Source organism: Pipra filicauda, unplaced genomic scaffold (assembly GCF_003945595.2).
Source record: "Pipra filicauda isolate LSUMZ 115617 unplaced genomic scaffold, ASM394559v2 scaffold17_size4572894_pilon, whole genome shotgun sequence".
NCBI classification, from domain to species: domain Eukaryota; kingdom Metazoa; phylum Chordata; class Aves; order Passeriformes; family Pipridae; genus Pipra; species Pipra filicauda.
In genome coordinates this window covers 475,168-619,346 of record NW_024104287.1, presented here as the reverse complement: position 1 = coordinate 619,346, position 144,179 = coordinate 475,168, and the positions used below count along the sequence as shown (strand labels likewise).

Genomic DNA, 144,179 nt, shown 5'->3' with positions numbered 1-144,179 from the left:
ACACCAACAAAATGGTTGTTGGAAAACAGCAGCAGCAACAGCAGCAGCCATCATCTCCATCACTCTATGGATGCCCCTCGTACAGGCATTAGTGCAGAGCTTCCTCCCTCACAATGATTAAAACAGACTTCAGCAAGCCCTTATTGCCACCATCTTTGGAGAGCAGCATTCAGATGCAGATTGCTTTAAATCCCATCAACCCATTCAGGCGTTCCTACGGGAGTGTGTCTGCCGCTGCCAGTGTGTGTGTTTGCGTGTGTTTAGATGTATTTACACGCATACACAATTCTTGCTATGCACACACCTTTTCTCCACCCTCTCACTCAGAGAGAAACAGCTAAAATTGTCAAAGACACGAATGTGTATATTCCAGGCTACCTTGTCAGATGTTCATGTGTGCATCTTATAAATATTTCATACCAAATATTTAACATTATTCCTTCCCCAATCGGATCAGCTTTGAAATGCTCCTCAAAGTGAATTCTCCCCTAACAATGGCTTGACGCAAAAGCCTTTTTTCTCTCTTAAGAAGAGAAGGCTGCACATGGTCTGCTACCATAGCAGCATGAATAGTTCTTATTTAATGGAAAATAAAAGATACTTTACATTAATTCAGTGGGGGATGGAAAGCTGGGCACATGCGTACCTTGTGCTTCAAACATGGAGGAGCGTCATACCTTGACCTCCCCTCTCCTGATCCCATGATTATTACCCAGCTTGCATTAGAACAGTAATGGGAAGTGACAAGTTTATGTAAATGATCCACACAAGGATTTTGCTCTTGTAAAGCAGAGCAGTTACTCTGGGTTTTCTAATTATTTCATGCCTTGTGGTTCTGTGATGGGGCAGAGATGACTATTACTTGAAAAGTATATTGTGATTGACAAGCCACTGTCCCCCTGGAACTCATTAAGGCCTGTGCTTTGCAAGAGCGGGTAGAAAACCCTACCAGGCACACCACACACACACACACACACACACACACACACACACTCTCATCCCAGTGCCGGCTGTTCTTTCAGATCATTTGTTGGGATTTTTGCGCTGGTAGAGAAAAGCATAATCTACATGTATCTCAAACAAATACCACCTCCCGGCTACAAATTGACCAATTATCCTCTGCTTTCACGTTTTCACTTTCAAATCTGTAAGATTAGCGACAACATACCTGTCAAACATGCAGCGGTCTTTGGATTTCAATGCAATGGATGGAAAAGTCAGTTGTTTCATGAGACACCATTCAACAGAACAGGGAGGAGAGGAGCTGGGGCAGGAGACAAGGGCTACCATAAAAGCTTCCATCAGAGCATTTCTGCTGCTCTGATTTGTGCCAAGTGCCTTCCAGTATGTATGAAGGGCCATTCTGCTGCCACTGCATGACCTGTTTGCTTTTCTTTCTTAATTGATTTTTCTGGCCTTCAAACTTGGAAAAAAAAAATGACAATTCATTTGGTAAAAGTAGAGACCCTGTCTTTCAAAACATACATCACACTCCAACTATGAAGAGAAAAAAAGTCCTATTTAGGCAGCTGCATTGTTTTCCCATTGTAGAAGTGGTTTTGAATTCTGCTGCTGGTTTGGGATGTAACACAGTTTAGCATAAAATCAATTCATTGTTAACTCCATTGTGGTTGGATCTTATGGGCATGCAGCATTTCTTACTTTTAGTTATGTTTGATTTGTGATTGAAGTAAATCCTCTGGAGATACTTATGAAAGGTACATGGCCCACTTCAATTCTTCCATTAGAAAACACTGGCACTTTGGTTACTTCAAGCCACATCGATCTTTGCAAACAGTGAACAAAATCAAAACATCAGTGAACTTTTGAGGTTTTCAGTTTCAATTTGACCAGGAGTTGGGTACTTCACAGCCTTTCAGTAACCCAACTGACTATGTCTGCAAGTATTCAATGGGGGAAATCTTTGATTTTACTATTATGTTCCATAATAGCATTGCACTGAAATAACAGTAAGCAATGATCTGTAATACTTTGTTCTGCCTAATTTATTGGTAGATTTCCAAAAAAAGCACAAGTGGCAGATACTCAATAAACAAGCGAAATCCTTGAGATCCAAGTCATCAAGCTTATGCTAAAAACTGTGTATCATTGATAATTAATCAGCATAATGAGAGAAACATAGGAAAAGACAATAATAATAAACAGAACAAAAAAAAGTAAGAAAGACACAGAAGCATCTCTGTGTCAGCTACACTTTGGAGCCATGAAAAGTGAATACACCAGGGACTAAGGAGGATTTTCAAACACAGTCAGCATTGGTTTGATTTGTCTCCACTGAGGTGGACCCTATATTATGAGTCTTGTAAGACATAGGTTAGTGCAAAGATTGTCAAGCTCTGCCTTTTGAGTATGTCCAGTTTGCAGGCAGCTCAAATGCACTCTAAGGCTGAGGATAAATCATATGTCCAGGAACAAAGCTCAGCAATCATGTGCCGGTCCAAAATGGCATCTGCAGTGGGAGGTGAGGTAGCAAGGAGGGCACAGGCCAGTATTGCCAAGTTTCTCTGGTAAGCAGTTTTATGCCCTCCATTCCTGCTTTTGCAGTGAGAGGCCACAATCATCATCATTATCATCATCTAGTGAACTGCACCCACTGCTTCCCATTCCTTGGCTCTCCAAGATACAGGTCTGATGGCTCTCAGCCACTTGAGAAATTTGGTAAACAATTCCTTGGGAGAGGAAAGTTGTTTACTCTTTTTCAGTGTGCTCACCTGGTGCATATCTCTGTTGAGTCAAAATTCTTGGGAGTGACAGGAGGAATGTCATTTGACATCTGACAGCAGCCAGAAAATACACCGTTTTACATGTAAGATGAGCAAGTACAAACGGAGGGACTCATTTTGTGTAAAGCAAAACTGTCCACTAATCATTTAGCACCAGTACAGTACTTTTCTACTAAGCAAATTTTATCTTATCTTTGCTCAACCCACTCAAGTTAACACCCCACCAATGTCAACTGTCTCCTTGAGTGTCCTTCAGAGGCAGCACCAGAGAACTACTGGGTTTTTTACTGAAGCATTTGTATAAGAGCGGAGAATCTATTGCTTATGCATCTTCAATAGCAGAAAATACATCGGATGCAGGTAAGCCTTGTGCTATGATTTCTATCCACAATTGGATTACAGGGCAGTTCTTAAATACCTGTTCTGAGAACCAAACAAAAAACAGAAGACTCCTTGAAACTGAATCTTTGGGGAGTTTGGATCCTCCTGGCTCCAGGGGATAAGCAGACACTTTTTCAGTTTTATTGAGAATCTTTCATCACTTCTGTGATCATTAGCCTCTGATCACAGAGAAAGAGTGATAAGTACCTTCAACAGAAAATATTTCTGTAGACAAGAGCACTGTGGTCATTTCTACAGACACTATCAAATATTTAACAGATAGAAAAATGCTGAACAACAATATGAAGAAAAAACAGCTCAACTAAATTCACCAAATGACTTAGAAGAACAGGTAATTTACAGTAGAAGAACAAAATCTATCAGTTATGTTTATATTCAGTATGCCTTTTTTTTAACAGCTCTATTGCCCTAATGAGGTTTCATTATCATTTTGAGGAGTAAAAGTTGTGATCACATACATAAAGTCTGATCTCTTGGAACTCTTGAAAAGAGAACAGACAAGAAACTAGCAGTTTATTCAGAAAACGTCTTGGAGAGTTTGCTTTTAAAGAGATTCAAAGAGGCTGAACCATCTGCTTCAGCGCTGGTGGTAATCAGGCCTATTATGCTACTGAGAGAACTGTTGTCAGTGAAAGGCATGGCATAAGTGCCTACAGCCTACAGTTTACATGATTATCTATAGAAAAAGTTAAGATGGTTCAGTTCAAATAAGTACACTAGTACAAATATTTACGTAAACTGTGCTTTCAATATAATCTCAGTTAAAATGCAAGCTATTATACTTCTGGCATGTTTATCTAGTCTCAGTGGAAGTGGTCTGACCTTTACGTCGCTTAATGTGGATAATGCAAACTACTGTTAATGACATATTTTAAGTTAAGTTCTGCTTACTTTGGAATGGAGCAAATCATATTGTGGAAGTCACACATCTTCTCAAACCAGTCAAGCCCCAAACTCCGCTTTTTACTAGAAAACAGTGTGCTATTTTATTAAGTGCATCTGTATATGCACATATATGTTTCCTATAAAACTATTTTGATATATTAAACTACGTATGCACAGCTATATACTGTAGACAGTATATAGTCTTGAGACATGGCTACTTCCAGTTATGCAAGTCTGATGATCTTCCACAGGTTGTGGAGCCTGGAGTCTTGACTTCTTTTTTCAATATTTAAGCAAACCAAAGGACTCATTACACAGGGAAAACCTCATTCTCTCGGTTCCATAAAACTGAGTTGAAAGCCTCCCCATGCCATTTCTACTTGCACTTTTCTCCTGTAATTTGTCTAGTTCCTAAATTCCAGAAAGAATCACATCACATGCAAAGAAAACCTGAAGGGAGCAGAGCAAAATTTGATTTCATCTTGGAAGGGCTGCCCCCTTCAAAAACCACAGAGAACATGGCAGTGCTGTGAAGCTGATGTGGTCAAAGCCTGTGCCTCTTAGTGGAAAAAGCTGAACTACTTCAGAGAGCTCAAACCATCCATAAAGCACCACCAGGGGACATAGTCAGAGGAATAGTTTTAAACTTGAACCATCCAATTAGTTTCAATACATTATTAACATCAGAGACCACAGCTAAATGCATCAATAATCTAAACCTTATCTAGATATAACAAGACAAATGCTGTCAGCTTCATTTGCTGAGGGCTAGATGAGTTCAGTGGGAGATACAACTGCATCCTGAAGGCCTCAGTGAAGAACATCCACGAAATTCCAAGTAAGCACTTGGAAGGACAACAGAGACTGTCCCATTTCATCACAGAATGAAAATAATAGAAAGTTTCAAACCTAGCAACTAAATCCTTCGGATCTAAAATCTATAACTGGCCTTTCCGTATACATCTCTGTTCTTTACCTTGCCTCCATCCTGCTGTGAAATGTGCAATAATTGCACAGCAGATGACTCTTGTTTTCTAAGAACATGACATGGCCATTATTAATGTGGCCTGGTATTAGTCTGTTTTCCTTTTCATCTTTATCAGACATCTATATCTCTCTGAGAGGTCTTGTTTACATAAAACAGTGCACTGGGATGCATGGTGCCTAATGAGTTTCTGTATAACCAGAACAGGGTGAGTAAAGTACACTACTCTTTCTAATTATGAATCATTTGACTGTGTTAAGAGAAAGAGTACTTCAGCAAGTGGTGCCAGAAACCTTCTTTCCAGTTTTTTTTTATTGCTATAAAGAACAGCCATAAATTATGAGTTAGGACAATGTTGCTTTGGCTCCAAGCAGAAGCAATAGGAAGAGAAAAACCCCTGGCTGTGCTCGTATTTCATGCTCCCTAATCAGTGAGTGGTTCCCTCCTACATTTGCAAGGCTCTGCCGAGGACGGTATAATGAAGTCGGTCAAACACTGGTCCAGAGGGTCTGACCGTACTCTCAGGGGATCCTAAGAGCACTACTCAGCTTCAGATTCACATTTTCCCTTGGATGCTGATGAGCCTCAGGTGCACACTTGTCCATCTGACACCTCTTGCTTTCTATCAAAAGAAAACCCAGGTGAGGGGCAGCAGTGGAGCTGTGGTGGGCTAGTGCTCTGTCCTGCAGTCCACCACAGAGCTTGCTGGCCTCACAGACACATAGGCAATCTGTGACATTTCAGTGGCCCTTGGCAACTTACTGCACACTCCAAAAACTGAGGATTTGGTATAGGAGCAAGGCATACTCGCTCTGTCATCCACACACCTACCAGTATAGGGAGAGATGCAGCAAAACTAGCTGGCTCTATGCCCTGAGCAAACAGCACAGTTTCCACAAAAACCTACATCAGAGGACACAATTTTTAGTTGCTAAGTGTTGCCAATCTAATTATAAATGACTGAGTTCTTCCCATAAGTAAGGCAAACAATTGCAATGTTTGTTACTGCTGATTCCCTTGAGTGAGCACTGCATAGCACAACCACAGGCTATCTTGTGCAAGCTTCTATGAAGCCCCAACACAAAAGTATACCAGATGTTGGAGGGGCAGAAACAAGGTCCCATAGCACATAGCTCTTCAACACTACTCTAGGCCATCTCACTGGGACAAAAAGCATCATGTTTCCCAAGACAGTGGCAGGAGCAGCAGGAAAACAGAGGGCATGAAGTTGCTTTGAGGCTGCCTTCATCTCCCTCTACCCTCCTTTTTCTTCCCCTACCCTGGGCTGCATCCCACAGGAGAGCCAGCCAGGTTCTGCGGGATCTCTGATGGAGTCCAGCACTACTAGGATGGCCAGGGGCACACTTTTTTTTGTATATTTCGCGATACAGTAAAATGAATGTGTCAGATTAGTCAAAATTGGCACCCTCAGCCCAGAAGCCCAAATTGGATTTAACAGTGAATAAGAATAGCGATATCATCCAGCAAATAATGGAAAGCCAACTTGCCTGAACCAGAAAATTATTTCAGAGTATTATGCTGATACTTACTTTGGGGTAACAGAAAGCTGTCATTGCAAGTCAGCAATAAACTTTGCTTTTGTCATCAAAATAAAGTAGGAAGTTTCTCACATTCTAAATTTTTACATGACTGTTAGGTAAGATATTCCTTCCTCCAGCAGAATTTCCTGTTAAAAATCAAAGCCTTGGCTAGATATGAGAACGAGGTAGGTAAATTGTCCTGAATTCCCATTTAACTTGTGGATCATTATGCCCTTGTTAGGAGGTTAGATTGTTGGCAATATCATAGGTCATGCTACATCTAAGCACTCTGGAGCAAGAGACATATTAAAAGATGTCTGAACAAATAAGGGTCAATAGCAGAGAAAGAGTTAACTCAGTCATCTGTGAGAGAATTAAAATGCTCAGTGCTTTAGGAAATATCTTTGGATCTGCTCATAAGTGTAATTTGGCCAGGACACTGTCAATCCCGAGCTACAGCAGTTTTTTAATGTTAATTATTTTTGTTTATTTTTACATACACCATCTTTTTGAGATTAAAAAGGTAATTATTAAAATTTAACAATATCTAAGTTCTTTCCCTGTCACAAGACTGATACTTTGCAAACATGCAGGATTACAAGGCATGATAAATGCTTGATAAAATAAAAACATGTATGCTTTTTATGTATATGTTTCTATTTTAACAAGATATATATTTTATCAATTACAGATTAAAACTGGTACTACGTGTGCATTTAAAAGATTCATATTGCCTTGCAACTAAGAGTGTCAGTACAGAGCAGATAATTCTTGATATTCTAACTGAGGAACATAAAATTGGAAGTTTCCTCACCAAAAAAAACCCACAAACAAACAAACAAACAAAGAAAAAATCCTAAACAAACAAAAAAAAACCAAACCAAACCAAAACAAAAACATTTAGAGGTGTTGGAGCTCTCAAGGACATCAGTCCAAAATAATGGGAGAAAAAGATGCCTAAAATTGCTACAGAAAGTCAGAGTTGATGTAGGGGAAAAAGAAGCAAAACAGCAAAGGGTTCAGGGTTAAAAAAAAAGTCTTTAAAAAAATCAGAAGATTTTTGGAAACCCAAAGTAGTAAAGGAAATATAATAAATGGTAAAAATAAAGAAAGAAATGGTCTTCCTTTTTCTAACCTACAGAAACTCTTATTCTGAGTATGAGCTGATGCTTGCAGAGCAGGAGAAGGCAGTGTCTTTTTTTATTTAGCTAATAGTTGAATTCAAAAGCAACTAGAAGAGAAAAATCAAAAAGCAACTAGAAGAGAAAATCCAAGTATGTTGGGTGCTTCATGTGTTCATTTTAGATTCAAATAGTCCCAAGCGGTGCACTGCCCATTCCAGTACAAGGGAAAAAAAAATCTTAGACTTTCTAGTCAAATAGGATATTTATTTCTGCACCACACAGTCTGATTATTATGGATCTGCTCCCACAGGCTACATGCAACCCCTTCCTTAAGACTATTTCCTATAGCTCCATAATCCACAACGCTGTTCCACATATTAGCAGGCTAATCACTGCCCTACTTTTAAAAATGCAAAAAGTCTTTGACATGCTGCATAATGGTACTTCCCAAACAGTCCATAAACCTGTCTAGCAGATTCCTCCTCCATTTTCTCACTTAATGTTATCTTGCTAAGTATCTTGTATTATAGAGTTCAATTTAGGTTGCAATCTTTGGGCCAGAGGCCATGTAAATCACCTATGGCTCCACACAAATATTAACTAACAGCGAAATCTGACTTTGGAGCCATAAAATGTTTTCCAGACTTTAAGAAAAAGACTCAAACTTTTAGGCATTCTTTGATGGACAACTGAAAGACAGTAATCCACAGGTTATTGAATAAGTGAGAATAAAAGGTGAGGGAAGAGGAAAGTTTTTCAGAGCCTTCCTGAGCATTTTTTCTACATTGCACAAGTAAGTTTTCAAGCTATAAATTTAAGTTCCTGATCACATGGATATATATCAGTAACTCAGTTCCCAGCTTCTTTATGAAACTAAAACTTTAAGTTGTGGTTCTGCTGAAGTCAAAGATAGTTTTATACTGTCAAACTGGGGAGTTTTTTTGTCTAAGAAACGTCGGACTCCCACAAAGGATTGCCACCATGAATTCTAATGTTCAAACACTGAACTTGGCACCCCTTTCACAGTTGCCTTCCTTTACATAATTAGGCTCTATAGGACATTCACATTTATCTGATAATATATTACATTACAAAAAGTGCTAAAAGTCTAAATTTTACCATTGTCTTCGAAGAGCTGTGGCAGGGAAGAAGCAAACTGAAGCAAGGAATGTGCATACAATAAAAGCATTGAGAACCTAAGGAGGAGGAAGTTACTTACATTCCTGTATCACCATGCAGTACCTCAGTGCCCAGTCACATGAAATAAGGTTCAGGTGAACCAAAAGAAAAAAATGAGGTCATTCTATCTAGAACAAAACATTTGACTGGGGAAAAGAAATACTTTCTGGGGTATCCAGACACCTGTTTTATCCATAGTGCAAGAAAAACTTGCTCTAGAAACTTAAGAAGGCATAAGAACAATAAAAGAAATTACAGAAGTTAGTTTTCAGACAGACTTGTGGACATGTGCAATATGTTTTCACTTCAGTCAGCTTTATCCAAAATTTTTCCCTGGCATGAAAAAAGATGATATTCAGAGATGTGTCTTGTAGGTCCAGGGCAGTATGCAATGGTGATCTGCAGCTGTGGCATGAACCAAAGCTCAACCAAAGGATGAGGTTAGGAGTCTTGCCCCAGCTTTATTTTGCGTTTCAGTCAGTTAGAGAATCATCTACCCACAACCCAAGTGTGAGTCACACTACATATACAACCATCGTTTTAAGCTGTCCTAGGGTCCTAAATTGCAAAGTCCAGATTTGGCTCTGAATTTTTTTTCCCCAAAATTCAGAGCTGTTCAGATGTGGAGTTTAATTTTGTCTGAAGCCTATGTAAAAGAGGTCAGTCCTGGTACACCACAAAGGCCTTGTGTCTCCCTGGGGAAAAATCCCACCCTTCAGACCGTAATACCCACAAAATCTGGGGAAGAGAACTGAGACAAGAGATGCCAAACTCCCCTGATTTTGCCTTGTGGAGCTGGACATGAGCAAACTGCTCAGTCCTTGCTGTATGCTGCACTGAGTAAGGATAAGCCCAGTTTCCCATGACTTTTTACTGGCATGCCAAAAACAAGCAGTGAATGCTGACATAATGAAATAAGAGCATGGATTGGATAATTTACATCCTTCTGCTAGAGCACAAGTGACTTTATTATAATAATGTGTCTTCTAGACTCAGCCCTTTGTCTAGGGCAGTTCTGCTTTACATAGTCCAATCCCACTTAAAACACTTTTTCATCAAAATGCAGCTAGGTTTATCAGCATGTGCTGCATAGATGCAAATCAAAGTTTCTGTATAACAGGGTGTCTCACTCCTGAATTCCTTGCTGTGAGATGGAAGTTACCTATTAGCCCCAAACACATTCAAATATTCCAATATAAAATGTTCTCTTATTACTAATGAAGTATGCAATAGTACCTCAGTAACACGCTATATGCTTGGGGTCTCCAGTGAGATAAGTGACAAATACAGATGTACCTTTTATTTTTCTTCTTAGCATTTTGAAATTGTCATGGGTATTTGGTTCATATAATGACACCCCTTAAAGACAAATAGTGGCCACAGAATACATCTCAGATACCAGGCCCCTAGAAAGGGGTGCGTGTATATGGTGCTCAAAGAGGTGAGCTCTGACGTTTAGCTCCATAACTCCTGCAAGTAACCCCAATTTTTATTTGCTCTGAAGAGCTGATACAGAGCCTTTGTTGTCTCTTTGTTGTAAGAGGCTGGGAATTTCCTGCAAAGCATGTAATATGCTTGAGGCATCAAGTTTTTTACATTTATTTGCCAAAAAAAGGTGTATTATTTGGCATTTTTCCATGGTGACTTAATTCAAGGGCTATGAACGAAATGGAGATGGAAATAGAAAACACCTTTCAGTTACAAAATGCCACTCACACACACTCTAAATCTTGATAGTGTAAGCCACAATAAGCACCATAAGAACCAAGATAAAACCCCAGAGAGATTCATAGCAGTTGACTGTAAGCATCATCAAGCTATGAACAGCAGAGCCTTTAGTTCAGTGGCCAATAAAATGGGGCCAAAGTGAGGAATAGTGGGGTTTCTCTCCATACTGTGATCCTGAGAGGAACCATATGAATGTGGCTTGTCTCAGCTTCTCTGTTGCAGGCAGAAGAAACATACCTGTCTCATCTTGGACTACAGAGTAGAATATAATACATAGTACCACAAAGTTATTTTATCTCAAGTCCTGTATTTAAAGTTTCCTATTGCTTTTTCTGGAGTTACAGAATTCCATAAAAACCTCCTAAGAAAGGTTTCTGCCTTCCTTCATTATAAAGTGTGATGCCATGAGCCTTGAATTTTCAGGAAGGCAACAGAGGGGTGGCCACTTTATCTATGAACTAATCTAAAAGCTTGCCTTGCTTTTAACACAGAGGTGGCAGTACCATATACAGGAAAAGTAGTTTTGAGATCCCTAAATGAAACACTCTAGAACCAGGTCTGTCAGCTATTTTTTGTTTTGCCTGTGATTTTTTAATGATAAACTTGAGATACACCTGAAAGTATTAAGAGGGGCAGCAACTGAGGGTTTAGCTTTTTTTTTTCCCTTTCATCTTGCTCCTTTAAATGGATCCCATATATACGGGGCATTGTTATTATTAACAATTTCAAGAAAAGTCTTGGTCGCAACCTCAATTCATGTATTAACAGGCCTAAACATTGCTAATCCAAATCTTATGCTACCAGGATAACCTGAAGAATGCCATCAGTATGTTACAGAGTCACCTGTCCTCAGTCAGGCCAAATACAAAAGGTTCTATTCTTGGAGCCCTTCAAAGCCCCATTTCCTTTACCTTTTTAATTTTATAAGCAGGGGAAGTTCATTTCTCTCCTTAGAAGGGCTACTTTTCCTAGACCACCAGAACAAATTGCTTTTGATTTTTGTAGCATCCTTGAGGCTGACATTGGGATATTTCACAGATGGGACTATGAAATATGAACAAGGTAAAGCTGAAATGATGATGTCCATCTACAGTGATAAGATTGCATCACTATCAGTGAAGTAAATCCGAAAGGTAGGGTAATGCTAAACATGATGTAATCTTCATGCTCCTGGGATCTGCCTGTTTGATCTTTAAACTTCAGCGTTGTTCCCATGCTAATGATCACTTCATGGTCAGAACCACTTATTGGATTTGCATAAAGTAACATTAACTAACTGCTTCCAATCAGAAGAGGTTTGCTTTTTTTTAAAAACCTGTGCAGCGTAAAGAGTAGGGTGCTCCGACAACACTCCTTCACCCTGGAGAACCTGAATCCTCTTGTCTCTTCCCATCTTGTTTCTCAGACTGTGATTTCCTGCAAGGAATGTGAAACCTGCTAGCTGCTCAAGTCAGCTACATGGTCTGGTGAAATTTTTGCAGTCAAGTTTTCATTTCTGAAACCTCAAGCTAAGGTCAACAGCTCTAAGCGTCCTAAGACAGATACAATGCCAGTGGGGCAGTCAGAAGCAGATAGTAATTAATCTTTTGGAAAGCCAACATTTATCACATGGCTAGTGCCAGAATTTGTTTAAAAGTGATCCTTTAATGCAGATGTTGTCTGCAGATTTCCTTGAGGTAATGTATATGTAAGATTAAGTGATCACATGTGGCAATAGCTAGACTGATCATTAGCAAATGAGGGAAGAGCATCCTCATCCTTTCTGCAAACTAGTGATCTTCCAGTTGTCATTTTTGCTATATTGTCTTCATATAGGACATGCTATAGTACCTCATCATATACACAGGCATTTCAAAACCCTGATCATTACGCAGTTTTGTGGCAAAATGCTAAAGATTTTTAAATAAACTGCTGTTGTCATTGCCTTGACTTTCATTGTCTTGTATTTCATACAGCCAGCTGATGTTCAAATTTGTTTTGTGATTTTAATCTTCTCCCTTAGGCTTACCCACAAAACTCTACCACATACTTATTCAGCAAATTAACTAAATTATTTCCTTCCCGAAGAAAACCTTAGATCTTCACAGGGAAGGCTGATGGGTTTTGGCAGAAAAGTCTGGAATTATGGAGTCACTGACTAACTGCAAATCAGCTACAACCATGGATCAAGGAAGTGTGGATCCAAAGAAGGCCATAGTGACACAAATTCTGAACTGGTTTATAATCTGTAGCTTCACTGACATCAGCTGAACTACCATCAGACTCCTCCAATGTCTCCTGTCCACAGTACACTTAGTTATACACACGTAACACAGTGGTTATTTTCAACACAAGCAATCCATTAGGCCAACTTCTTCCCTCTTCTGTCTATTAAAGATTATTAAAGATTATAAGCAATATATATTTCAGAGAAAAAACATTAATTCTTAATGGCTTCTAAAATATAAATTGAAGTTCATTACAACAAAAACCAGAACAAGGCAAATTCTCACTCAACATGTCAGGCTTTGAAGTGCTGTATTTAAGCAGTAAGTAACCCTTCCTACAGCTGTGAGGTGCAGCACATGAGTGAGTCTCAGACAGTCTTGGAAGAACAACACTTTGATAGTCAGATATGGTCATGCCAGTTGGCTGCCTGCCTTTCTTATAAGAATGCTTTCTGTCCCTCATTTCCTAGGCACAGCCTCACTGCTTGTCCCACTTACAAAACCTCAGCAAGAGAACCTATTTAGTCCTCTAGAAATAATATTTACCCATACTGCCCTGAGGCCAAAGGTGCAGAACCTCTCAAGCTAAGATGATCCTTCCCCTATAATCCCCCTTCCCCTTTTCCTCAGGCTACCAACAGCTCTGGGTAGACCCTGTTGGACTTGAAGGTGCCCAGCTGAGCAGGCAGGGATCACCCTTTTTTAGCAGTGGCAGGAGACCTACCTCACTGCAATCCATCCATCACACACAGACAAGGGAAGAAGAGGAATGGGAGTGCTGAGGATCACAGAGCCCATGCAACCCCACACAGTGCTCATCTCAGTGCTGTTCCAGGGGCTCTTGGATGCAGGCTTGTGCTTTAACCCTAGCTTTCAGTGCCTATTGCTCTCCAAACCTACACAACTACTGGGTGGCCTTTAAGGCAGATGCTGGAGAACATCCCCCATCTCATATCCCAGTGGAGAGACTGCCTTCCAGGGCAGGCTGTCTGCACCAGTGGTGGGGATGATGAAGGAAAGGGTCTCTGTTTCCCTCATTTTTAATGTAGGGATTTGAGTGGGAGCTGAATCCTGTCAAGTGTTTCCTGTCCTGCACACACCCTTGTCAAAGAGCTCTTTGGAGAGTACAGAAAGAGGATTAATGCTAATAGCTATCTGCCTGTCACTTGAAAATCTCAAGCAGCACTTGCTGGATTTTCCTCATGAATCTCTAACACACAAAACTATAAGGACACCTGAAATGAGACTTTGCAGGGAGCACACACAGCAAGTGACAAGGTAGATGAGTGACCCTGCAGGGGCAGGGTGTGGATTGTTGCCTATGCACCAGATGTGCTACAGCCTTTTGCAGTAGGAAGAAGGCACACATTTGAAGTCATTTTGTCATCAAAGTAGGTTTACCCAATTCATTCCTTTCAGTCATGTGCTATAATTCATTCCACTATGCATTTTAGAAACAGTTCCCCTGGGACTGCATCCACTTAGCAGTGTTAGTAACATTGCTATCCAGACAGTCTTCCCCATCTAGCACCAGCACTTAGACTTGCAACTGTGTACCAGACACTCAATTTTATGGATCAGGCTAACAGCTTCATTGGTCACACTCTAACAAAGGGTCCAATCTTAATCCCATAGGAACCCTAAATAAGAGTGATTTCTGTGTTTTGCTTAAATAAATGTCATACCCTTAGAGATGCTGCATGTAATTCTTGGAACAAGGAAGCAGAAGAAAACATGCATAATGAATTTATAAGATGACCAAGAGCTCACCAGCCAATCATGCACATTAGCACACATCCTGGTTCCAGTCGGGATCAGCAGGAGGGGGCACGGGCAAGACATTGTGTTATTCGATACCCTCTTACATCATTGCAAGGAGCAGGAGGGGCAGAAGGAGGGGACTCTCATTCTCTCGATTCTGAGAAGACAGGCATCCCCTTCCAGTCAGGAAAAATGTGGTGGAGTGAGTGGTGGGCTGGTGTCTGCTGTGGTCACATCATATTGCTCCAGGTTTGGCTTAGTGAGCATTTTGCATTTAAATCACCCTTTGTTATTAATATTGTTGCTGTAACTGTTCATTTTCTTATCTCATTGCTGCTTCCAGTAAATTGCTCTTATTTCACCCCGTGATCTTCACTTTGTGTGCCTCCAATTCTCAGCTCCATTTCTGGAGTGAGAAGAGGGAGGGAAAGGGGGGAACCAAGTGAGCATTGTCCAGTTTAGGAGAGCCTCAGTTGGGGCACTGAACTGAGGAGCACTATTCCTAAACCATGATAGCAATGTGGCTCTCAAAGAATGAGGCCACACCAAGAGGCCCATGGATTACTGACATTATGGGAGGGAAGGGCACTCATTTGCAGTATCTTTCATTTTTTTACTTTAGTTGGTCAGGACAGGACTGTAAGTACATTCACGCTGACCGCTTTGAAGAACACCCTAACAACTCGGAAAGACAATCCTTTGGCTCCAGAGACAATTCCTCTACAAGTTGTACTCAGCTGGACTCTCTTATCTTTTTTTCCTTTTGCCATGCTCCTACTTCAGCTTGTGCACATTCTCCAGCTATCCCAAAGAAGCGGCCTTGCAAAATGCAAAGTGAGATCTGAAATTTGACTTTATAGTCTCAGACTATTTGCCCTCTACTGACCATCCACATTAGTCAGGCTGCCAAGTACCCAGCATCTACTCCTTCTTTGACATGCTTCTGGCTGTTGTGGGTTATCCCTGACAGGCAGCTGAGCCTCACACAGCCACTTGCTCACCCCCACAACCCCCAAGTGGGATGAGGGAGAGAATCAGAAAGGTAAACATGAAAACCATGGGTTGAGATAAATAAAGTTTAGTAGGTAAAGCAAAGACTGCACACACCAGCAAAGCAAAATAAGAAATTCACTCACTACTTCCCACCAGCAAGCAGATGTTCAGCCATCTCCAGGCAAGAAGGGCTCCATTAAACCTAACAGGTTTTTGGTAAGATGAACACTATCATTCCAAATGTCCCCATTTTCTCCTTTCCCCAGCTTTTAATTGCTAACCATGATGATATACGGTATGGGATATCCCTTGGATTAGTTGGGGTCAACTGTACTGGCTATGTCCCCTCCCAGCTTCTTATGCACCCCCAGCCTCCTTGCTGGGGTGGGGTGAAGAGCCTTGACTCCGTATAAGCACTGCTCAGCAATAACAAAAACATCCCTGGATTATCAACACTGTTTTGGTCACAGATCCAAATCATAACCCCATACAAGCTTCTACAAAGAAAGCTAACTCTAGACCAGCTAGGCCCAATATACATCCTTTTCAATTGCAATCGTAACATTTGTAAAAGAAAGGCTTGTATTATACCAATATCAAACAGTATCCCTGCATTTCATTTGGGATTTATTTAGGTTCTTGGGGAAGTTTGGTTTTGGCAGGGGAGGAGGGGGGGAGTGGTATGTTGTTTGGGGAGTTTGTAGGGGAGTTTTTGAACCTGGAAAAATATGACTACTTCTTCCTTTGGTCATACTGTTTGAAAGCAACAAAAAGGCCTGAAAGATACATGCTGAAGAATGCTAAGCAGAGTAAGTTCTCAAATAGAGAATCACCAGCCATTGAGGTTCCATGGCTTTTGCTTATCGTGCTTTATTCACCTGCATGAATTTTAACAAAGAAATGCAAGAATTTTCACAAAATTTGCATCTCTAAAAATCTCAATGTCAGCCAGACTAGGTGCCAGAAAGAAGCATGTGGATATACGACTAAGACACTGCTGAAAGCAAACGCTGCATAAAGTAATCAATTGGGTATGAGGGCAAAAGAGTCTTAACTGTGAAAAAAACAGAATATTCCAGCTATGTCTCTGTAAAAACAAATAAAATGGCAGAGAGCAGAGAAACTGGCTGGGCTTATAGCTGTAAAGGCCAGCGTTCCCCGCCAGCCCCAGGCCTGCAGGCTTTACTCTAATGGCTTCATGCCCTCTAATTAAGGTCTCCAAGTACAATCCCTTTGAACAAATGTTTACATTTGTCTTGCTAATTCCCATTACTTAATAATCAGAGGCCCCTGCAGTTACCTCAACATGGGGAAGATGAACCAAAGACATAATTGTATCAGGGGATTTGACATTTAAATATCTGACTTACACAAAAGTGAACACCTGCAGATGTACAAAATGAGTGAGCAAAAGAGACAGCGCACTTTTAAACTCCAAGTAGAAGTCGGAAAACACAGCTGGTGGAATTATAAACTCAGGTGTGACATGGTAGTCTTTTATGACATTTAGTGCTTTTTCAAAATATCTTGCCCAATATTTCTTCAAAAACAGAAGAGAAGGAAAGTTGCCCTTTTCTTATGACAGTCATTTTCTGTCTGTGCCGCTCTCCTTTCAGCAAGTTGTTAAACCGCATTTGGGCTATATTTAGCCAAATAAATGGGTGCAATAGCACTTCTCCATGTCACCAGAGTGCTGTAAATGAGCAGGCCCTTCAACAGATTTGAGTCAGTCAAACCTGGGGTTTGATGACTACAGAGGCACCTGGACAGCTGAGATAGATGCAGGAAAAGTCAAGCAGATGCCAACCAGCAAAAGATCTTCTTGTTCTGAATTACTTTTTTCTCTTGATAGAGCACATAAAGCTGTGCTTCTAGGAGAGAGCATAGAACTACAGAGAAATATATAGGAATTGGTAACACTGGTTTGTTGAATTTTTCGTGGGTTCTTGTGATGCTGAGAGACATCATAAAAAAAAAAATCTTGTTTTGCCTACAATGAAAAAAGAAAACCAAACTCAAAATCAAAGATAAAAGCAGAGGGGAAAGATGTAAGAAGCTAAAGAGGATGGAAAATGTGCCATGTCATTTCACGTGAGAGTCGAGGATATGGAAGTGCAGTGGAGACATGAAATGGCTCAGTCAGAGGTCTGTATCACAGCAGGTGTGGTAAGCACCAGTTTAGCTGAGGGCTAGCAGACCAAACTATGCAGAGTACTACAGCCAGCTGCCATTCTGTCCAGGACAGCCAATGTGAACATCACACAACCCCACCACCTGGTCATCAGCAAGGTGGAAAGACCCTCAGCCTTCCACCCAGTTAGGAGAATGAGGGTCCCAGCTCTTCTCCACAGCAGGCACCGTACTCTTACTTCCAGTCTACTAGATATGGCCAAACTACAATATTTTGTTCAAAATCATGATGCCCACTTATAACCTAACTTGTAATGGGCATTTACATTTTTCCTTCCTCCTATCTTATATATGACATACCTGCCTGGAGCAAGATTTTATGGACAAACATAAAATTTAGATAATGAAGGTTTATTGTAAAAATGCTGACACACTGTTACAAACGTGGGACAAACTGGCGCCACCATAATTGAGTAGACAATTAAATGGGCAGTGGCTTGTTCAGTAGGATGGCCATTTGTATGTAACATCGAAGCCATTTCTCTGCACCTCATGCTATCACCTTGTCCAGCCAGCTTTCACAAGTAAGTGCAACAACCACTTTTTGCAGTAGCAGAAAGGAAATACTGGAACTCGCACATTCTGCTCCACATGCTTCATGCCAGGAACCACATGCTCATCTTTACTAGAAACAGCCCAAGAAAATGACTGTCAGTCCTTAGCCCTTGAATCACAAAATTTAATGAGTGCTTCCTCTAATTGCAACCTGCATTTGGGAAGCTACACCTCCACCTCTTTTCTGCTCTTTCTCCAAGCGACTTGTTTATATCTTCTCAGGGCAGTATTTCTCGATTCTGCTGCTTTCAGCAATGCCGACACCAGCACAGCTGCGCCTGCTTTGCCAGTTGTGACATGCTAGCAGTGATACCAAACTACTCCAGGTCCAAACACATGGATATCAAGGTGGGCTGTTACAGGTCTGCCAAGAAATCCAACTTTTATGTGCACAGCAGGGGCCACAGCTCCTGAGATATCAGGTAGCCAAGTGGCTTACAGCCCAGTGCTGGGCATGGGGAACATGCTTTATTCTGAAGCACTTGCCCTACTAGATGAAGTACTCCGTTAAAGCCTCTGCTGTCATTTACTAGGTCCAGTTCACAGCTCTTCCATCAAAGTCAGATGTCTGTCAGACAGTGATCCATCTGACAGTCTTCTTAAAATAAAATCTGTAGTAGCTTTTTGAAGAGGCAAGTTTTTAAGTACTGAATCAACTATAAACAGCTGTATAGACTGATTTACTGATTGTTTGCTGGACGATCCAACAGACCTTGCTCTGCATAAATCCCCTTACTTTTATTACTGAAGTGAAAAGCAAAGGCAGGGAAAAATAAACTCACTGGCCTAAAACAACATCTTGCTTGACCTATATTTTCTTAAACCTTTTGATACAAAATCTGAATGGCAATGTTTTAAAGTTGTCTTAGAAGAAAACAAATTCTTTTAAAATATTTTTTTGAACAACCAGACAAGACAAAATAAACTCCTCGAATACCAATTGGCGTCACTGAATTTCTGTTTTAATGCACACTAGACAGTTCACCCAGCTCTGCAGGTGAGAGCTCATACATTCGCTATATGCCTACATGCTTGCTTCCTCCAGACACTAACAAAGGCGAACTCAGTTTGCCCAGACACTGACATACAGTCCTTTTCCAGATAAGTGCTCTAGGGGTTCAAATAGCCAGCTATGCCTCTTAAGATGCTGGTTTGGTTTTGTTTGGTTTTCTGTTTGGTTGTTTTTTTCAAATGTCACTTCTGCATTTGCTTGCTTGTTCTTGAGGAACTCTGCCTCCTCCTTTTGGCATTGCCCCTTGTTGCATCTTTTTCTATCACCCACTTCTCTCCAACTCTCTGTACTGAATTAAACAATATCATTATGCAGTAAACAGCCCAATAACCCAAGCCAGCATATGCTATTCAGAAGTCTACTGTGCAGCTCTAAATTTGTCACAGCCTTCACTGAAATGTCCTGAACTTTGCAAAAGTCTGAACCATGTGATGAAGATAAGACTTCAACAGCAGTAGAAAAACCACCCCATTGGAGCTGAATACTCAACCAACAGTCAGAGACAAACTGTGAAAGGCATACAGGAAAAAAGACATCCAACTTTACTGGAAGGCACTGGGTCTATTTTATGCCTGTAAATCAACCATAGTGTGCACACACTTTAAGTCTGCTCACACTACATAGAGAGCAGCCATAAAGCACAACCTGCTTCTGGCTAGGAAGTCCAAGCTCTTCAGTCCCCCTGGCCAGAACATCTGGGCACAGTTACTGTAGAGTACATCACAAATAGGACAGCAACATTACACAGCCTGCCCACCGGGAAATGTAATCATGGGAGAAATCCTTCCTTTTTCTCTGCTTTGCTCATCAGCAGTGAAGGAGGATTATTGACAACTCCCATCATAAGAATAATGCAAAACATTTTGTTATTGATCATTAGATGAAAAAAATCCTCTCTTTAACGTGACCAGCGAGTCTGACAGAATTTAGACAGAATGTGGCAAAGAGAACAAGCAAGAAAAACAAGATGCAATCCACACCTATGTTGTGCTTGGTGGTGCTACACAGGTTACACTGGGAGCCATATTAGCATATGACCTACATTTTAAAATTAATTTTGTTCTCAAGTTAGGTGTTCAGGGTTTTTACTCCTGCAGGCAATTGGTGTTATTGTATGTGTATTAATATATCAGCTCCACCATGTGTTTCCCCTCCCCTCCAGTGTTTGTCAGGGAGGTTTTAAGTAGCAGGGGGAGGGTCTTCTCATAATCAAGGTCCAAGCATTGCTGACTCTCCTGTTCTGCACACTGCAACACTCATGTCAGCAAAGCAGCAGTAACAACTGATGAGTGTTCACATGGGACCACTCAAAGCTCCAAGGACAAAGAATAATCTGTATTGGAAATAGAGGAGGAGGAAGAAACTAAATGAGAAGGCTGAGCCAGTTAAGGTTTGCAAGGCAAAAAAAAAAAAGAAGCTATAAAAAAATCAAAAGGAGAAAAGAAAAAACAAGTTGATTGGAGTTGGAGGAGGGTTAGAAGAAAGGTTTCAGCAAGTCTTTGAAAGAGGTAAAGCGCAAATTTTGAGAGAAAGTTGATATGAATAGCTGAAATTATTAAATACGAGGTGTATTTTTGAAATTGTCTAATAAGAAACAAACTTTGCATAAGTGCAAAGTAGTATTTGATTTCTGTTCAGTTATTTTACAGGCAAGGTTACACAGGGAAATGTTACAGGCTGGGATAACATTTATTGACATAAATAAATGGTTTGGGGGATTATGACATCAAGACAATTAGACAACCTCTAAAGAGCACTTGGGAAGCATGAAAATTTCAGGAGGAAAAGGCAGATACACTAATTTTGAAACAAAGACCGAGTGATTATAGCAACAGTCACCCATCAGAACACTTAAAAATTACTTTGTGATTTGAGACACTGAGGAAAAAAATTACAGGAATCAATATTGGTGACCAGTCCTCAGAGACAACATCATACTCACTAGATCAGTACTTCATAGGACATTACAGCAGCTAATACAAACTGAAATAGGACATTTGCACAACAACTAAATCTTTTCTCTGGAGAAAAACCCTCCCCCTTCCCTAACTGGGAAACTATACTCTATCTACTACTTTTCATGGCACCTTGTAGTATTTGCATTACCTGTAAACTGTTTTAGAAAGCTCAGGTTCCTCATGTTGCTGGAATTACTATGTCAGGTATTAAATAGATGTTAACATTTTGAAACTATCCTACATGACATCCTTGTCACTAAAATGCAGACATGGATTTGACAGGTGGACCTTATCCATCCAGTGGATAAGGAATTGGCTGTATGGCAGTTGGGGTCAACAGCAGAATGTCCAAGCGAAGAGAAGTGACTAGTGGTGTTCCTCAGGGATCAGTATCAGGACTGGCACTGTTTAACATCTTTGTCTGCAACACTGACAGTCGAATTTGAGTGCACCCTCAGACAGTTTGCCAGTGACACCAAGCTGTGTGGTGCAGTCAACACACTGAAGGGAAGGGATGCTGTCCAGAGGGACCTTGACAGGCGGGTCCATGCAAGCTCATGAAGTTCAACAAGGTTGAGTATGAGGTCCTGGACCTGGGTTGGGGCAATCCCAAGCACAAATAAAGGCTGGACAGAGAATGTGTTGAGAGCAGCTCCAAGGAGAAGGGCTTAGTGGTTTTGGTTGACAGGAAGCTCAACATGACCTAGCAATGCACAATTGCAGCTTAGAAAGCCAACCATGTCCTGGGCCGCATCAAAAGCAGCCTGACCACCAGGTTGAGGGAGGTGGTCTCCACTCTCATGAGATCCCATGCAGAATATCAAGTTCAGCTCTGGGGCCCTCAACGTAAGAAGGATGTGGACCTGTCAGTACAAGTCCAGAGGAGGCCATGAAGACAATCAGAGGGCTGAAGCTTCTCTGCTATGTGGACAGACAGAGTTGGGGTTGTTCAGCTTGCAGAAGAGAAGGTTCTGGGAAGACCTCATAGCAGCTCTCCAGTACCTGAACTACAAGGCAACTGGAGAGAGACTTTTTACAAAGGCATGTAGTGATTGGACAGGGTGAATGAAACGGGGTAGGTTTAGATTAGGTACTAGGAAAAAATTCTTTCCTGTGAGAGTAGTGAGACACTGGAATAGGTTGCCCAGCAAAAGTGTGGATGTCCCACCCCTGGAAGTGTTCAAAGCCAGGCTGGATGGGGCTCTGAGTAACCTGATCTAGTGAAAGGTGTCCCTGCCCAACTGGAACAACTTTAAGGTCCCTTCCAACCCAAACCATTTTATGACTATCTTCTTGTTTTCATTTTTATTTGGTAGTAGCTTTGAGCAGAAGTGGTCTGGTTAGTGTGCCTAATTCAGTGAGCCCTAGTTGATGCAAGTAACCTCTAGTTTTCATTTGAACTCATCTCTGAGCCCCTAGCGAGGCATTTTCGAGCAGGTGAAGGATGGTTTTGGAGCTGGCCTCTAGATGCTGTCTGCCTGGAAGTCAGTGTTCTCACCTGATACTTCCGTGAAAATGGCTTGTATTCCTGGTTGCCCTGCTGGGAAAAGGACTTTTCAGTTCATTGTCTTCTTGTGAACTAGACAGATGTAAGGAGTTCAGTGAATTAGGGACAGTCCCATCTACAAAAACCTGAACAGAATAGGTAATGATGCTGTTTGCAGGCTGTTTCTTGCAAAGTAAGGTCAAAGAAAAAGATCAGCTTGAATTGGCAAATTTACACTACAGTTTTTCTCTCTGTGGATGGAATAGACACAACTGTTAATATTCTATTAGCATGAATACTGAATTTAGCGGCTGGACTACATTCAAGGTAGACAATTTGTTGATACAAATTTACACTATATTTGTGGTGTCTACTGCAGAACACCTTCCTCATCATGTGGCCAGATGTGTACTACTCACAATTAGAGGTATTCTCTGGGTCCCAGACATTCTCATTCCCTAGACAGAGACAGTAAGGGCTGTCATGTAACTCAGATCAGGTAGCCTAATACAGAAGCACATGCTCCATTATATGACACCACATGTGATCCTCATTTGAATGGTGCTGTCATCTTGTTCAGAGAGCAGAGGCAGATCCCTTTGCTTGTATGACAGGAGGGGATTTGCACAGTACTAAAGTTAGGGCAACAGGGAACAGACAAGCATGGTCAGGAGACTGCTCAACAGGAAGCTCTGGCAAGTCATACCCAGCACCCCACAGGCATTGGGATGATTTCTTCAGTCTACATGATAGTCTCAAAGTTGGGATGCCCTCTTGATCTAAATTGTAGAATTTGTCTTCATTCTTTTCTTGCCTTTTCTTTTTCCTACAATAAAGCTTGAATAATCTCCATACCTCTCATGAGAATTGTGGGTATTCTTTAATTTTCTTTTCTCAGTTTGCATAACTTCAAGATAAATTTAACAAGAAACTCCTTCTGTAATGCCCTCAGGATAAAAACAAGAAAAGTGAAGTTTAAAAGTAAATGAAAGATGACAGCTAAATCTTTAAAATCATAGAAACACTAATCTCTGTTAACTACAGCATCTCCAAATCACATGAGTTCACTGATCAGACCATACTATTTGTCCTTCTAGGTAGAGAGATGTATTTTGAAAAGCTCCAGTGTGAGCCAGCAGCACTGTACTTAGAGGAAATAATTAAAGTAACTGTAATCACTACCAAGAAACACCATTTAATTAAAGGCAAGGATTCTTTGTCAGTGTCTCACTACAGCTCTCTATGGATGTGATTTTTCAGAAGCACTGAAATTTCAGAGGGAATAAAGTAATTCTGGTCATCTTCTTTGTCAAGCTTCCAATTCATGAGAAAGGCTGACTATATACATCTAGTTCTCAGAGGGATTTTAATGTCATTAAATTCAGTCCCTTTTTCCAGAAGTCAAATGCATAGTGCAACTTTTTACAGATATGTACTGAAACCAGTGGCAGGTACAGGTGTCCTTCAGCAGTAATAGAGAAGACATCTGCTACCAGGTGGTGATGCCGGGTCACACTCAGTCAACTCAGCAAGCACCTAGTCCCAAAGAAACGAGAAGGTGAAGCTCCACTCTGAAAATGCTCCTTGGAAGGTTTGAAACAAATGCCTTTTTCTGCTTTTAAATGTCATGCTCAGTAATGCAAACCAAAACAAGCAACGCTCCTACTCTCACCCATTATCACAGCTGTGCTTGTCAAAAGACGATCACTATCATTTGTATATGGGAAGCCAGAGAAGCATTAAATAAATTCAAGCTTAGGGCTCTCTTTTTTGCAAGATAACATCAGATATTAGCCACCATTTCTTGCCTCATCATATGCTGATCTAGTCAGTAATCAGGATTTTAATTACAGAAATCTGTCCCTGGGTATTTTCTTGCATAACTACTAAAAGGCATGAGCACACTGAACTTGGGCTAGAGTAGAGATATGTGTTATAGACAAAATCCAAATCGGGATAAGGTTTTCAGACTCTCCAAAGTTCATGTGTGCTGAGATCCATGGTTTTATTTCAGGCTGTTTAAAAACACGGTTCTGTAGCTTCCTTTTTACTCTGACCCTGAAAGGAGTTTTGGTAATTGGAGACATGCATATATCTACATAGGCAGACATTTGCCAGCATTATATGAAAGGAGATGTTTATGTTGGCAGTTTGCAAAGTGATGGCTCTCACCTTTGAAAGCTTGTTGCAGGGAAACCTGATGAAGGATCTGACCTGTGACCTTCAATTCCTGACAGGACAACTTCAAGCAGTTCAGAAGTCTGGTTACTTCTGATAAACACTCTCCAATTTAATGGCTTAATAACCTCTGTTTGGTGAGCCTTCAGCCTGAACCAGGCAACTCCTTGGGTTCAGGCCCTCTCACAGGGTTCAGCATTTTCGCATTCACGCTTCCAGTCCCAAAGAGAACCAAAAAGACCATGACATTATAAAGATAAAAATTACAGATAAACTCAGCTCTGTTGCAGGGGGAGCACTGGCAGGGGCTTCATTCTTGTTCAAGCATAAGGATCTTGCAAATCTCTCTACAGTACCTATGTTCCTATCTCTTCAAGGTACTGGTTTTTACAGTGGTACATGGGCAGCAGCTACTTAGTTTTTAGCAGGGTATCCAAAATCAGAACTTGACTATGGGTTTTGAGAAGTGAAATTCTCTACCTGATATTTTGTCATACTACATGAGGATGGCAAAACACACCATCTATTTCACATACTGCCCACGGGAAACCACTACTGTTCCCAAGTTTCAGCACCAGTTAAAATGATGCTGCCAAAAAGAAGCACCTGCTTGCTTCTTTTATTTCTATGCCATAAGTGGATGCCATACTGAGTCATTTCCTTTCACATTAAGTACATTAACTTACATTAATTTTTAATGTTTAATATTTTAATGTTAACTTACATTAGTTTTTCCACACTTACCATGAAAAAAAAATTAAATAATGTTTGCTAAGGCTGGAGCCAAAACTGTTACAGTCCTTGAGACACATGAGGTTCACTAGCATCCCACATGAGCAGCTGACAGCACAGGAAAAGCTTGGAACAGACTTAGACTATGACTGACCAGTCCAAAAAAAAAAAAACATGTGATGGGACACAAGCATCAAGACCTTCCCACTGCAGAAAAATTAGTTCAGTTTAACTTCTTTATTAGCCAGCTTTTACTGCCAACTACAATATACAGACTAAATTAAGATCTTTAACAAGATAGTTAAACATTACCAAAACCCTGGAACTGAATTAAGATTAAAAGATAGATTTGAGGGATATGGGGAGGAAAAGGCAGACAGTGATGCTTAATAGACATAAATATCCATGGAGGCAACTGAGGAACAGAGCTGGCCAACTTCTGGTTTTGTGATATAGCTTGGTGAGCTTGGAAGGTAGAAAATTGTGGCACAGGGAAAACAGAAGTTCCCAAGCTAACTTTTCTTTGTTATTTGAAATCTTTTACACTTTATTAGCTTCCATTATTTCTCTCCTCAGTGTTAGGTCCCATCTCCTCCAGTAGTTTCACAAATAGGAATTTTTCAGGTCTTAATATCTTTAGGAGGGATGTTCCAGATGCTGTAATTCCAAAACTCAAAAATTTGAAAGAGATAGGCTTCTAGTCTAGGTTGTCTGAATCTCTCCTCTGAGGAGTCTGTCTCTGCATTCACTACAGAGATTAAGCTCCTAATCAACACAATTCCAGTGCCTGAAGCCAGATGATGCAAAGCCTCTCTGCTTCAGCACCACTCCTGTTCCCTTTAGCGCATCCTGTGCACAACACTCTACATGCCAACTTGGAAGGTCACAAGGAAGGCTTCCAGTTCACATCCAAAGACAAGATTTAGAGCAATGCTGAGCACTTGCCAACTTAAATCTCCGAAGGCAGGGCAGAGGGACTGTTGGAGATCATTCAAAGACAAAATTCTAAGCAAAGTCTTTCACAGCAATACTGTGCTGATGCAACCACATCTTTCGAAACTGACTGATGTCTCCACTTCCATTCTGCTAGAGCCAAGCAGTAAGCAAGGCAGAAAACACAGCTCCCTTCAAAGCCAACTCCTCTGCAGTAAAGCAGAACTCATACAAAAAGTTGACAGCCTTGGGTTGCTTTTAATTTTTATAATATACAGCTTGCCCTAGTTTATACATGCTGCAGCATTAGACAATTAGACATGCTGAAGTATCATTATTCGCCTGACTTGCAGCTGAACATCTTCTGTCTCTGCTCCCCTTCTCTCCCCTGAGTGTGGACAATTATCCTCATTTTTGCAACTCTCACAGAATAGCCGCCCCACAATGATAATTAGCCCACTGTTCGCTTGTTTTAATAGCTGTGTTTTCTAAATCAAAAATGGCATTATTTCTCATCAATCTTATTTGCAAATTTTTGCCTAGAGTATTTCTTTCAATTGTTTTTCCTCTATTTTCATATCTTTGTAGGGAAAGGACTTAATTGAAGTTAAGATTGCCAAATTTAAGCTCACAAGCGAGGTATATTATAGAATTATGATTTTTTTTTTTAAATCACTAACCTTTTGAAGAAAGTGTCAAAAAGCAGGGGAAAGAAAAGGGGGTTGGGAAAAAGCAACAGCTGCAAATACTTTATAAAGCAACCCTACTATAAGGTTTACAGCTTTTTCCCAAGGCATAGAAACAATGCTTCCCCTGTGACCTTGAGTAAAATCAATATAACGGAAGTATTGCTAACCACCAGACACTTGTAAAATGTCTAAGTGTTGATGAACTTTGCCAGAGAGACAGCACATGTAAAAATGCACAATATTTAGTAAAATATTGAAATGCAGTACATATAGAGCACTTGAGAATGGATGTTGGAAAACATTTTCTTTAAGTTATTTTAAATTATATGCTACTTCTAGGCAAAGTTAGTATCCCATAATTATGACAACAAATCAAGTCATGTGATGATGTACTCCTATTTATTTACAATATCAGATAATGTTGGAGACTTTTAAAATTGCTTGCTGGGACCAGTTTTTGTCTAAACCTACTGCATTAGTTACCATTAATACTGCTCTGTAGCACCCAAATGGCAAGAAAAATAGCCACTTTTGAAAAATGCCTAAAAATGACACTACTTTAACATCCATCATCTCGCTCCTTGAAGCCCTAAGGAGTTCTTGTGTAGTCCTTTGGAGGCTTAGAATAGCTATCACTAATAGTAGATATGCTCTATTTTTAGATCTACCTGCTTGTGACATATAGCTTCCTAAAATTAGTTTCAGTTTATCCATAAATTTTTTTCTTCTTTGAACATCATGAATTTGTAGTAGAAAGGTAGGTAGGAGAAAGAAGAAAACACTCAGGCTACAATTTCTTAGCTACCTTCTTAGGTTCTTTTCTGAAGATTTTCAGGTAAGTTTCATGAACTGTATTGATGTAACTGCAAAAGCAAAGCAAATAAAAAAAAACCACCTAGGTGTAATTTATCACGTGAAGTTTACTATGCCAAACACTGGAATCCATGGAGCATTAAAACAGAGAAATTACTTAGCCTACAAATTTAGTATTTTTTCCTATACATTGAATAATATTAACTAGCAACTCCTCATGCTAGGCTGAACATAATCACTGTATGTAGTTTCTGACATGACCTATGTATTAAGGCTCTATCACTTCTGAGGATCAGTATCCGTGAAACTGGACGCACATTTCCAAATTGCCCAAAGTAGAAAGAGCAAAGAGTAGTTCAGCATATCCAGCCCAGGCAGCTTCAAGTTCTGCTCAGGGTCCTTGCAAATACTACAGAACTGGATTAAACTATGGATTTATTCGGAAAGTTCACAGCTTTCCTGTCTCAAGGAAGACTGAATAGCTCATGCTCCCTGTATAGCTCAAGAAGTAGAATCTCCTCAGGCAAAAGTTGGTGAGTTTGCTGCAGCTGAGCTTAGTATTTCAGAGCCTCCTTATTTCTTTATTTTATCCACCCAGGCAGGACACAGTAGTACTGGGAGTTGAAACTTGCAGGGTTTTCTTCTCTAAGTTGAACAACTGTGTTACATTCAAGATCTGCTATATTTTTACTAACACTTGCTCAGTAGAAGAATCCCATTTGAGCAGAGATATGGTCACCAAGGGTGTATTTTTCACCAAATAAAGCCATAAAAATTTCAAACCGTGGGCTAATATGGCCAAACTCAGAAAACTGCAACAATTAGTTAAAAAAAAAAAACCAACCAAAAACAGTCAGGTGCATTACCATTGCAATTACCCACAAAGCATCGGGAGTTACATGGCAATCTCTTGAGTCATTCCCAGTTTCTGGAAGCTCAACACAGTGCTGCACTCCCACTTGCAGATTCTCAGGGGTGGGGAGGCAGACAGTTGTGGTGGGGAGCCCAGCAGGCTGCCCTTCCATCTGTGCTGTTACCTCTCCTGTGTGGACTTCCTGCAGCATAAGGGAACAGGATGTTCATCATTACTCAGCCACTATCTGTAGCCAAAACATCAGATGGCAATGAGATAGAGAGGAGTTACTATTCTCTTCCAACCCTTTTTTTTTTTTTTTCAGCAAGATGGAGGCAACATTCAAGACACGAGATGAAAGAAAAGGTGACCATAGCAGAGTGAAATTTCAGTCTGTAGATCCAGGTGGCCAAACGTAGCTGAAGTTTTCACAGACAGACAGTCTCACAGATGCTGTAGACCCTATTCTTGAACACCCTTTGAGAGCCAAATATCAGAAAAGCTACATTTGTCTGCAACAGTGGTCATTCTTTGAGGCAAGATACACTTTCATATTTAGTCACATCACAGAATAAAAATAGGCAGACAAGAAAGGAATATCATGTAGAAGAAAAAACCTAATAGCCCATCAAATTGAAACACTATTTCAAAGTCCCACATCACTGAAGATCATGATTAAAGAAAAAAGCCTCTTCTGACCCAACTTTTCCCTAAGGATCAGAGTAGCCTGTTCATGAAACTGTTTAGTTGCCATAGGGGGTTAGTAACAGAGTTTAACTTAAGGATTATTTCGCAAGAAAGCTTGGTTCAAAAGGCCGAGACAGCAAAACAAACTGATGATGTTATAGCAACATGACTCAATGTCTCATGTGAACATGCACCAGTATTAACAGAACTCTTCTTCCCCAAAATTAAGCTGCAGGAAGATAACCAAAGATCCAGCAGCTTGAACCCTGTATTCTTCCAACACTACACAACTTCCCTGAGCACTTAACAAGATCTGGATGGGTACTTTTCGAATCTCAATCTCCACCTGTCAGATGAGAGGGCAGCCTTTGTTCTTCCAGGTTCACAGACCTCTGAATATTCACACACGCTCACAGCCAGGGAATTAGAGTATCCATGATGGCCTGTTTACCTGACACCATAGCCTACTTCACAAAAATGGACTGGTCCTAATTAGTACAAAGATAGTAAAAAAATAAATTTACAAGAATTGTGTCAAGTCCAGGTTTACATTTGCCCAGACTGGGCATTTGAGAGGAGTGCACTAACAGACACAAGAGAACTTTCTGAGTACCTGATTTGTTCCTTTACACCTTTTCTATCTTTAAGTATTATTCTTAGACCAATTTTAAGTATCCCAGACTGTCTTCTGCACTTCTGGATTGTAATCAATCTTATTTAGAGCTATCTCTAGCAAGTCTGTCCCACATAGCAGCATCAACAAACCTGGGGACAATGTGGCTTTTCCATATTCTTGGGAAGCTAGAAGCAACTTTGGATGCTTTTAGGAATCATTTTAGGAAAACCATCCCACAAACACACAGTAAGAGCAGAAAGTCTCTATATGGCTCTCAGTTGTGCCATTTGGCTCATATTCAATATTTTCCCCATATTTCTCAATGGATACTATACGTTTATCTAGCATAAAAGGAATAATTATTAGAATTCTTGTGTGTTAGAATTTTATGTATATACAAAAGTACATATTAATTAAATAGAAAAATTAGCACTAAGCACAGACTATATATAGCATAATAAAATATTTCACTACTGAATTGCAATGGAGATTAATAAAGATAGAGCTTTAGAGAGCATTTAGCCATCGATAAATAATGCAATTAATCATGTGCATGTGAATTTGAAGAATAGAGAAATATTATCCCTTTGTATTCTGTAACACTGGCAGACTTAGGTTAAATATAATTTCAAAATGTTTCTTAGCTGAATCTAGTATCCCACTCTTTTGAGGAAAGTTGTTGGATCCCACTTAAAAGGCCAATAATCCTGCAAAGAGCAAGACCACATTACCACAAACAACTAAGAAACACTCCAACAATGAATTATTAGACATTTACCAACGGGCCTGCCATGCTCAAAAATAAGTTAGCATTATTTTATAGTAATTGCTGGATATGTTGCTGTTTAAATCACACACTAAGCATGAGAGAACAACTCACAGTAAGAAAAGTCTCTTGGGAGAAGCTCCAAAGCCCTCAGCACAGAAAGACATTTCAGGATCTGTCCCTTACATGTTGACGTTATCCCAGGACTTGGATTACAGGAATAACTGATTTTTTCAGGTTGGCAACAAAACAGGGAGGACAGGGGAAGGTCTTAACTGCAGCCCCCCTGAAACTTTCATTTCTTTTCTCACAACAGTGAAAGCAAACCATTTCACTGGGCGCAAAACACGTTTTCAGTACGAAACGTTTCATTTGCAGGCACTTGGAGGAGAATCAAGTGAAAAGGGCCAGATGCACAAAACTGCAGAAGGCCACTGCCTGTCCCACTTACAAGTGGATGTCTCAAATCCCTTCTCTGCCCCAGAGGGCAGGAATACTCATCACGTACAAGGAGTATGTTGGCTAGAGGCCCTTAATGGCAGTCGGAGTACAGGAGGTGGGAACCTAGAAAGGCAGTGCTGGTGGTTACTGTATAGTCTGATATAAATTGGGAACAAATTCACAGAGGCAAAGACCAGAATCTCCATTCTGTCACCCCCAGCAGTGGGGGTGGTTACCTCTGACACACATAGCTTGCAGCTTTCCCCAAATTACAAGTTTCATATCTAAAATACTTAGCTACCAGTTGAGTAATCTGCAGAATCTGATATTTTTCCCCAGCCAGGGGTCAGGACAGTTCCCTCAGAAATAGAAGCTCATGATTGTAGGCTTCACTACATCCTCTTAGCATCAAGAGGGAGGACTGAGGGGTGCCCTTGCTTATCTTCTTGCCTCCTCCTGCCTGCAACTAGCAGGGTGCTGGAAGGTGGCAGCTATAGGTTCACAGCCCCATCTCCTACACCAAACAAGATGACTGAGAGCAATGCTTTCCAAGAGTGGCCCACTGCTTTCTGAGAGTAGCCCTCCCCTTACCACCTACCCCCACTGCCACCCTGACCACCACTTTCTTCTTCCATACATCCTGTCTACCCAAAAAGTCCATTATAAGTGGAACAAACTTCATCTAAGATATCAAAAACTTCTAACTGGGGGGAAATACGGCCTTTCCTCCTAATTTTCTCCAGTCTGCTTTTGTTGCTCCCTTCTTTGAATGGGCAATTAATTTGGAGGCAAACTCAGGCCAGGTAACCTGCAGGCCTGCCCTCAGAGAAGGTGATGCCCACACTCTAACAAGCAAACTGGTTGAAGACCTGCCTGCTTGTGCCATTATCCCAGACTGCTGAGGTATTCTGCTACTGTTCTCATGGGAGAAGAGGGATCAGACTCCCCTTCCTCACTTGGGAGATTAAGCCTTGAAGATAGACTGTTATGTTGTGTTACTGAAAATACCAGCTTTCCAACTGTATCACTCACTACACTAATGTGTTCCTGCTTTGGCATTCCAGAACAGCTTCTGTGACCCTCCCTCAGCACGCTCTGCACCCCAGTACTCTGCAACCACCAGATAGCATTGATGTCCCCTAATGAAAACAAGCCCTTCCTTTTCCTGGCTGAAAGGCAGGCACTGTGACTCAGCAGAAGCTACCGTGTGAATAAACACAGTGGGCCAGACCCACCTTGACACAAACAGCCCTTTGTCACCCTCCTGGTGATGCCAGAGAGCCCTGATATGATTGCAAATGTGCTTTAGGCCCAATTTAAGGTATTTTTGTGGTGCCAGGGACATGTAAAGTAGCCCCAAAATAAATGAAATCAGACTCAGCAAGGACAGAAATTCTACAATGGTATTTCTGTGGGAACTTTCCCAAAAGTCATCTCCCACTGAAACCCTACTCTAGGCTGATGCTCATTCTGCTGGTCACATGTGGCTCCCAGATCTTTTCAGCTCATCAGCCTCTGAACATATGTGATGGCGTCTCTGTGTGGTGGAAAAAAAAAAAAAAGGAAAAAAGAAAAAAGGTGGCTCTGCTTCCAGCTCCACAAAGGATATGAGCAAGCTGTGTATGCTTCTGCAGCCCATGTCAGTCAGTAAAATTAGATCCTTACAGCCTTCTCCCTTGAAGACAAGTAACTAGCTAAACATCAGGCTGTACAGGGCTCTGTTAGAGGCAGGAGTGCAGCAGGAAAATGGCAAGAAGAATGCTGGCTTGGTTCTGCCATTGCCAGAGTTTTTCCAAAAGCTGGTCCTCTCAGACAGCAGCAGTGAACAGGTTGCAAAGGCTATGTGGAGATAATGGGCACTTTTCAAATTATTACAATATAAATATATACAGTGTTTTACTTTTTATTATGATTTTTTGATTAGCTTTTTTTCAGTAAAACATAGTTATCAAATATCTGCACATTTGTAATTATTTTAAAATATAGATTTATTTTTCTTGTTTCTTTTGTTTGAGTTTTAAGATGAAAGCAAACAGTCCAAGGTTATCCTGAAGAGAATCTAGCTATGTGAAGCTCTTGTTAATTCTGCCTATAGGGAAAAAATAGGCTTCTTCAAATCTTTAAAAGAATGTTTCATACCATAATAAATGCAACAGAATGAACCGACTGATTGTTTGAGAAGGGCAAGAGGGGGTAATTTTACACAGGTATGGCCAGTACTGTCCCTGGTGTCTATGTTGAAGGTTATACTCACAAGTCTTTTACAGAACTACTGCCATTCCACGCAAATTCCTCTGCAAACTGTATTAGAAACATTCACTGTGATCTTTCTAACCTCTATGTCTGTGTCCCCAGTAAGAGAGAGTTGATTGAAAATGCAGAGACCAATGAGCATTTCCATGGAATTAATCTGAGGACATCCTAAAAACATGTCAGTTTGGACATTTGCTGACCTTTTTTTTCCTTTAAAGTAAGTCAAGAGCATTAAAGAAAAAAATAGTAAAAACCTTCCTGAAAGGGTTAATTTTTTCCCTTACAGCTTCTCTAAGCGGAACTTATATTCTTAGTCTGACTTAAGGATATGGAATAGAAACGCTGCCAACATCTGTTGCGGTCAGAGACAGATAAAAGAGACTAATTCAGAGCTAGAAGAACCCATGTACAGTATTCTGTGTTTCATTACCCTTTTCATAAAAGCACGCAAAATAGTATATGATAGTATGGAAGATAGATGCCCACCTAAACTTCTTCACTGTAGAGACCCAAAAGTTTCACATGTATATAAGCACCCTCATCATCACACAGAGATATGGAGAGAGCACAACACGAAACATTTGACTTCTAACTGGGGAATTCCAAGCTGAGAATATTTCAGAAACATCAAGTATATAATCACAATGCTATATAATGGGAATGATTGAAAGAAAGAAGAGAGACAGGTGATTTATGAGCTTAAAGGTATTGGGAGCAATATTGATTTAGTCTGCCAGCTATGGAAAAAGTTAGCATAGAACAGATTAATACGCTAATTAACTTTGGATGTGGATTAGCTCAAACTTTAACGTACTCAGAGTATCCTCACACAGATAAAGAGAAGCTAATGCAATTTCACTCACACCCTAATTCAGTTTTTATTATTACTTCATGCAGACAAGCCTTCAACTTATTGCAATCAGCCTTTCACAAAACAAGTGTAAACTTAAAGGCTAGTTTTGTTAGTTCATTTACCCCATTATCAAAGTTTTTATTAAATCTAATAATTTTCTACTCAATAACACACTTACGTATCATATATACAAAGAACTGTTAAATCATATTTATTGAGGTTTTACCACTGTTGGAGACACATATTTTGCAATATTAAAAGCCTCAAAATATGTTTTAAATTATAAATAAGTATTTGTTTTGTCATACTGGTTTGTTTGGTTTGGGTTTTTTTGCAAATGTTTTGAATAACTGATCTTTACTTTAGATGCATGGAAATCAATTATTTAAAACATATTTTGAGGTTTAAACAACTATACTATGTCTACCTCTTCCATGATCTCAGCCTCCATACATTAAAATCAACATGCATGCTGCTACTTAAAGACAACTTGCTACAGCTAAATGAAGTATCTGATATAGCTCCTAGATCCTCATGCATCTATGCCAGTTGTTAAATAATACACCCAGGAGGCTAATAGAAGCCTTTGTGCAAAATGTGATCCAGCAGCATTTTGCCATCCAAAACCTGCCAGCCTCCAGATCAGCATTTCTATGACTGCAGTGGCAGCTCCCTGCAAAAAGACAAGGTCTGAGCAAGAAATAGGAGGCTTTAGTATGCCACACAAGTTCATGTTCCACAGTCCAAAAAAGACTTATCTGGAGCCAATTTACCATGTGTAATTTATACCAGACCCTTGCTGGAATGACTTGCACTCTTGCGGCTCTTCAGATGTATATCCAATAGGGAGCCGCCACTCTGTGTGAGTGTTACTACAGAGGTCCAAGTACAAAACCCAGTACCCAGAGACACCATGTGGCTCTGTAGTTCTCCTTGAGAGAAGCTGAGCCAACAGCTACACACAGCCATGGATGTGCCAGGATGTCTCTCTCCTACTTCTGAAAGGTATAATACAGGTTATTTTCTTCTTTTTAAGATTCAATAGTGCTCTTCAATAAATAATGAGGTCAAATAGTTATAATGAGGTTTTTGGCCTAAGAAGTTTGAGGGTTTAATTTAGCTATAATTTCAGAACAGACCCGGTCCTTAGAGATGTTGAGCACTGGCTATACTTAATGGAAGAAATGCATAAGGAATATACAATTTTCTTATGAATCTGTAAGGCCCTGGTAGCCTTTCACAGCGTTTATAAGCATGAAATTCAAAAGGCACTACATAATACTCTACACCCTACAATGCAGCGCAGATATCCAGCTTTCAGCAAACCAGCTGTCAGAGCAGAAGCAGGCCAGACCAGGCAGCACCAAGCTCAGCAGATGGCCTCTATAAACACTGAAGGAGACCCGAAATAAGCAGAAGTTAGATAATTTTATTGCAAATATGGAAGTCATCAATAAAAAAAAAAAAAAAAGGAAAGTAACATTCTTGTTACTTTTTTCTTCAGAATGGTTGGAGCAGCTTTTGTTCAATCCACTGACAAGCTTTCTAGATATTAATGTACAGAAAGTAGATCATACTCCTCTGCAAGTATACCTTAGACCTCTAACACCCCTGTGCTATTAAAAGGTCTCACACCACCCCTGTATCCTCATTATTTTTCAACAGGGAGACGTGGTACAGGGAAGCAAAACATCCTGTAAGCAAAGCATCATATAAGCAGTCAGTAAGGGAGCAGAGTGGTGAACAAAATTGCCATGTCCTAGATCACCACCCTAATATATAATCTAGGTGATCCTTCTAGCTTGAACAGAAGGAGAGAGTTCCCTGGCACTACATGGCCAGCAGTTCCTGAACTGCAAAGCAAGATTGTGGGATACTAGAAGCTTCACCAAAATTAAAATAAGTAGATTTCTATTAGTTGAATAAGCAAATGGCTTATACCAGAATCACGGCAGCTCTTTAGTTATTTAAGAGGCCCACTCCCCTCTGGGAAAGGACTAGAGATCTTTCCTGGATATTTTTTGCTAAAGTAGCAGAAATTGTTACAGCATCAAGTATAACATCAGTATGTAATGTTCTCATATTGCAGACCCTCAGCCACACACAGCAGTCTCACCAGCTTTGATATTTATCTGAGATAAGAAAGTTCTTTTAAATCCTCACAGCAGTCAAAACACTCCACCAGAGAAAGCCTGGAGGATACCAGGGAGGAAGGACAAGGCTGGATTCATTATTATTTTAACAGCAGCCCACTCTTTCAAATCAGTTGATACTTCTGAAGGCTGTTCAAGTGGTGGAACTGTTTCTAGGCTATTAACTTGGTGTAAGTATTTACTCTGAATAATATTTTGTGATTCAGCTGCCAGATCTCTTTTATCTGTAGCAATTTCCAGTTAGTAGGTGTCATTTGCACATTGCTTTACATATATTTAAGAATTTATGGATTAGCCGTGTGTTTCCCAGCTTTGTAACAGATTTCCAAGCCGCTTGCAAGAGCTGGTTCAGCAGTAGGACACCATAGGCTACCATATCACCAAGCACATCATGGGCTATGTGTTATGTAGCTGGTCAATATCATGACTTTTGTGACACATTTGCTTGCACTGGGCTTCAGTATCAGATACATATTTTGACTTTATCCCTCACACTCTATCAGAGGTGTGTAAAGCACTAGGAATACCTGCCTTAGGAAAATAGCAAATATTATTGCTCTTATAAGACCACACAATAAATATGAGTTAGTAATGGAAAATATGCCTCAAGCTTTCAGTAGACTGTCACCACTTCAAACACCATTTAAACACCATTTTCCATGGCCTGTCACCATTTAAAGGAATGCCTTTTCATTCTTTAGCCCTTGCATCCATGGATTGTACACCACTTTTTACAATCTGCCTCTAACACCACCTCTCCTTGGCATCAAGCAGTCACAATACAAGAACCCAGTCTCAAAAGGTTTACAGTTGAAAACAAAAGAAAACATTATCTCAGAAAAAAACCTTGTAAGATCAATAAATATTATGCTCCCATTTCATAGATGGATAGAGAGATCTCTCTGTGCTGGATTTAATAGACATATACAAGACCTGCAAAGTAATACAGCAAAGGTTCTAGCAAGGCTAGGGATCAGCACAAGTTAGAAAACACAGAGAGCTTGACTCCATTCTTCAACCAAACATTTTTAAAAAATCAAACTTCTAGTTATAACAGACTTATACCAATTTAGATATCTCTTACCCCCTCCTCTTTCAAAGCCTCAGCTTTCTCCACGGTGCATCAAGGAGGGCAGCAATCATCCACAGCAGTCTCTACCCACAGCACAGCAGGAAAGAAGGGAACCCACATCCTGAGACCCTCAGCCCTTTATAGTTTGTTTTGCCACCTGCTGTGAGACCCAGCTGGGATGAATCCTCCAGAACTGCTCCACCCAGAACACCAGGCTGTGTAATTCATGCAGATTCATGGCTGTCAGAGTAGAAAAGGAGCCAATCCATCTCCCACTGTAGTAGCAATTCTGTCTGCTAACCAGGGCAGCAGCAAATTCTGCAGCAGGCCTAGAATAAAAGTTTTGTGAGCTCCATGCAAAGTTCCTGCAGAAAGCTTTCCAATCTTCTGCAATAAAAGGCTACTCTCTCTCTTCCACTAGAAACACCTTCCTAGTGATGTGGTTCCTACAGTCAAAATGATATTGGTGCTTTGTTGGCACAGACCTTTCACGAAGACCACAAAAATAGTTGAGAGTTGTCAAATGATAGAGAAGCACCAACATTTCCCCATGGCAAGAAAAAGCTATCAGCAGCAGCCTAAAAACAAAAGGGTTGATTTTTGTTTACGATACTTGACTGTGAGAGCAAACTGGGCCACCCATTTAGAGCTAGATCCTGCTCCCTGACTGCACAGCTATTTTTAACTTCTGTGTTTTTATACTAAGTCTGGCTATGAACTTTGCTACAGCTCCTCATACAAAGAAAATTCATAGACTTTTAGCAAGTCTGCTATATTTTAGGTTAGATGGCAATTTTATCCAAAAAGTGACAAGAAAAAAAATGGCTTCTCTTACTTGGCAGATATGTGCCCTGTGTATATTAGGTTATAATTTATTCATTCTGGTGATGAAATACAGTCCCAGTCCCTTTGTTTTCAATCTCTCAGCCTGCAGAGCTGGTGGAACTCAGAGAGAGAGAGGGAGCATCCACATCTCATGGCTTTCCAGAGCATATCTGTGTAAAACTTGAAGGATTTGTTGTCTTCTTCGCTTTTGTTTTTTGCTTTTTGTTGTTTTTTTTTTCAATGTGTATAAATTTCTAACTGTAACAAGCACAGATGGATCTGCCCTACAGGTGCCCAACCAAACTACTGCTTGTCCAGATGCTTGTCCCATCCAGGACCCACAAGATCTATTCAGCTACCAGTAGGCAAAACATTATGAGATTCACCATGAAGCTAAATCTATGGCATCCTCACATAAATCCCTTGCCTCCAACAGCTAGAGCTTTGGATAAAATTTGTGAGATTTATGATAAAAATCACCTGGCACACAAAAATGTCACTAAGGTTAAGCAAAAGCTTTATAATAAGAGGTAAGCCTGCAAAGCAAGAGTGTATTTTGGCTGTAGCTCCACCTCTGTCCTTTGGACCTGTTGCCACAACAGCCAGCTTTGCCTCCTCCTGATAGTGAAGCCCAGTGCAAGCAAATGTGTCATAACAGTCATGATATTGACCAGCTACCACATACGTAACACATAATGTGTTGCTTCTAAGAAAACGTGTAAGAGGTGGTAAGTCCAGTCCAACTTTGAGAAGGGTTCCTGCAAAAAAAGCGTATAGAGAGGACAGAGGAGGAGCCATCCTCCCTGTTCAGGGATGTCTGGGACAGGCTGGTCTTGAAGACAAGCAACACTCCTACAGTCTCTGTCACATGCATTTGTTGGGTGGCATGTACAAGCAGTATTCCTCAAAGCTGGCCATCAGGTAAACAACATAGATGCAGCTGAAAACTCTATTCCTTCCCAGTGGCTCCCTCCAGAGTCTAGCTATTAGCTTCCTGAACTTTAGAGGAAAGCTTTATTTGGGGGACGGTGAAGGTGTTGATGGCTTAGGGTTTTTTTAGTTTCAACATAATTTCATTAGATTCTCTAAGATAGAAAACTTTAGAAATAAAACAGCCAAATACATAAATAAAAGGAGAGAAAAAAGAAAAAAAATTATGTCACCCTCAAGCAGTTCCATCAAGGGATGACATTTTAAATCACATCATGTCTCACACCCATTTCTTAGTGCAAAATAAATCACTTGAACAGAGTGCAAGCCAATTTTTACTTTAAAAAATGTTGTGTCCTAAGGCTCTCTTCTTGAACTTCAAAAGCATACTTCATAATTACTCTACCTATCAAAGGAAACTCAATATTTCACCTCCAACCTCCCTCTGCTTGTGTTATAATTTTTAATTGTTAATAAATTATATTAATTTTAGACTGGTTATTCTCTCTTGAAATTACATCTTTCAAATGAATATGCAAACTTATTTTAAATTAACATATTTACCGTAAAATTATATATCAGTAATTTGTTTATGACTTTTCTTGCCTCTTAATTCTTGTATTAGGATTTCAATCTTGGGTTACCTCATTTAATTTTATTTGAATACTGTTGTCTCAACTTAAGAGTCAAAACCTATTTCATAGAGCTTGAGACTTCTGAAAAGCGAATACTTTTCGTTATTTGGCATATTTATATATTTTTGTTTGGAGGCATCATAATGCACTGCATGGCCTTTTGTCATTGCAAGCTTAAGAGGGGTGGAAAATTTGGAGGTCTTGCTTGCAATCTAAAATCTGCTCTCACAGGTTCATGCAGTCACTCTTAAAGAATACATCACATTGGTATTTTTAGAAGGGCTACATTGTTTTCTTTAGCTAGCAGGTATTTTACTTCATGCTCAGTCCGTGCAAATACGTTCAAGAAGATCAGGCATGGCAGGCTTCAGGTAGGGTATTTTCTGTAAAGGAGAGGGTGTTACTGGACAAGGAAGCAAGGTTCCTGTGCATATTCAGGTCTGATAATGAAGGCATCATTCTTCATAGATTCCAACGGTCAGTATCTAAGTTCTCACTGATTTCAAGGCTGGTCACATCTTAAATGGATGAATAGCTATTGCAAAATGGTAGAAAAGTGTCAGTACGCTGTTGCCAGAATGACATAAATCAGTGCTATCAAAAACTCCAGCATGCAGAAATACCTTCATGGCAGGACCAACCACAATAGTTGCAAAATCTTGTGCCTGAGAGCAACCTGTGTTGGGAAACAGGCAGTGTTTAGTTGGCTTTTGAGGCTCTCAGAGTCGATCAAGGCATCCTGGAGCACACTGCAAAGGAAAAAAACACATCCAGTTGGTGAACCCACTATGTGACTGAACAAACAATTTCCCCATTGAAAGAAAAATCTTCCCAGAGATGCCTCTGAGCAGGACACAGGAAAGAAAAACAAAGCAGAGATTGTCCCTGGAGAATACGTTGCACATGTTTCATTAAGACTAGTGTCTACAGGACTCTGTTCAGTGCCAGGTGGGTACTCTTTAGTCTGTAGGGTTCTTTTTTGATAAAAAAAAAAAATAAGACTAGGACTGTCTCAACATCCCCGTAGATTACACATCCACGTACAAAATCATTTTTTTCCAAAGTATCAGCAGACAACTGTAAATGCCCCTGTTAGAAGAACTCTGGCTATCAAATCTATGAGACAGATGGCCTGCATCTTAGAGACTTGTGCTCCCCAAATCTGCCACATTTTGTCATCTTGCCCTCATTATTCTTCATGCACAACAGTCTTCCTGTAGGAAAGAAATCTGGGTTTTGCTCTTCCTTCAGCCAAGCTCTCTGCTCACAATCAAACCCACTGACTCAACTACTTTTTGTGAGTCCTAATGGCACCCATCACGGATAGATGAATTAAATCACAGGACGATGGAGGAAGTACAAGTGTACCAAAGAAGAATAGTTTCAGACCAAATTTATAGTCTTGAACAAATCTGAAGGCACACTCCCAGCTCATCGAGATGAAAATGTAGTTCCTAATTCTTCCCATATGTTTCAAACAAAATTTTATGAATGAAAGATGGATCTTCTTCCCACTTGTTCCCTCCTAGTGCAACCCACCCAACTCCAGATTAACCCACCTCCTTCTCGTTCCATCTCCTCTGTGTGGTAAGAAGCAAAGCAGGGAGCTGAATCAACAGAGACACTGGACTCCTCCTTGCCAAAGGAGCAGGCATGTGAAGTAGAAGGCAGCATGTGCTGGAAATTCAGATGTCAAAACACGTTTTTCTCTAGCAATATAAGGGAGGAAGAAATCATGTGGAATGAGGCAGCACAGTTCCTTTCTTTTATGTTGCAAGGGCTTCCAAAAGAGATGAGTCTTCCAAACAAAAATGAGGCATGGGTAGTTTTCCAAATGTTCTCTTTTATTTATGATAGTTGTCTTCATTTAATGAGCAACGTGTTTTCTCTCAAGTCTGGCATAGCCACTGGCTGAAGCAACAGATGTACCACACCGATGATCTTCAAGAAGGAAAACACATCTGTCTGCAGTAGTTTTTTGGACTCTGAGGAATAAGTGTGCAAGCCTGTGGGAACTTCACAGTCACTTGAAGTCCTAATTTATTCATTGTTGATTTATTTATATACCTTTATGCAAGAGCTTAGTGGTACACGATAATGTATATAGAAGAGTTCTAGTAAATAAATTGCATTTGTTACCTATTTTAAGATATCAAGCAAAAAAAAATAGAAGAGGATTTAGGCATCTGTGAAATGATGTTGTTAGATCTTTGGATACTGAGACGGGCATTGGAGGTTTGGACGTTTTATAATGTACACAATTAGCACACCTGGGAAAAAATGCATACACTGCCAGCTAAAATGCCTAATCTCTTCTTTAGCACATTTGTGGTTTAATTACAAAGCCTACTGAACAATTAAAATTCAGGTCAGCACACAGCAGAAATACCAGGCTTTGATGTGGGGTCAGTATTGGTCACAGTCCTGTACTCATTACATAGGTTAATCAATTTAGTGGAGTAAATATGACAGGACTGACCAAACATCTATGTAATTACCATTGCTCCAAGAGCACAGGCAAGCACGGCTGGTTTATGTGTTTGATGCACAAGCATTATTTTTTCTAAACAGAGACCTGGAGCTGTTACTAGAAAGCTGATTTGTTTCTTCCACAAGCAGTCCCTCCCATTGCTGCTGTCCATCTGCACATGTGACATGCAGCAGGGTGTGCACATGTACACGCATGCCAGCACCCTCACACACACACACACACACACACACACTAGTCTCATCTTTAGATTAGTAAAAGTGACTGTCTCTGCCTCTGCAGCATCCCACTGGCTGTAGATGATGATGTTCTCTGCTGCGTGGCAAAGCCATTGTGCAGTAATCTCATATGAAGCAGTGGACACATTGGTGCTCCTCTCTGAAAGATAAAGGCATCTGTGTGACAGTGGCACTGAAATGGACTGGGAATATATATTTGTGACTGCCCCAGCCATCTTCACCCCCTAGCCCAGCTCATGAGATCTACTGTTTTTGGACACCTTACAAACTAACTACTTAACAGAATTGGATCACTACAGCCAGATCAAGTATTGCTTTCTCTTGCCCAGACATAGATTCTTCTTGACCTTCAAATAACACAAATCCATCACAAGTTTCAGACAGGTCATTAATTGTCCAGCTTGAGGTATATAATTAAGGTCAAAACACCCTGAACTGGAGAAGGGAGATTGCTGCTGGGTTTTGGGCAGGATGCACAGTGTTTGCTTCCTGCCCAGAAAGCCAGGAGTTATCAGGTTGTTCAGCCTGGGATTTTTGCAATAAGCACTGAATATTCCCCTGGAAGGAGAGTGACAGCGAGAAGGTTTGAGCTGGGATTTTTGCAACAGTCACCAAACTCCCAGGGAAATTCAGTGAGAGCTGTAGAGTTTTGATCCCTCACACGGAAGTTGATAGCAAATTAATGTGCATTTCAATGGGGGCAGGAGTAGGTCTGGGTACCACAATCCCATAAGCTCTTTTGAAAATCACATCCTTAAATGGTAATATTCTGATATTCCAAATATGTGAGGTTAGGTAATTTTTTCTAACCCTTAAAAAAAATTAGTCATAATTTTCTTCTGCCTTTCAGTTCCTGTGAGGTAAAAGGGGTCTGGCCTTACAAGCAGCAAGATTTACCAAAATAGCTCCAGAGAAGTTTTAAACCATTTTCTACAGTATTTCCAACATTTTCCCAATTTTCCTTTCTGTAAAATGTGTGCCATACTGGGTATAGGACCATGGGCACTATCCCAGCTGAGCATTTGTCTGGGCTTACACATGGGCATTTGTGATGGGTGTCACCTGAACCCTATTGATCACCTTTGTGGCATCCTCCCCAGGAGCAGCCAGCCAGCCACAGGTGACAACTGACCAAGGGAGGAGGCTGCAGAAACACCTCAGAGGGTACACACGACAGGGTACAGCATGGCATGGTAGTGGAGTGCTGGCTTTTCATTAGGGTGTGTCAAAGTATTAAAATAGGACCATAAAGAAGGAAATGTTTTTGCAATAAACCATGGGTCATCCCTTTATAAAACAAACATTTAATTGCTGCAGGGACAATGTCTGTGTCTCCTCGTGCTTGTTTGCTGGCGTCCATCGCAACAGCCTCTTTACAGACTATTGGAACAACAATAACAGAAGCCTTTAAGTACTGCTACAGTGTTAATGCCTACTACTAGTAATAGGCGTTGATGAACAGATCTTTACTGCTCGTTTGCTGCTTGAGTCCTACTCCCTACAACACTCTGCTCTCTCATTCTCCCCACCCACTGCATTTAAACGAACAAACCACGTTTTCTTTATGTCATCTCCATCCATCCCAAGAGCTTTGATCACCAAAGGAAACATGTCAGAGCTGGCAGTGTTCTCATTCTGGAGGAAATGTTGATATTTTGGACTTATTTTTCTTGTGCATCTGAATGACAGCAAGTATTTTCAATTGGTTTAGTTTTCCAAGGAAAAAAGCACTCTGGTCAGGATAGCTTATTTCACTTAGCTTTAACATATCATTTGTAGTCTGACTTTATTTATTTTTTAGAATTACTTTATAACTGCTTCCTTAAAAAAAATATAAACCAAATGATCGAGGAAGAAGTTGCTTGGAAACAGAACACTGAAGTCGTTTGTTGTGGCAGTAATCAAAAAGTGTGTATTAATATCACGCTTTTATATTTTCAAATAAAATTCACTTAAATGACCACAAAGCCACAATACGTTCTTTTTTTTTTTTTTTTTAAATGGCATTTTGGGTGGAAAAACATTCAGAGCTATTTTCATGGGCTCACTGAAGCTGCCAGGGACAAGAACAATATCTTTTGGCTCTTTCTCACCTTCTCATTACCAAGTTTTACTGCCAGCTATTCTGTGGACTTCTACTGGGTCACCGGAGAAATGCAGGAAGAGAGGTTGTGTTATGACCCCTTGAACTGAGTTAGTGAAGTACCAACACTCCATTAGGGACTATATAAATATGTGTCTGAAGCAGATTGAGTAGTGTAGAGCCTTCCCTCTCACCATTCACAGCAGCAGAACTGGTTCCATGCTGACCATTTTCCTCTATCTCAAGAAACCTCATTTGGCTTCCTTTTTTATTCTCAAGTCTGGAAAACCCAAGCAGTCTAAGGGCAGTGCAGTGCAGTGCAGAGCCAGCAGGAGGTGCTCCTATAGCAAGGAAATCGGTCCAATAGAATAAATCCTAGGTCTTCTGGCACCAAATTTCCCTTCTGCAATAATATAAAAAATGTTTGGCAAACTCAAAAAAGGGCTTTTGGCATAGCAGGGAAAACAGTTTGGGCTCTCCTACTGCAGAAACCTAGACAGACGCAATATTTCTCTTGTTTTTAAGTTACTGTAATCAAGCATATTGCAAAAGAGGAAAAAATAAATGAAAATACGTTATTAGGTCCTAGTAGACTTGCAATTTCTGAATTTCTTTTACAAATGCCCATAGAGTATTCCATCTTTATCCTCCGAAGTCACTGAGAATAACACATCAAAGAGCATGTTTGCATTTCTATAATAGATAACAGCATTGACATAAGCTTCAGGGTTCATACAAACTATAAACTGAATTACCAATCTCCTATCTCACATATTTATAAACTGTAAGTCGGCCTGGAGAAAAAATTCCAACTACAGGTGCAATAATTATTCCGTAGCTTTTAAAGAGTCACTTCAGTGCTGCAATCTGAATTCCAGCGGATGGGAATTATCAGTTTGGTTTGTATCAGCCTCTGCTTGCATAGCAGGAGTCAAATGGTAACCTGGACTCTGCTGGTCACTGCCATGGCAAAGCTGACATAGTCGTTTGAACAAGAGATTCTGTCAAAGCTGCAGGTCTCTGTCTCCCCTGGCTGAGGAAGGAGGTAATTTTCTGCTGCCATGCTCTGGGATTCCCTTCAAAACCCACAGGAGTTGGCTCTCCTGAAATCCTCTGAAACACCAGAGTCAGAACAGAGCAAGCCGTGATGGCCCAGAGCTTATTTCTGTAAACCAGAAAGCTCACACGGAAAGTGCCCATTTTTGGAGAAACTAGGTATCTTCCAACCTTCTTTGACACCAGAACATGAATAAAGCCAGGAGACCCTGCCTAAGAGGCAAAGGTCAGCATAACAGCAGAGTGCTTCCATGAGACCACAGGTAACCCAGCTGTAAGTACGCCCTGACAAGGGCCGAATGGAGAAAAGTCAAGGCAAGCTGCCTTTCTCCTATTGGCAGGTGCTGGGTTGTACATGACTCTCCTAAGCCACGGGCCTGAGAATGTAGTTCCTGGGTCAGGATGCACGTCAGTAAAATACAATGTGGAGACAGAGTGAGTCGTTCATGCAGCACCTCTCTATACAACCACATTGAGTTTTTTGTGCTATATTGTCAGAAAGGAAAACAAAGTGAAAAGGAAAACATTGCTATAAAGGGTTACCATGCTGAGTCACGCAAATATACTGGACTTCCCTCCTGGAACTCCAATACTGGTCTGAGCCATAACTCCCCAAAGTGCCTCTTCTCCTGCTGCTGCTTTCCAGCATGTCCAAAAGCAGAAGAAACAATAGGTGTCAGAGGAAATACTGGTGTGGGATTTGAGAAGGGATGTTCTCTTCCTGGGTAATTTGACAAAGACCAGCTGGACACTTAGATGGACATCTTTGTTTCTAGGCCTCAATAGAGGGAACTTGTCAGTAATATTTGGTTCTGGGATATACAACAGCATGTAGGCATTTAAGCCATGCAAAATTTGGAAACTTAAATTATTACAGTTCTGTTTCGAAAATTCAGACCTCTCATCTTCAGGTCTTAAGAAAGTATCTTGTCAGAAATTACTCTAATTCTTCATCTTAGAGAATTTATATTGTGTGATTCCTACAGTCCCTCTCTACAATACAGATAGAAACAATCCTTGTGGATCCCCCTATTGCGTTATGCAAACACTGAAAATCCATTAGATCCAATATTATTGATGAACTTGCAACTGAAATCATTACCTTTTTTTTTTTTCAGCTATATGACAAGAGATTTTCTTAAATGTGCTGAGCATTTACTAACTTAAAAAACCTTTTCTGACAGACAGGAGTGATTCCAAACCAGACAAGATATAGGATACCCAAACTTTTGCCCCGTGGTGACAAAACCAGCCTATAAAATTACTTTTTGGAGATTCTCTTAGTCTCTTCAGCATGATCGATTCTTGTTCGCTTATTATTGCATCAGAGTTGGCATTAGCATTTGGGGTCGGATCAGCGAAAGGATTCTGGTGACAATAGCAGCATTCACAAGCTCTGTCAACGCAGCATAGTTTATTTAATTCAGCAAACACTTAGCTTTGGCGGCAGAGAAAGGCAAAGCAATGTAGACAGAAATACTAAGGTAGAAGTGCAGAGAAAAAAATTTCTCCTGGCTAGACCACATCTAGATTCAAAGGAAAATTGAGGGGGGAGCAAGGGAGTGGGATTTTTTTTATTTTGTTCCTGGGCTGTTATTTTTCTGAAACAGAGTCCTGTTCTTGTGCTTCAAGTGGCAGAAACATGAGGTGAGGATCATTCAGTGATGAAGGCTCTGCAGCCGACAGATTACAGAGCAGATTCAGCTCAATCTCTTTGACTGTGCTTCTCTGCAAATTGAAACACTCTCCTTTTTCTCACTGGATACATTATCTAAGAGGATCGATACATGGGGGAGAAAAAAGCGCAGCTTTCTGAGAAACACAGAGGCAGCCCTGAAAAGACACTCAAAAAGACCCTAAAAGGTACTTGACTCTTGAATAGGTTAGTATTTAAAACATTGGACTGTGTAAGTGAAAAATTGAAAAGTGTTCCAGTAGAATATACACCAACACTTTAAAATGGAAGTTTACAAACAAGAGACCCTTTGTTCAGTGGCGCCATTTCCTTTGGTGTTTGGAGGCTTTTTTGTTCCTTTCTGGCTCCAAATTGCCCTAAAGAAACTGAAAATACATCTTGCTCCAAAATCTTGCTTAAAAAATGCTTTTAGGTTAAAACACAGAAAAACCCACATGAACATGATGGGATGGTATGCTTGACCAACTCTCCTGTCAAACAATTTCAGAATTTGGTAGCAACAGAAAAGTAGACCAGATCCTCATGTACATAAGGGAAATGGCCAATGCAAACCCAAAATGTGGTTGTTAAATAACATGCAGGTGCAATTATTATTGAGTGCCCCTGATACCTCCACGTGACATCGTACTGTCAGGTGTCTTACTTCGTTTTTCTCCAAATGGCTTGCAGCTTTTCTGCATGGACTACTCCATAACCATCACAGCTGACAGAGGTGCTTGTGCCAGATGCTGTGAAATTTGAAGGAGGAAGGGCTCCAGGGTACAGTAGTTGCTACAAGGCTCCTTCAGCTTTATGGTGAGCTCTTCTTGCCTTTTCCAGGGCAGCATCAGCAAATGCTCATCATGCACTGCAAATAATATATATCTAGGCTAGATTTAGCAGAGGTGGGTTTCTGAGGGAGGAGCTGGGCTCACAGAATTGAGTGAGCAGTTTTGTATTCTTCTAATAACTTCATTTGGTTTAAGCTTTTAAAGCCCTATAGACTTAGAGAGCTGTCCTTACAGATTTTATGTAAATGAAATAAATCAGTATTCCTGCAAAATGCCTGCTGGTAATGTCTTCCCATTATACAGATGTGTCTGAATGGCCAGAGCTACTCACCATTGCTAAACGGGTGGTGGACTGTTTACAAAACCCTCCTAGGTTAAGTAGGTATGGTTAATGGCACAGCCCAGCACAATAACTTGCACAGAAGAAAGCCTTCATTGCTAAGGGAAAGCGCAGCCAACAAACTAGCCCAGCTAGGTGTGTGCACATTGTCCCACAGGTATGTGAACTACACTCAGTCAGGGCAAGCAGATAACAACAAATAAAATGCCCTGGTTCAGCAGCATTTTGCCTTTCCAGGGAGAGAGGGATGAAATTTCCGCTTATGAAAATCCCTCACAGCTCTGCAGCTTGGCTGTCTACTTGAAATAAAGACATTTTCAACCCTCGAAACTAAAGTCCTGCTGCACATGATGTTGTGCTATATGGCCACAGTGAGTGACGTTGCTCTGAGAGGCCCCTCCAGACTGACACCACCCTCCCCATGAGCTAATCGAAGAACATAAGCAGCACTTACAAACTGAAATAACACATGTATTTAATATTTGTGACTATTACGGGCCTGCAGTGTTGCAATTGCCAAGAAAGGCATGCCAAGTACGCTTCACCTGAGAGAAGGAATGGGGAAAGGAATGCTTCTCCTGCAGCAAGGTAGGGAGCTGTGCCACTGACCCAGTCAAAGGAGGGCTGGCCCCAACCCTCCTTAGTCTGCTTGCCTTGGCCACTGTCTTGGCCACAGAGATGTTCATGCCAAGCTGCTCAGCCTGGACATGTATGCTATATGTGTACACACACACGTACACACGTGTAGGTGTCCAGTGGGGGCTGGAGTCCTGCTGTGTTCCTCATGGCACAGATGCAGAGGATATCATGGATCTGCTTCATGAGATGAGCCTCTGGAATCACAAGCTGGAATTAATTTTAAGCAACTGCTGCCAAGGCTGCTGAAAGCATGTGTCTGGACACTCGTTCATTGTCACTTGTGCTGGAGGCTGAGAGATTAAGAATGAGTAACTGGCCTCCTTCAAACAGCTCTGTACAGGACCTGAAGCCCAGCAGTACTCTGACAACTAGCTCCTTGACCTCCTCCACAAAGAGTTTGTGTTTTCTCCCTTTTACCAAGGAACAATTGATATTAAATACTTCTACATCTTGGTCAACGCTGTTTTCTTTTTCTGTGATAGCCTGATGTCCGAGTCTTATAAAACTAAGACCACAAGACAGTAAGTTAAAGTAAATTAAATTGCCGTGGGGCAATATACATTCGACTGTTGCGCATAACTTCACAGGCAAAAGGGCCTTGATACACCCAGGTCAGAGGGAAAGGCTCCCCCGAGGGCAGTGGCAAAGCCTATGTCACATCTTATGGTCAATCTTTGATTTCAGAGCTGAACACATAGCAAGCGCTTTCCAGCCCTGGGGTGGCTAGGAAGCCATTTTCAAGGATTTTTCCCCCCCATCTTTCATCCAATCTTCTTTGACACCACTCGGTTTAGCCATGAGTTGCACCTGAGCATTTCCCACCTCACCTCTCCCCTGCCCCACTGGCAGCATGGGTCACCACACTGCCTGCCCACCATCCAGGCTTCTCTCTGGCACTTCTGCCAAACACACCACTGTGCCATGTGGTCTCTGTTCTCAGCCGGCCTGGCCCATCTTTCCTTGAAACCACTTCCAACAATCCTGTTGAGGCATGGGCACTTTCTTCTTTGGCCTGATGGTAGACCATGTCTCTCTCCAGGATCCTCCAGCCACACAGCAATCTTGAAGGTAGCTCAGCCCTTGGGTCAGTCTCAAGCCATGCATCTGCCTCATCACCCAGGTGATGGCTGACATTTAGGCTCCTGGCAGAACAAAAGGGGCAGAAAAGTTAAATGTTAACTATTGCACACTTACTAAATTATGCTACATTACATTAATGCCTATTATCGGGGTTATTAGATATTGGAGTAGGCTGCCCAGGGAGACAGTGGAGTCACCATCCCTGGAGGTGTTTAAGGAAAGACTGGATGTGGCACTTAGTGCCATGGTCTAGTTGGCGTGGTGTTCAGTCATAGGTTGCACTCCATGATCTCAGAAGTCTTTTCCAACATAATTGATTCCGTGATTCTGTGATAGGGATGGATTTCAGAATCAGCGTTAAAACTGTTGCTGCTGCCGTTTCCTCATCTACCATATAGTAAATGAGCATTTGTGTTTTTGATGGGAGTAAGGCACAAAAGATCATCCCCTTCTTGCGTGAGAGATGACAAGCACCATAGGCAGAGACCCTCAGCCTGGGGGTAGGATGCCCAGTGAGAGCTCTTGCATTTATCAGAGCCCCACTGAACTGACATGCAGACGCTGGCCCAAGCATGATGGTTACAGGCATTGCTCCACACTGAGTTATATTTAACACAGGGGCCTAAATTCCACAGCAGATGAAGTCCCTTTGAAAAGGCTTACAAGGTGCCACCTGTTTCCCAGGTCAGAGTCAGGACTTCTGAAAGCACATATGTTTGACAAGATCCAGACCAACTAAACAAAGTAACATTAATAGGACCCCCTCCCCTGCTTGGACACCGGGCAAGAGACAGCTGCCCTGATGCCTGTCTGGAAAATTAGTAGCAGCCCCAGGGGACCTTGCAGGCTTCCCCAGCTGCGAGGAGAATCCATAGGGAGGATGTGCAGCAGTAGCAAGGGAGACAAAAGTGTGACTGAGGGGACAAGGAGCTTCTGAGAGATGAGAATGAGCTGAAGGATAATCCATTTCCCCAGATGAGGATAATTCAAATAAATTCAAAGATAAGAACTTTCTCCAGAGCATAAGCTTCTCTGGGGCAGAGACCTGCTAATTTGGAGAGCATCCCACGTGTAACAGAGGCTGTGTGGGCAGGTCCATAAACCATTGTGGGGAGCAGGTGGGGAGACCTTCCCGAATCAGACATTCATTCAGACCCACAACATCAAATCCACAGCACAGGTCAGGGTGCGGATGAAGTAAAACCACCTCATTGCAACCCCGCGCAAACGTTTGCATAAAGCAACGGACCTGAACATCCCCAAGAGCTGCTCTGCACCCTTCCTCTGGATCCATCTCTGGAGTCTGCCCCAGCTGTTTTTTCAGAACATCCATAGTAGTTCCACCATTTTAATATCTACATACAAAACCTCCTGATGCATTTTAGTGAACCACAAACTACCTTAAAAATGCAACATAAAAATAAAGAATTCACTGTTCATAGCTCCAAGTAGGGAACCAAGTAATTAATATACAGCTTAATCTACAGCTTCTGCTATCCTTACGCAGCTCTAGTGCTTTGGCCTGCAGCCCCTTTGCTTTAATTGCTCTCACTAAAGATAGCACTCTCCTAATGCAAAATAATCTGGTGAATCCTGTGCCCATATCAGGGCTAAATGCAGGGTGCTTAAGAGGAAGAGATCTCAACATAACAAGGTGTTTGCTTGCATTCAAGGGAAAACAGAAAGGTTTGCTGGAAGTCAAAATAATGTGTCACATACGAAATTAAATCCCATTACAAGCTAATTTTTCTAATTATTTAATATTATCCTTGTTATGGCTAATATTTCATGGATGATCCTTTGTTAACATACAACAGCAAGCCACAGCCTGTCTGCATGCCAAGGATACCCTCTTTAAAGAAATATAAATACCATGGAACGCTTCTGATCCTTCTCATATAAAGATTTTTTTTAATGAAACACTAGTTAGATGCTTCATGGCCAGTAAACATAAAGAAATGCAATAAAAAGTAGTCTTGGCTGTGAGAGAGGTCTGAAAGACTGAATTTCTCAAGGGACAGACAAATAAACCAGGGAAAGTTTTATTTCATTATCAACGTAGTAGTGGCATGCATACATCAGCTGGTATCAATCTTGCTTATAGCTTGGGGCCAGTGACTGACGGCATGCTGCAAATTCAAATTCTGACTTTTCCATCACAGCACGCATTTGGGTCATTTTCTGCAGTTTTTGGTTTTCCAATCTGCACTCCTCTGCTGCCTCACCTTCCTCACGCCTGGAATGACTGCCTGCAATTGGAGGTTCAGGGACTTTTTAAGCTGGAGGTTGTATCCGACCGGTTGTTTCATAGACAAAATGAATTTGCCTAATCCTTTTCTGAATCCATTCGTTCTGTCAGCCTCCATAACATCTTACAGGCTGAAACTTCATAATTTAATTACACATTGTGTAAAAAGGTACTGAAATTAGTAAAAGTTATTAAAATCTTTTAGCCAAGAAAAGTGTTATTGTCTGGAGTCTCTCGTTTTGTTGAAAAGCCTTGCTACATAGGCAAGATAGTTGGCTCAGCTGTTGACTGGAGGGTCACTCAGACGCTCAAATTTTGCAGCTGCTCCTTCCTTCTGACCAGCACAAGGCAGGAGAGGAGGTGAGGTAGAAACAGGAGAGAAAACACAGCTTTCTGTGGAGATGTACAAGCCAGAATCAATCAGGATCAGCCTGATCAATCATGCTGTAATGGCCTGGCCTGGCAGAGGAGCAACAACGGCCACAATCTGAACCCTGGCTTCAACCCTCTGCAATAGCTGGGCCAGTCTCAAAAGGTCCCCCTCTCTCATTACTCTTCTTCATCAGGGCAGAAACCATACTCCTCCTTAGGCAGGGCTTATTTCTAGAGGTGCTGAGCATCCACGCTCTGGCTGAACTCAGCAGGAACCACAAGTGGTCTGAGAGACTTAGGGCAGCATTGCACAGGGAATTTTGTGATTGTAAGGGCAACCATTCACTTACAGTTTTCTCCTCTACCCCATGCTGCCCTTAATGTCATCCTGGTCTTTTTCAGCTCATGGTCTCATCTGTAGGTCCCTGCTTCAGCTCAATTATGAGTCAAGGTCTGCAGAATTTGACCAAAACCTGCTTGTGTGTGGTGTTCACCCTCCTTTGACAACTCAGCCACATCTGCAGGACTTTTGTTCACATCCTTTTACTTCTTTCAGCCTTACGCAGCCTTTGTGAAACTCTGAATTGCAAGCCAAAACTGTCCATTTTCTCTGGACATGGACACAAGTAGCCATGAGACCCATGCAAAGGAAAATTGAACTAAAGGTGAAATGGCCAGCTGCAACTCAGACTGATCTTGCTCGTCATCAAAAGGTGAGCCCTGACTGCTGTCCCTGTATGTCATGCCTCTCTGCCTTTCAGTCTCTGTGAAGACATGTCTTTTTGGATCATTACCAGACCTGAAACCATGAAGTTGTGATGCTGAGATGACAGGGCTCTGAACAATACCCCAGACTCCTGCAAACTCCAGTTGTCTTCTTCTGGCACTTTCCTAGCAAACTCTGTTGCCTTTGACTGGCATTCAGCTGTTACTGTTTAATACCTCTGTCAGGCAAATTAATGGCAGTTACTTCCCTGGGAAGTGAGAGATGGTAATTTAAAATAAGACCCACCTCCAAATAACTTTCTCAGCAAGAAAGAAAATTCACCACCTCGTTACTTGCTTTAAAGACTTTTCCAGGGGGAGCGCCACATGTTTCACCAAGCGCAGCGAGATCCCTGGTACAGCCCGACTGCTGTTCCCCCTCCCTGTCCAGCTGCATATGGGTGATGGACTTGGTCAGACAGAGGTCAGAGAATTAAAAAAAAGTAAATAGGAGTCACGCACTGGGAACACACATTCACCGCATTGCTGAACTGTCTTACTAACCCGGGAGTAGCCTCCCACACTCCCATGCCGTTAGTGCACAGCTGCTGCTGGAAAATTGCCCACAGAGCCTCCCTCCCCTCCCACCTCTTTCAAAGGACCTTGTCTGGAGCTACCAGGCTTCTGCTGGCAATATTTGTCAGGGAACAGAGGACTACTGTCACTTAAAAACAAGCAAAGGATTACAAGATGCTTTGATTTCATTGGGAGCACAGAAAGGGAATGGTTGCTGTTTCAAAAGCTAGAAGGAAACACTGGTGCACAGTCAGATTCACATGTTCATTATATATTTGGCAGAATATATTGACTAGTTTATGCTGAATTCCAAAACAGGTCTAGCTATAGCCATGCCAAAGGCTTTTGTAGAAGGATGACTGCTCCACGAAGCACCTTATATACTTATGGGGCTACAGATACTAATTTTGCACTGTACAAGCAAGTAGAAATAGAAATAAACATTTCAGCATAAGGCTTCCAACAATGTGTGCACAAAACCCTCAGCAAAAGGTCCTGAGTCGCTTTCCCTAGTGCCTCCAAGAAGTCGCAGTGTGGGACAAGCACCAGCACTTCAAGTCCAAGCTAGAGGAGCAAAAGCAGGACTCTGTTGGAGGGGCCTTTGAAAATCTGCCCACAGACACTGCCCCTGGGTGCGGCATCCTGGATCTCGGGGATGGAGAAAATCTCATCCGTTCTGGGACACGTATTACGTTTATTTATTCAGGAGCAGAACTTCCCTCTCTAAGAAAGTAGATGTTGACATAAATGGCCAAAACTGCTACGCTGCAATTAAAACACGCTTCTTCAGCCGGAATCTCACATAAATGTGGTGTCCAACAAAATTACTAAAGTTTGGATTTTCAAAGGCCCCCTTGGGGATGCTGTACTCTACTCCCTTTGAACATCTCTTTGGTCCTTTCAAAAATGTCAGCCTAAAAATCCCTGCTGGGGGGCAGCACATTGCTGTGCTTTTTTCAGGTCTTACCTTTAATACAACATTAACCTCACATTTTGCATTTTTCCATGCATAGCCTTCTGGGTTTAGTTCTGACTCTGAGTCCTGCCTCCCCTTTTATCCACATGCTGTGGATTATCTGATCTGATGAGTCATCAGAAATAATCCTGCAAAGGCAGTTCTCAATGTAAGGGTTAGTTTGCAAGCTACTTTGTGTCATCATTTATTTGAATAAACCATGCCACTTGCCCTGTATTCTATCTTGCACTTAAAAAAAGAATAAGAAAGCAGCCACTGAACTGCTAACTATTTTAATCTCAAAATAAGATAACATATTTGTGAGATCTGAGCCACCAATGCCTTCCTCTAAACAAAAGCTCTTATAGTAAAAATGCGCTGGTAAGATTTGCTCATTCAAATCTCATAAAGCCCATGTTTTTGCAAGGGCTAAGAAAACCTAGCTCTTTAAACAGAGTAATTCTGGGCTAAGAACATTAATGGCATCCCGGAACTGGAAAGCTGGATGTGTAAATTAAAAAGCAAAAAGCACATATACAGTCTTAATATCCTAATACCTATTACATGTGATCTCTTTCAAAGTAGCTTTAAATGAGAAGTGCAGTTACTCTTTGATATAGCTGCTAGAAACGTAGCCAGGATGCCCTTTGTTATAATTTTAAAAAATCAGTCCACGTTTCAGAAAGACTCATAATAAGAGTCTTCAAAAACCAGCACACATTATTCTCATTTTGTTGTTTTTTTTTTTCCATTTAAAACATAAATCTTCAGCAAATACAAAGCAGTTCCCTTCACTCAGCAGAATCCTCTTGACTTTTAGCCACCATGACAGAAATGATCATGCGTGCAATGAGAAATCCTCTCCACACCACACCTAAGTTCCCCCAAGGCTACCAGGCACTGGCATCCTGCTTCATCATCTAGGACCCAACAGCCTCAGCAGCATCTAGAGACTGCAGCAGGTGACTGCCATGTCGATGGGCAGCTAGACATAAGTCATGGGGCTGTGGGCCACAGTGTCTGCAACCCAAACCTGGACCCAATGGCAAACCAGATATCTAGACACTGTGTTTGTAAAAGCACTGAAAAGAGACTGCACTGCCAAAGGGACCGTCTGCCAGGTACAACACAAGACTGAGGGAGGACGCTTTAGGTTTTGCCTCAAAAATTCTGATCTGTTATTTACAGCTTTTCCTATGGCATTCATCAGAGGAGCAGTGAGCCTCTTTAAACACAACATTGCATTTATTGTCATCAGGTAAAAATGAGTCTTAGAAGTATTATCCTTGTTTTAGAGGCATGGAACAGGTCTGTACTTCTAAACTCATCCATACAACCTGAGGCAGCTGGGGCTGACTCCCCAGTGATGCCGTGCAGCACCACATGTGGGAGACCACAGGGATAACACTGCAGAGACCAGGGCAGACCCTCATCGCATCCCTGCTCTGGCCGAGCTCACCCCATGCCCTGATGTAGGAGGATTTATTTACTTCAGAAGGAATTTGGGAATTCAGCCTATATATTCAACTTGCACGTAAATCATGGACATTATCTAAATGGAGTGGCGAATGCAGACCCAGGGAACACCTATAATTCAGCCACATTGCCTTGAAAAGGCACTGAAAAAGCTTGATTTGAGAAACTTCTAAATCTTTCTTTTTTTGTGCTTTGCAGTCCTGAGGGAGCAGGGGGAGCCCAGAGGTGCACCTGGGCAGGCAGGGTGTGCAGGGCGGCAGTGGGACTCCCTGGGGTTCCCCTCCCGCACCCCAGATCTGCCACCCATGCACCTCACAGCCCATAAAGTAGTCTTGCAGCACCTCAGCATCGGGGAGCCGCAGGGCAGAGCGTGGGCTGCCGCAAAAGGCGCCCGGCCAACAGCTCACCCACTCCTCGGGGGGCCACCCTCGACATTTCATCCCAGGGGGAGAAAAATCCGCGGAGGGTTTGCCTAGAAAGACTCCCTCCGAACGGTCACTGGCCTCTCGGGCGGGGGGAAGGGGACTTTTTGCCGCTGTTTGCTCGTGTGTCAGGCAATATAAAGGAGTTTTGCCCCGGGGCCGCGCAGCTACGGACCGGCCGGGCGCTGCGGACGCGCTGTCGGGCGGCACTTCCCGGCGGAGCCCGCTTGGCTCCACAACCCGGTGGTTTTAAACAAAAGGGTTGGGTTTTTTGGTTCACTGGTTGATTTTTTTTTTCTCCAGAAAATAACTGCAACCCACCTCTGCAAGAATATATTTTACTTTTTTTCCTCCCTCCCGCCGGTCCCCCCCCATGTGCTCCCCCCGCTCCCCCCCCCGCCTCGGAGCTGGCATGCGTCCAGGCCGGAGGATATTTTTTTCTTTTTCTTTTTTTTTTTTTTTTTAATTTTACTTTATTTCCACTGCACATTTCTACTCCAGCTCCCCAAACTCTTTGATCTCCCCCGCTGTCTCCTTACCCGGAAGAAAACCCCGGCTCTCTCAGCTGGGAGCTCGGCGCACACGTGGGCGCCCTGGCGCGCCTCCATGCTCCTGCCAAATTTAGTCACACAAAGGGCCCGGGGGGGGGCCCGAAGGGGGATGAAAGGGGCCGCCGGCGGGACATCAAAGGCGCCGCCGCCCCGCCCCACTCCCGCCCTCCCCTATATAGGGGGCGCCGGCGGCGGACGCCGCTTCGCACGCGAGGGTGTCGTGTGTCCCCCCCGCCCCGCTTGCTGCGCCTGGGGGGGGGGGGGTCGTCCTTGGAAGCCCCGTTCCCCCTCTCCCCGGTCAGCCCTCCTAAAGCTCTAAGGGGCTCATCCCGCTGCCCCGACCTCTGGTGCTCGCCCGCCCCGGAGCTGACGGCGGGTTTGCTCTCCCTATTCGCCCCCCCCTCCCCGAAGACTGGCAAGCCGGGATGGCCGTCGGGGAGTGCTCAAAGTGCGGGTGCCTTCAACGCTGAAATGCAGAAAAACCCAACTAACAAAAAGCCACAACCCCCTCTAAAACGCCAAAACCCCCTCAAACGACCGAAATAAAAAAAAAAAAAAAAAAAAAGGCAAAACCCGTCCAAAAATAATTAAAAACCAAACCAAACCAAACAAACAAAAAAACCCCAAACCACGGGAAAAACACAAACCCACGCTAAAATGAAAATAAAATAAAAGAACACCTAAAGCGCAAAAATAAACCCTGTTAAAGCACCAAACGGCGCGGTAGCCGCTGCGGAGCCCGGTGCCGGGCACGGCGGCGGGCGCGCTGCCGGCGGCGCCGGGAATGTGGCGGGGTCCCGCCGGGCGCGAGCGGGGCCACCGTGGGACGCCCCCATACCCCGGGCCTTGCCCCCCCCCCCGGTCGTGCACTCCTTCCCAGCCCCACGAACTGCGAGTAAAGCGACAGCTCTGAATTGTCTCCAGTCGAATCTGACGCTGGAGTTGAGGTTTCCTGAGTTTATCTTCTTATCATAAATCATTACGGTTTCCACACGCACACATCCCCCCGCCCCGGTCCCGCCGCCCCCATCCCGGCCCTTTTTTGCCCTCAAAATCTTTCCACCAAAAACCGATCTCGGAAAAAGTCCAGCCCACGTGAAGGAACGGCGGAGGGGGGGGAGGCTGGAAGAGGGACCCGGTAATGAAACAGACGAGTGGCCGCCCTGCCGGCTTCTCCGGCGGGGACCCGTGTGCCTGCTCCCGGGGCACGCCGCCCCGTCGGGGGAACGGGTTGCAACGCTCAGCCTCTCGCCGCAGGTTTTTTTTTTTCAGAACGGGACCGTCCCGGAGCAGCTTCGCCCAGCCTGGGTGTCCGGTGTCCGCCGAGCACCAGGAAAGGGAAGAGAGGAGGGAGGGATGCGGAGATGTGCGTCTCCGCTCACGAACCATCCCCGAGTTGTCTGTCGTTTTCCAAACAACCGCTTCCTCATCGCCTCTCTCCAGCCGCCTCCGGGAGAGAGGGGGTTTCCCTGCATCCAGGGAGCATTGCACAATTAAGTACCTTCCCAGGGGTTAGATTTCTAATTTCTTTCTTTCTCGATTATTTATTTCACGCACTTGTTCCACTTGGCAAGTCCATCCCCCGTTTTCCACTACCTTGCTCCCTTTCTCGGGGTTTGGAAGGTCTCATTTCTCAGCTGGATATTAATTACTCGTTCGTGGGCGATGATGCAGAGCCGCGGGCGGCGGCGTGGGCAGCCGGGCTCAGCCCGCTCCGTGTCCCGGCCGGCAGTGCCGCCGCGCCGAACCCAGCATCTGCTGAAAACGGATTGAGCATCCACAAGTTCCCGTTCCTCCGGCTCCCGATTCTTGAAGGTTTAGTAACCTGACGGGGCATGTGCAAAGCACCAAGCGCACCTTTGCGACGCCTAAATCATGGGAAGTTGTTTCCTGCAAAATGTGCGCCCACCGCGTTCGCAAAATAAAAGTTGAGGGTCCTGACGTTTCCCAAGCTCAGCGCCTGCTTTTGTCTGGATGATTTTTTTTTTTTTTATTGTACTCGTGTCCTGCAGCAGGGCACGGGAGCTAACGGGGAAGCACGATGCTGGAGGAACGGGACGGGGTGGAGGAATGAATCTCCGTTATACTCTGGCTCCATTTACCCGTCCGAAACCGGGACAAACATATCCCCCCGATCTCTCGGGGGCTACTACTTTTCTGCCGGGCACTTGCTGGATTAGGTGGGGATGTCTTAATTCTGCTCTTCGTCCGAAGCGGGCGCGGGCACAGCCCGGGCAATCCCTCGCACACTTCCCACACCGGAGCAGCGCCATGTGGCGATTGGGAAGGCTCAACAAAGCAGCCCTAAAAAAAGCAGGTCTATCCGCCCTTCCCGGGGATGAGGCTAGTGCCTGTGCCCTCCTCGGCGGGCTCCTGGCTGGGGACGGAGAGAAGCGGCAGCGTCCCGGCGCAGCCCCCGCGGCGCGGACACGCACACACACGCACACGTGTGCATTCAGACACACACAAGGACACACAGACACACGGACACACATTGAGGCTACTCAGGGCAGCCAGAGCAAAGTTTGCCTCGGGGCAGCCCCGCACCCGCTCCCCGCTCCCTCCTCCTCCCTCCCCACTGGCCCCGGCCGCCTCCTCTCCCCGCCCCCGCTGCCCGGCCCTCCCTGCCCGGGCGCGGTGTCAGTCACGGCGGCGGCTTCTTTCATCTCCGCCGCCCCCGCCCCGCCCCGACGGCGGAAAGCGGGCGGGCGGGAGCGATGCTGAAGTTGCGCCGCCGCCGCCCCGAGCCCCACCGCCGCCCCCCGAGGGGCGCCGCGCCCGCCGGCTGCGGCAGGAGGCCCCGCGCCGGGCGCTGAGCGCGGAGGCGGCCGGGGGCGCCGCGCCGGCAACTTTTTTTTTTTTCCCCTGCCCGCGGGCGCAGAGGGGAAGGGAGGGGGCACTTCCCCGCCCGTTCCATCCCTCCCTCCTGTCCTCCCTCCCTCCCGGGGCTGTTTCTTCCTCGGCCCCCCGCCCCTCGCGGTGCCGCCGAGCCGAGCCCAGCCGTGCCCGGAGCCGCGGACGAAGCGGTAGACAAAGGCCCGGTGGGTGCGCGCCGCGGGTAGCGCCGTCCCCTTCACCCGGGACGCCCCCTCCCCCCGCCCGGTTCCCCCCAGCCATTTTAACTCGGTCCCGCCGGGTTGGTGGCAACTTCAGTCGGAGGCCAAACTTCGGCGGGTTCCGCTCCCCACCGCGTCCCCTCACCCCCAGGGGTGAGCCCGAGTCCCGGGGGTTGAAGAGGGGGTCGGGTCTCCTGAGGGGCGGTCCCCGGCGCGGTCGGGACACAAGCGGCTGTATTTCAGTCTATTCCGGCCGTGCGGCGCGTCGGGGCGAGGGTCGCCGCGGGGTCTGTGCCGTGCGGGAGCCGGGGTACCTCGGCCCCGAGGGGGCGGGCGGACAGGCAGGGGTCTCCAGCTGCCGAGAGCAACCCCGAGGAGTTCACGGGATTTTTCCTTCTCTCCTCCTTCTTCTCCTCTCTCCTCCTCCTCCTCCTCCGCCCTCCTCCTCCTCCTCCCCCCGCTGCTCCTCCCGCTCCCCTTCCCGCGGCGGGCCGGCGGCCGCAGCAGACGCCGCGCTGCCGTGAGGATGCCGCAGCTGCCGGGGGCCGGGGGCGGTGGGGGGGACCCGGAGCTCTGCGCCACCGACGAGATGATCCCCTTCAAGGACGAGGGGGACCCCCAGAAGGAGAAGATCTTCGCCGAGATCAGCCACCCCGAGGAGGAGGGCGACCTGGCCGACATCAAGTCCTCCCTCGTCAACGAGTCCGAGATCGCCCCCGGCGCCAACGGGCACGAGGTGCGCGGCCGCGGGGGCTCCGCGGGACAGCGCGGAGCGGAGGGTCGCGGGATGCCGGCGGGCTCCGGCTCCCGCCGCGAGGGAGGGGGGGAGCTTCGGCGGGGCACTGAGGAAAATCGTGTTTCCCAAATTTGCCCTAAAAAAAAAAAGGAAATAATCCCATCCCGACTCCCATCTCTATAGGTGCGGCGAGCATAGCCGGTCGCTCTCCGCGCCCGAGATTGGGCTGGAGGGGGTGGCCCCTTCCGCGCTTCGGCCCGGGATGAGAAAGTTGCCGCGAGTCCCCCGACGGTGCGGTGGTATTAAACCTCAAGCAGCCATGAAATTTCTTCAGTAAAATCAGCGGGGTTGGAGCATTAGCCGTAAACTCTTTAAGGGATTTGCATAAAACTGTTTGGGAAGAAATTCCCGACGCTAAAACAACTTCAGGGCGAGCGGGGAACCTGCCTTTTTTAAAATTTTGCTTAATTTTAATATTTTTTTCACTTTTTTTCCCCTAAAGATATGGTAAGGAGGACAACCTGATTTTCATTATTATTATTATTATTTTGGTATCTTTTTACCAAGAGCGTTTTGACCTCCAAAGCTCCAAATATTTTCCAGAAATTAGCCCCTTTCATTAAATGCAGGGTGCTTCTGATAGAAGGGCTTCGCAAAGCCCCAGAGTTATTCACGTTGTCATAAAACGATCGTTTACACAAACGTTTCTGGTACAGTTGCCTTACAAGAGACTTAAGAGGAAAAAGAGAGATGTTTATCTCATGCTCTAACTTTTTTCTTGCTTCAAGAAGCTGTAGTGCTGTGATCGATAAATGAGCATCCATACAATGACTTTTCTTCTTTATCTTCATTTCTGACGGTGGATTCCTTGCGGTCAGGTTTCCAGACAGACTCAAGCACAGGATTCCTACCATGATAAAGGCAGAGAGCACCCCGAGGAAGGTGAGAAGCGCGCAGTCCTGACAGGCAATATTAGTCTTATTAGTCCCTCTGTGATCATCCACACAGTCCTTACACTGCAACTTGGTTTCTTATGGGAAACATAAATTTACTACCTTTTGGGGAAGAGGGATGCCAGAGTGCTTTCAAAGTACATTTAAAAATGAGATGAACATGTAGCACATTTATCTTGAGTGACCAAATGGTATTTCAGTTGTTCAGAAACTGATAAGTAGGCCAAATGGATCTTCACTGAAGAACTATTTTTAGGATATCAGCTTAAACCTATCTATCTCTTCACTCATACAGTGCAGAGTTGTGTTCAGAAAATCTTCTTTTTTCCCCATAACCAAAGTCTGTCACTTAAATCTCCTCTTCCATATCTAAGCATGGACAGACCTCTTGCTTTTTTTAATGTACCAGCCGGTTAATTTTAATTGAGGAGGACAGAGGAAATAGCAGAATTCACTGAATATCACTTACGAAGCTGGACACGCGTTCAAAGAATGTGTGCTGTGAAGGATGGGAGATTATGTTTAAAATTAAATACTTATTATCACAAGCTAAACCAAATCATAAATTCCATGTGAAGACAGATACAGTTCAGTCCTGGTGCTTTCCAGGACTCTGTGGCAATCTTCCTCCGAATTTGTCATTAAACAACCTAAAAGCAATGATGTCCATGCTCACAGCATTTTGGCAGTGAGAGAGAGGTGCTCGGCTCTGGATAGTTTTCTTTTCAGCCCTGCATCTCCTTAAAACCTCACTTTTAAATAGTATCATTGTGAACGGGCATATAGATGGGAGACCTATTCATCCCCATTTTCAGGACCTGGACTCAAATACTTTATTTTCCTACCACATAGCCTCCCTCTCTTGGCTTCCCTCTTGACTGTAGTGCCATGTGCATTCAACAGCCCCCCTCCCAAATTGTTCGGATCTCCTTCCAAGCCAGCCTCTGCCCTTTATTTGTTCCCAGTGAGCGTAGCCAGAATGAATTGTTTGCTGCAGAGTGGCTCAGTAAGAGAAGGAAATTATTACATCTAGTTATCACCGCCCTATCCTCCCTTTCCTAACAATGATGTTGGAAACCCATACTGGCAATATTTCTAAATCCACAAATCCTAGAGGCATGTACAAAATCGGGGGAAACTGCTCTTTGAGAAATGTGATGTCATTGCTGATGTTTCTACCTTGATTTGAATGGAAACTAGCAAAATAATTTGGTTCCTCTGAGGCTGTTCTGTGTTATAAACTCCTCACTGAGAGTACTTGCTCCTTTAAGAATTAACTTTTCCTAAAAAAATGTTATTACAAATTGCTTCGGACTGCTCTCTGTCAGCAATAATTTCCATGAGTAAGGAAACATTTGCATGCAGAACATTTTTATATATACACAGTACCTGTTTAAGTGCTCTAACTCACAAGAAATGCATAGGTGGGGAATAATGTAATCATTGTTTCGTCTTCCGTAGGAAAGCATCCAGACAGTGGCTTATACAGCAAGGGACCATCATACTCTGGTTATTCTGGGTATATCATGATGCCAAATATGAATAACGACCCATACATGCCTAATGGATCTCTGTCGCCACCCATCCCCAGAACAGTGAGTTATCTCTTCCAACGACTGTTTTTGGCAAGCTGGGTTTCCTCCTGTTTGGTCTGCAGAGTCTGTTCATGATGGGGTTTCTTGGGTAGCTTCAGTTACGGTGAAGGTTGAGCTTCTGCTGTTCAGAACCTCTGTCCAGTGAAGTTTGAGAGCTCTTAGAGGTGTTGGTCATGATGACGGTGGAAAAGCTGAGATTAATGTATCTGAACAGGACTGGAGGCTTTCTTGGGGGGGAGACCTGTAGGATAATGTGTGGCGGAATGATGTAAATGCCGTCTTTGTAGTGACTGGGACAGATATGAATTTTCTGGCTTTAACTTTTCATTTGTTGCGGAAAATCAAGGAAGCGGAACTGCTAAAGTTGCATGTCAGAAAGATGAGAAGATTGGATTTTTTTTTTTTACCTTCAGATGTGGCATTGCTCTCTGCTGATTGATATTTGTTTCTGCCGTCAGTTGGTCTGCGTGAAGGCTTTATCTATCTGGCAGCATTGCTTTGAAACATACTCTATATCTTCAGCCACAAATTGTGAAATGGTCGTTTAGGAATTAATATCAACCATGATGCAGTAGTTACAGCTTTCCTTTACGTTGTGGCGGGCACTGATTCTTCCAGGTTGGTCCCTCTGTTTCCATTGGTGTAGATGCATGTTTGATAGATTTTAATGTACTTTTAATTTTGGACAGTCAATTCCCATTTATTTTTGTAAACCTCTTGGTATACATATAAAACAGTGGAGCGGCAATGTTAAAATGAGCTGTGGAAATTATATTAGCACAATCTGAGTGGAGTGGAAAAAAATTTGCTTGTAGGCATCCTGCTGAAAAAAATGCCACTGCTGTTGTGTGTGCTGTGATATAAGAACTTGGATACTGTTATTTCCCTCTGATAAAGCAGTTTTCCCTCTTACTGGCTCTTCGATTTTTACTTGGAGGTCTCTGTCAAATAACTGGCATTGTTTTGCTCTCCAGTATTCCTGATTTTTATTCAGGGTTGTGGCATTTGACTTCAAAAACAACAAAGAAGGGGGCCTGATCTGTATTGGTAATTTCACAGTAGTAAAACATGTTAAATTAGTGTATGTTTGGAGTCGGAATGACAAGGTACTTTGGCACTGGGAAGAACATGGATCTGCCCTTTTTGTATGTCACTGCATTTGAAAGGTGCAAAAACTCATGCAGTATGTTGCTTTCTATAGCTCTGAGGTTTTTTGTGTATAAATTCCAGTTCAGAGGCCTACAGCCATTTAGGGCGAAGCATGATGACCATGGTCTGTTGTTATTTGTTGTCGTAAAGGCTGTTCTGCAAACAACTTCGGTTGTATTGTGGGGAAAAGGATGCAGGTTTTCAAGAGGGCATTGGGACTCAAACCTGCCCTTTTGAGGACCGGGAAACTTTTTTTTACACCCTCTTTCCTGTGTTACCTTCCTAAGAAAGTCCCGAGGTGCTGGTGTATAGCTTTGAACAACAAAGTCCAATTTAATTATTCACTGAGGATTTTCTCCACATATGTGTGCTGTGGGGCTGCCGTTCTTTACTGATCTGGCATTAATGCTCTCAGAATGTCATCTTGCAGAGGCTCTGGTCTCAGGTACTTGAGGAACTATCCTTTGTGGGTACATTGGAGGGGAGAAAGGGGGGGAAATGCATCTTCTTTCTAAGTGTAAAGCTGCGTGCTGAACATCTGAGGGGCTAATTTAGTTCGGTGCTGCTCTTGCATGTCAGAGCAGCACTACTATTTCAGTAAAATAGTGCTGTTGCAGGGCTGCAATGTTGACATAAACCTGGAGTTCTTTCAGTTTAACCACAAGGCTACACGCTTGAGTTATTAAATAATTTTTTTGTTTAATTGAACTATAATCTTTGTTAGTCTCCTAGCTGACAGTTGAGTTTTAATGCGTGCAAGATCAAAACGCCGCATCCAGGAGATGACATGCTCGCTCGCTCCATGGCTTACCACAGCTCCAGCACCACGGTGCTGCTCACCTTTGTTGGGGTCCCAACCGCCGCCCTGAAGGTTTGCTCTGACTCCCCTTCTCAGGGCAACGTGCCGGGGCTGGGGGGGGTGGCAAAGAGCAGCTGAGATCATCAAGCACTGGAAGTGGAGGTCTCCCCTGGGGTGTCAGTCCCCAGCCATTTGTGCATGGTGTGTACCTGCGCCCTGCTATTTGCATGACAAAGACGCTTCTTGTTGATGCATCTGTTGCCTGGAGGTGTTAGCCGGGATTAAAAAGCTGCCCCGGGGCGCTGAATCTTTTTTCCGCCTTGGAAGGACCTGCTGCCTTCAAACCACCCCAGGGGATGCATCCCTGGGGAATGTCATCCAGACACAGGACTAGGACCATCTATGATGAGGGAGAGCAAAGCTTTCTTGGAAAGGGAAAAAAGTTACTTTCATCAGCACATGTAGGGGGATAAAAAAAGCCCTTTTTTAAAGAAAGAAAAGGCAAATGCTTTACAAACCTGCTTTGTAAAATTAAAAGTACAAATCTATAGGCAAACACAACTTGTCTAATAAACCAAAGAAGAAGGAAACTGAAGTGTAATTTCAGTGCAACTTTTGGAAGGAAGAGAGTGTATGACAAGGATTTAGAATCTTCCAAAGCCTGCTAGAGTGGTCTTGTCTTCCCCATTCTCCCCATCCCCCCTTTTTTTAAAAATTTCTTATTTTTCTGACAACTGATTTACTTCTTGCAAGTCGTATTTGTAGGAGCAGGAGAGCATTAATTACAAGTTCAGGTACAAGCTTCATGCCTCTGTATTCTTATCAGATAGCGGGGTAAGTGGAAAAGCAAAGCAGTTGGTTTGGGTGGCTGCAGGAGGAGTGGCATGTGATGGTACTAAAACCACAGTAACACCTGGTGAATGTGCATCCTGTGTGCTCGAGATATCTTCTGGTGGTTTCTCAGCATTGCGGGGGTACTGAAGATGGGAGGTGGAGACAGCTGTTTGTTTTCTAACGTGTGGGTTTTTTCTTACTCTTTGGTTAACAAGACTAGTTTTGGGGTGGCAAACCTTTCTCGTCTGTTTGATGGGAACGTGGGAACAAAGGAGGTAACTGAAGGAGAATCATTTCTCTGTGTTGTAAATTCATCCAGAAAATAATTTTGTATTTGTTTCTCCCTCATTCCCCATGAATTAAACTTCCTAAGGAAAGACAGAGGATTTCTACAACCTCTCTTTTGCCTGTTCTTATATGTTCTTGGGGGTCTGGCTCAACTGTCTCTTTGTAGCTGCTGGATGTGTTAAATGGGTCGGAGGATACTATAAACATCTTATGGCAACTTGCAAAACACAGCATATCTGTTTGAAAATGATGAGGAATTCTGCTGAGAGAGTTTGAATGCTAGGAACAGCTCAGGACCTCCCCAGCCCAAATTTTGGATATTCCTTGTGTGCTTCTGCATGGCAGGAGGTACGGAGTTAGTTCCCATCTTGAAGAGCTAACATCCCAGGAGAAATCGTGAAAATAATGTGGTCAGAAGGAAGAAAGAGGGTAGAAATAGCAAAAATGAGTGGCTATAGAGCCTCAGTAAGAGGGTTTTGTTTCCCTAGCTACATCTTGCTGTCCCTCTGAAAGCTGGCTGATTCACTCACTTGTGGGGAATTTTTGGGATCCCAAGGGGGAGTATATGGGAGCTGCAGAAGGATACAAACCTGTTTTTTCATTATATTGCCTTTTCATGGGAGTTTGCTTCTTCTGACTATGCAATTATAGGGAATTGCTGGGAGCTGCGGTCAGCTGAAACCTCCGTGGCCCAACATGAAATAGGGTTTCACAGCACCGATGTTGGGGCTCAGCTCCTGCTCCTGTATCAGCCATCAGAAAGCTTTTCCCAAGTTCCCACTAATTCCCAAGTTGGCATCAGAGCAGGATGCCCTGGGGCCCTTAGGCAGCTGTGGTCCTGTCACAGATCTCTGCCCGCCACAACCTCAGACCTGTACCTAAGGAAATGGGTTGCACGGGCAGCTGAGGGGCTTGACAAGCCAGAGCTCACCCAGGACTGGAGCTGTGCAGCTTCACCGTGCACGGTGCATGTCTTTTCTCAATGAAGTTGAATATTACCAGTTGAATGATGTCAAATTAGCTCCTTAAATAGCTTTGAAATCAGGCGCAGAGGAGCACAAAGCTTCCTGACTCTATGGAAGCAGAACTTGATGGGGTTTACTACAGTTTGCCCAGAGAGGAATTTTAACACTATTTTCTGAGGAGCTCAGTGAGTTGCACCAAATGCCAGTACCAGGGAAGAATAGGAATCTGCTCAGTGCTAATAGAGGGATCTCACTGCTGCAAACACGTCTCTCAGCTGCTCTGACTCAAACATCACAGCTGATCAGTCTAAGATACGAATCTGTGAAACACGAACCCAAGCTGTGAATGGTCGTGGGCTGAGTTTTGGTGGTGCTTTCTTTCTCCCACTAAATGAAATGAATCCTCCATTTGGAAAAGGGGGCAGAAGTTACCGCAGTGCCTCTAGGTTGTCCTTGTCTGAAGCTTGATCTGGTTGCTCATGATAAGATGGCATTACCCAAATAGAGTCTTAGGTATGTAATTCATCATTACTGTGGTCTTTGGCACATACCAGTGAAGAAAACACCCCTTCTGCTTTTGCTGCCTTCTTGATTGATGCAATTAGCAAATCTATCTAACTGTGAATGGGCAAGGGTGTCTTAGTGCAGGGGCAAGAATTGTGTGTGTGTGGCTTCAGCGGAGGCATTATCAAAAACTCCACCCATAACAAATCATCAAAGCTGAAGCTTTTGTATAGCAATATGTGTGTATGCTTATGTCCTAAATATCCTTTTTTCTATATATCTAGGAGTTAATTCAATATAAACTTTAAATGGTAGAGCTGCTACTTACTTTTTAAAGTGGTTTAAAAGCAAAATGTCATTCTTGTCTCTTCTCCAACTTAATCCCAGCCCAGAAAAAATGTTAATAAGAATAGCTTGTTATGGGCTGCAAGTGCCAAGGAGGATATGGCTCAAGAAGAAAGCCTGAAGCTCCACAGGTTCAGGCATCAAAAGAGGAAAAGACTTTTTCCAGATAGTTGCTGTGCTGCATGGCTGCAGGCATTGAAAAGCCTGGGTACCGCAGGCCTGGCTTCTCTTGAGTACTTAACTTCTGTTTATAGTTAGGGAAAACGCCTCCTGATATGGGAAGGAAATAACCCACACAAAAGCAATTTAATGCTGCAGTAATGTTTCTGAAGTCTTATTAGAGGCATGTGCTTTTTTTTCTCGGTAGCAAAACACTGTACCTCTCAAGAAGACAAACATACAAGAGTCCTTCTTGATTCGGACACTGAAGATTTTGCAGCCTGCGGTCTATGTGTTGTGTGTCCTGCTGTGATCTCCTGTGCTGCTCTCATGTGGATGGACAGTGATCCAGCATGTGGCTGGTTCAAGGGAAACGCTGCTGTGAGCTGGGCAGTCTGTGTGTCTCGACCTGCTGGAATCAGGCTGTCATCAGTGCATGTCCTCCCCACTGCTGCAGGGAAGCCATGTGCTGTGATGCTCCAGTTGTGCGTAAATGGCTCCCAGACACCCCGAACTGCTTCTGTCCTGGCTAGCAGGCATTTATCTCTAAGCTGGTTTTGGCCATAAGGCGTATTTGGCATCACAACTGTTCTGATCTGGCTATTGGGTTTGGTCCCTTTCTGCAGGACACTGGTGGCAGGCGGCACAGCTGCTTGGCTTTGGGGATTAGTGTCTCTGTTGCTCTGGCCCTTCATAAGCACTAGATTCACTTAAGAAAATTACATTCAGAATAACTTAATCTAGCAACCCAGTGGCTTCTATTTGAGACTTGGGTCTTGTGGATATGTTTATTTAGTTTGGGTTTCCCACTTCAAAGGAATCTGTCCTCTCAGCAAGAAAGTGATTGAGCACTTAAATAAAAATGTATTCATTGAATCTTTGGGATTGAGCTAAAAGTGCAGTAGGGAGTTAACACATGCACCAACTGCGCTAATCAGTCAGGGATTGCCTGTTCTCCTAAAGGGGAAGTGATCTGAACTGCCTGAGGAAAGGTGGCTGGCCTTCCTGTGTCTTCTGGTGGTGGTGTTACTTGCTGGTGCTTCAGTTTGAGAAGAAGGACCTAGAATATTTTTGTCTGTTATCTTCAAAGTTACCAAATCCCTTGTGTAGAAGAGCATTTTCATGGAGCTGAAAGGTTGACTCAACGATTGTTTATTTTCCTTGAATGGCTGTGGATATAGGTAAGGTTGATGCATAAAATCAACAACGTGAGCTTAGTCAGCAAGAATTACGAGTGTAAAGTTACAAGGCTGTGACTGAAGATTTATAAAATGGGCAGTTTAACTTAAAAAATAAGTGTACTGCTGTCACCTGCTGTGACACGTAAACCAGAGAATTGCTTTGGCTAGGAGTTATTAGGCAAGCCAGAAAGCAGCTAATTTCACAAGCGTCTGTCTATCCAAGCACTTTCAGTATTCTAGCTCTGTGCTTCAAACAGTGCAGCACAAGTCAGCGGGCAGGTCTGCTTCACCCAGGCCAGGTCAGGGGGAAACAGTCTCTTGGGAGCATGTGATATCATGCACGTGTTTGCCATGAGGTGCCTTCTGACAATACTGGTGCTTCAAATGAACAGGGGTGCACATCTGCGTGTGCTCCTGGAACGAGGCAGCCCTAGTAATGCTGCATTGGCAAAGAACAGGAGAAAGATGTTTGTGTGACCTTTTTTTTCCCTTCCTTTTCCTTTCTTTCTTCGAACTTTAAAGTAGTTTGAAACAGGCTGTTGCTGTGCATCCAGTGCAACGCCAGGCACTGCGCATACTTGACAGCCCTGCTCTGAGAAACCTGGACGTTGTGGGAGCTGCAACAAACCCCACAGTGACAGCAAAGGAGTGAGATTTCACAGAACTGAAAGGCACGATGCTGAAATCCCATGGATCCTGATGGCAGCTCAGCTTCCCCCTTAGCTGACTTGGACAGAGGTCTGGAAATTGTTTGATTCTTCATGTATGTTCAAAAACAGGGAAAGGGAACATGAGACTTTTGTTGGGCAGTTTTGTTGGCTCAGAGGTGGACAGCGATGAGCTCTAAAATGCTACTCCTGTAGGCTCTGTATTTCTGGGTTGGCGTCCTAGTGACACTGGCTTCTCAGAGCCAACGCTCTGTCTCTGTAACTGGTCACTTAGCTGTGCTATATGACTCTATTTCTTCAATTTTCTGCCTTTTTCTATATTCAAAATTGCCTCAGAGACTTATCTTTGTGACTGTCTGTTGTCTCTCCACAGTTTTGGCATATCTCCTTGCCTTGATCTTTCTTCATCCCTATCAAATCTTGCATTGGCAAGCTTTGTCTAGCATAAAAAAAGTACAATATGGAGGTGAGGATTAAAGGTGTCAGCACATGTCAAGCGCAGACTGCACTCTGGGAGAAGGCTTTTTGCCTGCTGATGTGCTAAAATGCAGATAAACTGTGTCCAGTGATGCAAATGTGTTTACTTTGCTAAAATGCCATAATCCAGTGATTTGTTGAGGGTCTCTAGTTTCTGAAGTTTGGGTGGTGCTGTATCAGGTTTAGGAAGCCTCAGTCACAAATTGGTGATTGTGTTTTTGCTTGCACTTTACTCCCTACCCCCCATCCTGTACTTCCTTCATTGCAATTTTGTATCATTCCCATGTGCCCCCACAGTGAGCAAGGTTCCTGTCACTCTTAAAACACTGTGGCGCATCTTCCCAAATTAATTTTTACAAAGTGACTTTGTTCTCACATCCGTACCCTCTCCTCAGAATAGGGTTTGTGCAGCTTGTTTCATGGTGTGGCACTCCTTGTGGTCTGGTTGACAGCTCTTGTTTACAGGAAAGTTTGGGTGAAACGGGAGAATAGCTGGTCTTGACCCAGTGCAGGGATCCCTCCAAACTGGGGGAGACTCTGATTTGTCCCCTCAATGCCTGCACATGGATTAGCCCCTGAGAAGTGTAAAAATTGTCCCTGTGTTCACATAAAGGTCCTCCTCTTTCAAATACAAATGTACACACAGGTTCAGCCTCTTGGGGAGTTTTTGGGAGTGGGGCAGGGGAGAGCAGGTGGGTGAGGGTCAGGTGTGGGAACTCAGAGCAGTGGGGCAGGCTGTGGTAGGCCTGGGTCCCCTCCAGCCTGCTGGAGATCAACATGGAAAGAGAAGTGAGCTCACCCAGCTGGCACTGGGGTGAGCTTTTGAGGATATTGAGGAAATAAGCCATACAGGGAACGTACTAAAATACATTTTGAAAAACATAAGCAATTAAAATAATTTACCTCAAAGAACGTCCCTTGTTTCAGTGCCCTCTGACACTAGCTGGGCTGTATTTTGGTCTGTTTTTTACTGCTCGATTGCCTCCCGCCTGCAACTGAAATTCAACGTATTTTTTAAGTTTGAACCGAGCATGTTGGATTTGGAAAATTTGTTCCTCAAAACCTTCTCTCTCACACATTATTTCATGTCTTAAATACCCCTGCTATAGGGAGAAAAGGAAGTTGTGCCGGATTTAAAGGAAAAAAAAAGAAATAAAACTTTAAAAAGCTTAGCTCTTAAGTGTGTGGATTTTTCAGCTTTTGTTGAGACTTTTTTTTCCTATCTCAATTATTTTGAGGATATTTCTAAGATAATAGTGCAGAGATCCTGTTTTACATGTAAATCTTCAGAAGGAAGTCTTGGACTGGGAGAACATGAGAAAACGCTAATTTATTAGGCAACTCCCCAGACAGTTTGACAGCACTATTGCAAACACTTTTTTTTTATAACTGGCAACTATAATCTTCTTATCAGAGTGACCTGTAAAAGGATGACTTCATACTTAGTAATAAGGAAATATTAAGGGACTGTAGGAGAGCTGGTCAAAACTCTATTTTGCTTGAAACATTTTTTAGTTCAAGGGCTCTTCCAAAACAACGTGTGTAGGATGCTTTCCCTCCTTCTTTGAAACTTTAAATCCTTCCTTTTATTTCCTTTTCTTTCCAGGGAATACGTGTAAATGAGAGTAGTACAGGCTAATGGGGCAGAACAATAAATATTCTGTCGGGAAATGTGGCTTAATCAAAGCCAGTTCAGAACCCCTGCATTTGGGGCACAAACAGACTTATTAGGAGAAAGAGATCTCAGAGGTAGGTTTGTGAAGCTTGTCTTCCAGCCCTGGCTCCAGGACTGCAAGTAAATACAGCTGAATAGTTAAACAGTTGTGCTCATTGCACAAAAAATGCCCTCCTCTATTAGATGAGTCTTTCTGGCCAATGTCTAGTGGACAGATTATTTTTTCTAGTTCAGCCGACAGAAGAACCTACAGGTGAGTCTTGTGTTTATTTCTGGAGGTAATGTGTCACAGCTCAGGAGCCTGTAGGTCACAAGTCAGCTGTGGGCTGATGTTGGCCTTTCTTGTGTTACCTGCATCTACTCTCCTCTCCTGGGTTCCCCCAGGAGGGGATAGCTGGTTAAGCCAGTGGCTGAGATTTGAGCCTAGGAGGTTAAGCCAGGACTGGGAGAAATGCCTGTGGTATCATAAGTGCCGCTGGTAAGTTATAGCTGTTTCGGGGGTGGAGCAAAAGTTTGTGCCTGCGCAATTAAGCATGAAATAGGTAAATTCTGTGTATAATTGCCCAACCTAGAGTCTAGCATGAGGACGTGACCCGTGGAAATCGCAGCACGTTAAGTGGCTGCCGGCAGATTCCTGGGAGGTATCCCTGGTGTCCACGCTGGCATGGTGTGTGTGTGCATGTGTCATCTGCCTCCCCCCACCCTGCTCCCAAAAGCAAAGGCACAGTCTGGGAGGAGGCTTCTGCAAATGAGGACCTGAAAAAGCAACATTTGTTCAGCATCTTAGAGGAAGTTGATGGCGGAGGTGTTTCCCGAGTTCACTTCAGGAATTCACCTGGAAGACATCTCTCTTATAAACATTTGCTTCTTGGGATTTTTTTGTTTGCTTGGTTTTTTTAGGAAAGCAAATGAGAAGTTTGAGAAAGTAAAAACTGTGATGTGCATGGAGGAAGGGAAAAGAAGAGAATTAAAGCCAGTACAGAAAGAAGAAAGTTTGTGTTAGTGCTGGCTCTGGCTGTGTTTCACACTCAGCCTTTCAATGAAGGATCAAACAATCTACTGAAGTTTTTAAGTAAAAGCAAGGAGGGGCCTAAGAAAATTAGCCTAAAATGTTCTTGTCAAAAAATTCTCGTGTTCCCTCCCTACCATTGCAGCAGCACCCGTATCTTCCCACTTGGTTTTCTGTTTGCTCTCCCCCCTGTAGGGAAGCAGGCTGCTTGCCCTCAGCATCATTATTTGTCTCCCCCACTTTTGTCTCCATCCCTCTCAGAAGTTCAGTGCAAACACAGTTAGATAACCAGCACGGGGTGCTCCCTCTCCCAGGAACCTGCCATTGATTCATGGCTCTTGCACACAATGCGCTGGGAACCGCTGACCAGGGCTTCTCAGCCAGCTCCCCTGGCACCGGTGTGGTGGGGCCTTTGTTGTTTACCATGAGGAAGGGAGGAACTCAAAGCAGCTTTTTAGGATTGCATGGTGGGCACCTGCTGAGGCCTCAATGATGTCCGTGCCCTGCTCTTGGCAGCCTCTGGTGGGAAGAGTGGTTTACAAGGAGGTGCCGGCTGGTTTGAAGCTGGAGGCTTTAAACTTCTTCCTGGGCATCCTGAAATACCTGCTATTTTAATGAGCACCCAGGCTGCGTTCACTGTGCTTCTTGAGCAGTGTACCCCAGTGCCATCGCCTCCCTGGCATTACTTGGGTCATCGGTGGTGTTATCTTTTTTTCTTCACAGCTCCGTAGCTGCAGCCTTTAAACTGTGGCCACGGCTGGCAGCTGCACATTCCCCAGTACCACAGCCAAAATTAAAACTTAGTTTGTTGCGGTCCTGCATGTCAGGTTGAAGGGATTTCAGTTCCTGATTTCAGGAACTGGTGAGGTTTGTTGTCAGATTCCCCATCTCTCCCTAATGTGGTCACCAAAGAATCCTGCATGAAGAGAAGTTGTGCCCCTGCTCGGGCACAGAATGCTGCCTGTGCAGATTATGGAGTGGGCTGCACAGGGTGAAAACCTGGCAGGCAGCCTACAGGTGCCTCTTTTGGGCTAAATAGTGTCTCTTGAATTTCACTGAATAGCTGAAAAAAAGTAGCAAGTTTTCAAAGAGAAGTAGCAAGTAGCAAGTGAAAACTCCGTAAGTGAACACAAAAGTCCCTGGAAGGGAAAAATTAGCAGTAATTACAGTAAAACATACTTTTTCATCATAGTAATGTTTCACGCTGGAAGGTAAGGTTGCAGCATCATGTAAAGGTTATTCCTCTGCTATTTTTTCATAGTGTTTTGGAGACCTTTGCAATGCTGTTCGTGCCGCTTGCTCAGTTTCTGGGGGCAGGCATTCATTTCCAGATACTTGAGACTCCTTGTGGGATAGGCAGAAGTTGAATTAGCTGTCCTGTAGATAATGGCAGCAGATACCTCTATTTACAGTGACTACTCCAACTCTCTGTATCTTGCCACTCTTTCCTCAGTGTTGCTTTATGAGCATCCCTCTGGTTATCACAGTGAACACCAGAGCCACAAAGAATTAGTCCTGATTTAAGAAAGCAGGCTGTGCAAAGGAAGCAGTAAATTTGTTGGGGCTGGCGGGAGAGTAGACGGGGGGAAAAATCTCCAAAACCTTAGATTAACACAGAAAAGACTTCTGACTTGATACTAAAAAGCTATAAGGTTTTACATCTTGGTAAAGAGCTTGCTACATTTGACTCTAATTTCACCCTCAGTATGGTTAGTGTGTTAAGGAACAGTCAAAGTGAAAATGAGACAGTTTCCCAGCCTTGAAATGACAGGGACATAAGCTTGTGTCCATAGGGAGAGAGGCCAGATCCCTTTGCTGTTGTCTCTGAGTCAGGGTTTTAATGACTACAGGGAGGAAAGGAGTGTTAGTACAGCAGAACAAAAACGATACAGCTAAGAGGAAATTATTTTTATTGCTAATACATGGGTGCTCATAATGTTTAATTCTTTGCAGCTTATGCTTTATTTGCACATTCTTCCTTCCTCACCACTCTGCACACTGTAGTGGCAGTGACCGTATTTCAAAATTACTGCTCTTAAAGGCTCCTATTCAGTGGTTTTACCATGAATAAAAATATTTGTCAAAGTAGCAGTGGTGCTTAGACTGACTGGGCAGTGTATGCACAGAGTGGTTCAGCTGCTGTGTCCTCCTGGGCTCTTGCTTTTCGCATCCTCATTATCCCCCCTCCTTTCCGAAATATTTTTTCAGGGTAGTGTAGACGTACATTTAATCAAAGTTCAGGACAGTCTTTCTTAATAGAGATTTACTTTTGTTTTCACTAGCAAAGCCAGATGAGGAGAGAGGAGGAGCGTGGGAGCATTTGATGCCCCTGAAAACAATATTGTGGCAAGAGTAGTTTTAAGGCAGCCCAGGAGTTGTCTGTAAAACTGCAGGAGAGGGACTTTTAAAGAAAGCTTTGCACTATTTTATACTTTTAGGTCATTATTTATCTTTTTAGGTAACTAATGGAGATTTAGAGTTTGTTTGCCATGTGCTGTGTGTCTGGTTTATGGTAAGGGAACTGTTGTCAGTTTGCTATATGGAGATACAGAGGGGAGACAACAGCCTGGGCATCTGCATTATTTTCCCTTGCATCAGGTGCTAAAAGTCACTAAATGTACCGTCAGTTACAATATTTTTTCCCAGTTTGACTTGCTTGCCCAGTTGTATTTTTACTTCAGCCTTTAGGCTTAAAAAAGCATGTGCATAATCAGTTCATTTTGTGTGGTCTAGGCTATAAAAATGCCCCCTCTGTTCTTTCCATATGAAAAACGTGGTTTTAATTTTGGGGAACTTATATAATTTTCTGTGCTTTCTTTTGTATCTCAGATTAAAAACAAATGCTCCCTTCCCCTAACTTTGCATGTTCCAATTACGGAGTTGTGAAAATAAGTCATCCTTCAGCTTTTGTTACTTTAAAACAGCTATCGGTGATGTCAGAGTCAATACTAAAAGCATTAAGAATGCTGGCAGAATGTAATGCAGCTGCAATCCAACATGATGTTGGAAATGGGGTTGAGAGCATAAAGGCTTTCCATATTCCCAGGGCGCACAACTGCTCGCGGCCTTGGCTTTGATCTCTTCAAAGGCTGCTGCCTCCTCCTAGATGGAGAGACTTGGCTGCCACTCGCTCGCATTGAAAAAAGGCAGAGGTCTCTATTCAGGCAGAAATCAATCACTGTGCAGAAACAATTATGTGTAATTCAACCATCATGAAAACAGGGTGAGATTATGGGTTTGTTACCTGAGTGACTGCGTGGAGATGGGGAGCAGCGGACGCGGGAGTCCTGCTGACATGCCACATCTTGATGACAATTATAGACACATGAATGATGTGGCGGGCGGGGGCGGCGAGATGACAAATGCTGGTCACGCTGTCCAGCAGAGCAGAAAATGAGGTTACAATTGGGAGATAATGTTTGCATATGTAACCATATTTCAGCAAGCTGGGCAACTTCAGGGAATAGCAGAGATGGGCGATCGTAAACAAAGTCGGTGTGTGCCATGACTATCAGCTTTCTGCGATGCGGAATGAGAAACCTGGGTGCCACGTCCTGAGGAGCTGCTTGTTTGAAACAGCCCAAAGGAATTTTTTGTCTGGGGGGAGGGAAGAATTGCCCAAAAAAAGGAGAAATCTGCTGTGTTTAGCCCTCAGAAGGCAGAGGAAGCAAACAAAAATCCTTCTCCATCCCTCTGTGTCTCGGGACAGGGTGGTATTAACATGGCAGTGAGCGATCGCTGTTTATGAACGGAATTAAGAAGCACATCTCGTGTCTCCTGCCTTCCCCTCCCAGTGGGGATTTAGGTGAGCCTCATGGCAGCGCATCTCTGAGCGAGAGCATTTTTAGATTTGCATGGTAACATTTTGGCTGCAGTAGACTGTCGGTAGTGTGACGTGATGCTCAAAATATCTTCTGATGTATAATGGCCTCCTTTAATTAGGAACTTTTTTTTTCTTCCCCTGAGTGGTGAGCAATAGCTGACTGTCTTTATAAAGGGAACTAGCATGTGTAGTATCTGCCATGAGAATATTTATTTAAAGTATTATTGCCTATAAAGTCTCAAAATAGTTTTACTCCCCAAAAGGCAAAATAAAACACAGATGACTGATTATAAAATGGTATCCCTGCTCAGTTTGGTACACAGGATGAGCTTTACCTTTTATACTGCTCGGGCTTAGACATCAGAGGCCCAAGAAGCTGCTTTGAGTTACAGATCTTCAAACAATAAGTCAAAACAAAAAATCAATCCCTCCAGTCCCTGGGTGCAGTTAGCTAAAGATAAAAGAGAAAAATAAAGTTATGCTAAAGCAGATAGAGGAAAGGAACAGATATGCCAAGGAAACACAGAGGACAAGTGCAGAGTTGAAGTGGGCCTAGTGTGAGCCAACATCAATGAATTTTTATCTTATCAAAAAGTTTTAGGGTTGCCAATTCCTTTCAAACTGGATCCACTCTGCTCCGAGGCTGCCTGAAGCGTTGTCTTCAATAAAAGTTTCTTCTCCCTACCCCCTGCATACCTCCCTCTCACTCCTAAATGTAATCACACACAGGGATTAGGCTGCACCTCAGTCAAGGTACGAAACTTCACTGCAGACTTCAAGAGTAAATTAAGGACTGATAGTCCCTTGTTATTACAAATATGAACTGAGATTTCTTTTTAAGTATTGGGTGAAAGCTGCATAATCTCAAAAAACATAAAACTGTTTCCTTCTGGGGATATTCCCCCTCACCCCGCCTCCCAATAAATTTAAATTACAAAGGAATTTTTTAAATAGATTTTTTTTTTAATTTAATGGAGTTTTTTAACCCTTTTTCATAGCTGATTCATGAAAATTTTAGTGCCAGTTAACTGTCTTGATTGAATCAAGTACGTGGCTTAAGCCTTAACCTATAAAGAAGAAAGCATCACACCCCAGAGTTGCAATAGGCAAGCAAACCCCTCTGTGTGCCTCTTCAGGACTGACGTCTCAGAGGTGTAACCGAACCAAAAAGCCTTCTTTGGAAAGAGGTCTGTTGGCTTTGACCTTCTATTTCTGTTGCATTTTTGGAAATGTTTATAATAGGGGTGAGCGCATGTTCGTGTCCTGTTGAGAGAAACTTGATGTGTCTGTTGGCATCCCTGACTCAAGACGGCTGGTGCTGGTACGATACCTGCCGGTGGGCTTGTGAGAAGCAGACAGGAGAGAGTAATGCTTCAGGTAATAGCTAGTCCAACAGCAGAAGACACATTTATTCAACCAGAAGTGATTAATAGACATAGGTTGTACATTGCATGCAAAAACACCTGTAATGAACTGATATTCAAAGGATTTGGGAAAGTCTTGTTGATGCACAGCTTCAGCTCAGTAGCTGGTGTCTCAGGGCTTGTTTCCCATCCGCAATGTGGCATAATATCCATTTCAGAGATGGGATAACAGAACAGAAGAGGAAGAATAAAGGGTTTGGGGTATGCAGATGCAAATATGCTGAGGGAAGGGGATTGCTCTTCGCTGAGAATTTGAGGGGGCGATTTCAGACAGCTGCCTGGTAACGTGGGGCTGGATCTTCTCACTTCAAGCTGTTGAACTGCTGCCTTCACTGCTTTGAGAAAAACTTCACTGCTTTTCTACGTGAACAATTGCATGAGCTGCTACAGAGGTGTTTATGGGATTGTGAACTGAACGGGTAAAGGCTTAGTGAGTATGGATGTTACTATGAAACATGGTGTGGAAAATGTGACCCACACTGAAAAATGGTATCTCCAGTCTCTCTTTTCAATAAGGTGAAAGTTACTATAGCTAACTACTTAGAAGTGATGTTCAGCCAGTTAGTTATTGCCTTAAAAAAACCACTTAAAAATCTGCAGCTTGATAATTATTTCTATTCATGTCTGGGTAGATTGCATTGTGAAGATAATATTTTTCTAATTGCTTTAATAGTTCTCCTTATGGTTGTCTTCCTTGAAATGAGGAGCAACATGGCAGGATACCTCTGATCAGCACAGACTGCACAAGGAGCTGAACTGAAGCTGGAGGCTGCCCAGCTATATCTGGGTGTTGCACAGCCACTTTCATCCTTTACCAGTTTTGATTTCCTCCAGTCCCAGTTGTAGGTGAAGTCTTGTCATCAATAATTGTCAATCTTTCAAAAGAAGCATTTTATGTTTTTTGGAGGCAAAAAACAGGTCCAGTGCTTGGTACCCCAAATGCTGGGTATGGGATATACTGCTTACCAGCTGGTGTGGTTTTGCAAAAGTTAGTGGGAGGAAGACCAGCAGTCCTTTGGACAGCTGATGCAGAGCAAAGACCACTGCAAAAGAATAAATCCTGTCCAGAGGATTTATTTATTTATCCTGCCCAGTGGAGGGGTATGAATGAGACCTGTGGTGTGTTCTTTTCTGTGTCCTTCCTGAAGGATGCTATGCACAAGCTGCAAAATGTGTTGGCTTGCAGGGCTTAAGCAGCCAATCTGAAATGGAAAGTGCCTCAGCTTGAATTTAGGGAATAATTTTCCTTTTTTGTGTGTTTGCTTGAAGCGTATGTTGAATGGGAAACAAAGGATGCAGGAGAGGTGAATGGGAACTGCAGTGCTCTGCCAGGCCTCTCTGCCCCTTGTGCCCTAGGAAAGCAAGTACTAGTTTCTTTGGGAAGCATCTGCCATCTCCCTTTCCCAAATATTAAATTAAAATATTGGAGACAAATGTGTTGACTGGGCCTGGTTCCTCTCAGTGTGAGGCTTTTCTTTCTTTGCCTTTTTTGATCTGGCCTAGCTGAGCATCGCAGTAATAGCAGATAATTGACTTAGCCTGTGTCAACTCACGGCAGTACAGAGACTCGGTTATTTCAGCACTCCCAGTACAGTGTGCAGGGAATAAAACCAGTAGCTAAATGCTGTGTCAGGCTGGGATGGAGCAGGGGCTAAATGTAGAGCAAGGGCATGGCATGGAGGTGTGTGCTAAGGAGCCGGTTTACCTGTCCTGTGGCACTTAGGGAGCGCCTGGGAAGCTGGAGCTTGTGGGATGGTGGGCCAGGCACAATGTCTCAAAGCTGGCCTATTTGGCCTCTAAAGTAAACACTAATTTGTGGTCTCTTAGTAGGGAGGGAGCAGTCCAATAACGCTGGGATACTTTCTGGCTAGGAACGCTTGTTGTTCAGGACAGCATTTAACTTCGTCTAATTGGACCGCTCAGATTTCGAGAGTCGGCTTGCAAAAATGGGAGACAACCTGAAGGTGCCAAACGATTTGCTAGACACCTGTGATTTATATAGCCCATGTCTCTCTGGGAGAGCTACCTCGGCTGGGTCATCTGGTGGGTGACACAGGCTCTGGGGGCTGCTCATTGGCATAAGGAGGTGCTTCTGGTAGAGAGGGGGACAGAGTCCTCCTGTGATGGGAGTGGGAGCATCAGTGGGCACGTGGGGATGAGCTCAGAAACAGGAAGTTGGTTGTGGCTTTGGGAGCAAAGGTGACCAGCCTGACCTCCTGTCCGGCTCGTTTCTGCCCGGGGATTGCTTTGGCAGCAAGGAGTCCTCTGTGGACACTGGCTCAAAGGTCTGCCCCTGTTCAAGATCTGTCCCAGTGGAGCTGAGCCTTAAATAACAGGCAGATGTTTGCAGAGCGTGCATTATGGAAATCAGACCAGTCATAACTTGACTGCTCTAAAATAATGCGCCTCTCTTCTGAAGAGTGGCAGCTTAGTTTTTTTTGGCTCGAGGCAGAGACAAATTTGTGTGCGCAAGGCAGTGGCCTGTGTGGGGCTGCCGGGCCAAGCTGTGCCATTCCCATCCCTCAGGGCACTCGGGCTGTCCCAGGGCAGCACCGACCCGGCAGTGCATCTCCTGCTCCAGTGGGAGGGTTTCAGTCCTTCCAACTCCTCCTGGCTACCCCCACCCCCTACCCCGAAAGAGCTAGGGGCATTGTGGCAATTAGGAGGTTGTCAGTGCTGCCATGCAGCTGCTGATTTGCATGTCTGCCTACGTCAGACAACTTCCATGTTGCTCCACATTCCTTCCCAGGGCTGCCAGCATGTGGCCGTCTCTCATGGGCTCCTTCCCACACCCTGGCAGGTGCTACCCGGCATGCACATGATGCGACTCCTGCCTCTGGTGCCCCAAGTTGGTGGGTCCAGCTTGGTGGGGTGGCTCAGCAGCAACGGCAGGTTGGAAATCTGCAGCTGCCTTGCAGGGTTCCTCATCCCGGGAAGTAGTTGTGGGGAGTGCTGCTTCGTCATCAGCACTTGCATGAGGTCACCTGCAGGAGTAATTCAATAGTAAAACTGAGCCTTAGTCTTGTTGGAACCTTACTTTATTTTTTACGTTTCCTGCCTTTCCAACCCTTGGGCTGTTCGCGTTGCCCTCAAGGAGGTGTTGGTGCGGCAGAAGACTGTCTCCTGCTCTCCCTTGGCAGCCTCATCAGCTGGACCTGGAAAAGTATTGAATTAGCTTTATTATGCTGCTGATTTGAAGTCATTACTGGTGTAAGCCGATGCAGTTCCATTATTGTTGATGGGATTGGGACTCTTCATGTCACAGGTGAATTGGACTCAATTAACCGAAGCCGTGGTTTTAATTAGCAGCTTGGCTTTCAGTGGCGCTTCCTGGGCCCTGGAGGTGGGACACCCCCTGCCAAGCCTTGCCACCCCACAGGGCTCTGCAAGTCAAGAGGAAAAGGTGCCACTTTGTCCCATGCAGCATCTGCAGGTACCACGTGGCATCCTCTCCTCATGCTGTACATCCCATAGACTTTCCTCTGGGGGAGAGGAAACCCAGCATGAAATGTGGAAAATTCAAACCTGCCTCTTTGGGCTTGCCAGTGCAGAGCCCTGTGCCTGTGTCACATCAGCTCTGGATTTGCCCTTGTACCCTAAGTAGTCCAGCCAGTGGATGAGTGTTTTGCTCTTTACTTGGTAGACAATTAGTCAAGGGTTTTGACAGATGCTTGGCTTGACAAGCAGAGTGAGAAGTTTTGTGTTTTCACTAGCTGACAAGTTTTCAGTGGCCCTGCCTGGCTTTCCTGGCACCTGGATGAAACAACTTATCTGTAAGTGCTTTATGAAAAATGTGATGCTCATTATTGCACTTAGATAGAAAAACCCAGGCATGGGGAAGGAAACATCCACTTGTGGGACCAGTCAGCAGTGCAGGTCCCAGGGAGGTCCAGGCTCCTGCCTCCCACTCGGCTGCTTTGGAGCAGGGACCTCCACCCAGTGAGCTTGCAAATGGTCTCCTGCAGCCTGTCTTCACCTTTTGATAAGAAAATACAGCTCTCCTGAGGCAGGCTTGTGGTGGGTGCATGGTGCTGCAGCGGGGCTGGAATGCAGGACCATCCTGAGGGCATGCCCAGCTGCCTTCCCTCTACTACTGGAGGGGGCAACAGCCCTCCCGAAAGTGTGCACCCTCCTGCTAAATATAGCATCAGTGTGGGCTCTATTTTTAGTGTGCATTTTAAGTGCACTTTTCAGCAGGAGCTCTGCAGGATTTCAGCAACAGACCCCACAACTGGGTGTCCCAGGGGTTTCTGTCCTTTCCCAGTGAGAAGGGATATGCTGAGGATGGAGAGCTCGTGTGGTGCACATTGGTGGCCCCATGTGCCACATGCTCACCCAGCCGACTGCTGCAGAACAGGTGGCGTAGCAGCAGATTGCTGCCTCCTGCTAATGAAGAGCTTCTTCCTCTACCAGGCCACTGGGTTGTTTTGTCCTTTCTCTCCCCTCCTAAAGCTAGTAGGAGCAGAGTAGCCACTTGGAAAGCTCTCCTCCGTGCTCAAATGTGGCTGCGGTTGGCCAGCATGCTCCAAAGTTAAAAGGCACTGAGCTGTAAGTGTGGGCAAAGGTTGGTTTAACCTGCAACCTCATGTAAATCCCTTTCAGATCCGTTCCCCCATTCAAGTTAGGATTTGGTACTGTTGCTGTTGGACCCTGTCATGTGTCTTTCTGTGGACTGGCACTCCCTTTAGATGACAGGAGGGGGTGAGATGAAGACCTGGGCGGTGGGAGAAGGCTCAGCATGCTGCGGTTTAGGCTTGTTGCATGGGATTGAACTGTTTTGAGCTGTTGCTGTAGGTGCTCACTCACCTGGTTGTACTGCAGGTAGCAGCTTTCCTTGGGCCAAGCAAGAGTTTGAACCCACCAGCAGCCTTGAGGGGACCACCCCTCTTTGCTCCATGGCTCCAGCTGGGAAAGGCTGCTTTTTCTGGTAGCCATCAGGAAGCACTCAGTGGTTCCCTGACGAGTGTCTGGAAGATATATGACAGGAGACCCATGCTTAGCACCTCTGAGTTTGTGATCTGCAAAGTATGCTTGTAGCTGCACATGCCATCAGTACCGTCCTGTATGTGGCCTGTGCCCGGGGGAGACAGGGGAGAGAAAGGTGCTGCTATTTTTGTTCCAGTGGTGGTTTATGATGATTGTTTCACTCCCTAGATAGCCCACGGTGGGTGGCATTCACATCAGACTACTACAGATCAGACGCTACCACAGATCTGAAAAACAGAAAACAAACAAAAGCTGAGATAAGAGGTACTTTAAGGAAGATCAAAAACTTGCCTGCATGTTTCTTCTTCTTGGGGAAACCTATGGTCCTACTGACAGATCAAATGTAGGTTTACGTGTATATTCGTGGGGCTCTTGGTGGGCCCTGTTGTTCCCCTCTAAAAATAGCAAATGAGCAGTATCACTGAGAGGATATGACAAATTTGGTATAAATCACCCCATCAACAAAGGAAAAAAGTACTCTCTGAAAAGATTATTTTTGACCTGATGTAGATGGTCAGACATTGCCTCACAGTGTTGCTGGGACAGTGCAGTACATGGTGGGGTGCAGTAAAATGGCCGTGTTTCAGGCAGTAATCACATAAAACACACTTCTCATCACTTTATCTCCCTAACAAACTTACAGTGGTGCACACATTGCTTTCTGAGCCTGCTTTATTCCCATTGCAGCTTGGCTTTACTGGAGCAGCCCTTGCTTGTGCTCAGCATACCATGCACCTATGCGTATTTCCAGCCCTGTTACCTCAGATGGGTTGAACCCTGATGGCCAAATGAAAAGCTCAACATTGTCGAGCTGCTCTCTCTTGCTAAAGGTTTACATGCATCTTCATTTCACTTGCATAACTTGCATATGTAGGAGCTGCTCTCTGCTGCTATTGCTATGCGAGAAGTCAGCCTCTAAACTTAGCTCTGAACCAAGCCATCTTCCCCTGAATCTGCGTAGCACTTCTTTTCACCATCGTTGTTGACAGGAGGAGGTTATTTAACTCACATTAAAGTTCCTCTTTCAGTGCTCTTCACTGCCTGTGCTTGAGTTTTGCCTATCTCGTTTCATGCATGGTGACCCTTCTGCTGCAGCAGGGTGAGCAGTGCCAGGCTGTGCCCGGTGTAGGCAGCGGGGCCGATGCATGCCTGGCACGCATGGCTGTGGGAGCTGCCACTGGTGTTTCAGAGGGCATGGAGCTGACTCTTCTCCGATCTAAGCAAAATCCTGTGCCAGCTGGGTAATGGGGAGAGATTAATGACTGCCTTGGAAGCCAGTTTTCCAGCATACTGGCCGGAGGGGAAGCATCATGATAGTTGTAGCAGCTGGTTTGGAGAGGAGGGAAATGAGGGGAAGATAAAATTGCACACCCAGAATGCCAGGGTAGCCTGTGTCCATGCTTTGATGTCTTCTCCCTCCACACCCTCCTGTGGGTTAAAAATGAAACTAGACTGCATTTATAATGGGTGTGTGAATATCTGTATTTAGCTGCTGCAAGCAGGCTCCAGGACTGAATCCTCATATGTGGACAGATACAATTTGGCCAAATGCAGGAACGGGTATTTTCTGCACCCTCATTGTGGAGATGCACAGACGCATGTCATCTCATCAGTTCAGATGTCACAGCCTAACAAATTCTGACATACATGTACATGCTGGGTTATGAAAGGGGATAAAGAGAGATTAACTGTCCATTAATTCCTCTGTTAATGGTCCTGAAGTGTGTAAGTCACAGGGTGTGGGTTCCTCCTGGCCCCTATCACCACTGCTTTGGGGTTAGGGCTGTGGGGAGATGGCCTCATTCGGGTCTGCAGTGAGGACACGGGCACACTGAAACAAACAAATGTAGCTGTGGACCAGCCTCTAAATCTCTAAAATCAGTTTGCACAACTGGAGAAGCAGGACTGAGCATCCTCCCCACAATGCCCATTGGAGAGGGCAGGAGCCATCCTCGCACCCTTGGGAAGGCCAGGGCAAAAGATGGGGTTCCTCCCAAGTGGCACACGAGGTGTGCACATGAAGGCAGGTAGCATGGAGGAATTGTTTCCCTCCTGTTACCGTGCAACACTTCTACATCCTCTTCTGCACAGCGTGCTTTAATCAGCAGCCCTCCCCTCTTGGCCCCCGGGCCTTGAAATTCCACAAAACCCAATTAACAGAGATGAGAGAGCTCTAGCATGTATACATATGAAATTTCAGAAGGCTGAAAAAGAGACTCTTAATACCATAAAGCCTGCCCTAAAGTAAAATTTGCATCTGAAATCTACATAGTTAACCCCGTGAGGAAGACAGCATAGCTGAGTACAACTTTTTTCCCCCCAGAGGGGTAACTTATCCAGGTCTGCTCGGTTTGGCATCAGCCTGCTTGCAGCTGAGGAGTGCTGCAGAATGAACCCTGAGCCTCATGTGCAGCCTGCAGAGAGCATCAAGGAATTGTAGCTCCAACTTCAGAGACCGTACTGCAGTGTCCCAAACAGAGAAAAACCCAAAACTGAAAAACAGCCCCAGCCTAAGAAGATCATGCAAACTTCTGTAGGCTGCTAACCAAAAGCAGGCTGGGTGGATGTGGTGCTTGCATAGACTCATTAAAGGAAGTACTCAAGACTGATCTAATTATCACTTACAGATTCAGCACATTCAACCCAGGGCTCCAGGTGCTTCATGCTTTGCTAACCTGGTACTACACTGGCTTGTTTAAATTGCCTGTCCTGAGAAAGATACCTCCCTTCAAAATAATCACAAACAAATAAAAAACCCTCAGCAAATCCACTCCTTTCTGTATGGGTTAAGTGTTCAGAGGGGAACTGGGGATAAAGCTTTATTCCCCTTCTATGCTTTTATCTATCTCTTTTGCTATCTTGTTTGTGTAAGATACAAAATTTCTCCTCCTATTATCCTTCTTACAGCTTAATTGCACACTAATTGGTGACCTTACTTCTGTTGCTCTGCTCTTTTGAGTCTCTGTACATGTATCCTCCCTAAGAGCAGTACAAAAGTACCCTCTTCAATTAAGAGAAATTAAATAAGAGCTAAAAACTCTCACCTGAAGGCTTTATGCGATTGCCTTAGTTGATAGCAATGGGTTTGGCTTTAAAGTGGCTGATATCTGGGGAGGATGATGGTGGGGACTGGGCAGTGTGCTGGGAACACAGGTAAGTATTTCCCTGAAAAAACAGGAGGCCTCAAAGCTGCTTTTTTTATTACCTCCGGATTCTGCAAAGGGCTGGTTATCTCACGCTGCGAGCCAGCATGATCAAAGCCCCGGGAAAGGTCAGGCATTCCTCCAGGAGTGACACTCAGCTGCCGGCAGCGCTCCTCCAGCCCACAGCTCCCACAGCCTGGGCTGCGGCACGGCACTGAAATCCTTTATCTCGTTAACAACTGAACCTACAGATTAGTCAGACTGGCCTTAGCTTGATGTCGAGAGCATGTAACACCTGGCTTGGGCTTTCTGAAGAGGAAAGGTGGTTGTTTTTTTAAAAAATAATTTTGTGGGGGAGGCAGCATTTCCTTCCTCCGACTTAGTGCGAGAGAGCTCAGTGTTGAGAAAAGCTGTGCTCTGTCTCTGTGCTACGCTGAAGGGGCTGCTTTCCTCATGTTCTCAGCTCCTAGTCTTGTGCAATTGATACAAACGGTGAGTTTCAAAGTAGTGGGCATACGAGAATTTATCTACAGTATCTTCCAGTGAGAGGATATTGTTTTCTCACTGTTTTGATAGACTGGCATTCAGTTACTCACTTTGAGCTGGTTATCCCCCATGAGCAGCTTGTGTGTGGACAGAGAGGTTTGGGGAGGGTGAGCAGAAGGAAGAGATGTTTGAGATGAGCAAATCCTGTCTGTCTCTGCTTCCACACATGAGGTGCCTTATTTTTGCATCTGTCCTAGTTCAGTGGCATGAGGGAGTGCATTCCTCAAGTTGGGGTGACAAAGATTCACCTCATGGCTCATGGTCCTGTCTGTGGCTGTGTCTGGAGACTGGCTGTCCTGAGCCCGGTTGGTTTGCATGGGGTATTTGCTATCTTTGTCTTCAGACATGGGTGCTGAAACTCCAGGAAAGGCAAGGGTGAATTCTGCCTGCTTTTCACAATGTGAATAGCATCTTGGCTGTGACCCAGCACCTGTGAGATGGTGGAAATGTGTTAACTGCCTGGAATTTGGGGTAATTTTTAGTTTTAAGTGACCTTAAGGTATTCTAGGTGTAGGATAGGAGTAAGAGGAATAAGGCTTTCTCTTCAGCAGCATGGGATATTAGACAGAAAGGGTACTTTCTGCCATGAGGGGGGAAATAAATATATATTTTTTAGAACAGAAAACTTGATTCCTTTTTTAAAAGGCTGAAATGTCTATGATCTATATCCCATCTTGTTTCTTGAATAAAGGGGCAGTAAAAATTTCCCTCATCTGCAAATAAACATGGCAAACTGTGGCTGGCTGTGGACGTGGCCTCTTGAGCAAACTGAAAATGTCTGTGTGTGGCATCCACGGGGCCTGCAGCAGGAGCACCCATCTCTCCCACCCAATCTTCAGATGATCCTCAGGTCCCAGAGGATCCAGCTAAAAAGCCTGCTCCCTCTGCAGGGGAGAGGTAAGGGTCTTGTCCTTGCCTCTGAAATCCCACTCTGGCAGTGGGGAAGGAGTCTGCCAGTTCTACTTGGGAGCAGGGGAAAGAGAGGGAGTGGGAAGGAGCGGGGGGAAAAAATATATAAAAAATGTTCTCCGGTATTTTGTTGCCAACTTTGACCACGTTCGTGGCTGGTGGTGGCAGCTGGAGGGATTGCTGTGTGGGAGCATCACTGGCTGAGTTTGCCTACCCCCCATGCCAGCCTATGCCGGACACTGCAGCAGTTCCAGGGCTTGCTGCCCCACAACAGTGTGCATGCAATGGGAGATCTCATGTAGATTCCTTCCCTTGTGTGTCCACTCCAAAAAAAAAAGGGAATTACTGTTGCATAGGGGCATCTCTGGTACTCTTGACCATTCTCCCTGTTGGCAGTGGAGGGAGTGAGGGGCTGAGTGCTTCCTCAAGCTCTCCTGGCACGAGCTAGTTTTTTGCCTGATAAATTGTTTGGTGGTGTTCTTGCAGAGTCTAATGCGCTGTATTTCTTCCAAGTGCAGGCTTTATTGTAGTGAAAAGTACCAAGGAGGAATGCAGTTATGATAAGAAATTGTTCACCCCTGCCTCTGCTATGTTTCAGGAGAGAGTTAACTGCACAGGGGAGCACTAATTGCGTGAAAAATTGCACTGTTGGTAACGATGGGGTGATGGTAAACTTTGGAAGTGCCTTTTTAATGCCATCGAGCATAACTCTCATATGATGTTGTTTGAGTTTAGTAGGATTGAAATATAATTGCAGGGTGACCCCTTGCTACTAGTGGGGCTCTGTGTGCAGCTCTAAGCCCATCTGGAAGGGTGATTTACTGGAGGCTTGGGCAATCTGGCAATTTAGGCTCTTTTTTACGATGTTTAGACTTCTGCCCCTGTTATAAAGCACAGCCCAGGGTTTTTATGAGGATGTAGGTGCCTGCTGCACAGAACTTAGGTTATGGGCTGGGTGTTTTTTTCTCTTTTAAGAGTGATTTTTAAATTTTAAAGGGCAGCTCTTGAATTAAGAAAAAAAAAAAATCAAGTCTAGCAGCAGGCAGAAATATCCTATGCAGGATTTAAAAGGCATCACGTGTCTTGTGCATACCAGCAACCTTTTTTTAAGCTGTGTAGCCAAGTGGGTGAAGGAGCTTAGTGGTGACAGACCAAATTGAGTGGGGTGGGAAGGGAGAGTAGGTGAGCTCCATATTTCTTCCTGTCTCCCCCATCTCACAGCCTGCCCAAACTGGGCCCACCCCAGCCACTGGAGAGTCTTCAGGTCACTGCCCAGGACAGCCATTACCTGCATGGGTAAGACCTGAAAACTGAAGAAAATGCCTATTTTTGAGGAGCCTGAGGGTGCTGTGTAGTTAAATGAGCCAAGAAGGGCCAGAGGGGTCCAGGAAGCTTCCCATGGGTGAGTACAGCGTGATGGAGCAGAGGCAAGGATGGGTGGTGAATAGAGCTAGCACAAAGTCGGAGAAGAGCCAGTACCACCAACACCAGGGAAGATGCATTTTCACAGAGTCATAGAATATCCTGAGTTGGAAGGCACCCACTAGAAACATCAAAGTCCAGCTCTTGGCCCTGCACAGGGTGGCCCCAAGAATCACACCCTGTGCCTGAGAGTGTTGTCCAAATGCTTTTTGAATTCTGGCAGGCTTGGTGCTGTGACCACTTCCGTGGGAGCCTCTTCCAGTGCCCAAGTGCGCTTTGGGTGAAAAACCTTTTCCTAATATCTAACCTAAACCTCCCCAACAGAGCTTCATTTTGTGTCCTGAGGCTCCCTGGGTCACGAGTGTGCATTTCTGCAGGGATAGGCCTTGGAGGATGATCTAACTCCAAAGCTGACAGAGGAGCATCCCTCCAGGGCTCCTTTGTTGGTTTCTCTCTGCATCTGGAAGCAGAACTTGCCATGAGGTTGCTCTATCTTCTTTTTGGGGAGCGGAAAAAAAATCTTTCCTAAGCTGCCCTGAGAACAGAGCCTGCAGGCACAAAGGTAGGGTGCTCCAACTTTTCTGGATATCTCTTTTCCTTTCTTTTTTTCACTTCTGTAAACAGACAAACAGCTTGCACAGGCCCATTAAAATTGAAGTCTTTCTCTTACCTGAGTCATATCCCACTGTCAGCCCATGTATCTTCTGAGATGCCATTTGGCAAACGAGACTAAAAATAATAAGCATTTACAGCATGTGTCAGTAGCTCGGCATCCAGCAGTGTTACATGGTATGTTTATTGCTCCTATTGATGCCAAAAGTCCAAATGAAACAGTCAGCATCAATGGTTTGGGCCAAAAAAAGTGTTTGCAGCCCTGCTCCTTTGAGTCCGTGCCTTGTTCGAGTCATTTTTTCCTCATCCTTATCTGTGTGCTGTGACTTCTGTATTTTTAGCTACACATAAATGTAATTTTAGGGCATATTTTTGCATCTCATTGATGTGACAAACCCTCATGGAAATTATCTATAAAACTAAGTTAGTAGCTTTTCAACACTTTTGTTTGTACTGAAACCGTCTTGCACAACGTGGTAGAGAAATAATTCCTGTTGTGACCTTCTACTGATGGTTCAAATAACCTGTCTAAGAGACGTCCTGTTTCTGGAAGGCCCTATTGCTTTAATGCCTATTAAAATTGGTTTTGTCTTCCGTGGAACAGTACTGCTGAAATTAAATACTTGCAAATGCTTTTTACCTCCAGATAAACGTAGCAGTTTGCATTTTCAATCCTAGTGAAGCTTTAGCAGACTGCTACTTTTGGCCTAATAATTTGTACATGTATAGGGATTTTTTATTTTTTTTTTTAGTTTAAAAATGAATATTTTATTTTAAGCCTTTGGACCATCTTGCCCACATCCAATGATGGATGTCTAATGAGATGACTTTTTGCCTCCACTAAATGGTTACATTGTTTGCATTGATGTATGCTAAGACTTGGTGCATTAAATCTTTGGTCATTAGCCGATGCCATTAGCAGAAAAGTCCAAATCACTTAGAGCTGGGACTTAAGACTTTTCATTAAAACCTGAATTTGCATGTTATTGGATAAATCTGTTAATACGGTTTAGCCGGACTCAGGGAAGTTACTTGAAAACTTTTTACAGTACATACTCAGGGTCAGTGGTGCCTGAGAGCCTCAAATTTGGAGAAAATGCCCCCTCTGGTGCTTCCTTCATACCTTGTCATGTGCTGAGCAACCCCTGCACCCTTCCCACCTGGCCCTGCCTGCCCCTACCACCTGTCATGCTGTGGACGCAGCCCCAGCTGTCAGCATTGCGCTTCAAGCTGGGCTCAGGTCTGCTCCACTTCTGCTGGGAAATCCCCCTGAAGGAGCTAAAATCCTGGCAGTAGGGTCTCCTTACCTCATGGCAAAGTGTGGGCAGCCCTTTGTGCCACTTTGGGGCCAGAGGGGGTTGGCCTCGGCACTGGTTTCCCCACGGGAGTTTTTAAGCAGCCTCAGTGTGGTGGGGAACCAGGCTTTCCAGGAGCAAAGGCCAGTTGAGAGGAGTCATCAATGTCATCAAATTTGTCACTCCTCTATCATCACTCCATTTCTATATTTTTTTTTTTCTTTTTGTCCCCTGTTTTTTAGAAGGCAGATGAGACAGGAGTGCTTCCAAAAACATCAGTCATGTTGGGCAGTATGACCAGCACAGCATGATCTCTGTTTTGATAGAATTAAGCAGTTGATGCCTGGTCAACCACTAAGTTGCGAACTTAGGCATGGTAAACAGAGGTTTTGAACTCGTAAAGGTGTGCCAGGTGCCTGTATGGGTGTTGAGCCTTTGTCCTTACCTTCTATATGACAGATGCAAGACAACTTCCTGATGCATGTCATACTCTTGCATTTTCTTAATTGAGAACATTTCTATTCAGTGCAACTTGAAAACTGCAGCTCAAAGAGAATTTGACCCATTTCTCAGTTTTCTGGGCCTCTGATGGTCTTTGTTATGACATATGGTGTTGAATAAGCGGTAACATAGACTTATTGTAAATAAATTTAAGAGAGGTCCTATTTCAAGCACTTTTGATCCACAGTGTGTGTGCAGTGCCGAAAGGCATCTTCCTGTCACCAGGGTGCAGGATGGGATTTTTTCTTGGTGCCCCCCAGGAGCCTGGGTCTGTATCCTGTGAGACTTGAGGAGGCCAATGAGGAAAAGTCATCCCATCCTGTGACGCACAATGTCTGCCAGAACAGGAACGCGAGGCTTCAGAGGTTGTCGTCGGACAACCCACTTTCACACAGAACTTGTGCGCTTATGTGGTGGTTGGTGTTTCACTTGTTTGAGCGATTTCCCCGGTTTGAATATTGAGCTGAAGTGCATCCCTTTGCCTCTAAGAGAGGCACATTAGCCTGTGGGTCTGAGTACCCTGGAGAAGATGCCAAAGTTTGTTGTGAGCAGAGATCCTGATAACCTCGAGGCAAGCAAAACAAGCTTGTGTCTTTGTCCTAACTCATCAGACAGCTCTGGTGACAGAAACCAGAGCAGCTTTGTCCCCAGGGAAGAGCTGAAGATGGCACAAGAGGTGACACCGGGATGGACTCCAGCATCCTTCTCCCCTACCCAGAACCCCCGGGGCTCTGTCACATAACGCTCCTACTGATTCCCCCCTGGCAAGCAGCTGGCCTGTGGGCACCAGTTCCTCTGATGTCCAGTGGCCTTCCTCTGGTGGCTTAGGACAACAGTCCTTATTGTCAAAGCAATTAATAAGCAAGAACCCTGTGAATCAGAGGCTCAAGCCTGGGTTTGTTAAAATATTCCTGGGCCACCGCTTTCTTTAGGGAATAAAGAACAGAAAGGGCTCTGGACAGGTCAGGAAACAATGGGGGAAAACACCTTTTTAGCTAATGGGGTTGCTTGTGTGTGACAAAAACACATGAGGCAGAAGAAGGGATGCTATGCAGGGTAAAGGCCCGTGTGGTGTGTCACCATCTGGAGTATCTGTAGTGTCAGTGGTCCCATTTACCACGTTTTGGGAGTGTTAAGTAACCCCTGGGGTCGAGTGTGTGATTTGATGCTGCAGGTTCCTTCTTTTGGGTGTAGGCTTGTATTTACATCAGGAAAAAGATGAACTGTTCAGGATGGGCAAAGTTAAAGGACCATCTTGCAGGAACCAGAGCTTAAAATGAGCACTGGCTGGCAAATTGTGGAGTGTTTGCTAGCAATTAATTTGCATCCAAGAGAACCTATTGCTTAGTTTGGAGAATGAAGTAAAACATTTCAAAATATTGTAACAGGGAAAGTTTTCCCTGCAAGGATGTGGCTTTGCTGCCAATTTAATGCCCTATCAGTCATATTTCTAAAACCAATGGGCTGTGTAAAACTAGCTGTAATCTCTGTATATGTGAACTGCACTCTGGAAATAGAAATGGGCTTGTCCTCCCCTGATCAGAGCCTTACAAGACCTGCCTGGCTCCCCACATGGTTCACCAGCACTCCAGGTCTCTCGGCAGCCTTCCTGAGCAGGCAAGAACAAACAAATTAAGAAGTCACGGGAGAGAAGAAAATGGAGATAGCAGGGGATTTCTAATCAAGCTATTTTAATACTGGGTGTGCTTTAATCACTTACTTAATGGCAGTGCTTAATGAACACTTGAAATAAAGCATGTTTCTGTCAGAGATTCAACACCCATGTTTTTAGAGCTGTCTTGAGGGAACTCAAATGCTTATTACAATTTTTCAGCAAAAATCCATCACAGTTGTGCTGTATTAATTTCCAAGATTGAAGGGGAGGGAGGGATGAAAAAGTTAGAAAAAGACAAGAATGTAGACAAGACAATAGTGTGTTGGTTTCTCACTAGCATTGCAATTAACCTGAATCTAGTTACTCCTTGTAATCCGTCTAGATAGATACTTATTCTAGGCTTTGTCAAATCGCATTTACACTTTCCTTTGCAATGCTCCCCTGCCTGTTGCAATGAAGTTTTTATTGCACATGAACCCTTTGGGCTTCAGGCAGAGTAGTTTGCTCTGACTCCTCTCGACTGTCCTTGTATGCTGCCTGCATTTCCAGATGTGACATCCCCTTTGCTTCAGGTGCTGATCTTTATGCCCACAGACTGTGGCATGGCACTTTTGGCTGCTGGAAAAAGGTCACAAACCTTTCATCCTCCCAAATAACCATGGGAAGCTCTAGCAAGGATCCTGGGTGCCTCCTTCACCTGCTGATGTGCTGCCAGCTTCTTCTCTCCATCTTCTGGAGGTCTCCTGGCATGCTGTGGCTTTGTGGTTTACTGATGCAACATGTCCTGGGGAGAAGGGGAAAACTTTCAGTGATTGACTTTAAGTAACTTTCTTGTTCTGCCCTTTCCTGACTCCCAGCACTAAGTGCAACTTAATTATGTGGCAAAGAGCTGAAGTACAGTAAGTGAGGAAAATGAGGACCAGGAGGATTTTTTTCTGACCTCATCAAGCCATCAGTTTGGCCCTTGAAATGTGCGATTTTGATTTTAGTTTTGTTCTAAATAAACGTTAGCAGTTGTAAAGCTGTAAAGTTTCACATCAGCGTGGATACAGCATTTCACTTTACCTCCTTAAAATGGTGAGTCCCTGGGGTGTCACCCCACTGTTTGTAAGCATGAAAGGTCAATGAGATAAATGACCTCCCATTGCCGAGTTGTGAAGCAGGGTTAAAAGACTGCACTTTTTTTATTTGTCTTTTCATAAATCACAATATTCCTAAGCCCCTGTTTCCTGTGAGTGGTGTGTTCCTGTGAGTGTGCTTTCTTATCTCTGTTCCTTTTAGCTTCAGGTGAGGCTATAACTAATGCTACAAGCCACCACTCCCATACCCACTCTGTCATTTTCCCAACTGTACTGTCCAAGGATTGGAGGAGGTTTTGAAAATTAAGCATAAAATTATCTCTGATGGCAGGAGCCTAGAAGGAGGTTGGCTTTGGACATAAAACTATTTGCTCTAAAAAATGGTTTGGGGATAGGGGAAGTAACCTGAGCTCTCTGTATACTGACCTTGCTGCATCTTTGCAAAGTTGTCTATGAAAAGGGATTGAACAATATCTCCCAGGGAGGTGGCAAATTGTAACTGCAATTACTGTTGGTATCGATGAGCTTGTTTCCTCTATTGGTAACTAGTTTTAGCCAAAATACCTTACTGTTACTTCGTCTTTATTCCGTCACCAGTACCCCTGTGCTAAAGCTTGTCCACGATGAACCCAGACATGGGCCTGGTTTTGACATTGCTCCAAAATGACATTCTTCTTGATCTTGCATTTTTATCGCAACAGCTGATTAGCAAAGGCAAAAATACAGAGCTAGTTTAGACATTAAAATGCTATTGGTATTTTGAGAGGATGGCTGAAATTGCTGTCTTCTGGGTTTGCTAAAACCATCTGCCTAAGAAAGACCTCAGGGTTCCAGAAACTAAAATAGGCTAAAAAAGGGACAGATTTTTCTTGTCTCTTCAGATCAAGGTATCCTCAAATCCTCCCACAGTAAATGGGCCAATTGATCCTTTTATTCCAAAATACTGCTAGAACAGTAGTTGAAAGGTTTGAAGATGTTTTGATGGTGGTGGTGTTTTTTTTGAGGAGCTGCCTGTTGTTATTTAACATTTGCTGTCAAAAAGTTGAAGCAGTGTTTTTTCAAATGACCCTCTTTTTCAGGAATGAAAGGGAACACATGCATTTATCCTTAAGTTTCTTTTTGTTGTTGTTGTTTGGTTGGTTTTTTTAATTGACTTATTTTAGCCCGAGTTGAGAAGACCATCTGCTGGTATCTGTGATCAGTGCATAACTTGCTGATAGGAGAGGAAAGGTAGTCAGGCTGGGGCCTTGTTTTGGCTTTTTAGAAGCAGCTTTGTGTTTAAAGAAAAGAGGGAAAAAAAAAACCAAAACAAAAACCAAGCCATCACCTCTTTGGGTGTTGACCCAGGGAGGCTTTGGTCTTGTGTGCACAGGCTTGCTTGCAAAGCTCTGCGAAGCTCCCTGCCCATCTGCGACCTCCTTTGTAGATGCGTGTCCTTTGAAGGGTCATTAATTTAATATCTTTCTCTGTGCAGCAGCTGGAACAAATGGTCGCCCCAGCTCCAGCAGGAGCTCCCAGCTGCCCGCCTCGCCCAGCGCTGACCTACAGGCATTTTTGCCATGGCTGTCCCAGGCTTTTTATAGTTTTTGGACACTTGTTGCATATAGGATACCTTACAGGTGGGGGCCTTTGCTGAAGCATTAGCTAGCTGCTTGGGGAGGGCTTGGGGTTTGTTTTTTTCTCTAGTCTTGCTTTTCTTCAAAAGCATTTCAAAAATAGGGGAAAACTTCCTGGATTCAGTCTGAATTCAAGATGCAACATTTCACAATCAACTCACCAGAGATTAATTTGAACTGTCTCAAAGAGTACTCCTTGGATGAGAGGGCAGGCACATATTTAAAGTAGTGAGTAACTCTGTGAGTCCAGGTGCAGCACTGCCAGTGCAGAGCACTTGCAGGGGTTACCCAGTCCCATGGCAGCAACTGTGCCAGTGCCACAGCCAGAGGATTTCTCCCTCCATCCTTGTCCTGCCCAAAATGCCTGAGTATGGTTCAAGCTTTACCACCTGGAGACTGTGATTGCTGTTTGCAAGGGAAATGTTTGCTATTGTACTGACCTGGGTGGTTGTTCCTGCATTACTTCAGCACAGCAATAGCTTTAAACAGTTGTCTGGTACATGGCAAAGCTGATGCTGGGATAATGTCTATTGCTGGGTCAGGGTCCTCTTCCCTGCGAGCTCTTACCCTCTGCCTACAAGATTTGTTTAGGGGTTATGGGGTTTTCTTTCAGGTTAGTCATAAAACTGAGTAGCAGTTTCATCTTAACCCTAACTGGCTCCTGCTGTTTCCAGTACCTGTATGCTCTCCCAGTCCTCTTGGTGTTCCTTCAGGGCACTGTTCCCTGCCAGCACTGCCTCATTTCAACCTGAGAACATGCTTGGGAGAAATAAAAGATACCAACTGAGAAGGCCAAGCTGATGATAAAAACAGCCCCGGGGAGGGCCAGGGAGAGGCCAGTTCCCAAAGGGTGCAGGCATAGTCTGTGCTGCAAGGCTATGCAGTGGGTCTGGAACTCTGGTGGTCTCTAAGAAGGAGGCCACCAAGGTTTAGCCACTCAGGAGTATCCCTTTGAGCTGAGTCCTGTGGGCCATAGCCGTGTGTCCCCAGGCCAACAGGCATAGATCATTCCTTTGCCATTAGACTTTAGTGTTTGTAACAGGTTATGATATATGTGTGACAAGGTGCCCTAAAATATAACAGAAAGTCTTCAGGTTTGTAAAGTACAGGTCCTCATTTTCAGTTATTTATTTTTTCCAAATTGCAGATCTTGAGGCAGGCCGTATGTTTCATTTCCTTCACTTTCCAGGTCATGTGAAGAAGCTTAGAAGGGAACTAAAGTGATGTAGTGTGGTAGTACACCATGTATGCCACATCAGAGCTGTGTTAGGGACCGTTTCAACAAATGTTCAGCTTCTTCAGATAGTCTTGGAAATGAGAATTGCATCCTCATCTGCTTTATTGTGGTTTTAGAAGGTGCTTGGGTACCAGCTTACCATAACATTACATTTTGGTGGGTGGATGAAGTTCTGTTCTGAAATACTGAAGAACCTCATGTAGGACATTGTGTAATTATGTGATTGTCTCATTGGAGGACAGATCAGGTTTTTCAGGAGAAGATTTTTCAGGCTGTGTGGAGGAGAAAAGGCGCTCTATGAACTATGCCTGTTACTAGATGTTAATGTCACCAGTGTGCCAGGGAGAGCTGTGTGGTTATGGGCTTGGTTAGCAGGTGCTGAGTGAAGCATGGAGGACTGAGTTCCCCGTGCATAGAGATTGCATTGACCCAGATCAGGTCTCTGTCAGTCTCTCAAATGTTTCTGCAACTGTATGCACCATCTTTGGAGGATTTGGGGGGACAATTGTAAGGATGGCATGTTTGTGGGAGAAGGAAGCCTGTGGAAAAAGACACTGAGATGCAGTAGAAGCGGTCTCATCAGCACAGTCCTGTATATGTCAGTGTGAAGTAAGATTTTGGCCATGTCTCGCAGCCCTGGAAAGCCTCTGGAGCAGTAGTGTCCACTGTGAGCGGTAGGTGGTGGAAGGGACTTTGGCATCATCCCCAGTTCAGATGTCCCCAGGGCAAAGGGTGCAGGCCAGGCTCCATGGGAGTGAGCGGGGTACCTGGGGCTTATCCTGGGGGTGGGAGGGTTGAGAGAGTAGTGAGAGGGACATTCAGTGCTGCATATGAGGTCTTAGTCCCCTGCCCTGAACCCTTTTTGCGAAGAGAGCTCACATAACCCATCTGGGTTGACTTGTAGGGCAGGTGTCATAACAGAAACAATTTAAATCCATGGGGATTTTGGAAAATATGTCGTCAGGTCCTTCTCCTCCTGGTTTCATTGTGCATGTGTCGCCCTGTGTGTTCTCCCTGCTGTCAGTCACTGTGGCCATCTTGGTGGGACCAGAGGGAACAAGGAGGCTCAGCCTGCACCCACCGAGCCCCCGTCTGGTAGTACACTGGGGTGCCCAGCAAGATTTAGCTGCCAGAGCTCCCTGGGTCTTCCCAAAGCGGTGTGGGGCAGGCAGGCTGGGAAGCTTTGCATTATTGCTATTATTTCTTGTTACAGTTTTTTTTTCCCCAGTTTCTGGCTCTGCAGACCCCCAAATGCTCTTAATGGAGATATGGCCTGTTTATATGTTAATTTTAAGTCTGCTGACAAGCGGTTTGCTTTTCTCCTGACTTCTCATGGTTCCCTCGCCCGTTCAAAGCTGCTGCCATGGGCTTAGGGGATAAGGTGCTGAGAATTAGAAAATAAAATAAAATCTGCAGGATGCTGGAGAGTGAGGAGGTACAAGGATTGGCATGCTCAAAGTATAAACGAGTGATTTCTGAAAGCAAGGAACCGTGATACCAGGGGCATGCATGACAATTACATCCAGTACAATACAAAATGTTAATTACTAAATTTTGAGAAATTAATGCTGATTAGCAGCTGTGTGTGTGTGACCTAAATACATCTATTGCTTGATCTTTATTCATAATATACAGTTTATTGTTGATAAAGTAATGACTGAATGGTGGGCTGGACCACGAGTGTTGTGCTGAAAACTGAGGCCCAATTTGTAAATTGTCTGAAATTCGTTGGTATCTGTTTTTTGTGGAATTTATATGGATGGGGAAGATGAATAAGTCTGAGCTATCCCCTTTACAACTCAACTCATAGATATTATTGAGAATTCATTTTGCTTTTATTATTAGGTCCACAAAAATGGACCTAATGCTTGTTGGCTTTAAAACACCTACTAACGCTGCTTTCTCTCTCCATCTTGCAAAATATAAGACAAGGCCGAAGCTTAAATTAAAATCCTCAGGTTCTTATCTCTTTCCCACAGGAAAGCAAATCTGTGTTGAAAACCGTAAAATTAAGAGGAGAGGAAGGATAGCATAATTTAGCAAAAATTCATGGCACCAGATTCTGAGCTATATGACTGGAGGGATAGGTCAGACATTAAGAAGATACTGCCTGCTAATGCAAGTTCCTTAAGGTGGTGCTCTGGAAACAAGGAAAGCGGAAAATGCTGCACTGGTTCCCATTTGTTTCCTTTCCTCTACTCCTACCGATCTTAACAATAAATTGAGTTGTCCATTATATAACCCGTCTGCTTCCAGGAGTCCAGAGAAATCATGGACTTGTGCATGGAGCTTTGTCCTAACGTCTGTTTTGTGCTGGGATTTCAGTAGTGAACTCAATGAAAATTAATTTCATTGGCCTCTTAAATTATTTTTTTGTTAATTCCTTGTATTTGACAGGCTGTCCTAGCTGAGTTTTATCAGTGTGTCTCTCTGAAGAACAGCTCTATTTTTTTTTTAGATTTTATTAAATACTTGTTTGTTCCATAATTTTTTGTGCTAAGGGGCAGCGTAGAATAGCAGGGTACAAATGAGGAGTGCCTGTTACATGCTGGCATCATCACTGTGGCTCACCCCACCGCAGAAAGAGCAACTTGTGCTTCAAACAGTGTTAATATGGCAGGATTTCATTGGAACAGAGGAGTTCTGTTGTCTTGCAGCCTTATCTAAAGAGCATCATTTTGGGCAGCATCCTTCTGTCATGCCGACTGCCTCCTCCCCTGTGCCTCTGCAGGAAGTGCTGATGGGAAGTGTGTGTCTTGACCTATACGGGCATCACCTTATGGCACCCATTTCAGGACTCTCTCAGGTGTTTGTGGCACTTTGACTTCACCATGGCATGATGCAGGGAGAGGCCTCCCAGCTGTCCCCAGGCAGCCAGCAGGTCTCCCCCCTAACTGACCACTCTGAGAGGCCTCTGCCAACCACTTGTATACGAAATCAGGCTCTTAAGGATGACTTTTTAGTTACCTGTTAGACAGACCGAGAGTTTTCAAGCAGACTTCGTAAAATTGCAAGGGAGAAAATCTGCTGTGTCCTCTGGCAATGGTGGGGATTTGTCCCAGCTGCGCTGTGCCATGCCACACTGTGGCTGTGCAGGAGAGCAATGGAGAGCAGGAGTGAAGTTGATGAAGCTCGTGTCGCTCTTAAGGCTGGAGATGTGGCAAACCTGCACTTTAAGCCTTTTCTTTTAATTATTTTTTTTTTTTTAAATGCTGTTCCTGTAACCAAAGGGTTTTTGCAGCACTGCTGCTGACTCTGCAGTCCTTTGCCTGCAGCCCTTATTGCACGGTGCCTGCCTGCCCAGCATGTTGCTCCTCCTGCCCTGGGGCTCTCCATTTGCCATTTCCGCTCTGTGTCTCCCAAGTGCCTTTCTTCCTGCTTCCGGCCCCCACCCATTTCCATGCCTTTCCTCAATATCTGCATCCCTCCTCGGGTGCCAGGATGCCAATTCTGGCAGCAAACCTAGTTTCCATCCACTAGCCCCAATGTCATGTCTGTCCATCTTCAATTTCCTCCTCTTCAGTAATGCGAATATTTAAAAATTGCATTTTGGAAATGTTGGGGTTTTTTTTCAATGCAGAAGCTCCACCTCACTAACACCATTTAATTTAATTTTTGTTCTTCTTTTGCAGTCAAACAAGGTGCCCGTGGTACAGCCTTCTCATGCGGTTCACCCCCTCACCCCTCTTATCACCTACAGCGATGAGCACTTTTCCCCGGGGTCACACCCATCTCACATCCCCTCTGACGTCAGCTCCAAACAAGGTGAGCCCATCCTTTCCCAGCACCATGGGGATGCAGAGTGGTCCCTGTGCTGCTGACAGAACTTTATTTGTAGTAGTTTAGAGGGAGGGTTCCAGGTGCATATGCCCACTTTCAGAGATGGTAATTTTGCCACGATGCCGATATTTAGTGTGGCTTCTTAAACTCTCATGGTCTTTCTGATGCGATAATTTGGGCTTGCTTTTGTCATCGGAGTCTTTTAAAATATCAATAAAGAGAGACCAGTTTTTACCCTCTTCAGCGGTGCCCGAGGCTTGAAGCATGCAGATGCAGAAAGGTCAATCAATCCTGACCTTCCCAAAAATGGGAGACAAGTACTTCAGTAGTGATGTTATTGAAAATTTTTCTTTTTCCCTTTCACCTAAAATGGTGTTTTATGTCCTTGTATTCTAGTTGTCCGTATTCTTCCATATGTCAGTTGGCATAACTGAAGCATTGCCCATAAAAATAATTTTGAGCCTGTGCAAGTTAAAGCTTTACAAATGTGACATTTTTTAACCTTGCACCAGCTGCCTTCTGCAGAAAGCATCTTTTTAGATGGCTGTAAGTTTTCTCTGCACTCCTAGGACTCCTTAAAGCAAACAAAAAAGCCTCCCAGATGCACAACTGGGAACATCAGACCAACCCCACTCTATGTCAGTCTGCAGGCCCCCAGGGAACTGCTGACAGCCTTGAGGTGTTACGCCCAGCCTGTGCCAAGAGCTTCTGCCCAGCACCCAGGAGAAACCAGTGGTTTCTTGGGAACGATGTGCTTGCTTGCATTGGGATGCAGGAGCTGGTGGGGGGAGGTGCAAGGGCAGGACTGGCCCTGGCCATCACGGGTCTGAGCCAGCGTTTGGGTAAGCACCTGAGAACAAGCCTGCGTGGAGAAGCTGGTGGTAAGGAAGGAAGGAGAGGGAGCAGAAGGTTTACAGAGGCATCCACTGTATTCTGGATATTTGTGTGTAGGCATGAAGTCTGTAGGTGCCATAACATGTCCTGGAGGGTGCCTCTCCATGCCCCTTTCTGCACTCACATGTCGCACCATGTGGTGTTGACAAGATCACGAAGCTCTGCTTTACCTGGACACACATCCACATGCACAGTTGTCCCATTTATCTGAAGAAGTGTCCAGTCATCATTGTTCAGAGAGGGAGACTTTTTTTGTTCTGACTTTCCCTGAATGCTTAGCTTTTATTTTGACTGTGTAATGCAGGTAATAACAAGGGCTACATCCAGAAAACACTATGGCCTTGTGGCTCTGTGTGTTTTTTGCTGTTTGTTGGTTAGTTGTTTGGGGTTTTTTTAGGGAGGGGGAATGTAAAAAGCACTCTGCCTGGAAATCCTGGCCTGTAAATACATGTATAATATCTTTTTCAGACTTGGAAGAAGCAAATGGAGGCCTCCTGTCCTCATTTGTCTTCCTCCTTTGCATCAGTGCCCAGGAGAAGGATATTCACACTCATTCCTTGAAATCCCAGAGGTGCCATGTGTTAAGAGAGCGGGATTTCCACCTCTTGCTGAAGCTGGCTGTGACAGCTGGGGCACACCCCGCTGCTGCAGTTCGTGAGCTCAAGAGGTTTTCACTTACTGCATGCTGGGTTTGCCCACCTGTGTCCCATTTTTTTCCTTTACTCTGATTATTTTGTCCTCCTGTACTGCAGACCCCAACTGAACAACATCTGGTTTGTTGTTTCTGCTGTACGTCCTCTCTCTCTTCTGCCCCTTCTCTACCCTCTCCCCTGTCCAGCATCCCGCTGGTCACATCCCCATCCCTGAGCACAAGCCTGGTGAGGGGCTCTTCCGGAAGGCACAAAGCTCATGCCCCTCTGGTGTTCCTGAATGGACTCTTATCCCTTTGCTCAGCATCTGGCAAAGATGGGGTTGGATAATGCAGGCTGGAGACTACTGGTTTTGTCTGGGATGGTCTCCTTGATGTGTGTGGTCTTTCCATCCATACTCCCTGTTTCGACGCCAGTGGCGTGTGGGAGCAGCCGCAGTGAAGTAGCCCATGCAGTTGCTGCAAAGAGAGGATTTTTCTTTTCCTCAGGTCCTCTGCCAAACGCCTCCAACCATTGTTTCTGTCCTCGCCTCCCACTGTGGGTCTGGAACAAGGCACTGCCCTGCCGCCCTAGCCCTGATGCCAGGGTGCCCTCCTCCCACCAAAATCCTCCAGCAAGGGGGTCCACAGCAGCTTGCCTTCAGCACTGCTTCTTGCACCCGAGGCACTTTGGAATGGACACACAGCACTGCCTTGCTAAAGGCAGTCAGTATTTTATTTTATTTTATTTTATTTTATTTTATTTTATCTTATTTTATCTTATTTTATCTTATTTTTTATTTGTTTTTTCTTAAACCTCTCATGAGCAAGAACTTTTTTTGGGGAACACTGGCTGTGTGATTGCTGTGTGTGCTCCTGCTGGGCATTACGTAGCTACTAGCCCCCCATAAGGGGTGAGAAGTTTTGGATTATCAATAACAACTGTGCACCACTTAAGAGAGAGCACTGTTGTCTCCATGGCTCAGAAATGCAGATTTTGGGGAAGGAGTGGCCCAGCTCCTTGTGCAGAACTTGGTCTGGCAGGGGCAAGGTCACGTCATCACTTCCAGGAGCATCAGTCATCACCAGAGATGAGAGAGATGAGATGCTGGGCTTGTTTTTCACCTTTGTTATTTTTTTCTTTTCTTAAACCATTCAGAAAGAGTGTTTCCTCTCATATGAAAGCCCTGGGATATATAAAGTGTTTCCTTTCCTATCAGCTACCAGCTGTTTTACACCTTTGAAAAGACAACTGGCCAGAAATTTGATCCTCATTCATATTGTGGTCCCAAGTCTGAAAATTTTACTTTTTTTCAGACAACACCACCACCGGTATTGTTCTCTGTGCTTTCCTGTACACAGTCCTGACAGATATACTTCAAATCTTGTAATTAAATTCAGAACATTTAAATACAAACTGGGGAGGGGAATAAATTACTAGCATCAATCTATAAACTAAGTCTCAAGGTAGCACACACTCAGTCTTGGACCTTTGGAGTGTCACCACATAAATATTTAATACCCTTTTAAAGCAACTGATTTAACATGGGAAGTAGACTTAACAATTCCTTCTGCTTCACCCCCTCTTCCCCAAACACATTTAAATAAACCAATGTCTTTGTGGCCTCTGCAACTGTAATTCCATGTCTCCCGGGGGCACAAGGTTTAGGTGAAGAATGGAGACCACAGACTCTTTTGGGATGAGGATTAGCTTTAATCTTGAGGTGATTCTTGCAGTTGTAGGATTCTGTGTTCTGGGGAATGTGAGCTGATGGATCATTCCTGATGGGACTCTTATTTTTCCATGAAATACTAGCAATGCAAAACAGATTGACCTTGGAGCCCACAGGAGTCAACTTGATGAAGAGCTTAGTTGGAGCTGGAGTGACAATTGGAAGCCAAATGAATCATATCAAGTGTGACCATTACAGGCCTGAAAATGATTCTTAATTAAGCACTGATCCTCTATGGTAGCAAGTTTCCAAAATCTGTGAATCCATAAGGGAAAAGGAGAAAATATAAAAGTAGCAATTTACCTAATCTAATAGCTCTGCTGTGCTGCCTCTTTGACAACACATTATTTTCCTCTTGTTTCATGATGTGTTAGAAGAGGTCCTCAGGATCCAGTCACGTTTGGTGAAACCATTGAGAGGACAGTATTGCCTAATGCATTTTACAGGAGGATCTAAACTTGCACAGGTCCTTACCCATACGTTTATTTCCACCTTCCACATCGGCTTTCCAGTTTCCCTTTGGATTGCAGCATTGTGTGCAAGTTAGTTACTATTTTAAGGGTGGCATGCATAGCCTTTTGCTTTTAACACTAACCAAGAAGGTGGTTATTTCTTACCCAGAGCACTAATTCCATCGTAGCGTTGGCCGTGTCAGCTGTGAACTGCAGGTCACGCATGTAGTATTTTGAGGGGAAAGTCATTCATTCTTCTCTGCTCTTTAACAGGCATGTCCAGGCATCCTCCAGCTCCTGATCTCCCTACCTTCTATCCCTTGTCTCCAGGGGGGGTTGGACAGATAACACCACCTCTTGGCTGGTAAGATTTTTTAGCTTCTTTTCAGACAAAGGTGCATGTTCACACCATTCACTATTGTTGAATCAATTGCAGCATTTACAAAATAATAATAATAATGTCATTGCAGTAAGAAATTGCTATTTTATTTTAGTTGAAATTGAATTTGGTTTTTGAACAAGTACAGAAATTAAAGTGTGTAGATTTCACTTTGAAGTTTTTATATTTCTTATGGCTCAGATTTGTGGCTCTTAGCATTTGGAAAGATAGCAGAAAACAATTTTCAAGAAATGAAATGTAAATTTTTAATAAACAAAATTGTAATTACTGAGGGGAGGAGAGGTAAGAAGGAACTTTGAAGTGTGTGGAGGGGTGTGAAATCTTGAAACTGCCCCAAATGGAGAACAAACTTTTTTAGTCTGCTGCTTTTTACACTTTCTGTATGGAGAGAAGCCTCTGTGACTGGGAGATTTTGCTGCTCTTGCTAATACTAGTGCTCTCAGGATCTCTTGCTTCCACTCAGAGTGTCATTTTCCTTTTTGAGGAAATGTGGTATTTTTGGAGTAATAGATTTGACAGGGTGCTGCATGTCTGTCTGCTTGGGGTAGATACATACTTGCCCTCCGTTCTGTTGGAGCAGGAAATAAGGAAACTCAGTAACAATTTCAGTGCTTTAGAGTCTGTATCATGAGTAGTCTATTCCCACACAATGAAGGATGCAGATTTTTTTGTTTTTTAATGTCTCTATGGGAGGGAAATATGATCCAGATGACAAAAAGCAGAGAAAGTAGAGAGCAGAAGATGGTGAAATTCTGTATTGCTGGCATATCTTTCAGGAAGGGCCACATGCCTTTTTGAACAAATTATTATCAAAATAAAATATAGGAGTATCTGACTATTTTTTTAATCTTTTTTTCCCCCCTCCTCCCCATTTTGCTGCTGAGCTGACTCCTCACCTCCACTGCCACCAGGCAGTTACTGACATGCGTTTTCCAGATGTGGTCAATCATTTCTTCTGAATGGTTTCTTAATGCAGAGGCTGGGGGGAGGGAAGAGGGAAAAGAGAGGGAAGAGAGACAAGATCCAATCTTATAAGACTCAGGGATGTGTTCAGCAGCACTCACCAACAGCGGGACATGCTCAGCTGTCCCTTATCCTCTGGCTTTCAGCTGCTTGCTGTGAGGTAGTGCTGTTGACACTTCCTTCATCTTTTTTTTTCCTTCTTCTTCCCTTTGAGTACCACTCATTTCCAGTAAGATACTCCAAGTGTGAAACCTGTATCCTGAACCTTACAAAGACCAGTATCCATTTTTTTCCCTCTGAAAGCTGAATGGCCAGTCAATAAGTAACTGTTTGGAAAGGGCTGATGTGTGTGGTGGTCTTTGTTGCTGGTTCAGGTGTTTTGGCTGCTTCAGGTATTTGTTCACATTACCATAACATGCTACTTCAGGGTGTTCATCATAGTCATGACTGAACCATTGCTAACTGAAAATAAGCAAAATGTAGTGATGATGAAGAAAAAAACTAAAGACCTCAACTGACGGACTGATGACAAAATATTCTGTATATGTGGGAGCATAGAGAAGATAAAAACTTCACACAAGCTTCTCTTACTGGATTACAAAGTTTGATCTTTTAGTAGTAAGATAGATTTGTGTTGCTATGGGCTTTTAGGTGGTTGGGTTGGTTTTTTTTTTTATCAAATAAATTTCTGCTTTGTTAGGAAAGCTGGCTATTTGTACCTCACTATAGCATATACTAATGGAGAAAGTCCTAAGTTTTCAAAGACTTAATAAAACTGTTCTAAAGGCTTTCTAGCTTAATAATTCACTCTCTGGTGTTCTTGCTCTGATCTACAGTAGAATTATTTGGAAGAAGATGTGTTTTTCCTAAGAGCTCGTTTAACAAATCTGATTCCAGTGCTTATAATACTAAGTTAGAGAGGGATAGAGTTAGAGGAGTGTGCATGTGTGTATGTGTGCACTGGAGGAGGAAGACTGGTTGTTTTACTTTCCTTCTCAGTGGAAACTTAGATTGGGAATCTTTCAATAGCAAGGGAGAAAGTTGAAAGTGTTTAAGTATTAGTTACTTTCATTAGGAGAACTCTCGAAAGTGTTAGCTCTTACTGTTTATTGTGACTCGTACTGAGTTCCCATCAAGGGCTTGTAACTCTAGAATAACTACTGAATACCATATCGTATGATTGATGGGTTCCTTTCTTCTGTGACCTCAGGCAAGGTCAGCCTGTATATCCCATCTCGAGTGGATTCAGGCAGCCCTATCCATCCTCACTCTCAGTCGACCCTTCCATATCCAGGTAGGTGTAGGAGGTGAATGACTGACTGGGGAGTAACTGCTGGCGTTAGAGGGCAAGTTGCTCTTCCGCTTGTATCTTGATCTGCCTTTGCTTGCTTTTCAGTCAGCTGAAACTTTATGCATACATTTTTATTTAACCTATGTGTGTATATACAGTTTGCCTGGATCCCACACTGGTCTCATTCAGCATTTTCTTGTCAGTCTCTGAAGTATTGCAATGAGGAACACCAGTGAATTGTCAGCGATTAATTGAGCTGTTTCATCTGAAATGAGTTGTTAGTTCATTTCTAGATGCAACATTTAGTGTGCATCCTTGGGTTTCGCTCATACCATTATGGAAGTAGGTGGATTGTCACTCTAGTCTGTGTTCTCTAGTTCCAATTTTAAAGTTGTTGGTAATTAGTCTTGAATCATTTAGGTAATGCTCTGTGTGGAAACTTGCTCACAAGTAGATATTTCATAGCCCAAAGCCACTAATGGCAGAGGATGCCAGCACAGTGTATTTGTACTGGTGTGGAATCAGGCACTGTGTCTTTATGTCTAAGTGCAAACAAGTCAATGCTAATTGAGACTTGGCCATGACACACTCCAGACCACCTATGCTCTGCTTTTGCATTCTAAAGACAGCTTCTGCATCCTGTGCTTGGTGTACACAAGGTTTGAATATACCGTTCTTGGGGTTTTTCATGTGACTTTTAGAAGACACATCCTCTTGCACAGGGATTTAAGACAGGCCACTTGATAAGTGGTGAGTCCTCTTGCCTCTTTTTGTGTGGGCTCCTTTGGATTATCACTGTCCCTTCACTTCTTTACAGGGGAACGATAAGCATGTGTCTGTCAAGGTGATTGGGAAGAAAATCCATTCTTTCCCCATGATAAAATGGTTCGGTTACAGGGCTTTGTGTTTCCTTTATTTTGGTGGCATGAAGGAAAAGAGCAAGGGGACTAGGGAATGGTGAAAGGAGAGGTTGGATACCATTCCTTAACCATCGCTCATTCGGCAAAACTTGGGAGTATGAACTTGCTTTTTATGTTAATGGTACTTTCCAGCAGTTTAAAATGAAGCATGCAGGTTTTCTGCTGCACTTGAGCTTGCAATGCTCAGCACCTTCAACATCTGTCTGAGCTGTCCTTGAGAATGACCCGGGTTAGTAGGGTGGGATGATTCAATTAGTGGTACTTCGGTTTTATTTTCCATTTTCGTTCCTGTACAAATGAAAGGAAGCTTTAATTAGGACAAAAGTCTCTCCCTGCTCCCATCCTTCATCCAGGATGCAGAATTTTAAAAGTTTATTTTAAGCATTTGAGGGAAGAATAGTGGGTTCAGGTGAAGTGATGTTAAAATCTTTTACCTTAAGGGCTTTGAAAACTAAAGAGATTCCTTAGAGAGCCATCAGGGACTTCTTGAAAAGACTCTTCTTTTTATTTTATTTGTTTCTGCATGGCAGTTTCCTCCTTTGCATTGGCTGGTGGTGGATATTTTAAGAATGTTTATATCTTGGTGTGGAAATATATTTTTTTGGTTAAGAAATGTGTGTTTTTATTGCTAGTCAGTGCAACAGTATAAACATTAAGTGTTTCTTGTTTGCATTGCTAAAACTGTTTGCCTGAAAGTCAATAAAATAACTTCTCTACAACCAAAATGTTGACTGATTTTGTTTGTTTGTTTGCTTTTCTTGAATAAATGGGCTACAATGCACAAAACTTAGCCAAATATTTTTCATGCACTCTTTAAGAGTTATCTTCATTATGAGCTTTGTAGCATTTGTATTCTTGGAGCATCCTGCTGCTGTCTTACGTGCTTGATGCCTGTCTTAGTAGGGTTACAGACCTTGCTTTGTTTTCTCTTGTAGGTTTTCGCATCATATGATTCCTGGTCCTCCAGGCCCTCACACAACTGGAATCCCTCACCCAGCTATTGTAACACCTCAAGTAAAACAAGAACATCTGCACAACGACAGTGAGCTAATGCATGTGTGAGTCTGCCTTTCTGCATTAGCCCTCAATCTATAAGTGTTTGAGAATTAACTCTATCTGAAGAAGAGTCAAATATGTTAAAAAAAAAAAGTGCCTTTCATGACCTCTTTGAATTTTAACTCTTCTCCTAGAACTAAAACGGGAACTGTGGGCTACTGTTTGGGAAGGGTAATGAGACATGAAGCCATTTTTCATTCCAGTCCGGCACTTTTAAGCTGTTGGCAACAACCATCTTGATTCAGGCATAATCATGGATCTGTCTACCTGTTGCTTGAATGTGAACTCACAAACTTCTGCTGGAAAAGTTCTTACTTGCAAAATTTACTAGTAAAGAGCAGCGTCACTGCTTGATACTGAAAGGCAAAAGGCCTAAAAAAGAAGTGGATGAGAAGCTGTCCTCCTGCCTGTGGCAGTGGTCTTTGTGGGTACTATGGATAGCCTTTCGAAAAGAGAATTGAGACAAGTGATAAATTTGGAACAGATTCACCAATCAAATGTTACTTGCTAGAGAAGGTCAACCTGACATCCTCTCTGAGTATTAAACTAAGTCAATTCTCTGAAAAAATGTGAAAGTGGATGGGACATGATTACTGAAATTCTCATTCTTACTATTAAAGTGTACTGTAATCACAGGTTGGTAATTTTCTATTGATCTTTTTTAGGCTAAAGGTAAATTAATGCTTTTTTTTCCTTCCTTTCCCTTTCCCCCACCACGTTTTAGGAAGCCTCAGCACGAACAGAGAAAAGAACAAGAGCCAAAAAGACCTCATATTAAGAAACCTCTGAATGCTTTCATGTTGTACATGAAAGAAATGAGAGCAAACGTTGTAGCAGAGTGTACTCTGAAAGAAAGTGCAGCTATCAACCAGATTCTTGGCAGAAGGGTATGTACGGGAGGGTTTGTGTGTACTCATGTGTGCTGCTAATTTGTGTGTTTCCCTTTAGTTGGGTGTGATTGCTCACTTTCTGCTTGAGGTGATAAGTAATGTGCAACTATCAAATTAGCTATAGAAGATAAAATATGCAATTAAAAATAAAAGCTGTATCTTGAATTTCTCTTTTCAGCATTAACAACATCATCCAGTTGGTGTCTGTTCCACTCATGTTATGGTGTCAGCAGCTCAGGCATGAAATATCTTCATTCACACATGGAAGGAGCATTCAAATCACCTTAGGCTGGTGTCCATCAGAGCAGGAAGGGATCATTCAAAGATGAACACTGGATGCCACTGGAGATGGAACTCATAAGTGAATATAATGGGGTCCAATTGTAAAGTCATGTAGGTTGGGTGGGACCCATGGAGGTCATGTAATCCCAACATCTGTTCAAAGCAAGTCCAGTTACATCAGGATGCTCCGGGACCTGTCCAGTCAAGTTTTGAATGTCTCCAAAGTCATCAGCCGAGTACTGATGGTCCTAGTACATGTACCAGAGCTTTGCTGAGAGCCATTTGCTTCTGTGGCATTGCAGTCATGTTTTGTACTTTCCATCTCAAAAAAAACCTATGCAGGCCAACTCACAGTCACAAATCTCACGTTCACTGTTAGTGTTATTCTTTCAAGGGAAGGCGGCAGAGGTAAATACCCGTTTTGCAATTGACTTCCAGAAATGAGAAAAGGGGTGACTTTTGTATCAATCAGAGTTTGAGCAGGGATTATTCAAATTCCCAGTGAACATCTCTTCTTGATCACCGACCAAGGCAGTATTGAGAGGCACTGTAGTTCTCTGAAAATCCTGTGCTTTCAAGTGGGAAATCAGTACATGACCTTAACTGCCCCTTTTATGTTGCAATCTGAAGACTTCCCCCTCCAAACAGAGCAGAAATCTATTGGTACTTGTCCCAGTTTCTGTAGCCTTCTGCCTCTGTTGTTCTTGTTACCTCCCCTTAAAGGACGTCTTGGTGCTTGCCTTTTCCATGTTTTCATTCTCACTCCCTCAGTAATTGATCTTAGTTCCTTAGTATGTCAGCCTTGTTTTTTTGGCCTGAATGAGAGCAGTGGCTTATTTATCTCCATTTTGGTAATGAATCAAGCCTTGGGGCTCCATTGCCTACTTTTTCTGCAGCTTATACTCCTCTTTTCAAATTACTTTCTCCATGATAGTACCTCAATTTCTACTTTTCCTGTACTGCAAACAATGCATGAGTTATCCAGTATAATTGCTTTGAGATTGATTGTCAAGTGTTTTGTGTTTTGCCCTGTGCTACCCCAGAGCAGGAACTACCTCTGTTCTCAAGAGCTGACACTTTACATGCCACTGGGCTCTCTGATGCCACACCGTAGTGTTCAATACCTTCCAATTTTTGAATGTGCATGTGAAGTTTGAGAGTTGCAAACGTGCTGAGCTGCTGTGCTCTCAGTAACGCATCGAACTTGCCAAGTTAAGGCAGACAAGTGCTTTAGTTCACATCCTCTGATGTGTAACAGAACAACATATTAAATCATACAAATGTGATCTGATCTGAAATCCTAGTTCTGTAACTTATTCTTGCTTGAGTGTCTTAATGATTTCATGTCTGTCTGGTTTTGGTCGGTTTTTTTTAATAGCTTCTTCTCCCCCTAACTCCTCCATGCATGTTGTCAAACAAGAAGACAAGAAGAGACATCTGCTGCAGCAGTGGAACCTGATTCTAAATAAAAGACCTTTACTGTTTTTGGTTCAGGTCTATGATAGGTGTTTCAACAAGAACAAAATTATTAGATACCAATGTAGTTGGTGCCTTTTCAAATGTGCAGGTGGAGAAGGGTTATTTTTGGTGGTTTTTTTAGGGTTTTTTTGTGGGTGGGCGAGGGGTTTGTTGGGTTTTTTTTAGTACATAAAAGCAGGAAATTTATCCCTGCTTGGCTACAAAGGTCAACTCATGTAATTTGAAAGAGTGCAGTTCTGTGATTTCTGTATCTTAGAAACTTTTGCCGTTGCCATTTTCTTCTCTTCTGTTACAAAAAGAAGAAATCATAAAGCAGGTACCTTGAAGCTTGGTACTTAGAGGTTGATCTTGGAACAGGAGCCTGCTGGTGCCCAGAAAGCCTTCTGTGTTGGCATTGAAAACTTGTGTCTGGCTGCTTCTTAAAACCAAAACAGCAGACCCTTCTATGAAGGGGAGATTACTGACTTTTAAAAGCAGCACAAATCCTTTCTGTTTTATCAGGAGCTAAAGAGTGGGTTTTGTTGTTGGTTTTTTGTTGGGGTTTGTTGTTGTTGGTTTTTTTAAGTAGTGTTGAGAGAGCATGGTTCTGGGAGCAGATTATTTTTTGAGCCCTGTTTCCATAAATGATTTTGGTCTGCTCAAGGCACTTGGCAGTTGCAGAGCTGACAAATGCCTGGAAGTTGGTTAATAAACACAGGTGCTTATAATTGCTAATGAATTTCATTTTTGCAGTGGGGAAGGACTGAATCAAAGTCACTAAAACACTTGCTCGTGTCATCTGTTGCCTAGGTATGAGTTAATTCCTAGTCTAATGTTATGTTTATTTTGTTTGCAGTGGCATGCTCTCTCCCGTGAAGAACAAGCGAAATATTATGAACTAGCTCGTAAAGAAAGGCAGCTACACATGCAGCTTTATCCAGGCTGGTCTGCAAGAGACAACTATGTAAGTCACTCACTTGAAGGCTCTTTTTTGAAATTAACTTCCTTTTCCTAACTTTTTTTTATTATTTTTTCTTTTTCTCTATAACTTGGGGGAAGTCCTGGATGAAGGGACAGTGAACATACATATAACATAAACCTTTTATTTGTTTGCGCTTCAAGCATCCAGAAAACTTGTTATTTTGTTGTTGTTGTTGTTGAGATGCTCCTTATGAAGTTCACAGTTTTCAAGGGGAAAAAATTAACATGGGAAGTTTTCTCCTGAAACAATGGCCAGTACTGTCTGGAAGCTTATGTTCTGCTGTACAGCTGTGATTTTACTATCATTTTCCATTTGATCACTTGTTATCCATAAATCTTATTTAGACCTGAGAAAAAAGGGGCGTCTTGCTTTCAGAAGAACTGAAAGCCCAAGAGTCTTAATGCAGACTGAACTTTAGCTGAAAGTAATTCAGAATGGTCCATCTGTGAAATAAAGGCTGCAAAATTTGTGTAAGTGAACTTCATGATAGATCCTGCTGTTAGACCATTTGGTGAAGTGAGGTTTTCTTACAGTTACTCTTGTTTTATAATTAAATATCAAACAAGTGCTAATAAAATGTCACACAGCTTGCCCTGCACAGTTATACTACTGTGCCTACAATGAGCTGTCATTGTAGTCATATGTGATGGTATGAAACTCAGAAGCTGCAATTCTGAGAAACTGATCCTAACCTGAGGATCCTTTCTGTCCCTCCATTAGCTGGGCCGTTATTTACTGTAATAGGAAGTGTACATGCTATTTCTGGCTCTGTTTTCCATCTGTATTAGGTGCACAGTAATTTTTCTCTACTTCAGTGACGTCTTTGGACATTAAAGGTTGAGGTACCTATATACAGTGTTAACAGAAACTGTAGAAACTGGCACAGAATGCATTGACACAGAAACTAAGTGATGGTCTCTGAAGCGAATGCCTTTGTCTTGCTAATAGCCATGCCCAGTTTTGTAAGCACAGACACAACTGTAAACCCTAGCAGCTTGTTTCTGCCATTTAGGCAGTCATCTTTTCTAGCCAAAAAAGCTGTCATGAACTTATGCAGGTAACCAGACCATGTCAACAGAGCTGTCTTGAATTACTGCTGGGAACAAATAGGGTCTTAGTGAGAGACTCCTTGGAAACAAGGAGATTTCAGTTGTCTTGAATTTACTTGCTGGAAAATGAGACCACTTCGGAGTGTTGTCAGCTCCTGCTTACTGAACATCAGCCTTCAAGATTGTGCTGTGATGCTTGGCCAGGTTGACTTTGAGAACCTGGTGTGTTTTGTCACAGCCTGCTGCCATACAGCACAAGCAGTGGACCTGAAGTTTCTTAAATGCCTTGATAGACATTTGGAGTGTGTAAGGTGGCATGTATGAGTTCTCTCTTTGATGTGCTTCCAACCTACATCCTGTGTGGAAGTATAGCTCTGACATACTCCAGTCCTGCATGCTACAATGAAGAACTCTGCTAGCTTCCTCTTGCAGCCTTCCTCTCTGCCTCTCCTGGAATGCACACGTTTTGCAGTGGTGGTGGGGCAGTGGTCATAGTAGATCACAGTTTATCACTGAAACCTTTTCAAATATACGTCATCTTTTTTTTTTTTTTTTTCTTTTTCCCTCTTCAGTTTTTCTAAATTAAGCAGTCAAAAAGTGAAATTGTATTAATTTAGCACAGGTATTACTGCAGTGTTTTGAGAGTTGAAAGTGACTTAGGGGTGACTCTTCTGTTTCATGTGGCTGTATTTCACAAAACAGTACAAGTAAAAATATATACTATTTGATTTTCATTCTTCTATTTTGATTTGCCTGATTATTCAGGATTTTAGAAATGTCAAGAAAATGTTAAACATTGTTATTCAACTGTTGAAATTATATTTTTATTATGTTTTTATTACTGATACCCAAAGTAGTCATGCAAAGTTGTGTGGTAGACATGAGAAGCACAGTGTTTTCACAATGTGATTGCAGTGTGTGTGCTGGAGTTGTCAGAAACTATCTCAGCTGCGAACGCTGACAACTAGTTTTCAGCCCAGCCTTCTGTTCCTTCACTTCCCTTATCTCATAGATAGATCTCAGATCAGCTTTCAGTGTTTTAGCACTTGAAGTCTCTGGCCTGCCATAGAGAATAAAACCAATTTTCCTCCCATGATTCTTCCGTGTTAATATCTGTACTAATGCACTTCCCTCCCTCCATAAAGAAGTATTGCCTTGGTTCCTGAGTGATAAAGCATATCACTGTGAGTTCCCTGGAACCCTTGAAATGTACTTTCCAACTTCTAGGCTGAGTCCTGACTTTGGGAGGCATTGCCCAGCCCTGTTGCCAGTCTTGGGATAAATAAGGACAGGAGCTTAAGAGTGAGGCAGGCCTAGACTCTCAGAGCAGACTGGAGATGGAGAAGTCCATCTTCCATAGCTTCACCATAGCCTGTATTTGGAGCCCTTGCTTGCTGTATATCAGTGAGCACTACAGTGGGTTGGGATGGTTTCTCACATCACCTGCTGCCCATCCTGTCACCTTGCAGAGCTAGCTGATGGAAAGAGGTGTCCCACCACCTCAGCCCTTCCAGTCTGTGGCTGCTGTGTGTGGTGGGGCGTGCACTGACAGCTGCCAGCCCCGCTGAGTGGGGGGCCAGAGGATGGACAGCAGGCTGCAGACCTGCTCACAGCAACTGCACTAAGATTTGCCAGAGCAACTCTGTTAGAGCCTGACTGAAGGCTTCTTTAAAATATCAATGGAGATGACTGTTTTCTTCAAACACACAAAAAACCCTTTGTCTGACAATACAGGACAATAATGACAACTCATATGGAGGAATATCAAAGTGGTAGTTAGGGTAAGGCAAGATGATTGAGGTTCAAAACTGTGGGTCTAAACTGACCTTCTGTTTCCTGAAAGAGTGTGTGAAGCAGGAGCTCTGGCCATTTCCATAGTTGGGGGTGCAGGAGAGGGCTAAGTGTATGGGTTGGTGCGATGGCCCTGCACTGGCACGCTGGTGCCAGTGTGTTCTACAGGAAAGACAGCTGCTGGGTGTTCATTTGTGTCCTGCACCTCAGGCATGTTAAGGGTGCTCTGCTGTACAGCAGGAGCTGTTTGGTTATTGCACAGTGTGCTCTCCGGGCACAGCCATACAAGACTTGGCTTTTGTTAAGGTACAAGTGTTATCAGAACAGTTTCAGTTGGCTGGTTTGCACCCTGGGGACAAGTCTTGGTCGTCCTAGGTACTTTCAACACCCTGTCTGCTGTTACCATGTATGAACAGCATAAGTATCTGAATGTGTGAAGAGTTCTTGTAAGAGCCATAAATTACGATATCAACATACATGTCATCAGATTATTAAGTGTGAGAAGTCTTTCAGATGCTTGCGGCTGTCAGCATTAGTTGAAAAACTGCCAGAAATTGTAATTCCATGTGGATATAAAAAATACGTATTGCTGATGTGCATATTTCTCCATAAATGCCGAGAGCAAACTCTGTTACCATTGAACCAGTTGGAAGTGGGACAGAAAGGGTTTTAGGTGCCCTGAAAATAACTGGGTTTTTTCCTAACCACTTTCTCAGTGTCCAGATGACTTTTGCTTCTATGCTGTGAGGTTAAGTGACAAAAAAAAAAGGTTGTGCATGTAATGGTATGGTAAAATTTCTTATTTTTCAGGGGAAGAAAAAGAAAAGGAAGAGAGAAAAGTTGCAGGAATCAGCATCAGGTAGGCCATGACCAGCTCTTACTTGCCATTCACCTCAGGGATATTTTAGAAACCATAGCTTGCGCTATTTATTTTTACATGCTTTTCTCTAACACTTGCTTCTGATGGATGTTTTAAGATACTTCACTTCGAATGCAAGCTTGTGAAAATGCACACAGTATGTACCTCCTTTCCTTTACACCTTTCTGAGCAGCAGCACTGACGGCATCAACATCTTTGGCTGAACTTATGCATTGCTGCAATCCCTGTCCTGCTTTACCTCTGCTTTTCTCCTCAATCAGCGTTGTATCATCCTTAAATTTAAATATGTCTCAAATACTGTGTGGGATTATTGGACACTGGAAACTTTACACTGACCTTCTTGTAGCCACTGTATATTTTATCACTGTATTTTAGATTTCTGTGTACACTAACAGCTGCCTAGTAAGTTGGCTAAAAGCATCAGTGAGGTCTCCTCTTTACCTGTAAAATATGTATAGGAAACACCCTGTTTTCCCCAACAAAAATGGCTGGTATAAGAACCATAAAAAAACCAAACAACAAAACCAAAAACACACATAAAAAAATCCACGTAACACTGTAGCAATCAAACTTATTTGGAATGTGCAAAAACTCTGTAAGAGAAATTTGTTAAAGGAAAACAATCTTCTACAGGTACAGGCCCCAGAATGACAGCTGCCTACATCTGAAGCATGGTAAGAACATCTCTAAAGCTTTCCTGCTGATAAAACTGAATTTTAAAATAAGCTTTCTTATAAATTTTATGCAATAATGTGAATTTAGCAAAAATTGCAGAAGTATCATATCTCAAAGCTAATGTTACTTTGACTACTGATGGTTTTTATACCGGCTATCTATTAGATGTTCACCATTTCACTGCTTAACTGTAATATTTTCAAATTGACCACACCTCACTGACTCGCTGCAAGTCTGCCAGTGAAGCACAGGGATGGGTTAATTAAGCAGTGCAAACCCTCCCAGCCAGCAGGCTGTCACAGTTCATAAGAGCAGGTTAGATGCTGGCTTTGGAATACATTTTATGTGTTGACATCTACAAGATGCTGGCTGGCTGGGTACACTTTTTAAAAACAATTATTCACCTGTATACTAACAAAACATCTGCTAGGAAAATGGGACTGTATTTCAGTTGTGTCAAGAATTTCTCCGCAACTGTACAGTGGTATTTCATGTGTGGTGCAGGTTGGGGTTTTTTGTGGTTGTATTTCCAGCATGAGTTTTCTCTCTTCATATCATATCATCTGCACTGAGGGTGGAATGACTGGTTACACACATGCAATAACACCATCTAGTCTGCTTGTCAGTGCACACAGTACCACAGTGAGATCCTCATTTCTCAGTGTTTGTGTTGGAAGGCTGGTCCTTCTCTTTCTCTCAGTGTGATATCTTTTCTAGTAGGAATGGCATTCATATGACATACTAGTTGGTTCTACACTGTCTAATTAACCAGACTGCTCTTGGGAGATCCCTGAGAATTCCAGGAATCATGCAAAAAAATAACACTTGCTAAACTCACCTATGTACTATATTAGAAATGGGCTCTCTATCCTCTCTTCCTCTGCCTTATTTGGCCACATGATCCCTGTGGGACTCAGAGAGCTCAGCAAAGCGGGCTCCTGTTGGCCCTCTGCTCTGCTTGGACTTTCAGCCAAGTTCAGTTTCCTCTGTGCGGTGTGTCAGTGATCACTCAGCATGATTCGAGCCTCTTCTGAAGTTATGCCATTGTGCTGGTTAGTCTAAACTTGGTTGGGTTAAGACTTTGGGTTTGTTTTTTTTTAAGCTGAAGTAAAGTGAAAAGGCGAAATGCATGCTCTTTTTTCTTCCTACTATAATACCTACTAAAAACCCAAGTATTTTAACCTTGAGTTTTATACTTGATATTTCACCTTAGTTGCCCAGATCCATAATAGTTGTAAATAGTTCTCCCTTTAATCTTAATACAGTACCAGTAAGCAAAACACTCAGAATTTTATCTGAATTGATGCAGAGCACTTGATTGGGATTGGAATACAACTAAGGTTCAAGTGACAGCTAAAATACAGGGGATATTTGGTTTCTTGGATGATCTAAGGATGACCACCTTGTCTATGCTGAACTATGTTATTGAAGTTTCTCTGTTTGCAATTTCCATAATAGAGGATTAATGTTATAAGTGTGGGGGTTTTCTCTCTTTCCCTTTGACTTCCTTCCTTCCTTCCTTCCTTCCTTCCTTCCTTCCTTCCTTCCTTCCTTCCTTCCTTCCTTCCTTCTGCCCTTTAATGGTGTGCATACCCATCTCTGTCCTCATGCAATTTATAACATGGAGTATGAGAACAGTATATATCTTCTTCCACGGAAGGGGAGTGTGCTGATGACTCCATATATGCACATGAAGGCAGCCTCACTAAATGTTGCATGCCAAGTGAATGATCTCCACCGGAGATGTACAGATGTGCTCTTGCTGGAAGTAAACGCACAGAATGATTTAGGGAACCTGAATCAGCCAGACTTCAAAGTAAACTTCTGAAGGTTAAGACTCTCGCCCTCTGCAAGCCTAATCCAAAGAATGTTTTGCCCACAAGCATAATATCTTACTAGGCCCACAGCAGAGCTGTTGTAGTCTCTACTGGATGGAGATAATAAGTTTAGGAATAGCTTTCTTACTCTTTCAGATGGTGCAAGGAAGAGGGGGAAGGAGGGTGGGAGGTCTGGGAAGGAGACAAGCATTCTGTTATCTGAGAAGAATCAGAAATGAGTAGGTGGCAAGACCAAAGAAAGAATCTCAAGATCAGCATAAAGGAGATCAGCCAGGGCTGTAATTATGGTGATGTAAGTGAGAAGGATGAAATGGTGGGAGGGTTGTGTGGTGGGATGTTCAGAGGAAACTAACGGAAGAGACATGCAAACAGAAATGATTTAAGATACTGTGAAAGTTTTGGGTGTGGTTTTTTTTTTTATTTTTGTCCATGAACCCTTCAGCACATAAGTGATTTTTAAGGTGGACCTCTAACCTGCTTTTTGCCTTGGACATGATTTGAGTGGTAAAGTCAAGGTGGTAGCATTAAGTTGCCCATTTTCCAAGGGTTGTATAAAGCAGCAGGCATCTTATGGCTTCACTGCTTAGGATTTAACTGAGTTCTGTGATCTCCAACATGCTGAATGGCCATTTTGTAAAACAGTTTAGAGTGCTTTAGGAATACCGTGACCCTGTGCACCAGTCTTTGCTATATTATCCTGGGGTGCTTCAAAGCATGTCACCATTCTGTAAGAGTTTTGGAACTGTCCCAAGGCAGATTTTGTTTGCAGTTGACGTGGTCCAACACAACGTTTGAAATAGCTTTGATTTGTTAAAGAAATAACTCTTATTTACTCTCTTCTTTTGAAATCAATCAAGAGTGGAATAAGACCTGATAATGCTAAAAATAAATTTAGGAGGGGACAAGAGGGAAGGGGAAATGAGGAAAGCTAAGACTAAGGACAATGTAGAGATGACCTGTTGAGCACCTTCTTGAAAGGCGAGTGTTTTCTTTTTACTTTAAGCTCAATATTCTAGAGGATTTGAAAATAGGAGCAATTCTGTGCTGGAAGTGGAAATTCCTAATTTTCTATTCAGTTTGACTTTTGGAATCTAAAAAAAGGGCAATTTTTAGCATCTCATGAGTATTTAGAAATCAGCAAGGAAATAGAATGGCACTAACAAAAATTCCTCCTGATTGTTCTGCAGCATGGAAATACTTAACTTCCTATGACTTGCTCTGTGTGGTAATTGTAAAAGGCACATTATTCAACATGTGGCAGGATGCAATTGGGAAACTACGTAATTTAACATTGTGTTTTGGCTTATCTTCAAGGGCTAAAAAGAGTGATAGAGAAGGTTAATAGACATTTGAAAACCTGTGAGAAGTACATTTGTGGCTTGCAAAATTCCATGACAATTAGCATCTACATTAGCAAAGCTTCCAAAAATAAGAAAACTTGACTAATACTGATTTATCAGAAGAACTTAAAAGGATCAGATTAAGACTGTTTAACTTTAAACAACAAATTATCTTAACATTTCAAACTTCCTACATGGAAATTGGAGCCAAATTTCAGTGCAGAAGTGATATTTGGGTAGTGTTGTAACAATTTATGACTGGATTATGTTTTCCTTATTACTTAGAAATAAAATGGAGTGAGGCTCTGAAAGCAAACTATAAAGTGGACCAATATATGGCCAGAATACTGTGGAAAAGAAGCATCTGAATACTGTGATCATGGCTGACCATGGGTTTCTGGCCAGCATCCTAGAAAGGAGATGCAAAGAGGATGTGGTGCCTTGATTTCTGAGGCGTGTGTTTTCAAACCTGCCTTGTCCAGTGCTCTTGAAATTGCTGCTGGAGTAGTTAAAAGTGAAACAAATGCTCTAGCCCTTTCCATAGCTCTTGACTGCTCAGAAGCTTTAAACAGAGCCTGGAGGACTTGCACAGAAGTTAGTGAGTGTGAGAATTTGTGTGGTCATGGCGGTGCAGAGACATGTCCTGATTTACTTTAAAATTGTTTCCTCTATGACCCATGTTTCCCTATTCCCAGTTTTGCCTAAAAATAGTGGCCTTCAGCACAGGCAAGAGGGACAGAATGAAAAGAAAAAAATTTGCTGGCTTGAAACATTTATATTATTTCAAATAGGCATAGAAATTTCCTAGGAATAGGAGTATAGCCCTCAGACAGATCATAGAATCAAAGAGTGGTTTGGCTTGGAAGGACCTTAAAGATCATATATTTCCAAGCCCTCTGCCACGGGCCAGGACACCTTCCACTAGACCAGGTTGCTCAAAGCCTCCTGGCCTTGAACACTTCCAGGGATGGGGGATCCACAGCCTCTCTGGGCAACTTGTTCCATTGCCTCAGAACCCTCACAGTAAAGAATTTTTTTCCTAATATCTTACCTTCTGTCAGTTTAAAGCCATTCCCCCTTGTCCGATCACTATATGTCCTTGTAAAAAGTCCCTTTCCATCTTCCCTGTAGGCCCCCTTTAGGTACTGGAACCTTCTCCAGCCTTAACAATCACAAGTCTCTCAGCCTGTCTTCGTAGGAGAGGTGCTCCAGCCCTCTGAGCATCTTCGTGGCCTGCTCTGGACTCACTCCAACAGGTCCATGTCCTTCTTATGTTGGAAGCCCCCAGAGCTGGATGCAGCACTACAGGTGGAGTCTCACCAGAGCAGAGTAGAGGGGCAGAATCTTCTTCCTCGACTTGCTGGTCAGGCTGCTTTTGATGCAGCCCAGGACTCAGTTGGCCTTCTGGGCCGTGAGCGCACATTGTTGGGTCATGTCGACCTTCTCATCCATCGACATCCACAAGTCCTTCTCCTCAGGGCTGGTCTCAATCCATTCTCCGTTCAGCCTATATTTGTGCTTGGGATTGCCCTGACTCAGGTACAGGACCTTGGCACTTGTCCTTGTTGATCTTCATGAGGTTCGCACAGGCCCACTTCTCAAGCCTGTCAAGGTCCCTCTGGATGGCATCCCATCCCTCCTGTGTGTCCCCTACAGCGACTTAGTTCTGACCTGACATTGATCTTGCAGAAACCCTCCTCTCAGGCTCTCTGACATCAAGGAAAACAAGAGCAAACCCAAAGAGAAGCTGCTGCCCGTTAAGGTGGCAGGTACAGGGGGGCACTGACACCTGCTGGGAGAGGTGCGGCAAAGCAGACCCACGTCCCTGTTTACCAGCCTGGCAGAGGTTCCTTGTGAAGTGCAGGAGGAGAGGAAGGAAGGAAGGAAGTGTATAAAAGCTATTTTGGGTGCAATCAGAGCCTATGGGAGGGGTAAGGGTAGGTGAGGGTAGGAGCAAAGCAAAGCACAGGGTTTATAAATAAAAACCAGCAGAACACTTTCAACTAGACAATCAGTATAGATATGGGATTAGAGAAACAAGAAAAATTTTGAAGTATTTTTGCAAAATAGAGGTGTAGCATGGTCAGCTACAATGCTGATTTTCAGCATTTCATTATTTTAAATTGATATTGACAAATGAAAAAAATAGGTAATTCAGCAGTCAAATGTCTGAAATCTGTTTGTCTTGTCAGAGGTGCTCAAGTTGCAGATGCTACTGGGAAATTAGAGATGCCTAATCAAGTTTGAACTCAGCCACATTCACAAGTGATTAAAAAACCCCATATTGTTTCACTTCGGAGGTGTTAGCGGTAGGCGGCTTGGGCTAGAATGAAGGAGCAGTGGGACAACTATTGTTCTAACTCTTCCTGTGGGATAGGGTGGGGACAGGGAGTTGACGCCTGGTGCACCATTCTTCTCTGGATAAAAACGGTGTATTTTGGTGGATTTAATAAACTCAGCACCAGACTGAGAATTCTAAGGTCATGAGAAAAACTCTGTGGAAACAAACTGTTTCATAAATAAAACGTAAGATTTTGAACTGTGGCTTCATCTCCAATTGGAAGAAAACTTCGCTATTTTACTGTTCTTCTCAGGTCTGTATTGCATTTTCATGTTTTTAGTGAATTTACATGAAAAATTTCAAAATGAGGCATTGACTCTATTCCTGAACAGCTAGAAAGCAAGTTGTTAATGACACCATCAAAGTCTTTCCCATTTATTTCTGGAGACTAAGCTTAGGTGAAATCTGTCCTCTAATTTCATCAAAATTGTATTCAAATTCAATTCTGTCAAAGCTTAGTGAACCTTAGCACACCCTAGCACTAAGTTTTGTTTCCCTCTGCCTCTAATTTTAGAGATTATGATTATATTGAAGAGGTTTTCTGATATACATGAATGCAAAACCAGCCATCCTGAAGACAAAACCAACCAATAGAACAAAACAAAACCAAAGAACCTTAAGTGTGATGTTGCACAAATCACCGCTAATAGAGAAAGGTTCTCATACCAGTTAGTTCCTTAATGCTCTACTTTAAGACTTCTTATGCAAGTCTTTTTTTAAATCTCTGACCCTTTACCTGCTTGTTGAGATTGTACCATATAAACAGTATTTAAAGTTTGAAAGCATGCAAATTGGAGAGCTGTACAAGGAAAGAAGCTCACAGCACAGCCAGCTGAAGCACCACTGTCTGGCCAGTTAAACGTGAGCCTGGCAGTCAGTGAGACTTTAGTCAGAGCTTCCAGGACACCGGCTTTTGGCTCTTCCTCCCAGTGGTAGGAGCAAATGTTGGAAGCACTTGTGCAGTTAAGATGTCTTTGGCACTGGAGTGTAGTGTGTGAGCAGGGTTAGATGCAACTGAGGGAAATGGTACCAAGGACCATCTCTGAATTAGTATTCTTGCCACAGGCATCAGTAGAGTGGGATCAGGGGTTAAGAGAACTAAAGAGGCTTAACTGAGCAGGGAGACAATATTTCTGAAGTTGCTTCCTCTTTGCAAAAGTAAGATTCCCGCTCCCTCGTTAATATTAAGTAGCATAAGAATTAAACTCCAGAGTTTTGAGAGCCTTCTATCTTTCATCTCAGGGATACCTGAAATTGCATGAGATAAAATGTGATTGCCAAAATAACTACATAGATTTAATTTTATGATATCAAGGCAGATGCACACACTAGGCGAGACTACATTTTCATGAATAGTTGGGTTTCTTCCCATGTGTGTGTGTTTTGAGATACACAACAGGAAGCTTGTATATCTCAGACCAGTAGAGATTTTCTGCTGAGATGACTTAATTGCATCAAAGTGAAGTTGATGTGTTTGAATTCTGTAGTGGTTTCTGTGTACTGCTGTCTTTCGCTGGTAGTGTTGCTCTGTGGATGGCTGGCTGTGTGTAGAAGAATTGATGGAAGCTCAAGAAGATATTCAGGTTACATCTGACTTGCCTTTTGTTTCATGAAAGCAACTATTTAAATTATTCCACGTATTAGAAGATTTAACGGTAGAGATTGTCTTTCAAAGTACATTTTAAATTCTAACCTGTGTTTAATTGTGGCAGAAAAGATGATCTCTAAAGGAAACTTTATCTGTGTTATTTCTTTCTTCTGAAAGAATTTTCACTTACTGCTTTACCCATACATCATGTCTTTTCTGTTAGCAGGTGAAAACTGAAGTAGCAATTTCAGAGCCCCTAGAACTCAGTCTATAAAAGAAATAATTTAAAAAATAGTCTTCTGGATATTCGTTATATGCCATAAAGATACAAAGAGGGGACAAGCCTATTTCTTCCTCCCTCTTCCTCACCTTAAGTATATTATTCCTCTTTAAGAAGCTGCTAGAGACGGCTGTCTAGAGGCAATCTGGTTTTTATTATAAACATGGAGCCTCTGTCCCCTCCCACCCCCAACAGGAAAAACATGTCCTGGGTCTTCCAGTAGGATCATTTTAAAGATTGTAGCTCAGTGATAGAGGTTGTGGTTTTGTGCTGCCTACATGGGGGCCTTTGATAAGAGCCATACATGCTTGGCATCACTGCTGTTGCCTGCACAAAGCAGGAACCTTAGAATACCTGGGTGTTTTCCGTGCTGGCACTAATCTGCTCTGGAAGAGGTGTCTGACTTGGGGAGGCGAGGGGAGGAATATTCCTGGTGCTCACTTAGCACATCTAGCTTAGGTCAGACTGAAAGGAGAGAAATCAGGACTCCAGACTTCACCTGTAGTTAGTGGAGAGGTATTTTCAGGTGTAGTTACTCCAGGGCAATTAAACTGTCAGTGAACAATTTGCTTCTGGAGTTTCCATTCACAGTTACCAGGCTGGGTTGAGGCTGACAGTAGCAAGGGGGAGGGAGGGGGTTGGAAAGATCAAGAAAAACTTAATACTGACGTAGTTTCAACATGGCAGCAGCTGTTACAGTTTTAGGGTACAATTTTATGTCATTTCTTGGCAACAAAGGCAGTTTAAAAAGTTCCCTCTGCTGCCTGCTGGTATCCATCTCTTGCAGAGAGGGCTTTTTCCTGTCTCCTGTAGGTCTTTCCATCCCTGTTCTGTAACAGTTTGTAGGACCCTGCAGCAAATCGGATTACTAAAATGACTGGGGTTTTGTTGGGAGGTACTTTTTTTGTTTAGAAACAACAAGGATTGTGGAGTGTTTGTTTTTGTTTGCCCAGAACATTTCAAGGATCTGGTTTGGGATAAACCCACAAACCATGGCACAGCTGGGCAGGAAGAGGAGCAGACTGCAGTGCTGGCATCTATCTGCTTGTGCCTGAAAGCCTCTCCAGCTTTGCTGTTAAAGAAAATACAGAGGGACTTCACAAACAGTGTGAACCTCTCTGATAAATAATGACCTGGTTTTGCATAACCAAGTTTTTGGAGTATTGAAAAAACCCTGGCAGTAAGTCAAACATGTTCCGTTTGGACTTAAAAAGAAAATGGCAGTTTCAGCTTCTGGGTCCCTGAGTTTGCCATTTCGTTTGAAGTGCTGGATTAAAAGCCAGGTTTGGAGCTGAACTTTTTGTTTAACGTTGTTTTTGGTTTCTTGGGTTTTTTTTAAATACATATAACTACCGTTATATGTAGTCTCGTCTCTTATTACAACTGTATGAAAACAACCCATGGTGGAGAATGGTGTAGAAAAAAAGCACCTCGTTTAAAATACTTACTTTCTGTTGCTTTCTGTGAAGAGTTACCTACCTCTTTTACTCCGTACTTACTCCTGGACTGACCCAAACACTCTTGACTTTCTTCCATAACCTTTTCCGATTAGCCTGAATGAAGCTGCATAATCCTCTCCCTTGTTCTAGAAAAACTGAGATGAGTTAAAAGTCTAGAGGAGGAGCACAAGACCTTTGTGGACCCACCCTTCAATCCATCTCATTCTGAAGCATAGGGAAGACTTCTGATCCTCCTGTGATGCTTTTGCCCTCAGCTGTTGAGCCCAGGTTTGCTAGGAGACTTTAGTTTTACCGTAGCGATTCCTAAATTACAGTTTTATCACTTCAGGAGCAAGGCTTTTCTTTTTACACTGCATTATTCTTGAATCTTATTTCTGTTTCTTTCTCGAGGTGGTGGTTTGTGTTTTTTTTCCTCTTTCCTCCTGCAGTCAGATGTACACTGCAAATGGCACAGACAGTGCCTCCTATTGTGGCTCAGGCTCAAGACTTCACATATGTAAAATGTGACTTGCAGCACTTTCTTTGAAGCCTAACCACAGCCAGGGAGCTGTAATTGCAGTCTTTGATTTGCGCCGACTTCACTTGTGGATTGGGCTTTGCTAGGGCATGCCTTGCTTGGCGAGACTTCAGCTGCAGCCCCCCAGTGAAGCCTTAGATGTGGGAAGTCTTCAGTCTCCTTAGCACATGCCTGTGGTTTCTTGAAAAGAATCCTGATTTGACCTGTTTTATATCTGTAAGGCAACACCATCATCACTCGTATTTTTTAGGTATTATTTGGTTTATCAGCAGTAGGAGCAGTTTCCAGTATGTACCCTTAATGTGCAGCTGGGGGAAGGCTGGGTTCTAGATGATGTTTTCAGGATAGCTACTGTGTAATTTGCTGTGCTGCATTATTCCCTTGGAAATAAAAGTATGTGGGGCTTCACTATGCCTGTCCCCTTTCCAAATCACAGCAGTGTCTGCAGCCTCTCCAGCGGAGCAGGGCATAGTTAGGTGCTGAGAGGGGCTATGGAAAGGAGGCAGGCGCTGCAAAAGCTGCCTCTGGATTGAGAAAGAAACTATGGCCGCTGTTAGAAAAAGCTGAGGGCCAGAGCAAGGCCACGGTCGTTATTTTAACCTCCTGACTTCAAAGACAGCTTGCTGGTAAGGGAAGGGGGGAGGAGGCAGGGAACCATCTCAACAGAAGAGCATTTCATTTCCTTCAGTGAAGTAGACATTCCTGGCTGCTAATGGGGAGTAGCTCTGAATCACAGCACTTGTATCAGACTGCTGTGAACTACTGGCCTGGCGCCTCAAGGCCATTCCTCAACAGGAAGCTGAATGTTTTCATGTAAGACTGAGAGGAAAACCTTCCCAGGAAGAGCAACCTGGACCAAACCTTTGAAAATCCGGGATGAAAAGGCACAAAATAAATATAAAGCTGCAGGGTGCTCTCCCCAGTGTTTCTTTGCTGTTTGCTTGGCTTCTCTTTCGTGCTCCTTGGAAAGGTAGAGCCCTTCGTAGCTCTTTGATCCGCACGTGTTATGGAGCACTGTGCTACTTTATAAAAAAATAAAAAAAAAAGGCAGGAAGCTCAGAAGGCTTTTTTTAGTTGGGACATGGGCTGGTTTTATGAGGAAATAGGAACTGAATTAGTCAATACAGACCACCTCTGTTGAAACTGCTGTTTTGCCAGTGGACTTTTAGCTGTGCTGTTTAAGATGCCTCCGTGGCTTTAAATGTCTTTCTGTGGCTACCAGCAGCAGGTGAAAATTACTCATCATGTATCAGGGATGGCAGTATTTGGGATAGGAGAGAGTCTGCATCAAATTTAAGCTATACAGAACAGTTTGATATAAATTTTTGCTTGTCTTTTCTACCTTAGTCTGCAGCTAAACTTCAGTGTCCTCAGCTTTCCTTTCCACTATAACAATGGCCATGTGGGGGACCCCTGACAAACAGTCAACTTGTTTAGTAAGATTTTAGGCCTCAGCTTATGCTGATTAAAATAAAACAGTATAAAATCAGTTTTAGAGGCTTTCTACCCTGGAGTACATTAGGCAGTGTAACTCCTTATTCGGGAGCTGTACTCAGACAAGTATGAGTGAAACACTTTGTGTTGTAAAGGCTTACAACAGAAGCTGCAGCAGATGGGAGGTGGGTGCTCAGTTATAAATGGCCCTAGTTTAAATACTGCTGCAATGTAATGTAATATAATGTAAAATTTGCTGACTAATTCAGCTTGTAGCTCTTGTAGGCTCAAGCAGTCTATCTATTATGACTAGTCTAACTGAAGTTTGACTTGTGGTTTAAACCATTTCTTCATAAACTTGTTCTGTCATGCCTCGCGTGATTCAAGGTACTGGCAGTGTATCTTTATGTGACTAAGCCTTTTGCGTTTTTTCTGATGAAAATTCATTTACCTTCTCCACTGAACTGCATCCTTGTGCAAATTTTTGTCATTCTCAAAAGCTCTGCTCACTGAGCCTTCTACTTGATGAGTACATGGAGACACAGAGGTTAACACAGATTTTTTGAGATACCAATAACCATGAAACTGTTACTGCAGAGCACATGCCCATCTGTGGAAAAATGTCTGACTTGTTAGACAGTTTTTGGGTGGAGGCCCTGTTATAACCCAGTTGTCTGGGTCAGAAGGGCAGGGTGATGGTTGAGTTAGCAATTGCATAAGTCAGCTGAAGTAACCCAGAGACCTAGCGATGAATAACGGTTCCTCACTGGATAAGCAATACCTACTGGGCTCATACTGTGGGCCTTTTCATGTGCTCTAAGAACATAAATTCTTCCAAGATCCTACTGAACTTCACTGCTAGGTAAGAGGCCCATGGTTCTTACACAGCTGGAAGATGTTCACTACCCCATTGAAGAGCAGAACAAATCCTCCCCAGTCATGAGAATGGATGGTAGAGTTAGTGTTCACACAAGCCTCGCCCACATTCCTCTACCAAACTGCTTACAGAAAACAGTGGTTTTTTATTTCTGCAGGGAGTAGAGCTTGAGACTGAAGTAGAGGTTTAATTGACCTCAACCACTGCAGTACCAAAGCCCGAGGATGTCTAGCTTTGCAACGGATATCTGGGTCAAATGTTGCAGTTAAATGAAATCCACTGCGAAAGGGAAGTACTGTAACATGTTGGATGCTTAAAACCCCTCTTTCTAGTTGGTGTTGACATCTCTTTACAATCCAAAGTACTCTCTATAAATATACTTGCAAACTTCAGGCAAAGGCAAGTAGCAATTAATTTTGCATTTAACTCTGACATTGCAAATGCACATTCCACTACTACAGTTGTGTCATAGAGTTACAGTGAACCACCACCAGCTTCTTTGAAGGATTTTTTTTTTTTTTAAAAGGCTTCATATAGTCCTTATAACTCTCTTTCTCTCTCTCCTCTTCCCTGTAGGTGGGAAAAGAAATGCTTTCTCAACTTGCAAAGCAAAGGCGGCGACACCAGGACCCCTTCTGGAGATGGAAGCTTGTTAAAACCCTAGGTGTGTCCTTCATCCGCACAGACCACCCCCAAGGAGTCTGTCCAGGATGTCATTCACCCTGATGTCACTGCTAGAGACACTGAATCATAAAGACAATCACTGCCAAAATCCTTCACTATCACGAGGTCCAGCCCCGATATAAATAGAGCAAATGAGCTCCTGGGTCAGCAGAGCAGCTTTTGTCTTCACCTCTGCCTTGCACTCGTAAGCCCCTGTCTCATCTGTGTCCATATAGAGTCAGCAAACAAAGTAGCATGGCTGTCTCCACCTGCTTCAGCCAACAGAATAATGTAGACCACAGCTGCCCCATACAGCACATCGAGGAATGGAATTTGCCTGGACCAGGATGACGCGCTCAACCTTCTTTTTATTTAATGGTGCGACAGGATCAATTTTGGTTTTAGCTTTTTTTAAGAAACTTGAATGCTTTTATATTTTAACTTTTAGTTTGTAATTTCTTTGGTGTATATTTTACTAGGTATGAGCTTTTAAACAAGTGTCAGAAATCTGAAATACTTTTTAAATAAAAGGAGTTTTTCTTTTTTTTTCCTTTTTTTTTTTTTTTCTGCCAGAGGAAAAAACCTGTATGGAAAAAAAGGTGGCTGTTTTGTTAAACTATTTGTAACAAATAGTGGCCTCTCAGTCTATATAATAGTGTCCTATAGAACTAAATAAATGTAACAACAGTCAGCTGGTCAGTAGACATGTTAGTCTTGCATCATCTACTCTGTAAACATAAGCAATACATCCAGCAAATCTGACTGCAGTGAGTTCTCCTTCTCACCCATTTCCCTTCTCCTTGTAAAAAGCCCAGCACTTGAATTATTACTTCAATTGTTCTGTATTTGTATCTGTTTTTGTTAGCCTGTTAGTGGGATTTTATGCCAGTTGTTGAAATAAGCATTGATGTACCCATTTTTTAAAATAGTAAGGCACAGCCTTTGCCAAAAATACTGTCAACCAATTTTTTTTTGTCATTCCAGTTTATGTGCTGAGCATTTGTTTTTTAATAAAAGCTTTGTAATAAAACTAAAGTCAATTGTCTTTAAAACTGGCTTTAAAAAATGAGAATGGCTTGTACTAGAATCCCTCAAAGGTAGAAGCAAGCCCAGGAAGGCATGGTCACTTCTAAGGCTAAAAACTTTTGGCTTGGTCTTCTCTTCTAGGAAATGCAGTGAGTCTGTTCAGCTGTTTGCTCATCTGAAGTGATTTTGGAAAGTTACTTTTTCTTCGGGAAGTGAGAAGTCTCGGTTCCATACCAGGAATAAGGAATGAGCAGGCTCAATAATTCCTCGTGTTGCTCAGTTATCTTTGGCCTAAGTGGAAGTACCAAGGATCCCTCCTTCTATCTTTAGTTTCCTAGCAAAATTTAGTAAACACAGCAGTGCTTTTAAGCTGATGATTAAGAATATGGATTCCTTTGTTTCTGGATACATCCCATGCCCACACAAGAGGTAGGAGACTACAGTTAAATTCCTTATAGCTGTATAAATTATCCTGCAGTCAAGGACTGAAGCTGGCTGCAGAATCAGCAGTGGAGGGCCTGATTTTATGGTGTCAGATCCAGAGAGTTGGCATGGCCTGCCTACTGCCAGTGGGGCCCATGAGATTTCCTGCCACAGAAGCAGCACAGCTGCCTCACTTCTGTTAAAGGACTTCAAACAAAAAAACCCACTGTATTCACAGATAAACTAGTCCAATGATCTGTGAGCACCCTGCCAAAGAAATATTATGAACTGTACACTGAATCACCATTCCCTTTATTCCAGCTCTCAAATCTTGTTTGGTGTGAGACTGGACTGAGTCAAGCTTGAGCTACAAGAAATGACATAGGTGACTTACTGCCTAGGGAAGCTTTGGAATTGAATTGTTTGTAAATGACCCTTAAACTCCGTTGCATAAGACATTTAATAATTAAAAACGTTATAAAACAGCTTCCTCTTAAACCAACGTGTCCTGCACACAAACCCATTTGTAAGGCTGTGACGAGCACATCGGTTCTTGCAATATATTTCTAGCAACTAGTGATTATATTAAAAACAAAAAAGAAAAACAAGTGACAAGGCTCTCAGATGGCAGGAGAAAATATCTCTGAGAGAACAGCAACTGTATACTGGAGTTTTGCAAGACTTGGCTATGTTTCCTTTTCAGTCAATTATCCCAGCCTTTGCTGGAAACCTGTCTGGCTTTTGGGCTGGGGTTTGGTTTTGTTTTTAAACGAGGAAAAAAGGCAAGTACTTAGTGCAGTAATTGTTCTAAATCAAGGATTACTGCAGTGAGATCTGTAAATTACATGTTCCAAAGACAACAGTACTTTTTAAAACTTTATAAAACATGACTACTTTATTTAGATTTTTTATGGCTCTTTAAAAAGCTATTTACCCATTCTGAAAAAAAAAAAATTGTTCCAAATAGAGGTGTCAGCCTTATGTAACACATTGTCCCAAATACACTATGTTGTGAACAGTTGCCTGTCTTAAGGATGAAAGGTCTTTCAGCTCATAGTAAAAGAGAAAAAGAATTCAGGAGCTAAAAATAACATCTCTGCTGTTAACATACCGTGAACAAGCACCATGTGTTGGGCTCATTCATAGATCAAAGACCCTTCACATACAGCAACTAGTATGTTAAGTAATATGCAATAACTTGTAGGTTAACTAATATGTAAGGCTTGGGATGCTGCCATGTGAGCACCTGAAACAGTAACCACACTATCCCGGAATACCCTCTGTAACTTGGGTCAGCGTCCACTCCTGGCTTCCACTGCTAATCAGAATTTGTTCCTGTGGGACCAAAAGAGCAACCTGACATGGGCCCTCACTGTACTGCACCAGCTTGTCAGTGGAGACAAATGAACTAGGAAACATGGACTACTGATGATGGTGTAACCCTGGCAGTAAGACTAGGTTTAAATTCTTGTGATATGGAATAAATTATTTCAGGTGAGACTCAAAACCAGCACCTAAATTCCTGATGTGCAATTTAGGCAGAAGTGAGAATCTAACCATGTCTCTTTTGAGTGCCTGAGGAGATGATTACTCTGTATTTCCCACAGAAAACATCTTTAAGGATTTAAATGCTCCTACCTAGCAGCTGAGTTAATTATCCAGACACTTGTGTACAAGCATTCACAATCCACTCTCTCCCCCTACACTTCGTTCTTTGCATGCACTAAAAGCAGTTCTTGCACTGATCACGGAACAGGTAGTCTAGTTCATAAACACAGAGATATCCCATTATCTGGGAAACACGCGGCCTTCCCCCTCCTCTCACCGAAAACACAGCAAAGACACAGAACAGTGGGGTTGAGCCAGGATTATTTACAGTTCATCAGGCCAACATCACAGGATGATGTGGCTCCTCAGGCTTCTGGATCATGTAGACCAGAGCCATTTCCCCTCTGTTACAAAAAAGAACAATGCTTCAGGCTAACTCTGGCTTCTTACACAGCAAGTGATGACAAATTCACTAGTTGAGCTTATAGGGACTCACCACCTCTACAGAATTATCTTCTATTTCAGTTCCTGCTTTGGATTAGCTAACAGAAAAGGCAGTAAGTTAGTTGTACAAGTGATAGCTCAATGGCAGCAAATGTGGGACCTTAAGGACCCAATCCTTGCTCCTGGCTGTGGAGCAATTGATTGTCTGCACTCCTTTGAAACCACTACAGTGCATAAGGCTTTGAAGCAACAATTCTGTTTCATGGTGGCCTCCTGCTCTGATCTACATGGCAGCTAATGAGGCTAAAGCAAGACTGGCAAACAATGAAGGACACTGCAGATACTAAGAAATGCCCGGTAACTTCTGCCATAAGGCAACTGCAGTTTGTTCCTTTCATTCGCAAGGGCACTAACATCCCAGGAAACCTCTCCTGGAGAGGCCTAACTCAAAGTAGAACATTAGAAGGGAAAGAAGTGACTCCACAAATAGCCAGAAGCCTGTCAGCTATGAACACATTTCTCCTAAATCAGTGAAAAACTACTGGGCTAAAACGGAAGTTAGCCAAAAGTAGAGCAGCTGTAACAGGAAAATGGTCGGCTGTAAACACATTGTGAGATGAAACCAAAAACCTAGAAAGTGCACTTGAATGTATTCATTTTTCCAGGAAGAGAAACTCTAGGTTTATGTATGAATTTACCCTCACAGCCTCCTCGCAGATACAAAAATCAGCTTTAGAAAGCAAGCAAGCAGGCATCTGCAGCCCCAGGAAAAGAAACACATCTGCCAGAAATATGGGAAATGAACCTGTTAATCACCAGCTTTTGGTCAGGTCAAAGCAAGGAGTAAAATACTGCTCTCCCAGGTAAATCCTCATACCTTCAGGCCATAGGTTTTAAATGAAGCCTTCTCTCTGGCTGGCACACTCCCCCTTCACTGAGTCACAGCAGTCTGCTTGGCTGAGGTAATAGTTACTGCGTACCTCATCTGGGATACAAAGGTTTTCTTCCTGTGAATGGTGTTCTACAAAACACGTTTTGATAAACTCACCCATGGCACTTTCCAGAAACCCAACACATATAAGTAAGTGACAGGTTTGTTCATCCCTGTCAGTTACAGAAAATCAGCATGAACCAGCAAAGCTAGGAGAAAAATTTCCATCTGCTCCACACTAAAAGAGCAACTCACCCAAGAACTGGTCTGTCCTGTGGACTGTGCTGAGAAAAGGTAACTATGACATAATAAAATCTTCATCAGAATAAGAAAAATAACATACTCCACAACTTACTGGTGGTCAAGACACTTATTTTGAGAGGAAACTCTTTGAATTTGTACTAATTTCCTACAGCTAAGAAAAGTGGCTAAAAAAATCCTACAGGTTATCTGTTGGGCTGAGGTAGGACCATCTCTGTCTTTTAGGACAGAGAGAATAAGCCACAGAACTGAAGACTCCGATCTCAACAAAGCAAAATGCCACAGAAGAGTTAGTTTTTCTCAGCGCGTGCCTGTGAAAGCAAAGTGCTGGGTAACAAAAGAGGAGACAGTACACAGCACAACATCTCTTGACTAAGATTAAGTTCCAAAGCCTGAGATGGACAAGATTCTTACATTCCAGTTGCTGCTTTTGCTACCCTGAACTATTTTTCCTTCTTACTCTTCTCCTGTGAAATGTTTAATTTTGTCATGACTAACATCATCAGCAACTTCTTTCACTCCACCCAATCCTAAAGCAGATAGGCAGTAACTGTATTTGCAAACAAATCATACAGCAGTGGCCACTGCTTTTTTCCTGTAAAAACCTGAAAGTTCAAACTCTACTCAACTTTTTATTACAATATCCTGAAAGAGTTCACAATCAAAACACCTTAATCTAATATCCTTCAACAAATGTAGCCATGAGTGGTTTTAGTCACTGTTTGAAAATACAAATTTAATAAGGAAGATTTCACATATGGTCTAAAGTTTCCCTTTGTGTGGGATTGGTATAACTGCATGACCCAGGAAAAAAAACACTCACAGCACTCAGTTAACCACTGACCAGTCTAGTTCTGCCTACACTGGTACTTTAAAGCAGTTACTCCCCATATTTAATTGTTTTTTAAGTGTGAATTTACTTAACTTACTTACTGAAACTGAATAGCAAGCAGTTTCTCAATATCCAAGCAGTTTATTCCCTTCTTCCTCTGGTCCATTTGATTTCTCCTCCTGCTCTAGGGTTTCTCCCTCCTCCCCCTTCTCTCTTGTGTTTGACTGACTCCCCTGCTCTTGCCCTGTCCTCACGGGCAGTCGGAGTTCCCTGCTGATGGAACAGCACTGCTAACTGCTCTTGTCCACACAGAAGCAGTCTTCCCCTTTCCAATGACTTAATGCTGGATTTCCTATGAACCTAAAAAGATGGACTTAAATCCAGCACAGATCTAACATCCATACTGTATTTTCATTCCATCCAGTTTGGAAATAAATACCATTTGAATTAAAAATGGGGGAAAAGGCTATTTTCTAGTCAACTGAAGGAAGAATTTTGCTGTATATCTGTTCCCCAAGCACATTTGAAGGATGGTACTTTGTCAGCTCCCAGATATGTTGCAAGGATCAGATACCATTATATGGAATTCATGTAAACCACAGACAGAAGAATTAAGGGCTATTTTAAATGAGATGCATACAACTACAGGTACAGTTATCATAACTACCACACAATTATATAACCATGGAATATACTGTATTTATCAACCAACATTCAAAGAATTCTTCAGATCACCTTACCCCAGCAGTTGTCTCACTAGCTTAACCCCTTGTCATTTTTTGGGGGGTGTTACCTCACTTTCAGAGGCAATGGCAAGGGAAGTGAGACAGAACAGAGAGAACAAAGCAAAGTTGATTGGTGTGAATTAAAGTGTTTCACTCAAACTATTTCCTATTGTGCACTACTACTATTGTAGCGTTATCCTTCCATGATCCCAGGGAAGTGCAGAGAGACTTACACTTAAGGCTGAGGGTGTAACTAAGCTGAAGTAACAGTCCATACAAATGATGAAATGGAAAAATGCTAACAACAGTCCCAACTACCCACCACTACTGGTTGAACACTAGGCAGCACTTTTCTCACCTGTCCCTTTGCCAGATTTCATCCAATTTTTTTCAGACATTGTAGCCAATACTTAATTAAATCAGGTGATTCACAGAAAATGACAACTCCTAACCAGGACAGAAAAGTCTGCCAAGTTCTTTGGAGCATACAATAGTTGGGGTTGAAGGATGTCCTTGCTAATTCACATCTTGAAATCAGTTCTATTCAAAGGTATCTAAAATCCTCTAACACATGCTGGATTTTCAGGGGCCATGTCAATTATCAATTCCTGTTACTTGTCTCTCTACTCCTCAGCAGATTCAGCAAGTTCTCCAAAACAAATTCCTTACATGCAGAAAGCAGAAAAGTGGTGCTCCTTTAAATTGATTTTTAGATTTTCTTTCACTATTTCAGTATAAATCAGTTGTAAGTTGAGCTATGTGCCTGTGCACTACTCTCAGAACGTGAATTAAAATCAAATTCTAAGGTAAACTGATATCAGCCATAGCTAAGCCCAGTGTTATCTCTTACTAAAACAGTTCATTCCCTAAAAACACAATAAACGCAATTCCTCAAAATCACGGTTTTCACTGGAAACTTTCCTCCTTGTAATGTTAGAAATCTCTGCCATCGTAGAAAAACTCTGCCCTTTGCCAAAAAAGCAATGAGCCTGTGGGTGAAGACGGTGCCTACTGTAGGATCATTTGACATACTCATAATTGTTTGCCATTATTCTCCCCTTCCATCGGCATGCTACTTTAAATGTCATGTGTCAATAAGATAAGCAACATTTTCAGCTGTAAACCTGTGCAAATAATCTTTAGAGTATAATTCTGTCCTTGAGGTAAACTCTATGTTCATCTTTTACTCTACGACAACCAAATGTCCCTCCAAACTTAGATCCAAGTAAGAATACTGGCTTCAGTTCATAGATTTGCCAGTTTAGCATCAACTTAGGCAACAATAGCTTTCAGTCTTAGCCAAAACTAAAATGCCAAGTCACTAAGAAAGAGAAAGACTTCTTCCTCCGTTTCAATTAATGCTTTTGTTTAAAGAAATATAAAAGACGGTATTGGGAAAACCACTTATGTGAAATTGACAGCATCTGCCATTCTCTTTTTAAAAGAAAAATTTACCACTTCAAAACCTCATCTCTCTAGTACTAAATAAATTACATTCTCCAAGTATCTGCTGTCTCTTACCCTAAAGTAATCTATTTAAATCCCTATCATCAATCTCACACTTCACAGACACAGTCGTTTTCCTAAAAGCACCCTGACTGATTTTTAGAATCCACAGCCTCATTCAAATCAGCTCTCTCTCAATGAAGTATTTCCCTGCAGTCTATTTCACCCATGCTCCTTCCTCAAAGGATTCACACAGGTTTTTTTAAGGTGCTTAAAACATTATTTGGGTGCCTAACTTTCAGTGCTCGCTCTCTCACAATGATGCCACAAGAGCACCCAGATCCATAAGCAGTTGTGATAACCCTTTGACTCAAAAGAAAGTGAAGGGAGGGGGTGAAGAAATCAGCAGACAGTATTTTTTTGAACTGTGAGAAGCACAGTCTGATTGCTACTGTCTAAAATTACTAATTAGCAAGAGCAGAATTTTGTGCCTGCAACTAATGCTGTTCAAGAAAGTAGATAAAGAGCAAACAGAGGAGGAAAATGATGGAAGCTGCTGTTTTCTTTCATATTCTCTCAAGAACTGAAGGGGTGTGGGAAAACTTGTCATTAAAGTCCATGCCAATTCTCTTCTAATATTCCCCATTATTTTGCAAATTAAGTTCAAGATTTAAATAAAACTAGGACTTCCAAAATCAGGCTCTTCCATAAAAACTTCTTTAAGTTCTGAAAGGGATTTCAGTGCTGAGAAGAAATCACTGGAAGCTAGATGCCTCACCTGCTTAGACATCCTGGAAAACATCACTAGGCTTCTAACTGAAATAAAAGGCTTTTAGAAACTCTACCCTAAATTGCAATGAAGAAAGAATTGCAACATCAGATGTAAAGAATCCATTAGCCCTCTTGACATCTTCACAAAAATAAGGACTTCAAGCAGTTGTCAGAAACACTTTATCTTTTACAACATCTTTAAAGAAAACAAAGAACTAAAAAGCTTGTGAAATATAAATGCAGTGTATCTTACACCTGCTTATGCTTACAGCTTTGTAGGATTCAAAACAGCAGCTTTCAAACAAAGTTACTGTAAAGTAGCTGAAGATTCCAAGTTGAGGCCAGGGCTTCCTTCCAACGGCTGCAGTGCTCCAATCTGACTCAGGGCATCACTGCATGCAGAGGAGTCAGGGAACAGAATGGTCCCTCCATTGGATCATAGACTGTTGTGTTACCTACACAGGTCCTGCCACCAACAGAGCAAAGAAGATCCACTTACTGTAAATGTGTGGTTTTACCAATTTCTATTGCACAAATGTTTAATAGATCCATTTTTGTATGCAGGGGTAATTAAGGAAAAAAAAGGGGATTTTATTTGGTGCTAATTCACCACATGCAAATTCCAGCTGTTTACTGTAGACCTACCACCAAGCGTACACTTCTTCCCACAGCTCATCAGAAAGCCTCTTGCTGGTGAAAGTGGTTAATCCACAACATTTTTGTTGCTGAAGCCAAGACTCCAAATGGGGGGTTTCGGTTACTAATGACAAAAAACTTGCATTCTTTAACTAGCAAATACTGTAAGGGTTTGCCCATTTACAGAAAACCACCCTAGAAGTGGTTGCTGGCAGAAAAATTGGACCAGAATAGAAGAAGCTGTTACCAGGCAGGACAGAGATGCACGAAGCAAAGCAGCAGCAAACAACAGGCTAGGAAAAAAATCCTGTTATCTGGCAGCACGGAAGAGCCAAAGTAAGCGACAAGTTCCTTAGTGCCCGCCAAGCAAAAGCCTTGTGCTAAAATATCCTCCTGTGCCCTGGCCAACTTACAGCATCTGACTCCAGGCTGGAAACAAAACTTGGCCTTACGCCTCACTGTGATGCCTCATGCCACCATGTTTCCAAAAGAAACGGCTCCTTTAATAACTAGGTTTGATGCTTTGTATTATTCCTGCCCCAGAAGCAACCAAAACTTCCAGCCAGCATCAGAGCTTTATGGTTCTAGTTTCTCTGCAAGGAATACACTGCTGTGAGTTATTTGCAATTTACAGAAAACCAAATAAAAAACCTCTAAGGGATATAAGAGTGAACTGAACAAGTGCAAAGCTGCTCCATGGGCATACAAACCTAAATCTGATTAATATATTATCAGTAACAACCCCTGACATCATCACAGATAGTTCTGTGATCATATACATTTAACTTAAGACTCTGCGTAGCATTGCATGTATAAATGAAACAGTATACTGGATAGCAAATGGTATATAAAAAGTGATTTCCGTTTTGACGTGAACTTTTGAGAAGATCATAAAATTCAAGGCAGATCATTCTACAAATCATCTTTACCGTTACCAGATTGTGGCTCTACTTAACCTTTCTCTAACAGAATTCAGTACAAGCACTTCCCTCTGGCTGTAAACAACAGAAAAAGCTACTGAAGGAACATATAACATGAAAAGATCTAGCTCTCTAAAGAATCACAGCATCTGCTTTTGCTCCTGGTCTCAGCTCTTCCAAAAAGCACAGCAAAAAGGCATCATTCTGGTCAGTTTTATAATTGCTCACATGGCTGCAAACTCTAGTGAATAAAAATACAGAGATGTGGGTCACTGCTGTGGCACTAGTAAGAAAAGTAAGAATGTAGCACCACAGCTACAGGTGCACAGCTACTATTGCCTCTCTTGAAAAAATGAGCTCCAAAACTTTCAGCAGTAAATTTTTAGGGAAAGTTGGTATCTACAAACTACAAAAAACTGCTTCTGGTTTGCCCACATCTTTAAAGCCACTTGGTACTGTAGCTTTCTCTTGACTCAAAAATAACAAGCATGCATTAAACATTGGCAATTAGGTGCTGACAGCTTAACAAAAATTATTAGTATGAACACTGGCAATAATGATCAGCTATGTATCTATAACAGTGGACAGAGGCTTGCGGAGCAATACTCTGAGACACGGAAAACATTTTGTATCTCATGATGCTACACAGTGGATGCTTACACTAAGAATTCACTAGAGAACTGCAAGCACCTGTAGTTTCACACACATTTTCCAATCTATCTGCAAGAAGGAGAATTTTTCATGAAATAAAAAAAGTCAAAAGTGCCTTCCCAAAGCAGCTGCAGAAACAGCACATGCTTCTTCATGGCTGGTCATAATCTTTATTTTTTTCCCCAAGGAACAATGCAATCCCACCACCTTTATGCTACTACACTGCACACACCCAAATGAATGCCCTCAGGGATGTTGGGCCTCAATAATGCACGGCAATTACAGTACAAAGTAACCCAACTGAGGTTGTTTGCTAGTACCTACATCCTCTAGCACCTACCTTTCTGGCCACAGAAATACATTACATTGTGTAATGTAACTCATTCGCAGACTTCACTGACCAAAGCCTGGCAAAAAGTCAGGAACACACAAGACCTTTTCAAACCAAGACCACCCTTGGGGCACTAGGGAAACAAGACCAAAACAAAACCCTGAATATCACTTAGAAGCCACTACCATGCCTTTCAGACATGATTCACTGCTGGAGCACAGGGCTGGTAGTACTGGATCTCATGGCTCCGAAGAGCCCAGGCTAGATGCTGGAGTTAACTTCTGTTTAACTGGTTTTTGAAGGACATTTGCATTGTCAGCTCAAAACCCTCAGGTCAGATGGCTTGGGTGACAAATACAACTAGTCTAAGAAAGAAAAAAAGACAGATTTCCAAGTTATTTTATGCAGTTTTTCCATCAACCCTTCTTTCTATTGTGTAAAATAAGGCATAAGTTCAAAAAACTCTCATCTGGACAGAGATGGGCTATTCACTTCAAGACAGTTACTCATTTCCAGGGACTAAACTTCCATCAACAGAAAATTAACATACATTAAATTATTTGGGAATGCTGTTTTCCCAACTAAATTCCTACCAAAGTGATGTTCTGCAAGTACCCAAAATGAAGGAAGGAGGAAGCAACAGATTCCACTTTCCATTCCAAATTCAAATCCACACTACAAGTTGATATCCGTATCTTCCATGAAAACTACTCTCCTATGGTAGTACACTGGAAAAACTCAATGACTTGCAAACACAGATGCAGATTCAGAACTTCAGGGCATCTGCACTCAACAGTGCAGCCACTACTATTGACCCACATACAAGCATTATTGTGTTCAGTGCCATTCATGGAGAATATTTCATTTGTTAGAACAAAGCAAAATTTTAACTTCTACACACCCAATTCCTCTTCAGATCAAACTTCATTGCCACCTCTTGCACTTTATACTTCATAAGCCACTCATGCAGAGCACCCTCCTCCAGTGCAATTAAGATTCTGCTTTCAACTCCCTCTGTAAAGTGTGCTGTGCTCTCCTCCCCAGCCGCATCAGCAGCTAGGTTGACCACAGATGGAGCATATTTGGCAGCTGAAATGACCCAGATGCTGAACCTGGAGCCATCTTCCCAGCTGCAGTGGCTGGGCTCATGTCCGACTCCTCAGCTGTTAGCTGTCAGGCTGCCCTTAAGCTGTGCCAAGCTTAGATCTCAAAGCTTTGACTGAATCTGTGAGGCCCGCTGACAGAAAGGATAACACAGACTAAAGGTTTTTAAAGTAGGCAATGAGACAAACACCCTTCCCTCCTTTCTGTTCTATCCCTCATTTTTTTTCCCCACAATCTCTTTTCCACTATTAATAAAAATTCAGGAAGAGCTCACTGGTAAGAGCAGGTCTAACGTAACACATCCTAGTCTGAGGTACCGACCAGCAGGAGATTCCCCTCTGTCTACACTACGTGCAGTGGAAGGTGACTCACGTACCTCTGCATCAAGTCACAGCCCCAGGAAAGGGCTGGGAAATAATCTTTACTGAGGAAAAGGTGGTGACAGACAATTCCTTCATTTCACTACCTATTCTTTAGGCCCCCTAGAAATCTTTAAACTATCAAAGCTGTAGAAATTCTTCCACAATTCAGGAGGAACTATTTAATATCCTACTTCTGACCAATTTCCTCACAACTCTGAACCTTAAAAAGGACTTCTACATTCTCCATGCCTCCCCACTGAGGAGCAAAAGAAAAGGCTTACCTCGATTCAATGGCTTCAGTTACCACTATCGAGATTTAGGATGAAGTATTTGAAGTTTTTGCCCTCGTCTCTCCTCATTCTGGCACAGCACCCCACATGCTGATAAAACAAACCATTCCCACCCACCAGTAAAGTACCTCCACATGGTCTATTTGCTACTGAGAAAAAGAAGCCTCTTCTCAAATAGCAAGTCAAACTTAAAAATGCTTCTATTTCAGGTTTCTTTTATGTATTACATATACACATACTATGCCTGTTAGAGCTCCTGAAAGGAAAACACTGTTTTAGAGAAAGCTTATTTTTCTAAAATATCACATTTAATAGTGAAAAATATTTTCCACATTTAACATTAAATAGCCTATGCCTTGCTATAAACCTACCCATTTCCAATTTAAAGATGATCTTCCAAGTAAAGGGAGCAGTAGCAAGTTAATTCTGCTTAAATGTTTTCATAAAAAACAAACAGCATTTTTTAAGACACAAGAGTAATACACATTCCCATTTTTAATTACTACTGAAAACAGTAGTACTGAAGCTAACTTTACCCTG

General features: G+C 43.1%; 1 protein-coding gene across 5 annotated transcripts; it reads left to right on the top strand.

The window, feature by feature from the left end:
* Positions 1-60,820: 60,820 nt before the first annotated feature.
* LEF1 (lymphoid enhancer binding factor 1) lies at positions 60,821-131,973 on the top strand. 5 transcript variants are annotated; one of them, XM_027736650.2, is made up of 13 exons: positions 60,830-60,916; positions 61,436-61,667; positions 62,546-62,609; positions 64,082-64,215; positions 102,109-102,241; positions 106,237-106,327; positions 108,537-108,620; positions 110,473-110,595; positions 111,318-111,480; positions 114,080-114,187; positions 117,856-117,904; positions 118,559-118,599; positions 130,852-131,973. In XM_027736650.2, exons 2-12 carry the CDS (start codon positions 61,458-61,460, stop codon positions 118,591-118,593), a joined length of 1,194 nt encoding a protein of 397 aa, XP_027592451.1. In that variant the 5' UTR covers positions 60,830-60,916; positions 61,436-61,457; the 3' UTR covers positions 118,594-118,599; positions 130,852-131,973. The 5 variants fall into 5 exon arrangements, with proteins under 5 accessions (XP_027592443.1, XP_027592451.1, XP_027592470.1 ...); XM_027736642.2 differs by lacking the exon at positions 118,559-118,599 and having other exon boundaries at positions 60,821-60,916; positions 61,439-61,667; XM_027736669.2 differs by lacking the exon at positions 108,537-108,620.
* Positions 131,974-144,179: the final 12,206 nt, after the last annotated feature.

Bases quoted from the DNA above. Each gene is read 5' to 3' on its own strand.
- LEF1 (XM_027736642.2), top strand. From the start codon at position 61,458: ATGCCGCAGCTGCCGGGGGCCGGGGGCGGTGGGGGGGACCCGGAGCTC. The intron at 106,328-108,536 runs GTAAGATTTTTT...CTGTGACCTCAG, and splicing joins ATAACACCACCTCTTGGCTG to GCAAGGTCAGCCTGTATATC. The intron at 110,596-111,317 runs GTGAGTCTGCCT...ACCACGTTTTAG, and splicing joins GACAGTGAGCTAATGCATGT to GAAGCCTCAGCACGAACAGA.